The 126,398-nt window shown below is 42.7% G+C and overlaps 4 protein-coding genes and 1 long non-coding RNA gene across 6 annotated transcripts; 4 read left to right on the forward strand and 1 right to left on the reverse strand.

Annotated features, from left to right (window-relative positions):
* Window positions 1–13,559: 13,559 nt before the first annotated feature.
* Window positions 13,560–35,178, forward strand: psip1b (PC4 and SFRS1 interacting protein 1b). Its single transcript, XM_061709816.1, has 11 exons — window positions 13,560–13,689; window positions 15,560–15,664; window positions 15,829–15,893; window positions 15,978–16,113; window positions 21,132–22,421; window positions 24,099–24,689; window positions 25,196–25,290; window positions 27,096–29,265; window positions 30,145–30,246; window positions 32,461–32,980; window positions 34,687–35,178. Exons 2-11 carry the CDS (start codon window positions 15,581–15,583, stop codon window positions 34,710–34,712), a joined length of 5,079 nt encoding a protein of 1,692 aa, XP_061565800.1. The 5' UTR covers window positions 13,560–13,689; window positions 15,560–15,580; the 3' UTR covers window positions 34,713–35,178.
* A 3,540-nt stretch (window positions 35,179–38,718) lies between these two features.
* LOC133420222 (tetratricopeptide repeat protein 39B) lies at window positions 38,719–68,100 on the forward strand. Its single transcript, XM_061709837.1, has 19 exons — window positions 38,719–38,916; window positions 48,830–48,864; window positions 50,151–50,255; window positions 50,360–50,491; window positions 50,939–51,009; window positions 52,775–52,842; window positions 53,311–53,375; window positions 53,453–53,558; window positions 56,951–57,016; window positions 57,103–57,211; window positions 57,285–57,352; window positions 58,705–58,764; window positions 61,450–61,611; window positions 63,119–63,210; window positions 64,432–64,552; window positions 64,631–64,742; window positions 65,863–65,980; window positions 66,052–66,168; window positions 67,393–68,100. Exons 1-19 carry the CDS (start codon window positions 38,863–38,865, stop codon window positions 67,487–67,489), a joined length of 1,758 nt encoding a protein of 585 aa, XP_061565821.1. The 5' UTR covers window positions 38,719–38,862; the 3' UTR covers window positions 67,490–68,100.
* Window positions 51,017–51,357, forward strand: LOC133420238 (uncharacterized). Its single transcript, XR_009770592.1, has 3 exons — window positions 51,017–51,165; window positions 51,207–51,246; window positions 51,307–51,357. It is a non-coding gene; the product is annotated as an uncharacterized LOC133420238 (long non-coding RNA).
* A 12,153-nt stretch (window positions 68,101–80,253) lies between the features above and the next one.
* On the forward strand, window positions 80,254–96,892 carry cfi (complement factor I). Of its 2 annotated transcripts, XM_061709833.1 has the most exons (17): window positions 80,254–80,459; window positions 83,418–83,460; window positions 83,509–83,665; window positions 83,737–83,890; window positions 83,973–84,036; window positions 85,499–85,658; window positions 86,647–86,840; window positions 88,780–88,881; window positions 90,044–90,166; window positions 90,254–90,286; window positions 91,149–91,169; window positions 92,137–92,279; window positions 92,384–92,487; window positions 93,072–93,176; window positions 93,262–93,437; window positions 95,027–95,277; window positions 96,712–96,892. In XM_061709833.1, the coding sequence occupies exons 1-17, from the start codon at window positions 80,403–80,405 to the stop codon at window positions 96,778–96,780; spliced, it is 1,956 nt and encodes a 651-aa protein (XP_061565817.1). In that variant the 5' UTR covers window positions 80,254–80,402; the 3' UTR covers window positions 96,781–96,892. The 2 variants fall into 2 exon arrangements, with proteins under 2 accessions (XP_061565817.1, XP_061565816.1); XM_061709832.1 differs by having other exon boundaries at window positions 83,418–83,665.
* A 6,903-nt stretch (window positions 96,893–103,795) lies between these two features.
* On the reverse strand, window positions 103,796–114,332 carry LOC133420228 (calcium uniporter regulatory subunit MCUb, mitochondrial-like). The gene is made up of 9 exons (XM_061709848.1): window positions 113,966–114,332; window positions 111,526–111,586; window positions 110,281–110,448; window positions 108,478–108,582; window positions 108,229–108,386; window positions 106,759–106,865; window positions 106,109–106,205; window positions 104,259–104,375; window positions 103,796–104,177 (listed from the first exon to the last, which is right to left on the reverse strand). The coding sequence occupies exons 1-9, from the start codon at window positions 114,095–114,097 to the stop codon at window positions 104,094–104,096; spliced, it is 1,029 nt and encodes a 342-aa protein (XP_061565832.1). The 5' UTR covers window positions 114,098–114,332; the 3' UTR covers window positions 103,796–104,093.
* Window positions 114,333–126,398: the final 12,066 nt, after the last annotated feature.

The raw sequence follows: 126,398 nt of genomic DNA on the forward strand, positions 1-126,398 counted from the left end.
CTGCACCATGTTTTTTAGGGCTTCACTTTCTTGACTGAACGGAATGATGCCAATGATTAATTCTCCAGCGCATGACTATGATACACTTTGGACAGTATTAAAAAACTGCCATAACATGACCAACAACCTAGGCCAAAAGTACACAGTCATAACATTTGATGAGCAGCTTTATTGTAAAGCAAAGATGCTTCAGTCAGAGCCGACTGGGAGATTTGCGAGGCCCTGTGCGAAATGGCTAGGGGGGGCCCTCGTGCGTGCGCGTAGCGCGCGCGCGCTAAATTTTTGGGTTTTTCGGGTCGGATCGGGTGTCTATACGCGCAATTTTAACTCTCAAATTAGCAAAATACTGGATACCTTCCCCTGCCTCATCATCATCTGGGCTTGCCTCGACGCGGGGCCCCACGGCTGCTTGAGACCCGTTCGGATCGGTGATTTTTGTAACAAATTTATCAATAGAGCCTTTCAGAGAGGCATTAAACTCTTCCATTTTCTTTAGTTTTTCATCCCCTCATGGAAATTTCCTGAATCTGTCTCGTTCTCTCGACATTGTATGACAGTTTGTTCCAACTCCACCCGTCTGGATCAGAGCAGCTTGTGTCTGCGCTTGGTCTGATCAGTTGTATTGAACAACAGACACGCGCATCATTGCACATATATTTATTGATATGCACAGACTAGTACACATTTAGGTCTGTAATGGAACGTGACTATTGATATTTATAAGGGAAAAAACGAAAAAAAAACGAGAAAAACAAAAAAAATGGCCCATAGCGCAAGGCCCCTTGGGGCGCGAGGCCCAAGCTTCAGTGCGGCGGCCCTGGCTTCAGTGGCCCCATTAAAAGGAGTGTGAGAACATGGTGATCCTCTTGGGTGGCTTTCATGTGCAAATGAACTTTGCAAAGGTCATTGGCCATCATGTTGCCGATTTAGGGCAGATAGTATCATGATGGGAAAGGGATGGAACCGCATAGCCCGTGCACACAAACTTGTCTTTGAAGCCCTTTGGAAGATCTTGTGGCCAAGCTTTCTCCAATGGGTGGAAGACAATGAATACACAATCAACAAGGGGTGCTTGGAGCTGGCAGGTGCACAATCAGAGCACATAAGAAATGGAGATGTTGAAACAGCTGCAGCATGCTATGGGGAGCTTTTGCTGGAAGTCGGTAAGGTTCAGAATCCCATTGCAGAGTTTGACAAGGCCAATGAAGACAAGCCAACCTTCACCTTCTGGAGACAATACATGGAGCTCGTGTCTATTCTCCTGGCATTCACACGGGCACTTAGGTGTGGAGATTGGAAGCTATACATGTCAGCATTCAAGAGCATGATGGCCTGGTTCGCTGCTTATGATCACACTCATTACACAAGATGGGGTACTGTATTCATTGCAGACATGGAACATCTGGCACACACAGCACCAGAGGTCTACCAGGGATTTCTAGATGGTGATTTTGTTGCCAAAGAAACCAAGCATAGCTTCAATGGGGTGCCTTTTGACCTTCGCCTTGAACACATCAACAAAACAGGAAAAGTTGATGGAGGACTGGTGGGCATCACAAGAAATGAGAGTGCGAGAAATCGCTGGTCCATCACCTACAATGAACGTGCTTCCCTGGCAGAGGATACAAGATCACTCTTTGGACTGACACATGAGGATGAGAACCATTTTCCAGACAATAAAATAACATTTGAACCATTTTCTAGACAATAAAATAACATTTGAACCCTTTTTCAGACAATAAAATAACATTTGAACCATTTTCCAGACAATAAAATAACATTTGAACCATTTTCAGACAATAAAATAACATTTTAACAATTTTTCAGACAATGAAATAACATTTGAACAATTTTCCAGACAATAAAATAACACTTGAACCATTTTCCAGACAATACAATAACATTTTAACAATTTTTCAGACAATAAAATAACATTTGAACAATTTTTCAGACAATAAAATAACATTTGAACCATTTCCCAGACAATAAAATAACATTTGAACCATTTTTCAGACAATAAAATAACATTTGAACCATTTTTCAGACAATAAAATAACATTTGAACAATTTTCCATACAATAAAATAACATTTGAACCATTTTCCAGACAATAAAATAACATTTGAACCATTTTTCAGACAATGAAATAACATTTGAACCATTTTCCAGACAATAAAATAACATTTGAACCATTTTTCAGACAATAAAATAACATTTTAACCATTTTCCAGACAATAAAATTAAATTTGAACCATTTTTCAGACAATAAAATAACATTTGAACCATTTTTCAGACAATAAAATAACATTTGAACCATTTCCCAGACAATAAAATAACATTTGAACCATTTTTCAGACAATAAAATAACATTTGAACCATTTTCCAGACAATAAAATAACATTTGAACCATTTTTCAGACAATAAGATAACATTTGAAAAATTTTCCAGACAATAAAATAACATTTGAACCATTTTCCAGACAATAAAATAACATTTGAACCATTTTCCAGACAATAAAATAACATTTGAACCATTTTCCAGACAATAAACTACCATTTGAACTATTTTTCAGAAAATAAAATAACATTTGAACCATTTTCCAGACAATAAAATAACATTTGAACCATTTTCCAGACAATAAAATAACATTTGAACAATTTTCCATACAATAAAATAACATTTGAACAATTTTTCAGACAATAAAATAACATTTGAACCATTTCCCAGACAATAAAATAACATTTGAACCATTTTTCAGACAATAAAATAACATTTGAACCATTTTTCAGACAATAAAATAACATTTGAACAATTTTCCATACAATAAAATAACATTTGAACCATTTTCCAGACAATAAAATAACATTTGAACCATTTTTCAGACAATAAAATAACATTTTAACCATTTTCCAGACAATAAAATAAAATTTGAACCATTTTTCAGACAATAAAATAACATTTTAACCATTTTTCAGACAATAAAATAACATTTGAACCATTTTCCAGATAATAAAATAACATTTGAACCATTTTCCAGACAATAAAATAACATTTGAACCATTTTCCAGACAATAAAATAACATTTGACCATTTTCCAGACAATAAAATACCATTTGAACGATTTTCCAGACAATAAAATAACATTTGAACCCTTTTTCAGACAATAAAATAACATTTGAACCATTTTCCAGACAATAAAATAACATTTTAACCCTTTTTCAGACAATAAAATAACATTTGAACCATTTTTCAGACAATAAAATAACATTTTAACCATTTTCCAGACAATAAAATAACATTTGACCATTTTCCAGACAATAAAATACCATTTGAACGATTTTCCAGACAATAAAATAACATTTGAACCCTTTTTCAGACAATAAAATAACATTTGAACCATTTTCCAGACAATAAAATAACATTTTAACCCTTTTTCAGACAATAAAATAACATTTGAACCATTTTTCAGACAATAAAATAACATTTTAACCATTTTCCAGACAATAAAATAACACTTGAACCATTTTCCAGACAATAAAATAACATTTGAACCCTTTTTCAGACAATAAAATAACATTTGAAACATTTTTCAGACAATAAAATAACATTGGAACCATTTTCCAGACAATAAAATAACATTTGAAAAATTTTTCAGACAATAAAATAACATTTGAACCATTTTCCAGACAATAAAATAACATTTGAACCATTTTCCAGACAATAAAATAACATTTGAACCATTTTCCAGACAATAAAATAACATTTGAACAATTATCCAGACAATGAAATAACATTTGAACCATTTTTCAGACAATAAAATAACATTTGAACCATTTTCCAGACAATAAAATACCATTTGAACCATTTTTCAGACAATAAAATAACATTTGAACCATTTTTCAGACAATAAAATAACATTTGAACCATTTTCCAGACAATAAAATAACATTTGAACCATTTTTCAGACAATAAAATAACATTTGAATTTTGAACCATTTTTCAGACAATAAAATAACATTTGAACCATTTTTCAGACAATAAAATAACATTTGAATTTTGAACCATTTTCCAGACAATAAAATACCATTTGAACTATTTTTCAGAAAATAAAATAACATTTGAACCATTTTCCAGACAATAAAATAACATTTGAACCATTTTCCAGATAATAAAATAACATTTGAACCATTTTTCAGACAATAAAATAACATTTGAACCATTTTTCAGACAATAAAATAACATTTGAACCATTTTCCAGACAATAAAATAACACTTGAACCATTTTCCAGACAATAAAATAACATTTGAAACATTTTTCAGACAATAAAATAACATTTGAACCATTTTCCAGACAATAAAATAACATTTGAAACATTTTTCAGACAATAAAATAACATTTGAACCATTTTCCAGACAATAAAATAACATTTGAACCATTTTCCAGACAATAAAATAACATTTGAACCATTTTTCAGACAATAAAATAACATTTGAACCATTTTCCAGATAATAAAATAACATTTGAACCATTTTCCAGATAATAAAATAACATTTGAACCTTTTTTCAGACAATAAAATAACATTTGAACCATTTTTCAGACAATAAAATAACATTTGAACCATTTTCCAGACAATAAAATAACACTTGAACCATTTTCCAGACAATAAAATAACATTTGAAACATTTTTCAGACAATAAAATAACATTTGAACCATTTTCCAGACAATAAAATAACATTTGAAACATTTTTCAGGCAATAAAATAACATTTGAACCATTTTCCAGACAATAAAATAACATTTGAACCATTTTCCAGACAATAAAATAACATTTGAACCATTTTCCAGACAATAAAATAACATTTGAACCATTTTCCAGACAATAAAATAACATTTGAACCATTTTTCAGACAATAAAATAACATTTGAACCATTTTCCAGATAATAAAATAACATTTGAACCATTTTCCAGATAATAAAATAACATTTGAACCTTTTTTCAGACAATAAAATAACATTTGAACCATTTTTCAGACAATAAAATAAAATTTGAACCATTTTTCAGACAATAAAATAACATTTGAACCATTTTTCAGACAATAAAATAACATTTGAACCATTTTCCAGACAATAAAATAACATTTGAACCATTTTCCAGACAATAAAATAACATTTGAACCATTTTCCAGACAATAAAATAACATTTGAACCATTTTCCAGACAATAAAATAACATTTGAACCATTTTCCAGACAATGAAATAACATTTGAACAATTTTTCAGACAATAAAATAACATTTGAATTTTGAACCATTTTTCAGACAATAAAATAACATTTGAACCATTTTCCAGACAATAAAATACCATTTGAACCATTTTTCAGACAATAAAATAACATTTGAATTTTGAACCATTTTTCAGACAATAAAATAACATTTGAACCATTTTTCAGACAATAAAATAACATTTGAATTTTGAACCATTTTCCAGACAATAAAATACCATTTGAACTATTTTTCAGAAAATAAAATAACATTTGAACCATTTTCCAGACAATAAAATAACATTTGAACCATTTTTCAGACAATAAAATAACATTTGAAGAATTTTCCAGACAATAAAATACCATTTGAACGATTTTCCAGACAATAAAATAACATTTGAACCCTTTTTCAGACAATAAAATAACATTTGAACCATTTTCCAGACAATAAAATAACATTTTAACCCTTTTTCAGACAATAAAATAACATTTGAACCATTTTCCAGACAATAAAATAACATTTGAACCATTTTCCAGACAATAAAATAACATTTGAACCATTTTCCAGACAATAAAATAACATTTGAACCATTTTCCAGACAATGAAATAACATTTGAACAATTTTTCAGACAATAAAATAACATTTGAATTTTGAACCATTTTTCAGACAATAAAATAACATTTGAACCATTTTCCAGACAATAAAATACCATTTGAACCATTTTTCAGACAATGAAATAACATTTGAACCATTTTTCAGACAATAAAATAACATTTGAATTTTGAACCATTTTTCAGACAATAAAATAACATTTGAACCATTTTTCAGACAATAAAATAACATTTGAACCATTTTCCCGACAATAAAATAACATTTGAACCATTTTTCAGACAATAAAATAACATTTGAACCATTTTTCAGACAATAAAATAACATTTGAACCATTTTTCAGACAATAAAATAACATTTGAACCATTTTTCAGACAATAAAATAACATTTGAACCATTTTTCAGACAATAAAATAACATTTGAACCATTTTTCAGACAATAAAATAACATTTGAATTTTGAACCATTTTTCAGACAATAAAATAACATTTGAACCATTTTTCAGACAATAAAATAACATTTGAACCATTTTCCCGACAATAAAATAACATTTGAACCATTTTTCAGACAATAAAATAACATTTGAACCATTTTTCAGACAATAAAATAACATTTGAATTTTGAACCATTTTTCAGACAATAAAATAACATTTGAACCATTTTTCAGACAATAAAATAACATTTGAATTTTGAACCATTTTCCAGACAATAAAATACCATTTGAACTATTTTTCAGAAAATAAAATAACATTTGAACCATTTTTCAGACAATAAAATAACATTTGAAGAATTTTCCAGACAATAAAATACCATTTGAACGATTTTCCAGACAATAAAATAACATTTGAACCCTTTTTCAGACAATAAAATAACATTTGAACCATTTTCCAGACAATAAAATAACATTTTAACCCTTTTTCAGACAATAAAATAACATTTGAACCATTTTCCAGACAATAAAATAACATTTGAACCATTTTCCAGACAATAAAATAACATTTGAACCATTTTCCAGACAATAAAATAACATTTGAACCATTTTCCAGACAATGAAATAACATTTGAACAATTTTTCAGACAATAAAATAACATTTGAATTTTGAACCATTTTTCAGACAATAAAATAACATTTGAACCATTTTCCAGACAATAAAATACCATTTGAACCATTTTTCAGACAATGAAATAACATTTGAACCATTTTTCAGACAATAAAATAACATTTGAATTTTGAACCATTTTTCAGACAATAAAATAACATTTGAACCATTTTTCAGACAATAAAATAACATTTGAACCATTTTCCCGACAATAAAATAACATTTGAACCATTTTTCAGACAATAAAATAACATTTGAACCATTTTTCAGACAATAAAATAACATTTGAACCATTTTTCAGACAATAAAATAACATTTGAACCATTTTTCAGACAATAAAATAACATTTGAACCATTTTTCAGACAATAAAATAACATTTGAACCATTTTTCAGACAATAAAATAACATTTGAATTTTGAACCATTTTTCAGACAATAAAATAACATTTGAACCATTTTTCAGACAATAAAATAACATTTGAATTTTGAACCATTTTTCAGAAAATAAAATAACATTTGAACCATTTTCCAGACAATAAAATAACATTTGAACCATTTTCCAGACAATAAAATAACATTTTAACCCTTTTTCAGACAATAAAATAACATTTGAACCATTTTTCAGACAATAAAATAACATTTTAACCATTTTCCAGACAATAAAATAACACTTGAACCATTTTCCAGACAATAAAATAACATTTGAACCCTTTTTCAGACAATAAAATAACATTTGAAACATTTTTCAGACAATAAAATAACATTTGAACCATTTTCCAGACAATAAAATAACATTTGAAACATTATTCAGACAATAAAATAACATTTGAACCATTTTCCAGACAATAAAATAACATTTGAACCATTTTCCAGACAATAAAATAACATTTGAACCATTTTTCAGACAATAAAATAACATTTGAACCATTTTCCAGATAATAAAATAACATTTGAACCATTTTCCAGATAATAAAATAACATTTGAACCTTTTTCCAGACAATAAAATAACATTTGAACCATTTTTCAGACAATAAAATAACATTTGAACCATTTTTCAGACAATAAAATACCATTTGAACCATTTTTCCGACAATAAAATAACATTTGAACCATTTTTCAGACAATAAAATAACATTTGAACCATTTTCCAGACAATTAAATAACATTTGAACCATTTTACAGACAATAAAATAACATTTGAACCATTTTCCAGACAATAAAATAACATTTGAACCATTTTTCAGACAATAAAATAACATTTGAACCATTTTCCAGACAATAAAATAACATTTGAACCATTTTCCAGACAATAAAATACCATTTGAACTATTTTTCAGAAAATAAAATAACATTTGAACCATTTTCCAGACAATAAAATAACATTTGAACCATTTTTCAGACAATAAAATAACATTTGAACAATTTTCCATACAATAAAATAACATTTGAACCATTTTCCAGACAATAAAATAACATTTGAACCATTTTTCAGACAATGAAATAACATTTGAACCATTTTCCAGACAATAAAATAACATTTGAACCATTTTTCAGACAATAAAATAACATTTGAACCATTTTCCAGACAATAAAATAAAATTTGAACCATTTTTCAGACAATAAAATAACATTTGAACCATTTTTCAGACAATAAAATAACATTTGAACCATTTTTCAGATAATAAAATAACATTTGAACCATTTTCCAGACAATAAAATAACATTTGAACCATTTTCCAGACAATAAAATAACATTTGACCATTTTTCAGACAATAAAATAACATTTGAACCATTTTCCAGACAATAAAATAACATTTGAACCATTTTCCAGACAATAAAATAACATTTGAACCATTTTCCAGACAATGAAATAACATTTGAACCATTTTTCAGACAATAAAATAACATTTGAATTTTGAACCATTTTCCAGACAATGAAATAACATTTGAACCATTTTTCAGACAATAAAATAACATTTGAATTTTGAACCATTTTTCAGACAATAAAATAACATTTGAATTTTGAACCATTTTTCAGACAATAAAATAACATTTGAACCATTTTTCAGACAATAAAATAACATTTGAATTTTGAACCATTTTTCAGACAATAAAATAACATTTGAATTTTGAACCATTTTCCAGACAATAAAATACCATTTGAACTATTTTTCAGAAAATAAAATAACATTTGAACCATTTTCCAGACAATAAAATAACATTTGAACCATTTTTCAGACAATAAAATAACATTTGAACCATTTTCCAGACAATAAAATAACATTTGAACCATTTTCCAGACAATAAAATAACATTTGAACCATTTTCCAGACAATAAAATAACATTTGAAACATTTTTCAGACAATAAAATAACATTTGAACCATTTTCCAGACAATAAAATAACATTTGAACCATTTTCCAGACAATAAAATAACATTTGAACCATTTTTCAGACAATAAAATAACATTTGAACCATTTTCCAGATAATAAAATAACATTTGAACCATTTTCCAGATAATAAAATAACATTTGAACCTTTTTTCAGACAATAAAATAACATTTGAACCATTTTTCAGACAATAAAATAACATTTGAACCGTTTTCCAGACAATAAAATAACACTTGAACCATTTTCCAGACAATAAAATAACATTTGAAACATTTTTCAGACAATAAAATAACATTTGAACCATTTTCCAGACAATAAAATAACATTTGAAACATTTTTCAGACAATAAAATAACATTTGAACCATTTTCCAGACAATAAAATAACATTTGAACCATTTTCCAGACAATAAAATAACATTTGAACCATTTTTCAGACAATAAAATAACATTTGAACCATTTTCCAGATAATAAAATAACATTTGAACCATTTTCCAGATAATAAAATAACATTTGAACCTTTTTTCAGACAATAAAATAACATTTGAACCATTTTTCTGACAATAAAATAACATTTGAACCATTTTTCAGACAATAAAATACCATTTGAACCATTTTTACGACAATAAAATAACATTTGAACCATTTTTCAGACAATAAAATAACATTTGAACCATTTTCCAGACAATAAAATAACATTTGAACCATTTTCCAGACAATAAAATAACATTTGAACCATTTTCCAGACAATAAAATAACATTTGAACCATTTTCCAGACAATAAAATAACATTTGAACCATTTTCCAGACAATGAAATAACATTTGAACAATTTTTCAGACAATAAAATAACATTTGAATTTTGAACCATTTTTCAGACAATAAAATAACATTTGAACCATTTTTCAGACAATGAAATAACATTTGAACCATTTTTCAGACAATGAAATAACATTTGAACCATTTTTCAGACAATAAAATAACATTTGAATTTTGAACCATTTTTCAGACAATAAAATAACATTTGAACCATTTTCCAGACAATAAAATACCATTTGAACCTTTTTTCAGACAATAAAATAACATTTGAACCATTTTTCAGACAATAAAATAACATTTGAACCATTTTTCAGACAATAAAATAACATTTGAACCATTTTCCCGACAATAAAATAACATTTGAACCATTTTTCAGACAATAAAATAACATTTGAACCATTTTTCAGACAATAAAATAACATTTGAATTTTGAACCATTTTTCAGACAATAAAATAACATTTGAACCATTTTTCAGACAATAAAATAACATTTGAATTTTGAACCATTTTCCAGACAATAAAATACCATTTGAACTATTTTTCAGAAAATAAAATAACATTTGAACCATTTTCCAGACAATAAAATAACATTTGAACCATTTTTCAGACAATAAAATAACATTTGAAGAATTTTCCAGACAATAAAATACCATTTGAACGATTTTCCAGACAATAAAATAACATTTGAACCCTTTTTCAGACAATAAAATAACATTTGAACCATTTTCCAGACAATAAAATAACATTTTAACCCTTTTTCAGACAATAAAATAACATTTGAACCATTTTTCAGACAATAAAATAACATTTTAACCATTTTCCAGACAATAAAATAACACTTGAACCATTTTCCAGACAATAAAATAACATTTGAACCCTTTTTCAGACAATAAAATAACATTTGAAACATTTTTCAGACAATAAAATAACATTTGAACCATTTTCCAGACAATAAAATAACATTTGAAACATTTTTCAGACAATAAAATAACATTTGAACCATTTTCCAGACAATAAAATAACATTTGAACCATTTTCCAGACAATAAAATAACATTTGAACCATTTTTCAGACAATAAAATAACATTTGAACCATTTTCCAGATAATAAAATAACATTTGAACCATTTTCCAGATAATAAAATAACATTTGAACCTTTTTCCAGACAATAAAATAACATTTGAACCATTTGTCAGACAATAAAATAACATTTGAACCATTTTTCAGACAATAAAATACCATTTGAACCATTTTTCCGACAATAAAATAACATTTGAACCATTTTTCAGACAATAAAATAACATTTGAACCATTTTCCAGACAATTAAATAACATTTGAACCATTTTACAGACAATAAAATAACATTTGAACCATTTTCCAGACAATAAAATAACATTTGAACCATTTTTCAGACAATAAAATAACATTTGAACCATTTTCCAGACAATAAAATATCATTTGAACCATTTTCCAGATAATAAAATAACATTTGAACCATTTTCCAGATAATAAAATAACATTTGAACCTTTTTCCAGACAATAAAATAACATTTGAACCATTTTTCAGACAATAAAATAACATTTGAACCATTTTTCAGACAATAAAATACCATTTGAACCATTTTTCCGACAATAAAATAACATTTGAACCATTTTTCAGACAATAAAATAACATTTGAACCATTTTCCAGACAATTAAATAACATTTGAACCATTTTACAGACAATAAAATAACATTTGAACCATTTTCCAGACAATAAAATAACATTTGAACCATTTTTCAGACAATAAAATAACATTTGAACCATTTTCCAGACAATAAAATAACATTTGAACCATTTTCCAGATAATAAAATAACATTTGAACCATTTTCCAGATAATAAAATAACATTTGAACCTTTTTCCAGACAATAAAATAACATTTGAACCATTTTTCAGACAATAAAATAACATTTGAACCATTTTTCAGACAATAAAATAACATTTGAATTTTGAACCATTTTTCAGACAATAAAATAACATTTGAACCATTTTTCAGACAATGAAATAACATTTGAACCATTTTTCAGACAATGAAATAACATTTGAACCATTTTTCAGACAATAAAATAACATTTGAATTTTGAACCATTTTTCAGACAATAAAATAACATTTGAACCATTTTCCAGACAATAAAATACCATTTGAACCTTTTTTCAGACAATAAAATAACATTTGAACCATTTTTCAGACAATAAAATAACATTTGAACCATTTTTCAGACAATAAAATAACATTTGAACCATTTTCCCGACAATAAAATAACATTTGAACCATTTTTCAGACAATAAAATAACATTTGAACCATTTTTCAGACAATAAAATAACATTTGAATTTTGAACCATTTTTCAGACAATAAAATAACATTTGAACCATTTTTCAGACAATAAAATAACATTTGAATTTTGAACCATTTTCCAGACAATAAAATACCATTTGAACTATTTTTCAGAAAATAAAATAACATTTGAACCATTTTCCAGACAATAAAATAACATTTGAACCATTTTTCAGACAATAAAATAACATTTGAAGAATTTTCCAGACAATAAAATACCATTTGAACGATTTTCCAGACAATAAAATAACATTTGAACCCTTTTTCAGACAATAAAATAACATTTGAACCATTTTCCAGACAATAAAATAACATTTTAACCCTTTTTCAGACAATAAAATAACATTTGAACCATTTTTCAGACAATAAAATAACATTTTAACCATTTTCCAGACAATAAAATAACACTTGAACCATTTTCCAGACAATAAAATAACATTTGAACCCTTTTTCAGACAATAAAATAACATTTGAACCATTTTCCAGACAATAAAATAACATTTGAACCATTTTTCAGACAATAAAATAACATTTGAACCATTTTCCAGACAATAAAATAACATTTGAACCATTTTCCAGACAATAAAATAACATTTGAACCATTTTTCAGACAATAAAATAACATTTGAACCATTTTTCAGACAATAAAATACCATTTGAACCATTTTTCCGACAATAAAATAACATTTGAACCATTTTTCAGACAATAAAATAACATTTGAACCATTTTCCAGACAATTAAATAACATTTGAACCATTTTACAGACAATAAAATAACATTTGAACCATTTTCCAGACAATAAAATAACATTTGAACCATTTTTCAGACAATAAAATAACATTTGAACCATTTTCCAGACAATAAAATAACATTTGAACCTATGTTTATGACCCCCCCACCTAGTTGGTACACCCCCCCTAGTTGCCCCCCCCCCCCCCCCCCTCTCCCCCCCCCCCCCCTCCCCCCCCCCTCTCCTAGTTGGTTCGGTCCAGGCGGGAGCGGGAACCCGTCACGGTGACGTCAGCCCTCGCTGATCCAACATGGCGGCCGCCGTGCAGCGTAGCTGAGCGACGAGAAGAAACCAGTTCTAATTGAAGTTTCTCAGCTTTTCTCCTTCTGTTTCTGGTGAGTGTCGGAGCACCGAGGTGGACCTGGACCCGGACCCCCGGTCCAGACCCTCCTCACCCCGCTGGGGGGGCGGGTTAGCCCCGGTTAGCTGCAGTTTAGCTGCAGTTTAGCTGCAGAGATGCATGTATTTGTAAACAAAGGGGTCGCCAGACCGGAAACCGCAAAGAGCTGTGTAGAAAAGTATCTGTGTGAGATAGTGGATTCTAATGTGCAGATATTCACAGATGGTTCTAGGGATCCAGAGAGTGGAAGGGCTGGTTTTGGGGTGTATGTGATGCAGTTAGGAAAGGAAATGTGTCAGTAACTATGTATCAGTGTTCACTACTGAATTAATAGCGTTATACTGTGTGGAGGAGAGAAAGCCAGAAGAAGTGGTGATTTGCTCAGACTCTGCAGCAGCCCTGAAAGCCATAAGATATATTCAATTTTCAATTCACACTTTATTAAAGACACATCTCGAGAAGAGGTCCATAGTACCATAACAAATTATACATATAACATACACGATATAAAAGACAACAAAAATCAAAATACAAAATACTTAAAAACAACAGTGACACAAAAAGAAAACAGTGTCAGGCGCAAGTGTACAGACATGAAGGCCAGTGATTTCTAGATTAGGGGTGGGTATTGGGAAGGACCTCACGATACGATACGCATCACGATACTTGAGCCACGATACGATACACATTGCAATATCCCGATTATGCGATATCCCGATTATTATATTCTACATAGTTCACCGAAAAATTTTAAAATGCATTACACATCTTAAAATCCAAGTTGTATATATGTACATCAGATGATAGTGATGGATCTTAAAATCCAAGTTGCACGTTCATCAGATTATAGTGACAATTCATGGGACAAACTGAGTCAAAACAATGTTTTATTATAACTATACAAGCTAAAGTTACAACATATTTGTATATGTTTTTCATATTATTTACATCATATGAAATTAACATTAAATTTAGTATGAGGTTGCTTTAATTATGTGGCAAATGATAATAAACACAAGAAAGATGGGTACTAAAACCAAGGACAGGCACAGTGATCAGTCAGTATAGATATAAATCCATAAATAAATAAACCTCTGTCCATTATTTTTCATTTTTTAAGGACAGGCAATTGTGTTATATAAAAAATAAATTATAAAATGAAATAAAACCTGAGCTCAGTGCAGGGCCCTCCCAGCGTTGGTAGAGAGTGGCAATGCCCAGGACTGTCACTTAGGTAGGAGCACTGGGTGATATAATGGGAAAAAAATCGGGGATAAAAAAAAAAATATCGATATTCAAATTTTGAATATCGATATTGAATCGGCTCGAAAAGTATCGCGATATATTGCCATATCGATATTTTTGCCCACCCCTATTCTAGATGGTGATTTTGTTGCCAAACAAACCAAGCATAGCTTCAATGGGGTGCCTTTTGACCTTCGCCTTGAACACATCAACAAAACAGGAAAAGTTGCTGGAGGACTGATGCAAGAGAAAAAAAAACGTGCAAAAGAGCAGGTCAAATGTGTGTGAGGTAGACAGACGGATATTGCTCATATGGTATTGCACATCTTGTTATTATGAGGCCCCTGGTCTTGATACTCTGGTCTTGGTCTTGTCTCAGTCCTGTACGCCAGAGTACGCTTAAATAACAAATAAAATGAAATAAAACGATGAGAAAAGAGGTAAAATGATAAAAAGCAAAAGTTGTTAAAAAGACCAAGACCAGTTCAGCTCAATACCAGAAACAAACAGGGTGTCCCGGGGACCAGGGCTGTGAAACAGTGGGTCCCCCAGGACTAGGACTGGGAAACGGGGATGTCCCAGCGTTGTCGTGGCGACGGCTGATCTGAACATGTTTGCAGCTCGGACCCTGAAGCAGCAGGATGCCCGGGAAAAACGGGGACCACTTCAAACCGGGGGACCTGGTCTTCGCCAAGATGAAGGGCTTCCCTCACTGGCCGGCCAGGGTAGGAACACACACACACACACACACACACACACACACACACACACACACACACACACATACACACACACACACACACACACACACACACACACACACACACACACACACACACACACACACACACACACACACACACGGCTCTCATGCTCCCTGGTGTTGCAGATCTGCAGGCTGGAGGACGGCAGCAGGAAGCGGGTCCCGGTCTTCTTCTTCGGGACGCACCAGATGTAAGTACCACACCTCAGATCCACCACACCCGCCCCCCCTGCTCTGACCATGTCCCCCCTGGTTTAACCCGCCCCCCCCCACAGAGGCCTCCTGCCCCCCGAGAACATCGTTCCCTACTTGAGGAACAAGACGAAGTACGGCAGCGGCGTCCGCATCCGAGGCTTCAGCGAGGGGATGTGGGAGATCCAGAACACGCCGAGGGTCGGCAGCAAGATGCAGGTCAGTCCTGCTCAACGCTAACGGGCCTCTTTCAACAACATGGTTGTGTTTTAAAACCTGATCAAGACTCATAAGGTCAGTGTGAGACTTATACAAACAAGCTCGAGACAAGCAACATCACAATCCAGGTTGTTTTGACTAAAGCTTGAGTTATGGTTTTACATCAAAAACGACGCAGTGCACACGCCGTCGTGAACCTTCGGACTTCTCCGTCACTCCAGTTCTCCGCGGTGCAGTTCCCCCCGTGACCGCTTATTCGCGATCTTGTCCTGAATGGTTTATCCGACTTTTTACGGTCACAGTGAATCAAAGAGATAAGAAACAACTATCGTGCAAAAAACCAAAACAAAAAAAATCACACATACACGAAGAAAAAAGTGCTGAAAGTTCACAACTGCTTCAAACCGGAAATGCGTTGCTACCAAGCGAACCAATCACAGCCCTCTCCGTCTGCGTGTGGTCTGCGTCGCCTCGACGCGTAGTTACAATTTTCGGGAGGTGCAGGTCAGTGACGGCGTGTGGTCTGCGTCGACGCAGACCACACGCCGTAGGCACAGCGTCGTTTTGACGCAGAACCATAACTCATCCTTTATACAAACAACCTTGAGACAAGCAACATCCCAATCCAGGTTGTTTTGACTAAAGTGAAGCCAGTAAAGGTGTCTGGATACGTTACTTGGGGGGGCCAGGTAGTCTGGCCGGCCCAGGTCCGACTAGTGGCCCAGGTCTTTAACTCCAGGCCCAGGTTGTAGATCCACCTTCAGCAGCAGGAACTCTCACTAGAGGTTTCCTGTCTGACTCCATCACTGTAAATGACTATGTTTACATGCAGTCAAAATTCGTGTTAAGGTCAATATTCCAGTTACTGAAACATTGGGAATATTCCGTTTCCATGGGTGAGCAAACAGGGTTATCCCTGTATACATGGTAATTAATCATTTGGGATATCTGGATCAAACCAGCGACGCACGGAGAACGTCATGACACAATTACCGTAATTTCCGCTTCTTCTTCCTGTATCCAAATCCAAAACAACAACAATAACAGCAGCACGGCCGATAATCGGACCCGCTGGAACCGTTTTGTTTCTCGTCCCTGTAGTTCGCCTTTTTCAGCGTCTTCCAGCGGAGTTTGATCTTTTCTCTCACCTTCTTGTAAATCTTCTATCCCGGTACTTTCTACCGTCTACAAATGCAGAAATGTTCATATCTTTCATCACATTTATGAAGTGATTAGTCTCCTCCTGGTCTTGCATTTCTCCGTGTTTAGAAGAACTTCCTGGACTCAAAAGACCAAGATTCCTTGCGAAAAAAACATGCGCAGAAAACAAATTCATGTTCCTTTTGATGGGGATATTCCGTTAGGCGTAAACAGGACCAAATATTCGGTTAGAAAAGGAGTAACCCAGGGGTCATAATGGGGTTTTTAAAAACGGAATATGAGCAAATTCCGGTTATTCAAAGGGGTTATTGGTGTTTACATGGCCGTGCAAAACCGGGTTATTGCTAATATTCCGGTTTTAAAAGGGTTATTGACTGGATGTAAACGCAGTCACTGTCTCTGGATTCTGGTCCGTCCTTCTCTCCAACATTGTTTCAGTCTATTTTTCTCTGATGAAGGCGGACGTTATCACAGAAACATGTCAGGTATTTCAAAAACATAGATATTCTTGTCGGACGAAAATAATAATTAAATGAAATGGTTTCAGTGTAATCAGGTTCAGGTCTGGACCTTCACAAGGTTGTTTCAGAACCTTGATTCTGACGTTCTCTCCCACCGTGATCAGGGGTGTGTATTGGGAAGAACATAATGGTACGATATGTATCACCATACAGGGGCAACGATACGATATATTATGATATGTTGTGATTTCATTTTAAAGAACTGCAGGAAAAAACACAAACTCTCAAAGAGAATAACAATAACAATACAAATGAAAATGAATAACAATACAAACGTGCAAGAAACAGCATAAAGGGGGATTTGTTAAATAAAAAGAAGGGGAAAAAACAAAACAGAAAAGATATATTTTATCTTGCATTTAAATTTCACATACCTAGAGTGCTTTTTTTTCCCCAAATTCGGTTTTTATTTTTTGGAATTACATTTTATTCAATTTTTTACCTTTTACTCTTATTCTGCCACCAAATAAAATGTGTTTTTAATGTTAATGAATTAAAATAAAGACTACTTCAAGAGAAATTAACATATTTATTGAGGCAACATAATATTGCAGACTTTCCCTCAATAGTTGAACTGGAATGCTTCTGAGCATTTTCAGTAAAAACAAATAACTTTACATATAAAACAAATAAAGTGCTCAATTCGATTTTTTTTTCACGTAACAAAACAAACAAACAAACAACAACATCAACATTAAGACATATACACATACCCATATGTACACATATAAACATATACAAATACCAATACATATAACCATAGACATATACACATACCCATATTTACACACATTAACATGTAGACGTATGCAATTACAAAAACAATTAAAGCTGCAAGCAGCGATGAACGGGCCCTCGCACTCACGGCCACCGCCCCCCATAAGCATATCAGAAATGAAACCACCCACGACTTCCTATGTCAAACCATTCCGAAGTTATAGCAGAAAAAAGGGACAACCAATCAGAAGAAGGGGCGGGGCTAATTTTCACCAATTATGGTCAAGGACTCAATACCGAGTCTCATGACACCACCCACGACTCTTTATGTCAAACCTTTCAAAAGTTATGGCAGAGAAAAGTATTCTAGGGGGCGCTGTTGAGCCGTTAGGCCACGCCCATTAATGCAAACCATGAAATATCAAATTTATCACCAGGCCTGGCTTGCATGCAAAATTTAGTGACTTTTGGAGAACTATCAAATGGACCAATCAGATGAAGGGGAGGCGCGCTTTTTGGCGTCTAACGTCGCCACGGTAACACTTTTGAAAGAGAAAAGTAATGCGCGTAGTCGCAAGATGGAGACGCACATTTTGAGGTATAACACACCTGGGTGCACGTTACGGTTCGGGCTGTATTAATTGCCGAAGGAATGCCATAAATTGCGCCAAAATTACGCAATTAATTCAAAATGTTCAAAATGGCCGACTTCCTGTTGGGTTTCGGCCATGGCGCCATGAGACTTTTCTTTTAGTTGCGACATGATACAGGTGTGTACCGATTCTCGTTCATGTACGTCAAACCGTATGGTGGGGCTTGAGGCGCAAAGTTTTTTCTGTCTGAACCAATCAGATGAAGGGTGGGCGCGCTTTTTAGCGTCTAGCGTCGCCACTGTAACGCTTTTGAAAGAGAAAAGTAATGCGTGGTGTCGGAGGATGGAGACGCACATTTTGATGTACAACACACTTGGGGGCACGTTACGGTTCGGGCCGTATTAACTGCCAAATAAATGGCATAAATTGCGCCAAAATTACGAGACTAATTCAAAATGTTCAAAATGGCCGACTTCCGGTTGGGTTTCGGCCATGGCGCCAAGAGACTTTTCTTTAAGTTGCGACATGATACAGGTGTGTACTGATTTTCGTGCATGTACGTCAAACCGTATCGTGGGGCTTGAGGCACAAAGTTTTCAAGGGGGCGCTGTTGAGCCATTTTGCCACGCCCATTAATGCAAACCATGAAATATCAAATGTATCACCAGGCCTGGCTTGCATGCCAAATTTGGTGCCTTTTGGGGAACTATCAAATATCGACCAATCAGATGAAGGGGGGGTGCGCTTGTTGGCGTCTAGCGTCGCCACAGTAACACTTTTGAAAGAGAAAAGTAATGCGTGTAGTCGCAGGATGGAGACACACATTTTGATGTATAACACATCTGGGTTCACGATACGGTTCGGGCTGAATTAACTCTCGAAGGAATGGCATATATTGCTCCAAAATTACGCAATTAATTCAGAATGTTCAAAATGGCTGACTTCCTGTTCGGTTTCGGCCATGGCGCCAAGAGACTTTTCTTTAAGTTGCGACATGATACAGGAGTGTACCGATTTTCGTTCATGTACGTCAAACCGTATTATGGGGCTTGAGGCGCAAAGTTTTTTCTGTCTGAACCAACCAGATGAAGGGTGGGCGCGCTTTTTGGCGTCTAGCGTCGCCACGGTAACGCTTTTGAAAGAGAAAAGTAATGCGTGTGGTCGCAGGAGGGAGACGCACATTTTGATGTATAACACACCTGGGTGCACGTTACGGTTTGGGCTGAATTAACTGCTGAAGGAATGGCATAAATTGTGCCAAACAGACACGATTAATTCAAAATGGCCGACTTCCTGTTCGGTTTCGGGCATGCCAAGAGACTTTTCTTTAAGTTGTCCCATGATACAGGTGTGTACCGATTTTCGTGCATGTACGACAAACCGTATTGTGGGGCTTGAGGCACAAAGTTTTCAAGGGGGCGCCTATTAATGCAAACCATTAAATATCAAATTTTTCGCCAGGCCTGACTTGCGTGCAAAATTTGGTGACTTTTTGGGGACGTTTAGGGGGGCAAAAAGGCCCTCCTTTCGTCAGAAGAAATAAAGAAAGAAAGAAAGAATCCTACAGATACAATAGGGCCTTCGCACTGCAAGTGCTCGGGCCCTAAAAATGTCATACATTCTGGATTAATTACAAATCAACTGAAATATTGCAAGCCTTTTATTATTTTAGTATTGCTGATCATGGTTTACAGCTTTAGAAAACTCAAATATCCTATATCAAAAAATTAGAATATTCTGGGAATCTTAATCTTAAAATGTAAGCCATAATCAGCAATATTAAAATAATAAAAGGCTTGCAATATTTCACTTGATTTGTAATGAATCCAGAATGTATGACATTTTAGTTTTTTTAATTGCATTACAGAAAATAAAGGACTTTATCACAATATTCAAATTTTCTGAGACAGTCCTGTATACCCATATGTACACATATCAACATATAGACAAGTTCATCAGCGATTATGATGTTATCAATCGTCTTTGCCTGGTTCTGTCAGACATCTCTGTTCTCTCCTCTCCTCAGCTACCAGGAAAGACCAGCACAAACACCACAGCTGCCGGACCAGATCCTGCAGCTAAAAGTAAAGCTGCAACTGTGAAACCAACTCCTGCCGCTAAACGTGGACGTGGAAGACCACCTTCCTCCAATCAGGCTACACCTGAGAAACAAGCTGCTGAGACCAAACCCAGACGTGGAAGACCCGCCTCTTCCAATCAGGCTACACCTGAGGAACCAGCTGCTGAAACCAAACCCAGACGTGGAAGACTACCTTCTTCCAATGAAGCTACATCTGAGGAACCAGCTGCTGAGACCAGACCCAAACGTGGAAGACCGCCTTCTTCCAATGAAGGTACAGCTGAGGAACAAGCTGCTGAGACCAGACCCAGACGTGGAAGACCACCTTCTTCCAATGAAGCTACAGCTGAGGAACCAGCTGCTGAGACCAGATCCAGACGTGGAAGACCCCACTCTACCAATGAAGCTACAGCTGAGGAACCAGCTGCTGAAACCAGACCCAGACGTGGAAGACCCCCCTCTTCCAATGAAGCTACAGCTGAGGAACCAGCTGCTGAGACCAGACCCAGACGTGGAAGACCCCCCTCTTCCAATCAGGCTACACCTGAGAAACCAGCTGCTGCAACCAATGAATCTGCACCTGAGACCCCAACTGCTGATACCAAACGCAGACGTGGAAGACCCCCCTCTTCCAATCAGGCTACACCTGAGAAACCAGCTGCTGCCACCAATGAATCTGCACCCGAGACCCCAACTGCTGAGAACAAACGCAGACGTGGAAGACCACCTTCCGTCAATGAATCTGCACCTGAGAAACCAGCTTCTGATACCAAACTCAGACGTGGAAGGCCACCTTCCTCCAATGAATCTGCACCTGAGACCCCAACTGCTGAGAACAAACGCAGACGTGGAAGACCACCTTCCTCCAATCAGGCTACACCTGAGAAACAAGCTGCTGCAACCACCTCCAGACCTGAGAAACCACCTCCTCCCCCTCCCCCTGTTGATTGTGCATCAGGTGAACCAGCTTCTGAGGAACTTGAAGCTGCCAAGAGTAGACCCGAGCTTGACACCAAACCATCTGCTGGCACCAGTACTCCAAGCAGAGTCGCACCTGAACCAGAAGTTGGAGGTGCGACCAGAGCCTCGTCCAGATTAGCTCCAGATCAAACGGAAGGCTTAAAGCGGACCACAGAGACTTCAGAACCCGCCTCCACGGCCAGAAGTGGAGAAGAACCGAGCAGCGACCCCTCTGAAGGAAGTGGAAGGATGGTCTCTGCTGAGAACATAAGAACGGTAAGAACCAGGGACGCTGCTGAAAACACTGTGATGGGGTAATTTTAGTCGCCCCGGTCGTGGAACACTGGACCAGCTCTACACCCTCCGCAGGGTGCTCAAGGGTTCATGGGAATTTGCCCAACTTGTCTACATGTGCTTTGTGGATCTGGAGAAGGCATTTGACCGTGTCCCTCGTGCCATTCTGTGGGGGGCTCAGTGAGTCTGGGGCCCGGTCTCTATATGATCGGAGCAAGAGTCTACTTCGCATTGCCGGCAGTAAGTCAGACTTGTTCCCGGTGCATGTTGGACTCCGGCAGGGCTGCCCTTTGTCACCGGTCCTGTTCATAATTTTTATGGACAGGATTTCTAGGCGCAGCCAGGGGCCGGAGGGGATCCGGTTTGGGAACCTCAGGATTTCATCTCTGCTTTTTGCAGATGACGTTGTCCTGTTGGCTTCATCGGACCGGGACCTTCAGCATGTGCTGGGGCGGTTTGCGGCCAAGTGCGACGCGGGAGGGATGAGAATCAGCACCTCCAAAACCGAGGCCATGGTTCTCCATCGGGAAAGGGTGGCGTGCCTTCTCCGGGTGGGTGGAGAAGTCCTGCCTCAGGTGGAGGAGTTCAAGTATCTCGGGATCTTGTTCACGAGTGAGGGAACGATGGAGCGTGAGATTGACAGATGGATCGGTGCAGCGTCTGCAGTTATGCGGTCGATGTACCGGACCGTCGTGGTGAAGAAGGAGCTGAGTCGAAAGGTGAAGCTCTCGATTTACCGGTCAATCTACGCCCCTACCCTCACCTATGGTCGTGAACTTTGGGTACTGACCGAAAGGACGAGATCGCAGATACAAGCGGCCGAGATGAGTTTCCTCCGCAGGGTGGCTGGACGCTCCCTTAAAGATAGGGTGAGGAGTTCGGTCACCCGGGAGGAGCTCGGAGTCGAGCCGCTACTCCTCCACATTGAGAGGAGTCAGCTGAGGTGGCTTGGGCATCTGTACCGGATGCCTCCTGGACGCCTCCCTAGGTAGGTGATCCAGGCATGTCCCTCCTCCCTAGGGAGGTGTTCCAGGCATGTCCCACTGGGAGGAGACCCCGGGGAAGACCCAGGAAACGCTGGAGAGACTATGTCTCTCGGCTGGCCTGGGAACGCCTCGGACTCCCCTCGGACGAGCTGGAGGAAGTGTCTGGGGGGAAGGAAGTCTCTGTTGAGACTGCTGCCCCCGTGACCCGGGAACGGATAAGCAACGGAAAATGGTTGGATGGATGGGGTCATTTTTATGTTTTTACAGAAGATCCAAACGTAGGATTAAAAGAAGAAGCAGGAAACTTGTTTCATGATTGTTTTAGTCATCTCAGCTGGTTGGATCTCAGCTGGTATCAGACTACTACTACTGCTGCTACTATTACTGCTGCTACTACTACTGCTGCTACTGCTGCTACTACTGCTACTGCTACTATTAATACTATTGCTACTGCTATTGCTACTATAGCTACTGCTACAACTGTTACTGCTACTACTGCTGCTACTACTGCTATTAGTACTGCTACTGCAGCTACTGCTACCACTATTACTACTAGTGCTACTACTGGGAGTATTTCAGGGCCATTGTAGGTTCATCCTTCTTTGCTAGAAGGGAACGTTTGAACGTCCCGTTACAACAGGAGTCTCAACTGTTTGACTGTTCTGTGTTTCAGGTCCCAGATGACAAGGAGAAGAAGAAACCTGCTAGTGTCCTCTCAGAGACGACTCCTAGAGGGGGGAAGGAGAGACGAGAGGTCAGGGGGAACAGAGAAAAGGGGGATGACGGGAAGGAAGAGGACAAAAATACAGGTCAGGACAGCAGTGAAGGACAGGAAGAAGAGATTCCCAAGACGAGAGCATCAAAAAGAAGAAAGGAGGAGAACAAAAGTGAGGAGTCGACAGTGGGAGCAAAGACGAGGAAAACCGAGAGTCAGGACCATAAGACGGCGGAGGACAAGAAAGCAACAGATGGGGGAGAAGGACAGACAGAAGAAACGAGGAGGAGGGAAAGAGGTGTAGACCCGGAGGTAGAAGGAAGGAGGGTAGTTGGAGAAAAAGTAATGGAGATGAAGGGAAGAAAGAGGGGAAGAGAGGAGGAAGAGAAGATGACCACCCTGGATGAAAGTGTGGAGGGAAGGAAGAGGAAGGGCGTGGAGGAAGAGGAGAAGAGTGGAGAAACGTCAAAACTCAGAAAGAGAACAGAGAAAAAGGAAAATAATGGAGAGACGGCACAGAAGGCAGAGGAGGAGAAAAAAGACGAGGAGGTGAATGTTTCTCATGTTGTCTCTGATCAGTAGCTGCTGTTAATGTTATTAACATCTTTAAATGCTAAATAATATAATGTTAGCTTTAACAACCTAAATATGTTAGCTTTAAAATTTGCTAATGTTAGCTTTAACACGCTAAATTTGAAGCTTAAAGCTGCTAAATCTCATGACATATAAGCTTTATTGTGCTAAAGATCATATTTTAACATTAACTTAAAATGCTGGATATAACAGTAGCTTTACTATGCTAAAGTTTAAGGTATAGCATTAGCTTTATTGAGTTAAGAATTTTTCAGCATGGTAAACATGTCGATAAATGTACCATGATATAAAGTTAGTTTCTCCATGTTGTGGCTTAAGATGTGACATTAGCAAAACTCATAGCACGTTACCTTTTAGCATGCTACGTCCTAAAAATGTTTTTTTCACTAAAATAAAGTCAGATTTTCAGTTGATTCCTCTAAAACTCCGGGCACTGGAACTAATGCGAGTGTGCTCTGCAGCGACAGCGCCACCTGGCGGACCGGAGGGACGTCCTGCTGAAGTCCCTAAAGGGCCTGATGGAGGACGGGGGCGGAGCCAGGAGGAGGAGCTCCCGGTAGGCACGGCAACGGAGCAGAACACAAAAAACCCAAACAATACAAACACAAACAATACACACAATACAAACAACAATAGAAACAACACACAACACAAACAATACAAACATCACAAACACAAATGACACAAACGAAACAAACAACACAAATGCAAATGACACAAAAACGACATAAACACAAACGACACAAATTACATAAATACAAACACAAACATCACAAACAATACACACAATAAAAATAACACAAACAATACAAACAACAAACAAACAACACAAACAATACAAACACAAACTCAAACAATACAAAGACAAAATACAAACAACACAAAAGACAAACAGTAATTAAAGCTGCAAGCAGCGATGAACGGGCCCTCGCACTCACGGCCACCACCCCCATAAGCATATCAGACATGACACCACCCACGACTTCCTATGTCAAATCAGTCAAAAGTTATAGCAGAAAATAGGAACAACCAATCAGAAGAAGGCGCGGGGCTAAGTTTCACCAATTATGGTCAAGGACTCAATACCGAGTCCGATGACACCACCCACGACTCTTTATGTCAAACCATTCAAAAGTTATGGCAGAGAAAAGTATTCTAGCGGGCTGTCGGGTCCAAATCAACATTACATAAATTCATAACGAGCAAAGACACAGAGACTACCTTGGAATGGGTTTTTAGTGCACTCCTGCAGGAGGGGGGAAAGCAACAGGAGTGCAGGACAACGTGTGGCCCTCATTGAGAACTCCTGAGCTTCCCCCAGATTCTCCTCCCAGAAGATGCTTTTATTAAGAAACTTTGACAGGAAATGATCATATAAGGACAATGCATAGTAAACAGTAGACAGTAGACAATGGGTGGAAGCGATAACGTATGATTGAGTCCTGACATTACAGTGGTCACCTGTCACCAGGACAGTCCAAAACCTGAGTAGATCAGGAAGTGGCTGATGTGGCTTCTGTTAGCCAAGCATGTGACAGTTTCACAATGACAAAACAAGTTCAACGGTTGATTTACCTGATATGGGCGCTGTTGAGTCGTTAGGCCACGCCCATTAATGCAAACCATGAAATATCAAATTTATCGCCAGGCCTGGCTTGCATGCAAAATTTGGTGACTTCAGATGAAGGGGGGCGCGCGTTTTGGCGTCTAGCGTCGCCATAGTAACACTTTTGAAAGAGAAAAGTAATGCGCGTAGTCGCAGGATGGAGACGCACATTTTGATGTATAACACACCTGGGTGCACGTTACGGTTCGGGCCGTATTAACTGCCGAAGGAATGGCATAAATTGCGCCAAAATTACACAATTAATTCAAAATAGCAGACTTCCTGTTTGGTTTCGGCCATGGCGTCAAGAGACTTTTCTTTAAGTTGTGCAATGATACAGGTGTGTACCAATTTTCGTGCATGTACGTTATTGTGGGGCTTGAGGCACAAAGTTTTCAAGGGGGCGGTGTTGAGCCTTTTTGCCACGCCCATTAATGTAAACCATTAAATATCAAATTTTCCGCCAAGCCTGGCTTGCGTGCAAAATTTGGTGACTTTTTGGGCACGTTTAGGGGGAAAAAAAGGCCCTCCTTTCGTCAGAAGAAAGAAAAAGAAAGAAAAATTCCTAAAGATACAATTGGGCATTCGCACTGTAAGTGCTCGGGCCCTAACAATACAAACATAAACAATACAAACAACACAAACACAAAAAACACACATAATACAAACAACAACACAAACATGGGAGCTGCGTCTCCGCCGCGTCCACGGGCCTTCCAACGTGTTTAACCGGATTTGTGCGGGTTCGTCCTCAGGGCGACGGCGGACGGACAGAAGAAGAGCGAGGACGACAGGAGGACGTCCCTCAAGGCCACAGCAGAGATGAAAGAGAAGGATGAGAAACCCAGTCAAACTGGAAGAAAAGAGGAGAAGGTGTCCACCCGAACTGCAGCGGCAGAGAGGAGGAAGGATGGACAGAAGACAGACAAGAAGACAGAAAAGAGGGGAGCCGAGGAAAGAGTGTCGACAGAGAAGAAACAAGACGAACAAAAGACAGAGAAAGATAAGAAAACAAATAAAGATGATGAAGAGGAGGGGAGACTTAAACGAAAGACGAATGCAGAAAAGAAAGAAGTTGAGCAGACGAAAGACAATCAGAAGGACGAGAAAGAGGACAAAAAGATGTCCACCCGAAAGTCAGACGTGAGAAATGAAAAGAAGATTGAGAAAGATGAGAAGAGGGCGAGAGAAACGGTGGAGAAGAAAGATGAATGCAGGGCGGAAAAAGCGGGTAAAACGGAGAAGAAGAAAGAGACGGAGGACAAAGACGAGAAAAAGATGTCCACCCGAAAGTCAGCGGCAGAGCTGAGAAGAGATGAAAAGATGACGGAGAAGGATGAGAGGACAGCGGAGAGGAAGAAAGACGGCAGGAAGGAAACTGGGGAGGAGAGGAAAGATGAACAGAAGCAAGAAAAGAGTGAGAAAACGGAGAGGAAGAAAGAAACAAATAAAAACGAGGAAAAGAAGATGTCCACCAGAAAGTCCACCTCAGAAGTCAAAATAGACGGAAAGAGGACGGAGAAAGAGGAGAGGACAGCGGAGAGGAAGAAAGAAAGCAGGAAGGAAACGGTGGAGGAGAAGAAAGATGAACAGAAGCAAGGCAGGAGTGAGAAAACAAGTAAAACAGCAGAGAAGAAGAAAGAAACAGAGGTGAAAGAGGACAAGATGTCCACAAGAAAATCAACAAAAGAAGATGAAGAGAAGACGGAGGTGGAGAAGAAGAAAGAAGGGAGGAAGGAAGCAGAAAACAGGAAAGAGTCGGACCAGAAAACGACAAAGAAAAGAGAAGAAGAGACAGAAAAGGGCGAGAAAACAAGAAAAACAGCAGAGAAGGTGAAAGAGGACAAGATGTCTTCGGGGGATGAGAGAGGCGGACAAAAGAAAGAGGAGAGAACAACTGAGAAGAGAAAAGAAAACAGGAAGCCGACGGAGGTGAAGAACGATGAGAAGACGACAAGAAAACTAGAGAAGAAGAACGAAGCAGAGACGGAGGACAAAATCTCCACCCGCAAGTCAACGGCGGAGGAAAAGAGGGATGAAGAGCGGACGAATAAAGAAAAGAAAACGGAAGCGAAGGAGAAGACGGAGGAGGAGGAGAAGAAGAAGAGCGACGACACCAAGCAGCAGAAAGAAGAAGAGAAGAAGGAGGAGAGGAAGATCATCGGGAAGATCGTGAAGGCGGGTCAGGGGACGAGGGTGATGGTGAAGACCATGATGGGGGGAGCGGTGGCGGCGCTGGAGGATGACAGGAAGAACAGGAGAGCAGAGGAGGTGAAGAGAAGAGGAGGGGCCGACGCCGAGAAGACGAGAAAACCCTCCGATGACGAGAAGACAAGAAAACCCTCCGATGACGAGAAGACAAGAAAACCCTCCGATGACGAGAAGAAGTCCCAGAGAACGAGTTCAGTGGCGAACGACAGGAAGGAGAGAGGAGTAGCAGAGACGGAGAGACGGAGGGAGGGCCGGATGAAGGATGGAGAGAGGAGGGAGGAGGTGGAGAGACCAACCCGGGAGCTGAGGAAGAAAGACGACAAGAGGGAGAAATCCGATGGAGAGAAGGAACGAAGAACAACAGAAGACCCGAAGAAGAAGAAGACGGTGCCATCCGAAGATGAGCGGGAAAAGAAGAGAAGAGAGGCGGAGCCACAGAAGAAGAGCAGGGAGGCAGAGCCGCAGAAGAAGAGCAGCGAGGCGGAGCCGCAGAAGAAGAGCAGGGAGGCAGAGCCGCAGAAGAAGAGCAGCGAGGCGGAGCCACAGAAGAAGAGCAGGGAGGCGGAGCCACAGAAGAAGAGCAGGGAGGCGGAGCCACAGAAGAAGAGTTCGGAGGCGGAGCCGCAGAAGAAGAGTTCGGAGGTGTCGCTGACGGACTCCACGCTGCATAGGATCCACGGAGACATCCGGATCGCCCTGAAGAACGACAGTCCGGTAAGAGACACACCCCCTCTTCCAATCCATCAATACACCATCAATGACCCGCATAGCAGGTCTCAGGGTCCAGTACTGACCTCTAGGGTCCGGATCCAGACCCTGGGGGGGGGTCTAGAATAAAATAGCCTTTATTGTCGCTGATCTGGCGTCCTAGCACAGTGAAATTGGACCAGTACAACCCATCAAGACAACAGACAAAACAATAACAACATGAGACATGAGTCAACTGGCGAGATCAGAGAAAGGATGACATTGGGGATGGGGGAGGGGGAAAAAAAAGGCATCTTCACTGCGTACTGTGTACTGTCTACACACAGTGTGAAAGTGCAAAAAAAAACCCACATCATCATGTGTGTGGGGCGGGGGGGATCCCGGCACAGTACCCCAAGTGAGTCAGTTCTGAAATAGGTCCACAGATGTTCCTGGGAGAGGGGAGGGCTAGTGGGGGCAGAGCCACTTGTTTACATTCCACCAGGGAGATTGTGACTGGAGCGGTCGGCCAAACCGCTCTGTCAAGGTCAGATTCTAGAATCAACAATTGTATTGCAAAGAACAGACAGACTCGGTAATTTTCCGTCTGCCTTAAGGCCCAATCTCAATACTCCCCCTACTTTTCTTCACTCGGCCTTCTTTTCTTCCCTACCCCCTAAAAAAGAAGGGGGAATTTTAGGGCACTTGAAATCTAGGGCACTTGGCCCAGGTGCCTGTCCCAATACCCCCACTCCCCCTCGTTTTCATCCCTACCCTGATCAGGAAGCTGAGAGCCAAAAACTGTTTTAATTTCAGACGAGCGCTTTTAATATGCCACTTTATTAAGTTTTAATATTTTTTGGTGGATCTGCCCCCCGCTGTGGTTAACTGCTCCTCTGTCTGCAGGATGTGGGCAAGTGTCTGGCGGCGCTGGACCAGCTCGGTATGCTCTTCCTGACGTCTCGACACGTGCAGAGACACAGCGAGCTCATCGCCACGTTGAGAAAGGTGACCACGCCCCCACAGCTGGAAAACAACAACACAAACATTACAAACAACAACAAACATCAAAAACATCACAAACACAAACATCACAAGCAACACAAACAAACAAAGAAAGCCCTTAACCCTTACTGTTCCTCGGGCGCCGTGCCATTACATGGCAGACCACTGCTACTAGTTCCACTAGAAAATGGGTTAAATGCAGAGAAAAAAATTCTCTATAGTGAGATTATTAAGGGAAAATTTTATTTTATTTTATTATTTTATTTATTTCGGGTCTTACAACATTATACACCCTCGCCCAGGCGACTCAGCCGCGGTTGATCAATCCGCTGCTTGTGTTCAGGTGGCACTCACTTGTCCCCATGGTTCTCCTCTCCGGAGCCAGAGCCATCTCGAGGCTTTCTCCGCTGCCTCGGTGGTGTTCTTGATGGCTCTGCTTCTTGCTGTTCCCGTAATGTCCAACGCACTCAAGGCTTTGAGGAATGAGCGCCCCACAAATCCCCTGCTGCCAACTTAGATGGGCATTCATCGTGCCTTCCAGCCCTGTTGACGATATTCAATGACCAGATGTTTGTACTTCGTCCTCTTCCTTTCATGATGAATAAAGTTTATCTGAATCTGAATCAATCATGTTCATCGCCAAGGGAAACAAGGTCACAGAGATGGTGCAGCCTGTGATTATCCCCACCTCCAACCGATGCCACTCTGATGTTACTTCCCCTGCTGTGACTCTCATCCTGAATTGGTCACAATAATCCAGGATGAGTTCTTCAACGTGGTGTGGCACATGGTGTTTGGTCATGGTGGTCTGGACCAGTTTGTGTGGGATGGAGCCATATGCATTGGCTAGGTCTAACCACAGAACGGTGAGATCTCCCTTGTTCTCCCGGGCTGCCCGGATGAGCTGAGTCACCACTCCAGTATGTTCTAGACACCCAGGTACTCCGGCGATACCTCCCTTTTGCACCGGCGTGTCTATGTAGTTGTTCCTGGAGAGGAAGTCCGCCAGCCTCCTTGCTGCTATGCTGAAGAAGATCTTACCTTTTACGCTCAGCAGGGAGATGATCCTGAACTGGTCGATCTTCTTGGAATCTTTCTCTTTGGGGGTCCAGACTCCTTCAGCAAATCTCCACTGCTGAGCAACCTTTCCCCTCTTCCATATGACTCTGAGGATCTTCCAGAGTCTCTTCAGTAATGGACAGTTCTTGTAGACCTTGAAGGGCACGCCACTAGGTCCTGGGGCTGAGCTAGCCCATGACTTCTTCATAACCTCCTGAACCTCTTTCAAAAGTGGCTCCCTGGTGTCAAACGCCTTGGTAGGAGGTGGTGGGTCTACAAGGAACTCACCCCGGCCCAGCTCGTCCTGTCTGCAAGGGTCACTGTAGGTGTTGTGGAGATGAAAGTCGACTTCCTCCTTGGAACATTCCAGGTTCCCATCCCGTTTCTGTCCCAGCAGCTGTTTGGTGAAACCAAAGGGGTTGGCTATGAAGGAAGGACGCTTCCTGGATCTCTCTTTCCGACGCCTTCGGTGGTATTCAGCTCTGCGCAGGGTCATCAGCCTTTTCCTCAAGATAGCCTGAAGCTCTGCCAAGGGGGGGCGTTGCTCCTCACTGGCTGCCTTGCGCTGCTTCTTGAGGGACTTCAGTTCGTGCCGGATTTTGTGGATCTTCACTGCTCGTTGGTTCATGGTGTAGGATGTCCGCGCTTCTCTCTTCTCTTCTGCACCAAACCGCTCTTTGGCCAGACTAATGATGATGGTTGTCATTGCCTGCAGCCTCCGATCTACATCTCCCTTTGCAGATGCGTCGAGCACCTTGTCGACATCCTCATCAAACTGCTCCCAAATTGCCGTCCTATAGGCCTGTGGCCAATTGATTCAAACCTTTGCCGAGGGCGAAGTTGGGGGAACAGGTACTGCCACTTGGAGGCTCTTCTCGGGCTACACTGGGGGTCTTTTTCCATGAGACGATCTCATGGAAAACAAACACACACAATACAAACAGCACATACATCACAAACGCACACTAAATGAACACAAACAACACCAACATCTCAAACGACACAAACAACACCAACGCAAACGTGTGCTTCTTTTAACTTGACGGCACCTACACAAGTAGGCGGAGCTAAAGAGAGCGACACTTACGACATCATCACCATCAGAACGCCACGGTTCCCAGATGCACTGACGTCCCTGTTCTGGTTGTGGTTCTGCAGATGCGGTTCTACCGGGCCAGCCAGGCCATCATGGACAAAGCGTCCATGTTGTACAACCGCTTCAAGAACACCTTCCTGGTGGGGGAGGGGGAGGAGGTGGTGAGCGCCGCCTTCCTGCGATCGCTGCTGCAGGAGAAGGAGAGGGAAGAGGCGCAGCGGGCGGAGCAGCGGAAGGGGGCGGAGCCTCCGGAGGGGGCAGAGCCTCCGGAGGGGGCAGAGCTGCTGCAGGAGAAGGAGAGGGAGGAGGCCCAGCGGGCGGAGCCTCTGGAGGGGGTGGAGCTACTGCAGGAGATGGAGGAGCAGAGGGCGGAGCCTCCAGAGGGGGTGGAGCTACTGCAGGAGAAGGAGGCTCAGCGGGCGGAGCCTCTGGAGGGGGCGGAGCTACTGCAGGAGAAGGAGGAGGCTCAGCGGGCGGAGCCTCTGGAGGGGGCGGAGCTACTGCAGGAGAAGGAGGCCCAGCGGGCGGAGCAGCGAAGGGGGGAGGAGCTGATGGAGGGGGCTGCACCGAAGGAGGAGACAGGTAAACGGAGACGCCGCCGAGGGGATTTATTGCATCCATGTGTTTGCTAGGCACACAACCACCAGGGGGGCGGGGTGAGTCAGCTTCTAATATTATCTGTCTAGTGTTTCCTCGGTCCCGCCGCCTTCTGGGTAGGTGGGATAAGCCCCGCCCCCTATGGTGAGTGGGCTAAGCCCCGCCCCTTCGGTCTTTCAGGAGCGCAGGGGCGGGTAGTGAGGTGAATAAAGGCTGATTTATGATTCCGCGTAAAATCGACGGCGTAGTCTACGGCCTAGGGTCCATGGCGACGCGCACCGTGCATCGATGCGTGCGCCGCGTACCCTACGCCGTATGCTCTGCGTTGGTGTAACGCGGAACCATAAATCAGCCTTTTAAAAAGCTGCAAAGAGTTTCAGCTGTCAATCAAAATAACGTGGGGGCCCATAACGCGTTCAGTGTGGACAGAGAGCGTCCGATGCCACGCAGGGCGACGCGACAGTCGGACGCTCGCGTGCAGTTAGGAAAAGAAAAATAAAAAGAAAAGAAAAATATTCTTGCCAGAGTGCTTCATTTGTTATTCCTAAAGATTAGAGAGGCAGCCGTTCTGTTTAGAGGTCCTTTATTCCCCGGTTGGCAGTGACATCTCAAAAGCTCCAGATTCCTCAGAGACAAGGCTGCAAACTTAACAGGGAACAAATCTGGTTGCAAAAGAATTCACTAAAAAGCGCCACGGATTTCTCAGTTGCCTCAGCAACCACAATTCGGCAACAACCTTTATTCTAGCGGTGATTTCAGATCAGGCTAACACCGTGTCCTAACTGCATGCGGCGCGAGCGAGCGTCAGCGTCAAAAACAATTCCATTGCTTTATTTTCTATTGGACTGTCCTAACTGGCTGCGAGCGATGCAGCGTGACGCGGCACGCCGTTTTGAGCTGGACTTTTGTCGTTCGCCCTGTTTCTATTTTCTTCCTGTCGCTCACGTTGAAAGCCGGTTGAAAGCGCTGTAGGAAACAGTCATTTCACTACAAGAACCTCAATAAAGTGGCAGCTGGCTGGAGGGAGATCGCCAGGGAGCTGGAAGCTTCTGATAAGATAATATATAATAATAAGATAATAATAATAATAGGATAATATTTCTTTCTGCCACTTTATTGAGGTTTTTGTAGTGAAATGAGGAGGTATCATAGAGATAACTTCTCATTTCAACTAACTGGATCAGCCGTTCCTCATCCATGACCGTTTCCTAAAGCGCTTTCAATCGGCTTTCAACACGAGCGACAGGAAAAAAATAGAAGAACATTTAAATATCACAATATCAAGTTTGTTTTCTGTTTAGAAACTACAAAAATCGACGGCTTACCCTACGGCGTAGGGTCCACGGCGACGCGCACCGTTCGGTGCGTGCGCCGCCTAGCCTACGCCGTAGGGTCTGCGTTGGTGTAACGAGGAACCATAAATCAGCCTTTTAAAAAGCGAGTTTCAGCTGTCAATCAAAATAACGTGGGGGCCCATAACGCGTTCAGTGTGGACAGAGAGCGGCAGTCGGACGCTCGCGTGCAGTTAGGACAGGCTGTAAGAAATCAGTCTGGATTAGAATAATGAGTGTAGAACTTAGTTATAACAGTTCTTTTTAAAGACCCCAGAACGTATTTATCCACTGTTCATGAATGAACACGTCATTAATCTGTTGTCTCTTGTTACTGTCAATCACCTGCCCCCCCCACAGGTCCAGTGTGCTCCTCCTCCTCCTGATGGGTCCTGAAGCCCCGCCTCCTGCAGGGACGTGTCCTCAAACCCCCGCCATCCGTCCGTCCATCTGCATTTCTTCACGTCCCGCCATCACCAGGTGGTCCAGGTCCAGGTCACATGACCAGGTGGTCCTTCATATTTAAGCCCCGCCCCCAGGGGCAGCATTACCCCCCACAGTGGTGCTGTAACTTTATCTGAGTCCAGCAGCATTAACCCAGCAGCATTAACCCAGCAGCACCGCCGCTGCCTTGCTCAGGGGCAGCGGCGGTCTGTACAACTTGTACAGGAAGATTTTAATGTTTTAATTGTTTGGGATGTTTTTACCTGTTTTTTTTTTTTTTTTTGGTTCTTTTTGGTGAAAAACACTTTTTACAAACTTCTCTGTAAATATGTGATAAATATGTGACACTTTATTTCCCAGAAGCCCTTGTGGTGCTTCGTCTGGGGACTTGACTGAATAAAGCAACTGAACAGCAACTGAACACGATCAGATCCTTTCCTGACCCGCGGTACCGGTACCGGCCCACCGGGGAGGGGGTTGGGGGGGCAAACACGTCCTGGTTCAGAGAACGAGTTCTGTTTAGTGTTATTTCATTGAAATAGTTTAATTTCTTTTTGTGGGATAATAAAGTTTGAGGTTTTTAACCACCTTTTAATTCACCTTCATCACATGATGATGAGGGGGAACTAAAAGGTAATTTGTCCGACAAACCTTCATTTGTCCGTCAGACCTTGTCCGACAAAAATAATTATATAGTAAATCCGTGGACAAAATTAAGTTTATTAATCGTTATGTAAATACTATATGTAGTTCTACTTCTATCTCTAAATAACTTCTTCTTTTTGAACCAACTTCTTTTTTGATTAAATGATAAAGAAACAAGTGTTCTACCCATAATATGGCCCAAACACAAAACACTACTTCAATCAAAAAAGTTGCTTCAAACAAAAAACTTAACTTCTATCTTAGAAAACATTTCCAATCAAACAGTGTTCAAATGCATTTTTTTGAGTCTCAAATATTTGTTTGCATTCAAACACTTTTTTTCCTTGATTGAAATAATTTTTTTTGATTGAAGTGAATTTTTTTGAAATTGAAAAATATATTTTTTGATTGAAGCAATCTTTTTTTTGATTGAATAATTAAGAAACAAATTACCTCCATACTTGTTCAGACAGGCTCTGCAGTTCTCTGTTGTTTAAATTGTGTTTTGATATTTTGATTGTTGTACGGCGACCTTGAGTGCCATGAAAGGCGCCTAAAAAATAAAATGTATTGTTATTATTTATTATTAAGAATGGTAGGGTCCTCCATCGGTGCTACAACTCCATCTTCTACAATAATCCAAACCAGAACAAAAAAAATTTTTTTTTAAATCACAGAGAAAATTAGGACTCTTTTAATACGATTAGGAATCGTATTAAACACCTTATTTTTGGGGGTGACTATAATATGGTAATGGAGTGACGGAGAAGTCCGGAGGGTTCACGACAACTTATTTCATCAGGAATTAATATATTTCATCCAGCAAACTGACATTTTTGCTGATTTGACTGCCGTTTTTACCTGAACTGCTCATGTGAAACACGTAACTGACGGTTGATGGGCTGTTTTATTTTATTTGCTACATCGATCCAATGCAAAATAATTAAAAACCATCCTAGGTTGGCAGAGGAGAGCAATGCCCAGGACTGTTACTTAGGTATGAGCACTGGGTGATGAAATGGGTAAAAAATCGGGGATAAAAAAATATAAAAAAAAAACAAAAAAAAAAACCATCCTTATTAATCCCAAAACACAGTTTAAACATCATGACCTGGTGTGTCAGTGTTCAGCGCAGACAGACTGCAGCTTCACCGGGACCAATGATGATGGTTGACGTTGATCCAGGACCAAACTTGTTAAGGAGCATCAAACTCACTCTTATCTACACAGAAATAACTCTAAAACATAAAGGCGGCTTCCCAAAGTGTGATCCATGGTGAAATAGGAAACTGAAGATGTGCAGCTATATATAGATATATGTAAACTATATGCACTGTTTCCTCCAGTTCTGCAGCGCAGCTTTAGCCCCGCCCACTACAGGCCACGCCCACTGCAGGCCCCGCCCACTACAGACCACGCCCACTGCAGGCGTCGAGAGTGCAGCAGCTGTGAATCCAAGCAGCGCGAATATTAGGGCCAAACTAAGACAAAAGAAAGGGAAATTACGAGAATAAAGTCATAATATAATGAGAAAAAAGTCATAATGTTGCGAGAATAAATTCGTAATAGAATAAAGTCGTAATATTATGGGAATAAAGTCGTAATATTACGAGAATAAAGTCGTAATATTATTAGAATAAAGTTGTAATATTATGAGAATAAAGTCATAATATTACGAGAATAAAGTTGTAACATTACGAGAATAAAATCGTAACATTACGAGAATGAGAATAAAGTCATAATGTTGCCAGAATAAATTCGTAATAGAATAAAGTCGTAATATTATAGAATAGAATAGAATAGAAAGCCTTTATTATCATTATACTGGTACAATGAGATTAGGCAGCAGCTCCGTAAAAGTGCACACATGCAAAGACTATGTAAACAAGTACTGTAAACAACAAAATGAAAAACAGGAAGCATAATATATATATATATATATATATATATATATATATATATATATATACATACACTATAAAAAAAGACTGAATGGGAGGATAAAAATGTACATGAATGAGTGGAAGAATATTGCACATGAAAGGATGGAAGAGTATTGCACATAGATAAGTAAGGAATATTGGAACATTATGGATAGAAAATAGAAAATATTGCACAGAATGAGGTAGTTTACTGGTTAAGAAAGTTCACTACGACGGAGTATTAGGCCCAACTAAGACAAAAAAAAAAATTAAATTTTCAATTTATTTATTTTGGTAGGGACAGTGTACATCAATCAACATTTTCTTTTAATAAAAAAATAAAATGTAGATGCACCCAGATTGCAGCCATAGGCTGATTTACATCGGTAGTCCCCCTGCCAGATGTAATCAGCAAAAATCACAACAACAAAAATAATAATCACAAAAAAAGAAAAACAATATAGCATACATAACATGGCATATGCATTCACAATAAAAATGACGATAAAACCCGTGCTGGGGAAATGGATGGTTTGAGAACTAAAGTGCTGTAGTGCTATTTCTATCTGCTGTGGTACATGATAAATAGTAATACATAGTTAAATAGTTGAATATTAAAGTGCTGCCAGTACATGAGTATGGTACATGCAAAAATAAAATTACTTTATTACTATAAAATAATGCTATTCTCATTATGAGAATAGTCATAATATTACGAGAATAAAGTCGTAACATTACGAGAATAATGTCGTAATATTACGAGAATAAAGTTGTAATTTATGAGAATAAAGTCGTAATATTAAAAGAATAAAGTCGTAATATTAAGAGCATATAATTTATGAGAAATCTAACAGGAAGAGCATGTGTTAAAATGAGGAATATTGAGCATCTTGTGAAGTTATATTTATATATTTATAATATATTTAATATTACGACTTTATTCTCGTAATATTACGACTTTATTCTCATATTATTATGACTTTATTCTCGTAATTTCCTTTTTTTTGGGCTTAGTTTGGCCCTAATACTCCGTCGTAGAATCCAGGGTAACGCAGAACCTTTCTTTTCTAATTCTAATTTAATTAATTCTAATCTAATTTCTTTTCTAATTCTAATTCTATTTCTAATTCTTTTCTAACCTTTCTAATTCTTCTGTTTTGGACAGAACACCGTTAGTCGTTCAGAGCTGCTTCGGTCCAGGATGGAGCCCCGCCCCCCCGGCAGGAAGGGGGCGAGGCTAAGGGCGGAGTTAGGGGCGGGGCTAAAGCCTGATTTATGGTCCCGCGTTACATCGACGCAGAAACTACGCCGTAGGGTACGCGGCGACGCGCACCGCTCTGCGTCGGTGTAACGCGGAAGCATAAATCAGGCTTGAGGGAGCGGAGGTGTGTGAATTCGCGGAAGAGAGAGCAGAACTCGGGGACGAGCTGGACCTGGACCTGGACCTGGACCGGGACCGCAGCGGTTCCGACGGGCTGAGGGTACCGGACCCCGGTGAGGGAGGGAGGAGGACAGCGGTTCCGACATGGCCCACGCCGGGCCCGGCCCCGGAGCGGAGGCCGAGGAGCAGGAGGAGGAGGTGGGACCCGCCGCGGGGACGCGCATCCCGGACACGTCACCGCGGGGGCGCGGACCCGAACCAGAACCAGAACCAGAACCGCCGGTTCCGGGACGGGGACGCGCAAGAGACCAAACTAGATTGTGGGTTCCGTGCGTGGCCGATGCTGCACGCGTGCACGCGCACGGCAGCCAATCAATTGATGCTCCGCAGGCGAGGGGGCGGGGCTAACGTGAAGGGGCGGGGTTAACAGAACCATCAGAACCAGGGGGTGCGTCCAAAATGCCATACTAAACAGTATATACTAAAAAGTATACTTATGCCCCGTTTACACGTAGCAAAAACGGTGGTGTTTTCATGCGTTTTGGCCGTTCGTTTACACGAAAACGAAGCTCAAAGTCACCAAAAACGATCATTTCTGAAAATTTCGGCCAAAGTGGAGATTTTCAAAAACTCTGTTTTCACGTTTGCTTGTAAACGGAGGGAAACAGACATTTAGGCTTCAGAACGTCACATTATGAGACAGAAACGTCACCAGCATCATGAGTGCGACCTGTGTTTACAATTAGTTTGGCCACCGTCAATATTTTCTTGTATTTTACCTGTTTTATATTCTAACGTCACACTTAAAAGTAACTCCACTTCTCTGTCACTCCAAACGAAAGACTCTCGTTCCGTCTTGGAAGTAACTGCAGTCAAGGGTGATTTATGGTTCCGCGTTACACCAACACAGAGCCTACGGCGTAGGGTACGCGGCGACGCGCACCGTACGTAGGCTACGCCGTCGATTTAACGCGGAACCATATTATTCAGGCTTCACACGTGTCATTTGTTGATGTTTTTTTCCAGGATTCTGATTGGCTAGCATGACTTTATCTTCTCGTTACACTGCCCCCTGTAGGTTTGGATGCTCATAGCACCTTAACAGCGTATTTATGCGGGTTCGTGTAAACGAGGGTATTTTTAAAACGTAGAGGGGGAAATATCCGTTTTTGTAAATACCCGACTATGTGTAAACGTGGCCTTAAATTCGGCACACTTTTGAGTAAATATCATTAGTGTGCATTCATTCAGACGTACTATTAAGAGCGCACACGGCGCTTCCTGCCGTAGGGAGGGGGCGGGGTTGTTACCATGGTAACCTGTCACAGCAGCAATAGCAGCTCTGCTCTTTCCCGTTTATTCTGGCACAAACAAGATGACATTATATAATATTATTAAATACGAATATTATAATATTAATATTATTAGTGATCCACCGAAATGAAAATTTTTGGCCAAAACCAAAACCGAAAATAATAATAAACACTCGGCCGAATACCGAACAATACCGAACATGGTTCTTCGGAGTTTTTCATTTATTTTGCCAATTTTTTCACCATTGCATGAATCAAATACATTTGATTTAGGCATGCTTTTCAAAGAAAAAAATCTTTTACAAAATTACAAGGTAGAAAATATTTATTGAACATAAAAAACTGAAGATGTTTTAATTTCCCAGCATTATGTTGTTTTGGTTCCACCTGCTGGTGAATGTTAGGTAAAATTCTTATGTGGTTACTTTTTGGTTGGCCAACGATTTATGTTTGTGGTGCAACCGGTACGGGAGCGGCCAGTCTATTTCCTTATTTTACAACGCCGTTATTAATTGTTCGGTTTTTTTCCCACTTATTCCACCGAACACCGAAAGTGTTTTTTTGCCATTTTCGGCCGAACAATTTTGGTTACCGAACAATCGGGGCATCACTAAATATTATATAATAATATTATTATACTTAATATTATATTATGATATATGATATTATATATGAATGAATGAATGAATGAATATTATTATACTTAATATTATACTTATGACATATGCGTATCACTTAGCAACCAAACGCCACTGCATTGCATTGTGGGAAGTTTCTGCTTAGCTAGTGTCCATCAATCCACACTAATACATTTCTCCAGAATGAGTATGGATAGTACACACTATTGAGTACGTTGTAATGTTTTGGACGCACTAAACTAAACAATCTCACACACTCATTAGGGTGGAAGGATGTGATTTCGGACGCAGCCTAGGTCTGACCCGGGGACGGGGACGGGTGGGTCACCTGTTCTGGATCGGTTCTGGTCGGTCTGGAAGGTTCTGGTCCCCCCCCGGTGTCCTCACAGAGCAGCTAATCCGGTTCTCCGGGTCGACCGGGTCGTCACCCCGGTACCTGCAGCTCAGCTGATTATTGTTATAAGCTCTAATCAGCTTTGAGGAGGTGAAACTTCCTGTGTGTGTGTGTGTGTGTGTGTGTGTGTGTGTGTGTGTGTGTGTGTGTGTGTGTGTGTGTGTGTGTGTGTGTGTGTGTGTGTGTGTGTGTGTGTGAGTGTGTGTGGGCTCATGTAAACAGCAGGTCTGGTTTCGCCGGACCTGGACTGACCGGGTGTGATGTCATCGACAGGTTTCTGAAGAGGAGATGACGAGGACACGCCCCCTCCTGTCAATCACAGTTAGCTACTTTAGCTTAGCTGACTTAGCTTATGCTACAATATGCTAATCAATAACACTGATTAAATCTGTTCAAACATCCTCGTTCCAGTAGTGAAACACTGAGACTGGCGGTACCGGGCTGAAACCTCCGGTAGAACCTCCGCTGAAACCTCCGCTTGGACCTCCGGTTGGACCTCCGCTGAAACCTCCGGTGGGACCTCCAGTGGGACCTCCGGTGGGACCTCCGGTTGGACCTCCGGTTGGACCTCCGGTTGGACCTCCGGTTGGACCTCCGCTGAAACCTCCGGTTGGACCTCCGGTTGGACCTCCGGTTGGACCTCCGGTTTAACCTCCGGTGGGACCTCCGGTCTGACCTCCGCTTAGACCTCCGGTTGGACCTGCGGTTGGACCTCCGGTTTAACCTCCGGTTGGACCTCCGGTGGGACCTCCGGTTGGACCTCCGGTGGGACCTCCGGTTGGACCTCCGCTTAGACCTCCGGTTGGACCTCCGGTTGGACCTCCGCTTGGACCTCCGGTGGGACCTCCGGTGGGACCTCCGGTTTGACCTCCGGTGGGACCTCCGGTGAGACCTCCGGTTCCTCCGGTTGGACCTCCGGTCTGACCTCCGGTGGGACCTCCGGTTGGACCTCCGGTTGGACCTCCGCTGGGACCTCCGGTGGGACCTCCGGTGGGACCTCCGATTTAACCTCCGGTGGGACCTCCGGTTTGACCTCCGGTTTGACCTCCGGTTAGACCTCCGGTTAGACCTCCGGTTTAACCTCCGGTGGGACCTCCGATTTAACCTCCGGTTGGACCTCCGTTTGGACCTCCGGTTTAACCTCCGTTTGGACCTCCGTTTGGACCTCCGGTTTAACCTCCGGTTTAACCTCCGGTTTAACCTCCGCTTGGACCTCCGGTTTAACCTCCGGTTGGACCTCCGGTTGGACCTCCGGTTGGACCTCCGCTTGGACCTCCGGTTTAACCTCCGGTGGGACCTCCGGTCTGACCTCCGGTGGGACCTCCGGTTGGACCTCCGGTTTAACCTCCGCTTGGACCTCCGCTTGGACCTCCGGTTGGACCTCCGCTTGGACCTCCGGTGGGACCTCCGGTGGGACCTCCGGTGGGACCTCCGGTTTAACCTCCGGTGGGACCTCCGGTCTGACCTCCGGTGGGACCTCCGGTTGGACCTCCGGTTTAACCTCCGCTTGGACCTCCGCTTGGACCTCCGGTTGGACCTCCGCTTGGACCTCCGGTTTAACCTCCGCTTGGACCTCCGGTGGGACCTCCGGTGGGACCTCCGGTGGGACCTCCGGTTTAACCTCCGGTGGGACCTCCGGTGGGACCTCCGGTGGGACCTCCGGTGGGACCTCCGGTTTAACCTCCGGTGGGACCTCTGGTGGGACCTCCGGTGGGACCTCCGGTGGGACCTCCGGTTTAACCTCCGCTTGGACCTCCGGTTGGACCTCCGGTTGGACCTCCAGTCTGACCTCCGCTTGGACCTCCGGTTGGACCTCCGGTTGGACCTCCGGTTGGACCTCCGGTTTAACCTCCGCTTGGACCTCCGGTTGGACCTCTGGTTTAACCTGCGGTGGGACCTCCGGTGGGACCTCCGGTGGGACCTCCGGTGGCGAAAACGAAAAAAACGCACGAAAAAACGCACGCAAAAACGTACGAAAAAACGTACTTTCGTACGTTTTTCGTGCGTTTTTCGTACGAAAAAACGCATGCAAAAACGCACGCAAAAACGCACGAAAAAACGCACGAAAAAACGCACGAAAAAATAACGCACGCAAAAACGCACGAAAAAAGGCAAAAACACACGCAAAACGCACGCAAAAACGCACGACGCAGAAACGCACGCACGCAAAAGCGCACGCAAAAACGCACGAAAAAACGCACGCAAAACTAACGCACGCAAAAACGCACGAAAAAAGGCAAAAACACGCAAAACGCACGAAAAAACGCACGCAAAAACGCACGACGCAGAAGCGCACGCAAAAACGCACGAAAAAACGCACGAAAAAACGCACGCAAAAACGCACGACGCAGAAACGCACCGGTGGGACCTCCGGTCACCCTCCTCCGTCAGGCTCCTCCAATTCCAGAGGAATTCAGCTGACTGGGTGAAGAACGACGCGTTTACAGGACAAAAGAGGAGTGTTGTTGAACGTTGCAGCAGCAGGACTCAGACGTCTGACCGGAGACGTCTGTCTCTGCAGGCCGGAGGTCGAACGGAGGTCACCACCGATGACTCCAGTTAGAGACACAGCGTGGTGTTGTTCTGCTGAATGTCAGGGAGGTGATCTAGTTAGTGGAGGACGACCGACGTCACACGCCAGGAGCTCTAAAACCCAGACCTGTCCTCTTCTGATATAATCCAGCATTGGTAGAATTTCAAACGGTCTGGTCTGGTTTGTCTGGTGTGTCTGGTTTTGTTGGTCTGGTCTGGTTTTGTTGGTCTGGTCTGGACTCCGAGGTCCCTGAAGGACCAGCAGGTTCAGTGTTTGTCTGGAGGTTCACTGGTTTCTCCCAGCCAACCGGGTCGGCCCGGGTCTGGTAACTGGACCCATCAGGACCAGCCAGACGGTCCTGACTAATTGATGAGCTGTCACCAGAGACCGGTCCTGCCCCGGGTCGGTTAACGGGTCAAACTTCATCCTGCTGACGGCTGGAAACACAAACCTTTACTTATCACCAGAGAACCGTAGTGGTCAGTTTAGGAACTGCATTCAGGATTTGTTCCAAATAAAAGAATCCCGCTATGACCTGAGGGGGAAACTCATGTTTGAGACGACGACAGTAAGAACAAATATTAAAAAGAGATGTACATCAGTTAAGGCCAGAGAAATATGGAATAGTTGGGAAAACGACCTAAAAATGTGCAGTTCTATCTACAAGTTCAAGAAAATGTTTAATATAAAACAAGTGTATTATCAAAAACATTCAAGAATGTCCATCCATCCATTTCCTGCCGCTTATCCGGATCCGGGTCGCGGGGGCAGCAGTCTCAGCAGAGATGCCCAGACTTCCTTCACCCCAGACACTTCCTCCAGCTCTTCCTCCAGCTCTTCCTCCAGCTCTTCCTCCAGCTCTTCCTCCAGCTCTTCCTCAAGCTCTTCCTCAAGCTTTTCCTCAAGCTCTTCCTCCAGCTCTTCCTCCAGCTCTTCCTCCAGCTCTTCCTCCAGCTCTTCCTCCAGCTCTTCCTCCATCTCTTCCTCCAGCTCTTCCTCCAGCTCTTCCTCCGACTCTTCCTCCAGCTCTTCCTCCAGCTCTTCCTCCGACTCTTCCTCCAGCTCTTCCTCCAGCTCTTCATCCGACTCTTCCTCCAGCTCTTCCTCCAGCTCTTCCTCCAGCTCTTTCTCCGACTCTTCCTCCAGCTCTTCTTCTCTTCCTCCGGCTCTTCCTCCAGCTCTTCCTCCAGCTCTTTCTCCGACTCTTCCTCCAGCTCTTCTTCTCTTCCTCCGACTCTTCCTCCAGCTCTTCTTCTCTTCCTCCGGCTCTTCCTCCAGCTCTTCCTCCGGCTCTTCCTCCATCTCTTCCTCCGGCTCTTCCTCCGACTCTTCCTCCAACTCTTCCTCCAGCTCTTCCTCCGGCTCTTCCTCCAGCTCTTCTTCTCTTCCTCCGGCTCTTCCTCCAGCTCTTCCTCTAGCTCTTCCTCCAGCTCTTCCTCCAGCTCTTCCTCCAGCTCTTCCTCCAGCTCTTCCTCCAGCTCTTCCTCCGGCTCTTCCTCTTACTTTTCCTCCGGCTCTTCCTCCAGCTCTTCCTCCAGCTCTTCCTCCAGCTCTTCCTCTTACTTTTCCTCCAGCTCTTCCTCATCACTTCCTCCAGCTCTTCCAGGGGAGTCCGAGGCGTTCCCAGGCCAGCCGAGAGACATAGTCTCTCCAGCGTGTCCTGGGTTTTCCCCGGGGTCTCCTCCCGGTGGGACATGCCTGGAACACCTCCCTAGGGAGGTGGGACATGCCTGGAACACCTCCCTAGGGAGGCGTCCAGGAGGATCCGGTACAGATGCCCAAGCCACCTCAGCTGACTCCTCTCAACGTGAAGGAGTAGCGGCTCGACTCCGAGCTTCTCCCGGGTGACCGAACTCCTCACCCTATCTCTAAGGGAGCGTCCAGCCACCCTGCGGAGGAAACTCATCTCTAAGGGAGCGTCCAGCCGCCCTGCGGAGGAAACTCATCTCTAAGGGAGCGTCCAGCCACCCTGCGGAGGAAACTCATCTCTAAGGGAGCGTCCAGCCGCCCTGCGGAGGAAGCTCATCTCGGCCGCTTGTATCCGCGATCTTGTCCTTTCGGTCACTACCCAAAGTTCATGACCATAGGTGAGGGTAGGTGCGTAGATTGACCGGTAAATCGAGAGCTTGGCCTTTCGACTCAGCTCCCTCTTCACCACGACGGTCCAGTACATCGACCGCATAACTGCGGACGCTGCACCGATCCGTCTGTCAATCTCCCGCTCCATTGTTCCCTCACTCGTGAACAAGACCCAGAGATACTTGAACTCCTCCACCTGAGGCAGGACTTCTCCACCCACCCGGAGAAGGCACGCCACCCTTTCCCGGTGGAGAACCATGGCCTCGGTTTTGGAGGTGCTGATTCTCATCCCTGCCGCGTCGCACTCGGCCCCAAACCGCCCCAGCACATGCTGGAGGTCCCGGTCCGATGAAGCCAACAAGACAACATCATCTGCAAAAAGCAGAGATGAAATCCTGTGGTTCCCAAACCGGATCCCCTCCGGCCCCTGGCTGCGCCTAGAAATCCTGTCCATAAAAATTATGAACAGGACCGGTGACAAAGGGCAGCCCTGCCGGAGTCCAACATGCACCGGGAACAAGTCTGACCTACTGCCGGCAATGCGAACCAAACTCCTGCTCCGATCATACAGAGACCGGACAGCCCTTAATAGAGACTAGGAATGGGTGATATTTTACCGTTCACGATATACCGTCAAAAAAATTCCTCACGATAAGAATTTGTCATCTCACGGTAAAAACGATAAATTCCCGTTGATGATGTTTTTGTGTAAAGCTGATTTATGGTTCTGCGTTAAATCCACGCACAACGTACATGAAGGAAGGAAGGAAGGAAGGAAGGAAGGAAGGAAGGAAGGAAGGAAGGAAGGAAGGAAGGAAGGAAGGAAGGAAGGAAGGAAGGAAGGAAGGAAGGAAGGAAGGAAGGAAGGAAGGGAGAAAAGAGGAAGGGATGAAGGAAGGAGAGAGCAGGAGGAAAGAAGGAAGGAAGGAAGGAAGGAAGGAAGGAAGGAAGGAAGGAAGGAAGGAAGGAAGGAAGGAAGGAAGGAAGGGAAAAAAGAAGGAAGGAAGGAAAGAAGGAAGGAAGGAAGGAAGGAAGGAAGGAAGGAAGGAAGGAAGGAAGGAAGGAAGGAAGGAAGGAAGGAAGGAAGGAAGGGAAAAAAGAAGGAAGGAAGGAAGGAAGGAAGGAAGGAAGGAAGGAAGGAAGGAAGGAAGGAAGGAAGGAAGGAAGGAAGGAAGGAAGGAAGGAAGGAAGGGAAAAAAGAAGGAAGGAAGGAAATGAGCCAGAAAGAAAGAAAGAAAGAAAGAAAGAAAGAAAGAAAGAAAGAAAGAAAGAAAGAAAGAAAGAAAGAAAGAAAGAAAGAAAGGATAAATTCCCGTCGATGACGTTTTTGTGTAACAAACATGGCGGATCTGAGAGAGAGATAGATTTATAGTTACAAAAGGTGGAGTTGAATTGGTATTTTTTTTATCGTCATTTTTATCGTTATCGGGATAAATGCCAGAAATTATCGTGATACATTTTTTAGTCCATACCGCCCATCCCTAATAGAGACCTGCAGTTCTACCCGGCTGGGTCTCTGGTACCGGCTGAGTGAGAGCCAACTCAACCTCCACAGATCCGGGGATCAATGTTCTGTTTTTAGATCTGCCTCTCAGCCCACATGGATCTCAGCAGCTGGACGGCTGCAGCCGGACCGGGCTGGACCCGGTCTGGCTGCTCCGGCTCTTATGTAAGGGCCTGTCTGTGGATGCTATTATTAGCCCGGTTCCGAGGCCCCGAGGGAACCGGGTTCTGATCGAGTGGTGCGGACTAATGTGGTTACGGAGCCGCGCTGAGGCAGCGGGACCGGAGGCTGGACAGCAGAACCAGAACCTCTCCTCCTGGATGGAGGATACGGATCCTGGGTTCTTGAAGATCCACTAGGATCCAGATCCAGACCCGCAGGTCCTCTACTGACCACCAGGGTCCAGATCCAGACCCGCAGGTCCTCTACTGACCACCAGGTCCTGGACCCTCCGGTCCGTCCCAGAACCCCTGGTTTTGGGGCTGGTTGGTTGTTGTTGTGGTGTTTGTTTACATCTGTGAGGTTCAGTGTAGTGCTAGTTACTGAAAAATAGTAACTAGTTACCATTACTAGTTACTTCATTAAAAAAGTAACTCAGTTACTTAGACCAAAAAGTAATGTGTTACAATGAGAAGTAACTATTTAGTCACTTTAAATAAAAACATTATTTTAAATGCTCCCATTAATGCCCCTCTAGCTTCATTTCAGCAGGTACTGTGGATTTGTATTGTGCATCGTGTTCTGCATTCTGATTGGCTAAACAGTCTCCCCGCTTCTTCACTTCCTGTATCAATAACGTTGGTCTCTTAGCAACAATGCTGAGAACGGCCAATGAGCTTCAGCAGCAGCTCAAGAACGGGACCCTTTGATGAATCGTTCATTACAGTCTCAGATATAATCCATGGTGGCATGTCGGTTTATAAGAATCTTTTTGCCCAGAAGAAAAAAAGAGCGACAAAACGACCTATAACTATTTTCTTCTCTTGAAAAAACACACCTGCACCGCGGCTTTAGGAGAAAAGACGCTGCAGCGCGAGTCGGGATGCAGCGGCTCAGAAGAGCAGTGGAATACGTGCGAGGCGGTGCTGAACTCTGCAATTTGAAGCCTTTTTAATTGTAAAAAGAATTTCACTTACCACGGGTTCTTTTTGGAACGTAATCCCTGCGAAAAACCAGGGATTACTGTAATGACAATATCTCCACGTTGAGAAACTTGCTTTCTCTTGTCTCTCCATGACCGTCATGTTTTTGAAAGAACGCCCACTACGTTTCCTCTGGTCTCCGCGTGTGGGGAAAAAAGCTTCACTGTAGCCAGAAATAACGGAGTAACGCAGCCTTGGTAACGGTAACTGCGTTACTGAATTTAAAAAGTAATACGTTAGAGTATTAGTTACTGCAAAACTAACGGCGTTACTGTAACGCGTTACTAAATAACGCGTTAGTCCCAACACTGGTGAGGTTAATAATGAGTCCACCTCCATGACAGGTGCACAGGTGGTCACATGACCTCATCAGGTCACATGACCTCATCAGGTCACATGACCTCATCAGGTGAATGATCAAAGCAATAATCCGGTTCAGCCGGATCCAGAACCAGAACCAGGTTTCTGTCCCGACGGTCCAGCTCACCTCCTGGTGTTTGTGTTTCAGGAATGTTTCGAGGACGCAGTGGACCGGAGCCCTTCGTGAGTACACACACACACACACACACACACACACACACACACACACACACACACACACACACACACACACACACACACACACACACACACACACACACACACACACACACACACACACACATATTCAATTCAATTCAATTTTATTTATATAGCGTCTAATACAACAGATGTTGTCTCTAGACGCTTTTCAGAGACCCAGAACATAAACCCCCGAGCAGTTATTACATAAACAATGGCAGGTAAAAACTCCCATAGTGGGAGAAAAGCCTTAAGCCAAACAGTGGCAAGAAAAACTCCCCTTTAGGAGGGAAGAAACCTGGACCAGGATCAGGCTCATAAAGGGGGATCATCCTGCCGAAGGCCAGACTGGGGGAGTCAGGGACGTCAGCAGCACAGCAGGCAGGTGGAAGCAGCAACGGGATGACCGGGGATGGGGATGGGGGGGGACCGGGACCGCAGGCCAGCACGCAGCTCCTGAGGCTCCGGCCTGCAAACATGCACAGAAGAGAAAAAAGGGGGCCGGTACAAGAAACTACAGGAACGATGGACAAAAATGATAGCTATGAGATATACACATACACACACACACACACACACACATATTCAGATATATACACACACACATATACACGTACACATACGCATATACACACACGTGTACACACGTACACGAAAACACGTGCATAATCAAATCTGAACATGGAAGTGTCTGTCACATCTGGACACATACTTGTGTGTCCCAGTGATGTTTAAACTGTGTGTGTGTGCGTGCGTGCGTGCGTGCGTAACAATTAAATTAAAATACACTGTACAATTAATACAATGTAGGCAGTAACAGGCAGACTTTTCCACTGAGGTTGACAGTTGTGCAAATAACAAAACATTTGTGCAAATCTCAAATAAAACATTCAATTCAATTTGTCACAAAATAAGCTATATCAAAAAAATATATATATATATATATTTTTTTAAATCGATATAAACGATATTGTCTCGTACCATATCGCATTTGAAAATATATCGATATATTTTAAAATCTCGATATATCGCCCAGCCCTAGTGTGTGTGTGTGTGTGTGTGTGTGGTTGTGTATATATATATATCATGTGTGTGTGTGTGTGTGTGTGTGTGTGTGTGTGTGTGTGTGTGTGTGTGTGTGTGTGTGTGTGTGTGTGTGTGTGTGTGTATATAATGTGTGTGTGTGTGTGTGTGTGTGTGTGTGTGTGTGTGTGTGTGTGTGTGTGTGTGTGTGTGTGTATATAATGTGTGTGTGTGTGTGTGTGCAGGACCTGCCACATGGACCTGCACACCTCCATCCAGGAGACCCAGGCTGCTCTCAACCTGGTCCTCAACAACAAGTTCTCTCAGGCCCTGGACCTGCTGAAACCCTGGTTACCATGGCAACACACTCACATCCACATAAACACTTGTTATTGTTTATGGTGTACTCCTCGGCCGTCCTGCACCCGGGTGTTCACGGTCCCTCCGTCCGCAGGTGGAGGGACAGCATGTACCACGCTCTGGGCTACAGCAGCATCCTGGTGATGCAGGCCGCCATGACCTTTGAGCACCGGGACATCCAGGCTGCCATGGCAACCATCAAGGAGGCGCTGCAGACCTGCCAGAGGTTTGAACCCCCGCCGTTAGTCTCAGTGGGCCTGGTGGGTCTGGTGGTGTAGCGACTACATCTAATATTGCGGCGCTGCTGATTGTATTGTTTTGACATGTACTCCGCTAAATAAGATCAACAGGATTCCTTGATGGTATGATGACAACCGCTTTTTAATAACCACCTTTATCAACGTAACAATATGTGTAAATAAAGTAGAAAAACCACAACTTAACACAGAGCAAAATCGAAAACTGTTTGCTTCCCCTTTCATCAGCAACACCTGTGTCAAATTATAATCAACTTAAATACCCTGGCATGACTCCGCTGCTGGTCTCATAAATAAATAAATGAATAAATACAGCCCCCTAGCTGTTTGGAAGAAGAACATACCAAAATAAAATATATGGCTCCTACAGGTGGTGGTTCTGGTGGTTCTGATGGTTCTGGTTCTGGTCTCTGCAGGTTCAGGAAGAGGAACTCGGTGGTCGGGTCCCTGTCCGGTCTGATCAGCAAGCAGTCCAGCCTGCAAGAACGTAGGTGACCGCCGAGACCGGCCCTCTGGGTCGCCGTGGTTACAGGTGGTTACAGGTGGTTACAGATGTTTACAGAGTATTACAGGTGTTTACAGATGTTTTACAGATGTTTACAGGTGTTTACAGATGTTTACAGGTCTTTACAGATAATTACAGGTGTTTACAGGTGTTTTACAGATGTTTACAGATAATTACAGATGTTTACAGATAATTACAGGGGTTTACAGAATATTACAGGTGTTTACAGATAATTACAGATGTTTACGGATAATTACAGGGATTTACAGAATATTACAGGTGTTTACAGATGTTTACAGGTGTTTACAGATAATTACAGGTGTTTACAGATGTTCATAGATGTTTACAGATTTTAACAGATAATTACAGGTATTTATCAGAACAGAATCAGGTTTTATTGGCAGTTTAGAAAAACATGTTTTTGACTTCGGATACACCGGCGGCGACACGATGGTATTATGCGCCTATTTTTCCTAAGGGTAACACCTTAGGGGGGGAGGAGAAAAAACACATCTTCACACTGAGTATAATACGCAGTGTCAAGGTGCAAAAAACACCTCGGCAAACAAAGCAACAAACATCATCACAAGACTTGCATGTGGGTGTGTGGGGGTGGGGGGTTGGGGGCGATCCCGGCACGGTGCATCCAAGTGATCGCCGTGGCTTCGTGACGCTTGAAACCCGGAGACTGTGTTGGGGGGGGCTGATAAGAGGGGGGGCCGGGAAGGCGTTGAGATGAGGGAGGTGTGGTTATCAGCAAGTGTGTGTGTGAGTGGTAAGTCTGTGAACTTTGCCCCAGAGCTGCTCCTCAGCCAATGTCCTTGATGTTATCAGACGGCTCGGTACAGTTCTGAAACAGGTCCACAGATGTTCCTGGGAGAGGGGAGGGTTAGTGGGGGCAGAGACACTTGTTTACATTCCACCAGGGAGATTGTGACTGGAGCAACTGGCCAAGCTGCCCTGTCAAGGCCAGATTATAAAATCAACAATTGTATTGAAAAGAAAACAGGCAGACTCCAGTAATTTTCCGTCTGCCTTTAGTCTCTGGTTCATCAATGGCGACTCCAAACAGACGAATTTGTGATCAATTCCCGCCAAGCCGAGCTTCCAACTTCTCCAAGGTCTTCTCCATCTTGCCAATGAGCTCAAAGACCGCCGCCAGCCTGCGATTCTGTTCAAGAATCGCATCCAGCTTGCGGTTTAGCTCTCCCAGCGTTAAAGTCAGAGTGTTAGTCGCAGAGCTTTTCCCCTCAGCCACGTCCGGCAGCTCGGAAAGGGCCAAAGCAACTGTCGATGACTTACGCGTTTGTCGATAGACTAGGAATCCCCCAACTCCAATTAGAAGAAATCGTGCTATCATACATCCAGTTATGAAGGCATCTTCAATGTCCTCCACAGACAGGATCGCCAAACACAACGGTTTCCAATGTTTATAGGAATCCATTTTGTATCCAGCAAAAAATGTCCCGTCGGGGCAGGAGGGCTCCCTTACCCCCTGACTTCTCATCGCAAAAATTTGGTCAATTGTACTGAGAGACCAGTTAATCAATTCCATGATTGTAGAATTTCGGAGGAGTGAAAAAGAGAGACTCTGAAGATAAGACAGGACAAAAGCATGTTTATAGATGTTTACAGATTTTAACAGATAATTACAGGTGTTTACAGATGTTTGCAGGTATTTTACAGATGTTTACAGGTGCTTTACAGGTGTTTACAGATGTTTACAGGTGTGCTGGTGTGTTTGCAGAGGAGATGCACGCAGAGATCTGCTACGCCGAGTGTCTCCTGCAGAAAGCTACGCTCACGTTTGTGCAGGTCAGCAGGTCTAAAACCTCAACATGAGGACCAACATCTGGTTTTCAGATGGGTCTAGGGTCCAGATCCAGACCTGCAGGTCCTCTACAGACCACTAGGGTCCAGATCCAGACCTGCAGGTCCTCTACAGACCACTAGGGTCCAGATCCAGAGCTGCAGGTCCTCTACAGACCACTAGGGTCCAGATCCAGACCTGCAGGTCCTCTACAGACCACTAGGGTCCAGATCCAGACCTGCAGGTCCTCTACAGACCACTAGGGTCCAGATCCAGACCTGCAGGTCCTCTACAGACCACTAGGGTCCAGATCCAGGTCTTAGTGGTCACTGGATTACCTGCTGGTCTGGATCCAGTCCCTGGCAGTCAGTATTCTGTAACTTCCTCCACTTCCTGCACTGAGTCAGACCAGATGTCCCCCCTCGGGTCTGGAGGGACGTCTCTAATTCCTCCCGTGGTTCTTTTCTGTCCAGGATGAGAACATGATCAGTTTCATCAAAGGAGGCATCAAGATCCGAACCAGCTACCAGATCTACAAGTGGGTGGAAGCAGCAGATGTTTAGGAGAACAGGATCCTCAGATGCAGGTGTTGAGAGTCTCGTTGTCGTCCACCAGGGACTGTCAGAATGTGCTGAGCGCCTCCCAGGACCTCGCCGGCCGGTCCGACTCCTTCAGACAGTTCGAGGGCGGAGTCAAGCTGGGGGTCGGCTCCTTCAACCTGGTGGGTGTCTTACACCTCACATTGATTGCGTTTCCATGCATCAATAACCCTTTTCCAACCGGAATATTAGCAATAACCCGGTTTTGCACGGCCATGTAAACACCAATAACCCCTTTGAATAACCGGAATTTGCTCATATTCTGGTTTTTAAAAACCCGACTCTGACCCCTGGGTTACTCCTTTTCTAACCGAATATTTGGTCATGTAAACACCTAATGGGAACGCAAGACCAGGAGGAGGCTAATCACTAGGGATGGGCGGTATGGACAAAAAAATGTATCACGATCATTTCTGGCATTTATCCCGATAACGATAAAAATGACGTTAAAAAAAATACCAATTCAACTCCACCTTTTTCTTTTCTTTTTCTTTCTTTTCCTTCCTTCCTTCCTTCCTTCCTTCCTTCCTTCCTTCCTTCCTTCCTTCCTTCCTTCCTTCCTTCCTTCCTTCCTTCCTTTCTTTCTTTCTTTCTTTCTTTCTTTCTTTCTTTCTTTCTTTCTTTCTGTCTTCCTTCCTTCCTTCCTTCCTTCCTTCCTTCCTTCCTTCTTTTTTCCCTTCCTTCCTTCCTTCCTTCCTTCTTTTTTCCCTTCCTTCCTTCCTTCCTTCTTTTTTCCCTTCCTTCCTTCTTTTTTCCCTTCCTTCCTTCCTTCCTTCCTTCCTTCCTTCCTTCCTTCCTTCCTTCCTTCCTTCCTTCCTTCCTTCCTTCTTTTTTCCCTTCCTTCCTTCCTTCCTTCCTTCTTTTTTCCCTTCCTTCCTTCCTTCCTTCTTTTTTCCCTTCCTTCCTTCTTTTTTCCCTTCCTTCCTTCCTTCCTTCCTTCCTCCCTTCCTTCCTTCCTTCCTTCCTTCTTTTTTCCCTTCCTTCCTTCCTTCCTTCCTTCCTTCTTTTTTCCCTTCCTTCCTTCTTTTTTCCCTTCCTTCCTTCCTTCCTTCCTTCCTTCCTTCCTTCCTTCCTTCCTTCCTTCCTTCCTTCCTTCCTTCCTTCCTTCCTACTTCCTTCATTCCTCCATCTCTTTCCTCCCTTCCTCCCTTCCTTCCTTCCTTCCTTCCTTCCTTCCTTCCTTCCTTCCTTCCTTCCTTCCTTCCTTCCTTCCTTCCTTCCTTCCTTCCTTCCTTCCTTTTTTTTTCACGGTATATCGTGAACAGTAAAATATCACCCATTCCTACTAATCACTTCATAAATGTAATGAAGGATATGAACATTTCTGCATTTGTAGACGGTAGAAAGTACCGGGATAGCCAGATTTACAAGAAGGTGAGCGAAAAGTTGCACGAAGCAGAATTTGTACGAACGCCAGACCAGATCAAGCTCCGCTGGAAGCAGCTGAAAAAGACGAACTACAGGGCCAAGAAACAAAACGGTACCAGCGGGTCCGATTATCCGCCGTGCTGCTGTTATTGTTGTTGTTTTGGATTTGGATACAGGAAAAAGAAGCGGGGGCAGCAGCCTCAGCAGGGATGCCCAGACTTCCCTCACCCCAGACACTTCCTCCAGCTCTTCCGGGGGGAGTCCGAGGCGTTCCCAGGCCAGCCGAGAGACATAGTCTCTCCAGCGTGTCCTGGGTCTTCCCCGGGGTCTCCTCCCGGTGGGACATGCCTGGAACACCTCCCTAGGGAGGTGTCCAGGAGGCATCCGGTACAGATGCCCAAGCCACCTCAGCTGACTCCTCTCAATGTGAAGGAGCAGCGGCTCGACTCCGAGCTCCTCCCGGGTGACCGAACTCCTCACCCTATCTCTAAGGGAGCGTCCAGCCACCCTGCGGAGGAAACTCATCTCTAAGGGAGCGTCCAGCCGCCCTGCGGAGGAAACTCATCTCGGCCGCTTGTATCCGGGATCTTGTCCTTTCGGTCACTACCCAAAGTTCATGACCATAGGTGAGGGCAGGGACGTAGATTGACTGGTAAATCGAGAGTTTCGCCTTTCGACTCAGCTCCCTCTTCACCACGACGGTCCAGTACATCGACCGCATTACTGCGAACGCTGCACCGATCCGTCTGTCAATCTCACGCTCCATTGTTCCCTCACTCGTGAACAAGATCCCGAGATACTTGAACTCCTCCACCTGAGGCAGGACTTCTCCACCCACCCGGAGAAGGCATGCCACCCTTTTCCGGTCGAGAACCATGGCCTCGGTCTTGGAGGTGCTGATTCTCATCCCTGCCGCATCGCACTCGGCCGCAAACCGCCCCAGCACATGCTGGAGGTCCCGGTCTGATGAAGCCAACAGGACAACATCATCTGCAAAAAGCAGAGATGAAATCCTGAGGTCCCCAAACCGGATCTCCTCCGGCCCCTGGCTGCGCCTAGAAATCCTGTCCATAAAAATTATGAACAGGACCGGTGACAAAGGGCAGCCCTGTCGGAGTCCAACATGCACTGGGAACAAGTCTGACTTACTGCCGGCAATGCGAACCAGACTCCTGCTCCGATCATACAGAGACCGGACAGCCCTTAGTAGAGGGCCCCGGACTCCATACTCACTCAGCACCCCCCACAGAATGGCACGAGGGACACGGTCAAATGCCTTCTCCAGATCCACAAAACACATGTAGACTGGTTGGGCAAATTCCCATGAACCCTCGAGCACCCTGCGGAGGGTGTAGAGCTGGTCCAGTGTTCCACAACCGGGACGAAAACCGCATTGTTCCTCCTGAATCCGAGGTTCGACTATCGGCCGTAATCTCCTCTCCAGTACCCTGGCGTAGACTTTCCCCGGGAGGCTGAGAAGTGTGATCCCCCTGTAGTTGGAACACACTCTCCGGTCCCCCTTTTTAAAAAGAGGGACCACCACCCCGGTTTGCCACTCCAGCGGCACTGTCCCCTTCCTCCATGCAATGTCGCAGAGGCGTGTCAGCCAAGACAGCCCTATGACATCCAGAGACTTGAGGTACTCAGGGCGAATCTCATCCACCCCCGGTGCCACTGAGGAGCTTACGAACCACCTCAGTGACCTCGGCTTGGGTGATGGATGAGCACGTCCCAGAGTCCCCACTCTCTGCTTCCTCAGTGGAAGGCATGCATAAGCTATATCAAAATCATAAAAAAAAAAAAAATATTATTATTATTTTTTTTTTAAGTAGATATAAACGATATTGTCTCGTACCATATCGCGTTTGAAAAATATATCGATATATATTAAAATCTCGATATATCGGCCAGCCCTAGCTCACGCATGGAAACGGAATATTCTGAATGTTTCAGTAACCGGAATATTAGCAATAACCTGAATTTTGACTGCATGTAAGCGAGGTCAGTGTAGTCTAGGAGCTGAAGAGACCCGCCGGTTCCTTGTTGCTGCAGCTCGGCGGTGCATCATCTGCGTATTTGCTGACCTTAGACACACCAGCCTCACAGATCGGTGTGGCCCTATAAAGTGACTTCTTCCGTCTTTCAGATGCTGTCTCTGCTCCCTCAAAGGGTCTTGAGGTTGTTGGAGGTCATCGGGTTCTCAGGAAACAGGGTAAGTCCACCCCCCCCAGCCCATACCGGGACCGATGCTCCCTCCCGTTGTAACAGCCTCTCTTTGTCCTCTTCCTGCTCCGGCAGAGGTTCGGGTTGTCCCAGCTGAGGGACGGAGCGTCCAGCAGCAGCCTGCGGTCCATCCTCTGCGCCCTGACGCTGCTCTTCTACCACACCTACGTTTCCTTGATCCTGGGTAGGAACACGCACACTTTCTCCCAGCAAACAAACCTCGTTCCCTTATAAGATGACGTGTTTTCTTTGGTCAGGGTCCGGCGAGGGGAACCTGGTCGAGGCTGAAGCCCTGCTGGAGCCGTACCAGGACAAGCACCCCAAGGTAAGCGGAGCTGGAACTGCTAACCGTTAGAGCTAGAATTACTAACCAGAATTAAAGCTGCAGGCAGCGATGAACGGGCCCTCGCACCCTTGTGCACGTTCAGGCTGCAGTGCAAGCTTGTATGACTTGATGTAGATTCTTCAGGCCTGGACATTTAGCGGATGACACCACCCACGACTCTCTATATCAAACCATTCAAAAGTTATGGCAGAAAATAGGGACTGTCAAATATCGACCAATCAGAAAAAAGGGGCGGGGCTAATTTGCACCAATTATGTTCAAGGACTCAAAACCGAGTCCGAGGACACCACCCACGAGTCTTTATGTCAAACCATTCAAAAGTTATGGCAGAAAGTAGGAACTATCAAATATGGACCAATCAGATGAAGGGGGGGGGCGCGCTTTTTGGCGTCTATCGTCGCCACGGTAAAGTAATGCGCGTCGTCGCAGGATCGAAACGCACATTTTGATGTATAACACACCTGGATGCACGTTACGGTTCGGGCCGCATTAATTGCCGAAGGAATGGCATAAATTGTGCCAGAATTACACGATTAATTCAAAATGGCCGACTTCCTGTTCGGTTTCGGCCATGGCGCCAAGAGACTTTTCTTTAAGTTGCAACATGATACAGGTGTGTACCGATTTTCGTGCATGTACGTCAAACCGTATTCTGGGGCTTGAGGCGCAAAGTTTTTTCTGTCTGAACCAACCAGATGAAGGGTGGGCACGCTTTTTGGCGTCTAGCGTCGCCACGGTAACGCTTTTGAAAGAGAAAAGTAATGCGTGGTGTCGGAGGATGGAGACGCACATTTTGATGTATAACACACCTGGGTGCATGTTACGTTTCGGGCCGTATTAACTGCCGAAGAAATGGCATAAATTGCGCCAAAATTACACGATTAATTCAAAATGGCCGACTTCCTGTTCAGTTTGGGCCATGGCGCCAAGAGACTTTTCTTTAAGTTGCGACATGATACAGGTGTGTACCGATTTTCGTGCATGTACGTCAAACCGTATTGTGGGGCTTGAGGCACAAAGTTTTCTAGGGGGCGCTGTTGAGCCATTAGGCCACGCACATTAATCCAAACCATTAAATTTTTTTTTTCGCCAGGCCAGGCTTGCGAGCAAAATTTGGTGACTTTTGGGGCACGTTTAGGGGGAAAAAAGGCCCTCATTTCGTCGGAAAAATAAAAATAACGAGAACGAGAAAAAAACGAGAATTTCTACAGATACAATAGGGCCTTCGCACTGTCAGTGCTCGCCTCGGGCCCTAACTAGAACTGCTAACCAGAGCTTGAACTGTTACGTACGTCTGCAGGAAGATAACAGCAGTGTTTACGTTCTTTCAGGGCTCCATCATTCTCTTCTACTCGGCCCGCATCTCCACCCTGCGAGGACACTTTGAGAAGGTAGGTGCACCGTAACGGGGTTGTTGCGTGGCCGCGGCCGGGGAGAACCCGGCACTGAGCCTCTGTTAATAATAATAATAATAATTCATTTTATTTAACGGCGCCTTTCATGTCACCCAAGGTCACCTTACAGAATAAAAACAAAACAATACAATAAAGGAAATACAATAATAATAAAGTAGAAATTATAATACATACACACATACACAATACATACAATCAAGGAGCAACAGTACAGATAACAGAACAGTATGGTGGGAGGTAGTGTGTGGTGACCGGTCAAAGTGAATGGGCAAGTTTAAACAGGTGAGTCTTGAGTTGTGTTTTGAATGTGGTGATGGAGTCTATTTGTTTTATGTGTGGGGGGAGGGAGTTCCAGAGTCTGGGTGCCGTACAACTGAAAGCTCGGGCACCCATGCTGCTAAGGTGTGAGGTGGGAGTGAAAAGAAGTCCAGCAGAGGTTGAGCGGAGGGTACGGGAGGGGGTGTATTCTTTCAGTAGGTCACAGAGGTAGGTGGGGGCTAGGTTATGAAGGGCTTTGTGGGTGAGGAGGAGGTTTTTATAAATGATACGGTATTGGACTGGGAGCCAGTGGAGTTGGATAAGAACGGGGGTGATGTGGTCAGATGACTTGATGCGGGTGATGATCCGGGCGGCCGAGTTCTGAATGAGTTGTAGTTTGTTGGTGAGTTTGGTTGGGAGGCCAGTGAGGAGAGCGTTACAGTAATCGATACGGGATGTGACGAATGAGTGGACCAGAATTTCGGTGCTGGATTGGGACAGTGCTGGACGAAGTCTGGAGATGTTGCGGAGGTGGAAGAATGCAGTCCGGGTGATGTTGTGGATGTGAGGTGCAAATGAGAGTGTATTGTCCAGAATGACGCCGAGGCTCTTGACGTGGGGGGAAAAGGGTACCGGGAAGCCGTTGATGATGATGGGAGGGGCGGGAGAGGGTTGTGACTTGGTGAGGGTGGATTTGGAGCCGATGAGAAGAGCCTCAGTTTTATTGCCGTTGAGTTTTAGGAAGTTATTGCTCATCCAGGTATTGATGTCGTGTAGGCAGGTGGTGAGGGAAGCGGGAGGAATGGCAGCGGTGGGGTTGGAGGAGATATATATCTGAGTGTCATCGGCGTAAGTGTGAAAATGGACCCCATGGTGACGGAGAATTGAACCTAGGGGTAGGAGGTAGATGGTGAAGAGAAGTGGACCCAGTACTGACCCCTGGGGGACACCCATTGTGACACCCGTGCATCCGGATTTATGGTTCTGTAGTTGGACAAACTGTTGACGGTCAGTGAGGTAAGATGAAAGCCAGGAGAGTGCAACACCAGTGATCCCAATGCCAGCCAGGCGGTCCAGGAGTATTGGGTGAGAAATGGTGTCGAAAGCTGCGCTGAGGTCCAGGAGGATGAGGATGGTGAGTAGGCCGGAGTCAGCTGCACGGAGGAGGTCGTTAGTGATTTTAACCAGGGCTGTTTCAGTGCTGTGATTGGGGCGGAAACCGGATTGGAAGGGTTCGTGGAGTTTATTTGAATTTAGGTGGGACTGTAATTGTGCTGCTACCACCTTTTCCAGAGTTGCCCATGGGTGAAAGTAGATTAAAGTTCTTGCTGGTACTACGACCCCAACCTTCATGGCTTGTTCTCCTCCCACCACCAGCTTCTTCATCCCTGAACACGCATTCAATTTTTTAACGCCTGTATGGTGTAGAAATTAGAAACACAACACTGTGTAGGCCTATAGCAAATGATTTATTTAAATGGTGTAAATAAAGGCCAGTCCGGACCAAGGATTGTCACAGAATAATTTGTAAATGTTGACAAAACTTTCAAAATCATAACAATTAGTTTTGTTTCAAATTAGAATACATTTACAGTTAAATTCATCAGCAGCTGAACAGTTAACAAGTCTCTGTCTTTGAATTTTCAGAACATTGGGTACATAAATGAAAAAAGAGTAAAAGATGAGTAAAATGTCTCAAAATGTCTCTTACAATGTGTGCATTGAAATGGAAAATAACTTTTTCATCAAAGCGAAACACTTAAAACGTTAAAAAAAAAACTACTTCAACATTTTTGACGCTTTTTTCTTTTCTTCCTGAAACGAGGAATGAAAACCTATCACAAATATCATATTTGTGATTATTTGGCGTGTGATTATTTACTAGCATATGAAATATGTTGGTAATGTGTCAGCCAACCACAAAAATCTTCCCGTCGGTGCAAATTACATAAATAAAGTGCGTGGTTTGGTCGTGAAAGAATAAAAAGTAACGTTACATGAACAATAAATCAAACGCTCCCTTGCATGCAGTGTGTGTGTTTAGGAAGTAAAGACTGGAATACGCTATTCATAAAAGCACAAATAGTGGGGTTTTACTAATATTTATATCGTACCAATATTTTATATTTTATATTTATATTTATATTTAAAAAACAGGTCGGTACTTAGTTAGATCATATTGCTATGTTCGTCTCTCCTCACTCAGTCAGTCAAAAAAGGCGGAGCTGAGTCATGGCTGAGCGGTAGCGTCGCCTTCTTTAGTGTGAGAGATTGAGGGTTCGAGACCCGCTGTATGCAAAGATTATTGTCAGCAATTCATGTTTTTTTTTTCTTTTGGTGGTACGGAGTACCGGATCGTACCGGCTTACTTTCACCCCTGCTGTTGCCTCCCTCCCCCCCCAGGCCCGGGCCCGGTACGAGGAGTGCATCAGCAGCCAGCAGGAGTGGAAGCAGATCCACCACCTCTGCTTCTGGGAGCTGATGTGGAGCCACACGTACCAGCAGGAGTGGCAGCAGGCGTACCGCTACGCCCAGCTGCTGTGCCAGGAGAGCCGCTGGTCCAAGGTGAGCCCCCCGTAGCCCCCCACGGCCGCGCGAGTCTCCGGACCGGTGTTCTGCCAAAAAGCGATTGCCTGCCAGAATCTGATTTCTTCTGATTTCTGCGCGGGAGCGCGCACAGCAGCCCGTTGAGCGATAGCGCAAAAACGTCAGATTTTCAGATTATGAAGCTCAAGAATGAGATCAAGTCATATTTAGGTAGAAACAACCTTTCATTAACTGTATTTGGCCTTCAATCAATTTTTGGCAGGTGAAAATGCCTATTTTGTGTTGTAATAGTCCTTTAAAAGAGTTAAAAGCAATCCTGTGAGCTCTAGTGTTTATATTATGAAGCTCAAGAATGAGATCAAATCATATTTAGGTAGGAGCAACCTTTCATTAACTGTATTTGCCCTTCAATCCATTTTTGGCACGTAAAAAGACCCATTTTCAGGGGAGAAATCAGATTCTGGCAGGCAATCACTTTTTGGCACGACACTGGTCCCCCAGAACCGCTAACCCCAGCGTCGCCACCCGTCCCTTGAAATACGGAATTGTTTCGTAATTGGGAATTAAAAGTTGCGTTCCGTATTGGTTCAATACGTCTGTCACACACATGAACTAAGAACTAACAGTAATGAACATAATAAAGGACAGGATACATTAAAGACAGCAACATATGTTGGTTCGCTCTCTGTTATTTATTGATGTCATAATCTACAGGTGAAGGTCGGAAAATTAGAATATATTGCATAACTTCTTATTCGTAGTAAATTCAACTATTTTACTACTCTACTTTACTTTACTTCTTGTGTGACCTCTGTTACTTGTCCAATATATCCATTCTTTTTCAATGTTTGAATCTAAATGACTAGTTTAGTTTTGTATAAAACCTCCTGAGTTGAGGTTCATAAAAGGGTAGGCATAATAAGCCTTGGCTTCAGCCTATACCTTTTCGGTATTTAAATATATTAAAATTTAAATATATAAAATATTGGACTATTTTTATGTTGTATTATGTTGTATCCAAATGGACCGAAATAAAACTCAAAATCAATCAATCTAAAGAAGAAACAAATATATTATTTCCCACTACATGCAAAGTGAGATATTTCAAGCCTTTATTTGTTATAATTTTGATGATTATGGCTCACAGTTTATCAAAAACCCCAAATTAAAAAAAAAAAAAAATGTGAATATTTTATGAAATCAATAAACAATTCAATTCATCAAAATTATAACAAATAAAGGTTTAACACATCTTGCTTTGCATGTAATGAAACTATGTAATGTATTATTTTCACCTTTTAAATTGAATTATTGAAATAAATGAACTTTTACACCATATTCTAATGTTCCGACCTTCACCTGTAGGCTATATTCTACATCTTTTTTCATATAAAATAAATACATTTCTATGCAGTTTAGAAGTTTTGGGGGCGTCCCTTTATTTTGGCGCCTGCGCTGCTGAAATGGGGCGTCCCTTATTTGTATTTGTGAAAGGTGTCAGCTTCAGCTAACCCCCCCCTCACAGGCCATCTACGTGTACCAGAAGGCTGCCATCCTCAGCATGATGCCGCAGGAGGAGCTGGAGAGGACCGGAGAGAACGTCACCGAGCTCTTCAGGTGGGTCTCCACCAGCCCCCGGGTCTCGTACTCAGAAGGCACGCTGATTTTTTTCCAGTGTCCAGCCCCGGTACTGCAACAAAAAATCCCATGTGGCCCAGAAAGCTTTTTTCCCATAGACCGCAATAGTAAAAGAGAAGCCTCTAAAACTGTTCACAGGAACCTCCAGCTGTAATCACCGGCAATTACTAATCTTTGTATTCTATATTTTTAAGTCATGGACTTTATATCCGTCAAAAATTATAACGGCCAGAAAAGTCAAAGAAAAGTCTTTCTGGGCGTGACGTCACGGCTGACGTCACAGCCGTGTCCGTGCATTCCACGGATGTTTTATATTAATATATATTATATAATTATATTATATTAATACATTAACAATATATGTAATACTATACATGTAATAATATACATTAATTAATATATTATATTGATACATATTATATTAATACTCGCGTCATTGCCCCGGGGCATGATGGGAGGCCCCAGAGCATCATGGGAGGTGACTCAACTGCGCATGCTCTATGGGCCGTATAACGCGGAAGTAAACCCGGAAGTCACAGATTTTTTCGGCGGATGCGCTGAGTGAGCAGAATGCATTGAAATGAATGGGCTGCCATTTTTGACGTCCCATCCAGTTTTATAATACATCCATGGTCTCCACGCCGGTCGCCATAGCAACAGGAAGTAGGACCTTCTTTTCTCTGAAGCCATAAAAACATGTGGGGGAATACCACGATCAGATGATCAGCTGATCAATGAAGATGATCAGTTCATCAATGATAGATAGATAGATAGATAGATAGTATTTATAGGTAATGATCAGTATTGATAGGTAATGATCAGTAACGGTCAGGTAATGATCAGTAATGATAGGTAATGATCAGTATTGATCAGGTAATGATCAGTATTGATAGGTAATGGTCAGTAATGATCGGTAATGATCAGTAATGGTCAGTAACGATCAGTATTGATAGGTAATGATCAGGTAATGATCAGGTAATGATCAGTAATGATCAGTATTGATAGGTAATGATCAGGTAATGATCAGTAATGATCAGTATTTATAGGTAATGATCAGTATTGATAGGTAAGGATCAGTAATGATCAGGTAATGATCAGTAATGATCAGTATTGATCAGTATTGATAGGTAATGATCGGTAATGATCAGTAATGATCAGTAATGACCAGTAATGATCAGTAACGTCCAGGTGTGTGTGCAGGCAGGTGGAGGGGCTGAAGCAGCGTCTGGCCGGGAAGTCCATCCCCATGGAGAAGTTTGCCGTGAGGAAGTCTCGGCGCTACAAGGCGGCGCGGCCCGTCCCGCTGGTCGTCCCGGCGCTGGTAACCGAACCGCCCACGTAGATTCACCGGGGTTTGTGGGTCGGTGGTGAACAGAACCGCTGTGTTTTCTGCTCCTAGGAGATGATGTACGTGTGGAGCGGCTTCACCATCGTCGGGAAGAGACCCGACTTCACCGAGTCCCTGCTGGTTACCATAGAAACGGCTGAGGAGCAGCTCCGCGCCGACCCCGGTGAGTTCAGGACCATCCGGAGTTCCCCAGGGTTCTGGTCCGGGACAGAGAGGGATCACCTGCACACATACACACCTGGACACCTGCACACATACACACCTGGACACATACACACCTGCACACCTGCACACATACACACCTGCACACTTACACACCTGCACACATACACACCTGCACACATACACACCTGCACACATACACACCTGCACACATACACACCTGCACACATACACACCTGCACACATACACACCTGCACACCTACACACCTGCACACATACACACCTGCACACTTACACACCTACTAGGAATGGGCGATATTTTACCGTTCACGATATACTGTCAAAAAAATTTCCCACGGTAAGAATTTGTCATCTTGAGGTAAAAACGATAAATTCCCGTTGATGATGTTTTTGTGTAAAGCTGATTTATGGTTCTGTGTTAAATCGACGCACAACGTACGTGAAGGAAGGAAGGAAGGAAGGAAGGAAGGAAGGAAGGGAGGGAGGGAGGGAGGGAGGGAGGGAGGGAGGGAGGGAGGGAGGGAGGGGGGAGGGAGGGAGGGAGGGAGGGAGGGAGGGAGGGAGGGAGGGAGGGAGGGAGGGAGGGAAGGAAGGAAGGAAGGAAGGAAGGAAGGAAGGAAGGAAGGAAGGAAGGAAGGAAGGAAGGAAGGAAGGAAGGAAGGAAGGAAGGAAGGAAGGAAGAGAAATGAGCCTGAAAGAAAGGCAGATTTGAGAGCGAGGAGCTTGAGTCGTTACAGTTTTGCAGTACAGGTGTACTCATTTAATTGTTTTTTTTTTAATCAATTCAACTTAATTGGTGTAGTTTAGTAGCATTTAGTATTCTTTTAGAGCAGTGTTTTGGTGGAGTTGAATTGGTATTTTTTTTATCTTAATTTTTATCGTTATCGGGATAAATACCAGAAATGATCATGATACATTTTTTAGTCCATACCGCCACTCCCTAACACCTGCACACCTGCACACATACACACATGCACACATACACACCTGCACATCTACACACCTGGACACCTGCAAATCTACACACTTACACACCTGCACACCTGCACATCGTCAGCTGTTCTTTATGTCACTCGCCCCCCCCCTCTCCCTCTCTCAGATCCGTCGGAGTTCCACCCCGACGACAGCTGTCTGGTCCAGATGTTGAAGGGCCTCTGTCTGAAACACCTGGGCAGGTTGCTGCAGGCGGAGCTGTGCTTCACGCAGGTGTTGTCCAGGTAACGCAGGCTCCGCCCACAGGCAGGTGTGTTGTTCCCGTCCAGGTGTGACACGGGTGTGTTTCTTCCAGCGAGGCTCGTATCCGGTACGACCACTTCCTGGTTCCCTTCACGCTCTACGAGCTCGGCCTGCTGTACAAGCAGCAAGGCGACCTGGCCAAGGCCGCCGCCCACATCAACAACGCCAAGTGAGTGTCCCGCATCACACGTACATACCTGCGTCTGCACGGGTCGCCGTGGCAACCTGCTCCTCCGGGGGGGGGAGGGGCCGGTGGTAGGACCCGCCCACCTGGAGGCGGTTCGGCTGGACTGGTGGTAGAACCTACGACGGAGTATTAGGGCCAAACTAAGACCAAAAAATGGGAAATTACAAGAATAAAGTCATAATATTATGAGAATAAAGTTGTAAAATTACGAGAATAAAGTCATAATGTTGCGAGAATAAAGTCGTAACATTACGACAATAAAGTTGTAACATTACGAGAATAAAGTCGTAAAATTACGAGAATAAAGTCATAATGTTGCGAGAATAAAGTCGTAATAGAATAAAGTCGTAATGTTGCGAGAATAAAGTCGTAATATTACAAGAATAAATTTGTAACATTACGATAATAAATTCGTAAGATTATGAGAATAAAGTCATAATATTATGAGAATAAATTCGTAATATTACGAGAATAAGGTCATAATGTTGCGAGAATAAAGTCGTAATAGCATAAAGTCGTAATATTAAGAGAATAAATTCGTAAAATTACGGTAATAAAGTCGTAATATTACGAGAATAAAATAGAAAGCAGTTTTCTCCCTGTGTTAAAATGAGGAATATTGAGCATCTTGTGAAGTTATATTTTGGTATCGGTTTCACAAATAAAGAAATACTTAATCTTTTGGCAAATCAGCATTAAATTACTATCAGTGTAAGGATTTTAAAACGATTGTGCAAACGACTGCGTCTATTTCGAAGAAGGAACCACACAGACTTGGAAGAAATTGCGTCTTTTCTGGAAGAGGAAAATCTTTATTATCATCCTCATTGTTTCCTGAGAAACAACAAAACCTCTTTGAATGGCAGCAGATGGAACTATACTATACTATACTACACTATACTATACTATACTATACTATACTATACTATACTATACTATACTATACTATACTATACTATACTATACCAGACAGCTCCTCTTCCACAAAAGACGTATGTGCTCTTCCTGTTAGAGTTCTCATGAATTACGACCTTATTCTCATAATATTACGACTTTATTTTCGTAATATTACGACTTTATTCTCATATTATTATGACTTTATTCTCGGGCACCACTCTGAGTCATCACTTAAGCCCCACCCCCGCCACGTTGCCATGGCTACAGAAGTTCTCACTGAGAACTCACCGGGTTTCTGCTTCCCTGCAGGACAAACTACAAAGACTACTCCATGGAGTCCCGGCTGCACTTCCGGATCCACGCTGCCCTCGGCAGCCTCAAAGGATCCCCCGTGGGCACCCCATAATACTCAGCTGCAGCTGCACCTGCAGCAGTAGCTGCACCTGCAGCAGTAGCTGCAGGTGCAGCCGGAGCAGCTGCACCTGCAGCCGGAGCAGCTGCAGCCGGAGCAGCTGCGTAGGTGCACCACTACCGCCCGCTTGGTTCAGACCTATTTATTCTCTCAGCAGCTCGGGGGGCGGTGAGATTCAAACAACCTGCACTTGTCAAATCCACTCGGGCTTCAGACCTGGTCCGCCGGAGCAACCGGAGGAACCGGAGGAACCGGAGGAACCGGAGGAACCGGAGGAACCGGACCTTACCGGGAACTCCGGAGCGTCCAGGACCGGAGTTCCACCCTGAACACAGCAGCTTTTCTTTTCTGTTTCTTCTTTTCAAATTTACAAAGCAGACAGTAAACGCTAATCAGCCGTCAGACCAAAAGGTGGAACGTCGTCATGAATAAATCCCGTTAACCAAATCCTGCACCAGGACTCAGGTCCAGGTGCAGAGTCTACTGCAGGGAGTACTAGTTACTAGTTACTACTTGCTAGTTACTAGCAAGTAGTTACCAGTTACTAGTTACCAGTAAGTAGTAACCAGTACCACTAACTAGTAGTTACCAGTTACTAGTAACTAGTTATGACTAACTAGTAACTACTACTTAGTAGTTACTAGTTAGTAGTTACCAGTTACTAGTAACTAGTTATGGCTAACTAGTAACTACTACTTAGTAGTTACTAGCAAGTATTTGCCAGTAGTTACTAGCAAAAGTAGTTACTAGCAAGTAGTTACCAGTTACTACTAAACTAGTAACTACTAGTTACTAGCAAGTAGTTACCATTACTATTAACTATTAGCTACTTGCTAGTAGTTACTAGCAAGTAGTTGCCAGTTACTAGTTACTACTAACTAGTAACTAACGGTTACACGTATCTTGTAGTTACTATCAAGTAGTAGTTACTAGCAAGTAGTTACCAGTGACTAGTAACTAGTTACTACTAGTTACAAGCAAGTATGTACCAGTTACTAGTAACTAGTAGTTAGTAGCAAGTATTTACCAGTTACGGCGATGGCGTAAGCCGACGATGCTGACGTATATATATATGTATGTGTGTATGTATATATATATTTATATATATATATATATATATATATATATATATATATATATACATATATACATACATACATATATATTATACATTTAGAGGTTCCTACTGAAACATTGTGCACACGCACGTGCACGCAGCCTTCTCACCAACCGTGGCTTCAACCGTTTGAACTGCAACAGAAACCAACAGAATAGTGAACATTGAGTTTCGTCCTCATGGACATTCATGGACATTCAGTATATCCCACAATGCATCTTGAAACTTTGAGTACGTCTGAGCGTCGCTGCGTTAGCCGGAGTCTGGAGTTCCCACAGTTCCTGGAACTCTTCTGTCCCGCCGGACAGAAGAACCGTCCCGGTTTCTGGAGGAGTTTGTTGGGTCGGCTCTGGTGGAGTTTGGGCGTAAACCAGGATCCCGGCGGAGACTCCGCCCTCACTGCTGCTAGCTGGACACACGGCTGCCGGGGCTGATGGGAGTTCTTTCTTATTCAAGCTGGATAAATCTTCCACTTTCATACTTGAGTGAAGGAAATGCGGGTCGGCGTCGGCCTTCTCCGCGGATGAATGTATCGACCTGGAGACCAAACGGCTGCAGGTCCTGCTGTGTTTCTGCTCATCCTGTAAACGTTTGTGTGGTTCTGGTCTAAAGCTGCAGGAACCAGGTGCTTTAGCGCCACCTACAGGACCAGAGTCTGAGCTGCTGTTACCGGCTTCAGCCGCACTTCTTCAGAGAGATGTTCACCGGTTCCTCATGGAGAACCTGATATATATAAGTTATAAGTTAGTACAGATATGTTAGCATGCTGCTTCCAAAGATCGTCCAGCTGAGTTAAAGCAACTCTGTGCAGCAGTAACACTTCTGACCACAGGGGGCGTCACGTGACCGGAACGTTTATTATCTTCATTAATTCTGATCAAATCTGAACAAACATCCTTGTTTTAAACTAGACCAGAACGGGATCTAGAGTCAGAATCTGTGGATCCAAAGTCAGAATCTGGTGATTTAGAGGCAGAATCTGGTGATCTAGAGGCAGAATCTGGTGATCTAGAGGAAGAATCTGGTGATCTAGAGTCAGAATCTGGTGATCTAGAGGCAGAATCTGGTGATCTAGAGGAAGAATCTGGTGATCTAGAGGCAGAATCTGGGGATCTAGAGGCAGAATCTGGTGATCTAGAGGCGGAATCTGGTGATCTAAAGGCGGAATCTGGTGATCTAGAGTCAAAATCTGGTGATCTAGAGTCAGAATCTGGTGATCTAGAGTCAGAATCTGGTGATCTAGAGGTGGAATCTGGTGATCAAGAGGCAGAATCTGGTGATTTAGAGTCAGAATCTGGTGATCTAGAGTCAGAATCTGGTGATCTAGAGTCAGAATCTGGTGATCTAGAGTCAGAATCTGGTGATCTAGAGTCAGAATCTGGTGATCTAGAATCAGAATCTGGTGATCTAGAGGTGAAATCTGGTGATCTAGAGGTGGAATCTGGTGATCTAGAGGTAGAATCTGGCGATCTAGAGGTAGAATCTGGTGATCTAGAGTCAGAATCGGGTGATCTAGAGGTAGAATCTGGTGATCTAGAGGCAGAATCTGGTGATCTAGAGGTAGAATCTGGTGATCTAGAGTCAGAATCTGGTGATCTAGAGTCAGAATCTAGAGGCAGAATCTGGTGATCTAGAGGCAGAATCTGGTGATCTAGAGTCAGAATCTGGTGATCTAGAGTCAGAATCTGGTGATCTAGAGGCAGAATCTGGTGATCTAGAGTCTGAATTTGGTGATCTAGAGGCAGAATCTGGTGATCTAGAGGCAGAATCTGATGATTTAGAGGTAGAATCTGGTGATCTAGAGGCAGCATCTGTTGATCCTGAGGCAGAATCTGGTGATCTAGAGTCAGAATCTGGTGATCTAGAGGTGGAATCTGGTGATCTAGAGGCAGAATCTAGTGATCTAGAGGTGTAATCTGGTGATCTAGAGTCAGAATCTGGTGATCTAGAGGCAGAATCTGGTGATCTAGAGGTGTCATCTGGTGATCTAGAGGCAGAATCTAGTGATCTAGAGTCAGAATCTGGTGATCTAGAGGAAGAATCTGGTGATCTAGAGGCAGAATCTGGTGATCTAGAGGCAGAATCTGGTGATCTAGAGTCTGAATTTGGTGATCTAGAGGCAGAATCTGGTGATCTAGAGGCAGAATCTGGTGATTTAGAGGTAGAATCTGGTGATCTAGAGGCAGCATCTGTTGATCCTGAGGCAGAATCTGGTGATCTAGATGCAGAAGCTGGTGATCTAGAGGTGTAATCTGGTGATCTAGAGGCAGAATCTGGTGATCAAGAGTCAGAATCTGGTGATCTAGAGTCAGAATCTGGTGATCTGGAGTCAGAATCTGGTGATCTAGATGCAGAATCTGGTGATCTAGAGTCAGAATCAGGTGATCTAGAGTCAGAATCAGGTGATCTAGAGTCAGAATCTGGTGATCTAGAGTCAGAATCAGGTGATCTAGAGTCAGAATCTGGTGATCTAGAGTCAGAATCAGGTGATCTAGAGTCAGAATCAGGTGATCTAGAGTCAGAATCTGGTGATCTAAAGTCAGAATCTGGTGATCTAAAGTCAGAATCTGGTGATCTAGAGTCAGAATCTGGTGATCTAGAGTCAGAATCTGGTGATCTAAAGTCAGAATCTGGTGATCTAAAGTCAGAATCAGGTGATCTATAGTCAGAATCTGGTGATCTAAAGTCAGAAACTGGTGATCTAGAGGCAGAATCTGGTGATCTAGAGGCAGAATCTGGTGATCTAGAGTCAGAATCTGGTGATCAAGAGTCAGAATCTGGTGATCTAGAGGCAGAATCTAGTGATCTAGAGGTAGAATCTGGTGATCTAGAGTCAGGATCTGGTGATCTAGAGTCAGGATCTGGTGATCTAGAGTCAGGATCTGGTGATCTATAGTCAGAATCTGGTGATCTAGAGTCAGAATCTGGTGATCTAGAGTCAGAATCTGGTGATCTAGAGTCAGAATCTGGTGATCTAGAGTCAGAATCTGGTGATCTAGAGTCAGAATCTGGTGATCTAGAGTCAGAATCTGGTGATTTAGAGTCAGAATCTGGTGATCTAGAGTCAGAATCTGGTGATCTAGAGTCAGAATCTGGTGATCTAGAGTCAGAATCTGGTGATCTAGAGTCAGAATCTGGTGATTTAGAGTCAGAAGCTGGTGATCTAGAGGCAGAATCTGGTGATTTAGAGTCAGAATCTGGTGATCTAGAGTCAGAATCTGGTGATCTAAAGTCAGAATCTGGTGATCTAGAGTCAGAATCTGGTGATCTAGAGGCAGAATCTGGTGATCTAGAGGCAGAATCTGGTGATCTAGAGTCAGAATCTGGTGATCTAGAGTCAGAATCTGGTGATTTAGAGTCAGAATCTGGTGATCTAGAGTCAGAATCTGGTGATCTAGAGGCAGAATCTGGTGATCTAGAGGCAGAATCTGGTGATCTAGAGTCAGAATCTGGTGATCTAGAGTCAGAATCTGGTGATCTAGAGTCAGAATCTGGTGATCTAGAGTCAGAATCTGGTGATCTAGAGGCGGTCCAGCTGAGTCCTCTGGTTCGTCCTGGCTAGCAGGGATCCAGATAGATCTTTCAGGCGTCTGTTATCTAAAGAAATGAATATTCTCTGTTACGTCTTTACTGGCAGGTCAGAGGTCATCAGCGCCTCCCTATGGTTACAAGTCGTACTGCTACATAGGGTGCCTTTAAAAATATGTTTAGCTATTCGGCTGTATAATAAAAATGATTTCTTGATTTGAAAAATATCGTTAATTGCAAAGTTCCCTCCATACCAAAAATATACTAAAGTAGTATCAGCTGGTTCCTGGTGGAGGTTCCCTGGTTACCGTGGCAACGCCATGGTAACCAGGGAACCAGAACCAAGGACTTTACCATCTTCTACAATGACCACCTTTACTTGACTCATCTAGACTTTGGTTTTGTTGGTGCCTGCTTCGTGTTTCTAGAAGTACTTCATTTGTTTCTAGAAGTACTTCATTTGTTTCTAGAAGTACTTCATTTGTTTCTAGAAGTACTTCATTCGTTTCTAGAAGTACTTCATTGTACGTGTAGTATTTGTTTCTCACACATGACACAACTGTACGGTGTGAAGATGTTTGACACATATAAAAGCTTTATGGTGATCATGTGGTGCAATAAAATAAAGACAGAAATATTGTTCATTTAAGTGTTTTTGAGTTCTCATTTCACCTGTTCTGCGTACGTATCGACCCGTGCTGATGAACCACAACGGTGAAGGAAAACAGCTCCTGCATGAAGAAGGTACGTGATTGTAGTTCAACGTTTTCACTGTGACTTTTATGTAACAGGAACTACACCAAAAAAGAACCAGTGGGAACAACTAAGTACCTTCATAGTAGATGTTTCCTTCAGCAGGAACTCTCACCAGACCATCATCCCTCCACCTCCGTGCTTGACAGTGGGTCTGAGGTGGTTCTGCTGGTTTCCTCCTAACCTGGTTCTGGACATAAAGGCCAAACATGTCCACGTTGGGTCTTATAACCATTTTCAGACTGACGTGCAGCAACAAACACTCCTCTAATACCATTGCTGATGTCTTTCCCTCTTGGCATTGTGTTAATTTGAATGCTCCAGACCAGTCTAGTTTGGTTCTTTTAAATAAACTGGCAAAGTAGTGAATGTGTTGGTGTGTGAGGTCCAGAGCTGGGTAGAGGAGCCAAAAATTGTACTCAAGTAAAAGTACTGTTACTTCAGAATAATATGACTCAAGTAGAAGTAAAAAGTAGTCATCCAAATAATTACTTGAGTAAAAGTAAAAAAGTACTTGGTGAAAAAACTACTCAAGTACTGAGTAAGTGTTGAGTAACGTCTGATTTATTTTTTTAACACAACCATTCAAACAGACAAAAGTACAAAATAATCATCTTCAGGCAAATTAAATCAATAAAATAATAAAATTAATTAAAATTAATAAAAAATAAAAAAATCTTAAATTTAAATTAGTAAGTAAATTCAAGTACTTTACTAAATAATAAAATAAGAGAATAACAGAATAATAAAATAAATTAAGCACAAGTAGCACAAAATTTCAAGCCTTTGTACTTTTCTTTTTTAACCAGGCAGAACTAGAACAAACATGAACTTATAGAAACTCTGTGTGTGTTTGAGTCTGTGTAAATGTGACAAAACATGCAAAAACTAACATTTTTCCCAAAGAATCACCCAGTGATGTCATGAGATTGACGCGTACGCGGATAAAAGGGATAAAAGAAAAGTAACAGCTCAACGTAGCCTAATGTAGCGGAGTAAGAGGAACAGTTTCTTCTTCACAAATCTACTCAAGTAAAAGTAAAAAGTATAGTGATTCAAAACTACTCCTAAAAGTACAACATTTCCCAAAACTTACTCAAGTAAATGTAACGGAGTAAATGTAACTCGTTACTACTACCCATCTCTGGTGAGGTCGTACTAAAACCTTGTGTAATCTTTGAAAACAAATGTCTGGACGTTAAATATCAGGCTGAAGCATTATAGTCCTTCATGTTTCAGACGATTTCCACGTCCAACCTTTTGGAGCTGAGGCTCAAATCAGTGATTTATTCTGGCAAAGGGTCACAGCAGAGTTTCCAAACTGAGTGTTGACTCATCCGTGCTCGTGTGATGAAACTGTTTACTGGCACCGGGCTGGTCGGCCGCTTTCACATCTCACACAGTAACGTTTTGCCTGTTTTAACCCGACTTTTCCTCTCCGAGTTCCACCGCCGACAGCTAAAATGTCACCCTATTTAGCAAAAAAGGACAAAATACAAACATTAGCTATTTCTAATTGTATGTTTGATTTGAAATGCACCATGGGAGCTGTAGATTTATTATTTTTTTTAAACTGAAAGATCCTGCGTGTTGGTTTGTCTGGTGCACCATAAGAAAACCAGTGAAATAGAATCAAATTTAATACAAGCTTTTATTATATCATGCACAATGTTTTCCAGCCGGAGGTACACTTCTCTCAAACCACATAGATAGGAGAGAAATGCACACGGTAGTCATGGATCTAGTCGTATTTATACTAAAAAGGGAGGTGTTCTTTGCACGTGAACCCCATCTGCCAAACATATCAGACCTTCAGCCGTATGTCCCTGTTTATTGTTTCCTACTTAAAGGGGACCTATTATGGCATTTAATGCCTATTTCAAACAGGCCTTGAATGTCTTAAAAACAAGCTTTTGATTGTTTTTTCTATATAAATTAGAAATTCAGCGTCTGGGCCATGTCTTTATCTTTACCGTTTCTAACCTCATTATCTATGTGGGATTCTGAGTGGACGGGGCTATGATAATGAGGCTCTGTGCTGATTGGCTGCCTGAATGACGCGATACACCGCTACGGAAAAATGTCGGAAGGTCCGGCTAGGGGAGTTAAGCCTGAATTATGGTTCTGCGTTAAATCGACGCAGACCCTATGCCGTAGGCTCTGCGTTGGTGTAACGCGGAAACATAAATCAGCCTTTACACCGTGTCCTAACTGCATGCGAGGGAGCGTCAGCGACAAAATCAATTACATTGCTTTATTTTCTATTGGACTGTCCTAACTGGCCGCAGCGACGCGGCACAGAGCGACGCAGCACAGCGTTTTGAGCTGAACATTTGTTGGACGCCCTGTTTCTATTTTCTTCCTGTCGCTCGCGTTGAAAGCCGGTTGAAAGCGCTGTAGGAAACGATCACGGATGAGGAACGGCTGATCCAGTTAGTTGAAATGAGAAGTTATCTCTATGATTCCTCCTCATTTCACTCCAAAAACCCCAATAAAGTGGCAGCTGCTGGAGGGAGATGGACAGAGAGCGTCCGATGTCACGCAGTGCTACGATAGTCGGACGCTCATGCAGTTACACGGTTTTATAGTTGTGGGCATGCCCGCCGATAGGGGGGGGCAAACGGGTCTGTTGTCCTGGGCCCAGGGTAGGGGGGGGGGGCCCAGAACTGAAAAAAAAAATAAAAATAAAAAATATATATATATATTTATTCTCATTAAATTATGGAATCATTTTTCAAAATGTTTCAAAATATGCCTATTTGTGGAAAAAATATGTAGTATTTGAGTTACATAAAAGCTTGTTATTTGTTTTCTTCCTAATTGTCCTTGTGGTCAAGAACCCCCAACACAAAAATGGTTTGGCCGCTGATCAAAATTTGATGTTATCATTTAATTCAACCATTAGAATGTTCAAAATGTCCGGTCAGCACAAGTCCGGTGCTCAGAAAAGAGAAAAGAGAAGAAGAAAATAGAGGCCTCAGAGATTCTCTACACAAATATTTTAAAAAGGTGGTGACGGTGAAGCTGGAATTAATAAAGTCAGCGTAGAGCAAGGTAAGAAACAGCGCAGCCAACGTTTACCACCCTTGTAACTTAACCTAACTGGCTAGCTCTAATGTTAACGTCCGTTAGCTTGTATAAAAACCTGAAGAGCAGAGGGAGAGGAGAGGAAGAGGAGAAGGAGAGATCCGGGCGCAGGGGGGCCCATCTTAGATTATTTTGTCCGGGGCCCCGGCAAGACTGTCAGCTGGCCTGGTTGTGGGCGTGGTTTGCATTTTGGTTAAGTAACGACGGGAGCAGAATCTTATTGGCTCGTAGATCCACATCACACTGGACGGCTCATCCGGGCGGCTGTACAGACACTGCAGAATTTGGTTGCTTTCCTCCTTCTCTGAGTTGGCAGGCTGAGGGGAGACCACTTTATATATGTCAAAGCAAGAAAAAACCTGTTTTTCATAATAGGTCCCTTTTAAGATGTCAACCCAGATAACGGATGAGACCCATCAGTGTTTAAACGGCTGTTTTCTCTTCATTGTCTTCACTTAACAAAGAGTAAATATCTGAACTATTTTAACAGCCTAATCATAAAACAGGTGTTGACCCTGCAAATACAGAAAAACCACCAGTGTAGAATCTTATAGAAAAACCCTTCAAACTCAAACAATTTCATAAAATCCTAACAAAACGTTGGTCAACAAAATCAAGAGTTTGTCCAACGTCATGATCTCGCCAGGCAAAGATGATAAAAGTGAAGTTTGCACTCATTTGATCTGTTTTATTTATCAAAGTTGAAGTCTGAAGAGGAGGTTCTGGACCAGAACCAGAACCTTCGGCCATCAGATACAGTATATGGGTCAATGACGTGATGCCTCTACTTTCTGAAAAACTGATTTTTTTTCAATTCAAAAAAGGTTTAAATGGATAAAAAAATACCCGATATATGAACTACCTGTCCAACATATGGACTCACTTGAATAAAAAAAAAAATACTAGTTATTTGGGATTTTGTTGTCGTTTTAAGCATCAAAATGTCATGTGGTGCGACCGTCCAACCATGACTCTTTTTGAAATCACTCTAAATGTATTTAAATCAATCTTCTGCCCTATCTGGCATGATTTCTGAAGTGTGTTGTAGTGTGTAAGATTGCAACACATTTGTATTTATATTTCCATCATAATATACTAACAAAGTTTGACTGATGTCCATTTTATGAAATATCATGTGGCGCGATCATTAAAAAAAACAATTTTTATATAACACTGAAAACTTGTAAAAAAAAAAAGATGTCAAGATGTTAAGGAAATTAATTTATTTTAATATGAATCATGGTTGCGCCACATGACCTTTTTTAAGGCTAGTGCCAATTCATCTTGACAAAAATCACTTAATTTAAAATGTTTATATGAATTTTTGTGTACACAGCATTCTTAATGTTTGAACTACTGCAATAGATATTCTTGTTTTTATTATTTTAGAATTGACCTGTTGAAAATCCTTATTCGTCATTGAGCCATATATTTAATGATGCTTAGAGCAGAGGGGGTGCTCACTTCCACATGACCTCACATCAGCAGTTATCCTCCCAGTGTCCGTGGGAAGCTAAAACCTCCGTTTTTCCCCCTGTTGTGGACGCGCTGCTTTTCAAACCGCCGTATTGATTCAGTGTTGAACATTAACTCAACCTTCCTTGCGCTGATGGTCCTCCGGGTCACGCAGCGTCCGCCCCCCCGTGCTGACTCATTCACATTTATGTGTCACTCCAGTACAGAACAGCTGAACGGACAGCGCTGGTTTATTTATAACTGCTCGGAACAAGCAGTTTGTAATGAGTTCACATAAACACACGACAACTATACTGAAATACTAAACTACATATACTATAACTATGCTATATATACTATAACTATGCTATATAACTATAACTGTACTACGTATACTATAATTATGCTACATATACTATAACTATGCTATATAACTATAACTATACTATATATACTATAACTATGCTATATAACTATGCTATATATACTATAACTATGCTATATAACTATACTACATATACTATAACTATGCTATATATACTATAACTATGCTATATATACTATAACTGTACTATATATACTATAACTATGCTTTAATAATAATAATAATAATAATAATAATAATAATACTAATAATAATATACATACTATAACTATACAATAGTAACTATAGACTGTATATATATATATATATATATATATATATATATATATATATATATATATATATATATATATATATATATATATATATATATATGTATATATACTATAACTATACTATAATAACTAGACTGCATATTTATAAGATAATTATAGTATATTGGCGTTTGATGTTTTTGTCGGTGTTGTTTTTTTTGATTATGTTGTTGATGTTTTTGTTGTTCATGTTGTTTTTGTGGATGTTGTTAATGTTTTTGTTGGTGTTTTTTTTGTCGATGATGTGTCAGGGTTTGACTCTTCCCCCCCAGTCTTTGATTTTCTGTTTTGCCCCGCCTGCCTTCCATCTGCCCTGATTGTCTGCACCTGTGTCTCGTTATCCCCTGTGTATATCTGGTCTTGTCATTCCCTTGCTCCTTGTGGTTCCGTACTGTGCTTCTCTCCATGTGCTCCATTTGCTCTAGTTTTTCTTATCCCTGTTCCTGTGAGTTTTGATCCTGCTGAGCAGCGCTTTGTTTTTGGTTCTTGCCTTTTTGTTAATAAATCCTTGTTTTTTGAGAACTCCTGCCTCCGGCCTCCCACTCTCTCTCCTGCATCTGGGTCCTCGCCATACCAGCCTGACAGCAGGCGTGACATGATGTTTTTGATCTTGTTAATGTTTTTGGTTGATGTTGATGTTTCTGTTTTAATATTTTTATCCCGTTTTTTCCCCCATTTTTATCACCCAGTGCTCCTACCTAAGGTACAGTCCTGGGCATTGCCATCCTCTACCAACCCCGGGAGGGCCCTGCACTGAGCTCAGGTCTCCTCCTAAACCTGAGGAGTGAGCAGGCCGCATCTTTTCACCAGACAGGGTGGGGTTTCTCCGGCCAGACGTAGCGCGTGGAAGGATCACGTTATTCCGGCCGGATCCTCCCCACCCCATCTGGCGCCCCGGTTGGCCAGAGGGGGCAGTATAGCCCAGGACTGTTGCATGTTTTTGTGAGGGTAGCTCACATTAGCTACCCAGGGGAACAGGGGGAGAACATGCAAACTCCACACAGAAAGATCCTTTCGCCAACCCCACCCAGGGTGTGGGCACTGAAGTCATGGGGGAACTAACACGCACTTCAGCGCCCACAGCGTCCCCGGCGGGAATCGAACCCAGGACCTTCTTGCTGTGAGACGGCTGCACTACCAGCTGCGCCACCGTGCCCCAACTTGGTGTTGTTGTTGTTGTTGTTGTTGTTGTTGTTGTTGTTTTTGTCAATGATGTTTTTGTTGATGTAAATGTTTTCGTTGGTATTGGGGTTTTTTTTATGTTTTTTTTTGTCAGGGATGTTTTTGTTGATGTTAATGTTTTTCTTGGTACAGGTGTTGTTTTTGTTGGTGTTGTTGTTGATGTTTTTGTCAAGGATGTTTTTGTTGATGTTGTTTTTGTTGGTGTTAATGTTTTTGTTGGTGGTAATGTTTTTGTTGATGTTGTTGTTGGTGGTAATGTTTTTCTTGGTACAGGTGTTGTTTTTGTCGAGGATGTTTTTGTTGATGTTGTTGTTTTTGTTGGTGTTAATGTTTTTGTTGATGTTGTTGTTGGTGGTAATGTTTTTGTCGAGGATGTTTTTGTTGATGTTGTTGTTTTTGTTGGTGTTAATGTTTTTGTTGATGTTGTTGTTGGTGGTAATGTTTTTGTTGATGTTGTTTTTGTCGAGGATGTTTTTGTTGATGTTTTTGTCAGTGATGTTTTTGTTGATGTCGTTTTTTTTTGTTGATGATGTTTTTGTTGATCTTGTTATTGTTTTTGGTTGATGTTGATGTTTCTGTTGGTGTTGTTGATGTTGTTTTTGTCAGTAATGTTTTTGTTGACATTTGATTTCCTGACCCTTGAACATGTTGGGGAGAGAAGTCCTTGCAGGATCCTGAATGAGTCATCGCACTAGCCCCGCCCTGCTCCATTATGATTGGTTGGTACGTTCTGTACCGGCGTCTGTGCAGGGAGGAAGTCACGTTAAACCCTCACATCCCTTGGTTGCATCATTCTGGGGTTTCCTGGACATGCACAGGCCCTGCACAACTGTTCTGACACATTCCAATAACCAATCAGTGGGCCGATCAATCAGCGGTCAGACCGCACACTCGTGAGCCCACAGTGACGACACAAGCTAATGATTGATTGATGGCTTCAGGGGGAGAAGAGATATGAGAGCCAGTCGTCCTCTGGAGAGAACAACTTCCTCTGAATCTGCTGCTGTTCCATTTGATCGATCTTCTTCCATCCGGATCGATATTTCTGAGAGCTGAAGCGCGGAGCAGCCGGGTGTCCTGCTCAGAATGGAGTCATGTTCTCTCTTCTTTCTGCTCCTTCTCCTCGTCGCTCGCTCTGAAACGGTGAGGCCTCCTCTCTTCTCTGTTCAGTAAACTGTGACGGGACCCTCGGGTCTGGGCTTGGGGCGTTTGGGGGGGCTGTGTTACCTACCTAACAGAACCATGGCGGCCCGCTGCTCCAGGGGTCCGTTTCACAAGTGAAAACTCTGAGTCTGTTAACCCTGAAAAGGAGTTCCACAGGATTGCAGGTGAATGATGTAGAGATCTGTTAAATTCATTTACCCGGTGTTACTCTTTTTTCGAAAAACATGTTCAAATTCGCTGTATGCGCGCATTAAAATCTCTAATTCCATTCGGGTGAAAAAGGACACGTTGTGAAGTATGTGGATCTTCAGATGCAATGTTTCCTCAAAGGATTTTGTAAATTGAAATGTTAAATAAAGTTAAAAAAAAAAAAAAAAAAAAGTATGTGGATCTTTTGTTGTCGCCGGTTGCCATGGTGAATCCTTGTATCAGGGCTCTATAGATACTGGCTTTTGATAGTTGTGGCGCACGCGCTCAACTCCAGGTGAAACTACTTAGAGTTGAGTAAATTAACTCAAATCCGCTGTTCTGGAACCGAAAACTCAGAGTTTCCGATCTCAGAGTAGATCAACTAAGAGTTCAGGATTAGACTCAGAGTTTGTTGAACCTGCTTTGTGAAACGGACCCCTGGTGACTAGTGATGGGTTAAAAGCTAAGGATTTCAGCGTGTTTCCTGAGATAAATACTGATGAATAAAGATTATTATTATTATTACTGGACAATATTAAAGGAGCTTTTCAAATGTTCTTAGAAAGCATGTGGACTGAAGTTACTCCATATCTGCCTGATAAAGCGTAAAAACACATAATAAAGTGATTATAACTAGCATTAAGCTATCCAACTGTCAATCAACAGACCACGCCCCGAAGCATTCACACATTTGTTGCTTTAAATAACTTTACCAGAGGAGATGCAATATCAGTCCAAACTCTTGACGTTCCCATTTATTTGAAGGAGAAAGTTCGTCCAAACCTTTGTCTGAACCCTTCCAGCCGTCATAGACGTGAGCTGTAACCACGGAGACCAAAACTGTCTTTTTAACCAGATGGTAAATGTTATTTTCTGGTATAACGTAGGACTTTTAACGTGGTGGTCCATAGAGGTCCTGCAGGTCTGGATCAGGACCCTTGTGGTCCGTAGAAGACCTGGGGTCCGTTTCACAAAGCAGGTTCAACAAACTCTGAGTCTAATCCTGAACTCTTAGTTGATCTACTCTGAGATCGGAAACTCTGAGTTTTCGGTTCCAGAACAGCGGATTTGAGGTGATTTACTCAACTCTAAGTAGTTTCACCTGGAGTTAAGCACGTGCGCCACAACTATCAAAAGCCAGTATCTATAGAGCCCTGATAAAACGATTCACCATGGCAACCGGCGACAACAACGGCAAAAGATCCACATACTTTTTTTTTTAAACTTTATTTATCATTTCAATTTACAAAATCCCTTTGAGGAAACATTAGTTTGCATCTGAAGATCCACATACTTCACGCCGTGTCCTTTTTCACCCGAATGGAATTAGAGATTTTAATGCGCGCATACGGCAAATTTGAACATGTTTTTCGAAAACAGAGTAACACCGCAGCACAGAATATAATATCAAATTAATTTAACAGATCTCTACATCATTCACCTGCAATCCTGTGGAACCCCTTGATGGCTTGGACAGGTTTATGATAATAGGCTTGCCACCCGTCCCTTGAATACGGAATTGTTCCGTAATTGGGAATTAAAAGTTGCGTTCCGTATTGAACCAATATAGACACATATTATGCCAGGGGTCTCCAACCCTGGTCCTGGAGAGCACCTATCCAGCATGTTTTAGATCTTTCCCTGCTTCAGAACACCATGATACAAGGAGCTGTGTCAGCAACAGAACTGTCCGGACCTTGATGACAAGTTAATGACGACCATTGATTAGAATCAGGTGTGTTCATGCAGGGGGACACCTAAAACATGCTGGATAGGTGGATCCAGGACCGGAGTTGGAGACCCCTGGATAATGCTCTTATTTATTCATGTAATAATATACAGGTGGAGGTCGTAAAATTTGAATATATTGCAAAACTTCATTCGTAGTAAATTCAACTTAAGGTGAAACAAATATTATTTCCCACTACATGCAAAGTGAGATATTTCAAGCCTTTATTTGTTATAATTTTGGTGATTATGGCTCACAGTTTATGAAAACCCCAAATAAAAAATCTAAAAAAATTTGAATATATTATGAAATCATTAAACAATTCAATCGTCAAAATTATAACAAATAAAGGATTAACATATATTGCTTTGCCTGTGATGAGACTATGTAACATGTATTACGTGGTCTGATAACCATCTCCAGACGAATATTTAATTATCTGTGCATTAATTCTGCACCTTCATCAATTGTGTCTTCATCAAAAGGACATGCCGTGTTCGTGACAATGGACTTCTAATATAAATACTGACTCTGTTTTTAATGACAGACGGCAGAACTTCGTCAAAACTCGCCTGCTGACTGAATGAATGAGGAAATCAAATGTGCGTGCGGCTCTGAAAGAGGCGGAGACGCAGAGAAACTCCAGGTTCATTGAGATAAACCTGGTCCCGACCAGGTTAGTTTCAGAGAGTCTGTTACTACGGTAACTGACTGAGAGCTTAAGTTACCTCTCTTTGTGAAACAGGCTAGAGTTACCTCTCTTTCTCTGGTTTGAGTTACCTCCCTTTGTGAAACGGAAAACTCAGAGTTTCCCTCATTTCAGGGTTAACAGACTCAGAGTTTTCACTAAACCTGCTTTGTGAAACGGACCCCAGCTTATATGAACTTTTGAAGGGTTATGTTCCTCATTTATCTGCAGGGTATCATCATGGTATCATCTGCATATAGCTTTAGGAGTCAGAGTCAGGCTTCCCATCGATCTGTTTTGATCTGTTCATCAATGACCGGTTTGAGTTTAGGTGCAGCTCCAGTCGAGTTCCCGGGAGCCTGAGAAGCCGTCATCCCCAGAGGAGCAGACCCTGACGACCCCAGAGGAGCAGACCCTGACGACCCCAGAGGAGCAGACCCTGACGACCCCAGAGGAGCAGACCCTGACGACCCCAGAGTTACCAGGGCTTCCAGAACCAACCCTCACCACTGCTGCCCCGACCCCGAAAGCTCCCGAGACCGATGACTTCCTGGGTCCACAAGAGTGCCTGGACCAGAAGTACGTGTCCTTTATCTACTTTTCTGCAGTCGTGTGCAGAAGTAAGTTGGACCCCTTTGTCTGTCCTCCAGGCTGACCCGTGCGTCGTGTGACCGGGTGTTCTGCGCCCCGTGGGAGCGCTGCATTGAAGGACAGTGTTCCTGCAAACCGCCGTACCTGTGTCCCCTGGAGGGGGTGGAGCCGGTTTGTGGGCGAGACGGCAGGAACTACAGATCCTACTGCCAGGTACCCGACCCCCGCCGCCCCTCTGCAGACCTGAAACCCCTCCCCCCTGTTGACGCCATCGCTGATCCTCACGTGTTCCCAGGTGATGGCGGTCTCGTGTCGGAGCAGGAAACCCGTCATGTCCCACTTCGGGCAGCTCTGCAAAGGTTTGCTATAAATACTATGACCATGCTATAATAACTAGACTGTATATTTATAAAACTATAACAACATAATTATAGTATTAAATATATTATATTATGATATATATTATTATATATATAATATATATATATCATTCATATATATTAATATATATTAATATATTATTATATATTATTATATATTATTATTATTATTATTATTATAATTATAGTGTTTGATGTTTTTGTTGATGTTGTTTTTGTTATTTTTGTTGATTATGTTGTTGATGATGTTATTGTTGATGTTTTTGTTGATGTTGCTGTTTTTTTCGGTCTTGTTGTTGTTGTTTTTGTTGATGGTAATGTTTTTGTTTGTATTGGTGTTGTTTTTGTTGGTGTTGGTATCAGGGTCATAATAGTTTTGAATTTTTCATTTTAGTTTAGTTTTATTTCGTTTTGACTTTTTCTCCTTCAATTCAGTTAGTTTTAATTCGTTTTTAGTGTGGGTTTGCTAGTTTTTATTAGTTTTTATATTTTCAAAAATGCTTAGTTTTAGTTTAGTTTTTATTAGTTTTAGTTTTGACGTCACAGACCGTGAGGCGTTAAGGTGCCGTAGTTGCCAGTTGGAGATAAACGGCCAGAGCAGAATAAATTGATCATACCAAGAGCCTTATATTGACAGGAAAACGGAGGAAATTATATTTATAATTTCAGTTAGTTTTAGTTAGTTTTCTAAACATGCAAAATAGTTTCAGTTAGTTATCGTTTTTGTCTTTTAATTTTCGTTTTTATTTAGTTCAGTTAACGAAATTGTTTTTTCAATTTTAGTTTTCGTTATTTCGTTCGTTTTCGTGAACGATAATAACTCTGGTTGGTATTGGTGTTGTTTTTGTTGATAATGTTTTTGTTGGTACTGGTGTTGTTTTTTTGTTGATGTTTTTGTGGATTGATGTTGTTGTTGATGTTGCTTTTTTTGTTGGTGCGGTTGTTTTTGTTGTTAATGTTTTTGTTGGTGTTTTTTTGATGTTGTTGTTGATGGTAATGTTTTTGTTGAGGATGTTTTTGTTGGTGTTGTTGTTTTTGTTTATGTTGATGTTTTTGTGGATGTAATTGATGTTTTTGTTGGTGCGGTTGTTGTTTTTGTTGATGTTAATGTTTTTGTTGGTATTGGTGTTTTTTATGTTGATGTTGTTTTTGTTGATGTTTATGTTTTTGTTGGTATTGGTGTTGTTTTTGTTGATGTTAATGTTTTTGTTGGTATTGGTGTTTTTTATGTTGATGTTGTTTTTGTTGATGTTTATGTTTTTGTTGCTGTTTTTGTTGGTACTGGTGTTGTTTTTGTTGGTGTTGTTGATGTTTATGACACAGAAATGTTTGAAGCGGTTAAAGTATCTCTGCTCCTGCTGATCGTTCCTCTTCTTCCTCTTCTTCTTCTTCTTCTTCTTCTTCTTCTTCTTCTTCTTCTTCTTCTTCCCTCCGGCCGCAGGGAACGTCCTGAAGTTCGAGAGCTCCAGAGACTGGGCCAGCGGAGTGGTCCGGATCTCCCTCCCCGACGGCGCCGGCGGCAGGGAGGACCTGCTGGTGTGTAGCGAGCTCTGGGACATGGCTGCTGCCAACGTGGCCTGCAGGGAGGACCGGCACCCGTTGTGAGGATTCAGGTTCCTGGGGGGGGGGGACTAAAACCTGGGATATACCGTATTTTCTGGACTATAAGGCGCTACTTTTTTCATAGGTTTTGAACCATGCGGCTTATACAAAGGTGCAGCTATTCTGTGGATTTTTCTTCCCCCGCTCGGGGCGCTTTAACTGAAATTAGAATCAAAACTAAGACAAAATAAATGCAAAGAAGAATACGCTACTTCTTCTTTAGCAGATAGAAGTAGAAGCAGATTTCAAACAGATAAATAGATAAATAAATACTGGTTATTTTCTCTTGGTTCTGTCCCGTTTTAATCAGCAAAGTTGCTGCCGTGTTGAAAGACACTGTTAGGAAAGGATCTATTTAGGTACAAACATGTACATCATTTACAGTTCTAAATCGTTCTGTACATGTAGTAAATATCTAATCTAACATAAATATCTGCGGCTAAATATCTTTTTTTTTTTTTTTTTAAATAGAGCGGATGTGGCTTATATGCAGGTGCGGTTTATAGTCCAGAAAATACGGTACTTGCTGTTGGTGCTTGTGTTCACGTCCGTTCTCCTGCACCACCAACCGCAACGTCGCTCGCGTAGTACGTGTGGAGAGCATGTCGTACCGGCGGTGACCGATAGGGGGCAGTAAGCAGAGCAACAGTTGGAAAAGTGATTAAATATTTAGTAGCAGCGGTAGTAGCAGTAGCAGATTAGAACAACAAACAAGTTTACATGACAATATTGGATGATGTAGGAGATTATAACATTGCTTTGGTTGCGATCTCGGCAAAGGAAATGGCACCAGCGACCTCCGGGTCGTCACTAGCTGGTATCAGACCAGGACCAGCGACACTATCGGCCAGAGCCAGAACTGTAGGTCTTTTTAGAGAACGTGCACGTCGACGCGTCAAATGAACGCAGGATACGCGTGGCGGCCATGATGCGTACGCGGTCTGAACTGCAAGTATATCCCAGCCTTAAAACCTTCACGTCCCTCAGGGGGGCGGCGTCTGCTGATGCCGTGGACTACAGCGCCGTGGCGGCCGGCGGGGACCAGACGCTCCCGGGCCGCTGCGTCAGCGTCCGATGCCGAGGCTACGAGACGTCGCTGGCCGAGTGCGAAATCCACGACAAGCAGGACGTCGGGGACAAGAGGGTCGCTGCTGCAACCTGCTACCAGGACAAGCCCCGAGGTCAGTGTAGGTCCTCTACAGACCACTAGGGTCCAGATCCAGACCTGCAGGTCCTCTACTGACCACTAGGGTCCAGGTCCAGACCTGCAGGTCCTCTACAGACCACTAGGGTCCAGATCCAGACCTGCAGGTCCTCTACAGACCACTAGGGTCCAGATCCAGACCTGCAGGTCCTCTACAGACCACTAGGGTCCAGATCCAGACCTGCAGGTCCTCTACAGACCACTAGGGTCCAGATCCAGACCTGCAGGTCCTCTACAGGCCACTAGGGTCCAGATCCAGACCTGCAGGAGATTTTTTTCCTTTTTTCCTCTTTTTTCAATTTTTTTTCCTCTTTTTTTTCCTTTTTTTCCTTCTTTTTTCCTATTTTTTCCTTCTTTTTTTTCCTCTTTTTTCCTCTTTTTCCTCTATTTTTCCTCTTTTTTTTAAATCTTTTTTTCCTATTTTTTCCTATTTTGTCCTCCTTTTTTTCTTCATTTTTTCCTTCTTTTTTTCCTTTTTCTTCTTCTTTTTTTTCCTCTTTTTTCCCCTTTTTTCCTATTTTTTCTTATTTTTTTCCTCTTTTTTCCTTCCTTTTTTCCTCTTTTTCCTCTTTTTTCCCCCTCCTGCAGGTCCTCTACAGACCACTAGGGTCCAGATCCAGACCTGCAGGAGATTTTTTTCCTTTTTTCCTCTTTTTTCAATTTTTTCCTATTTTTTCCTCTTTTTTTTTCTCCTTTTTTTCCTTCTTTTTTCCTTTTTTTCCTTCTTTTTTTTCTCTTTTTTCCTCTTTTTCCTCTATTTTTCCTCTTTTTTTTAAATCTTTTTTTCCTATTTTGTCCTTGTTTTTTCCTTTTTTTTCTTCATTTTTTCCTTCTTTTTTTCCTTTTTTTTCTTCTTTCTTTCCTCTTTTTTTCCTTTTTTTTCCTTCCTTTTTTCCTCTTTTTTCCCCCTCCTGCAGGTCCTCTACAGACCACTAGGGTCCAGATCCAGACCTGCAGGAGATTTTTTTCCTTTTTTCCTCTTTTTTCAATTTTTTCCTATTTTTTCCTTTTTTTCCTTCTTTTTTCCTATTTTTTCCTTCTTTTTTTCTCTTTTTTCCTCTTTTTCCTCTATTTTTCCTCTTTTTTAAAATCTTTTTTTCCTATTTTGTCCTCCTTTTTTCCTTTTTTTTCTTCATTTTTTCCTTCTTTTTTTCCTTTTTTTTCTTCTTTTTTTCCCTCTTTTTTCCCCTTTTTTCCTATTTTTTCTTCTTTTTTTCCTTTTTTTTCTTCTTTTTTTCCTCTTTTTTTCCTTCCTTTTTTCCTTTTTTTTCCTCCTTTTTCCCCTTTTTTCCTATTTTTTCTTCTTTTTTTCCTTCTTTTTTTCCTCTTTTTTTCCTTTGTTTCCTTCTTTTTTCCCCTTTTTTCCCTTTTTTCTTCTTCTTTTTTTCCTCTTTTTTTCCCCTTTTTTCCTATTTTTTCTTCTTTTTTTTTCCCCTTTTTTCCTATTTTTTCTTCTTTTTTTCATTTTTTCCTTTTTTTCTTCTTTTTTTCCTTCTTTTTTTCCTATTTTTTCCTCTTTTTTTCCCCTCCTGCAGGTCCTCTACAGACCACTAGGGTCCAGATCCAGACTGGTATGTTCCAGACTGGTCTGGAAGGGTTCTGGAGCGAGCAGCTATCGGATCCCTGGTCCTAGTCAGGACCGGGTTCACCTTTGGCCTCGATTCACTTCAGAACCCTTCCAACTGAACTAACCGGACCGTGAGCCTTTGCCCTCCAAAACAAGTTCTGCCAGAGCTGAACCGTTTCGTCCCGGAGGTCCACCGGGACCAGGCTCGACTCGGTCCACTGGGAGCCTGGTCCCGGTCCACCGGGAGCCTGGTCCCGGTCCACCGGGAGCCTGGTCCCGGTCCACCGGCGGCCCGGTTCGTCAGGTCGTCCTGGTTCAGGTGTTTCCCCAGAGTTTGCTTGTGTCCTAGAATGTGGCTTCCTCTGCGCCAACGGCAAGTGCGTGAACCGGACCCAGACGTGTGACGGGGTGGACGACTGCGGCGACCGCAGCGACGAGATGTGCTGCAAGCGTGAGTCCGACCCTCAGACCCCCTAGAGCAGCGGTCGGCAACCCAACATGTTGAAAGAGCTGTATTGGACCAAAAACGCAAAAAACAAATATGTCTGGAGCCGCAAAAAATGAAAAGTCTTGTATCAGAATTAGAATGAAGGCAACACATGCTGCATGTTTCTATATTAGTTATAACTGGGGGAAGATTTTTTTTTCATTCTGCACTTCGAGAAAAAAAGTCGAAATGTCGAGAAAAAAGTCGAAGTTTTGAGAAAAAGTCGAAATGTCAAGATTAATGTTGAAGTACAATCTTGAGAAAAAAGTTGAAATTTGGTGATAAAAGTCGAAATGGCGAGAAAAAAGTTGAAATGTTGAGAAAAAGGTCGAAATTTGGTGAAAAAAGACGAAATGTTGAGAAAAAAAGTCGAAATGTCGAGAAAAAAGTCGAAATTTGGTGAAAAAAGTCGAAATGTTGAGAAAAAAGTTGAAATTTGGTGAACAAAGTCGAAATGGCGAGAAAAAAGTTGAAATTTGGTGAAAAAAGACGAAATGTTGAGAAAAAAGTCGAAATGTCGAGAAAAAAGTTGAAATTTGGTGAAAAAAGTCGAAATGTTGAGAAAAAAGTCGAAATTTGGTGAAAAAAGTCGAAATGATGAGAAAAAGGTCGAAATTTGGTGAAAAAAGACGAAATGTTGAGAAAAAAGTCGAAATTTGGTGAAAAAAGTCGAAATGTTGAGAAAAAAGTTGAAATTTGGTGAAAAAAGTCGAAATGGCGAGAAAAAAGTTGAAATTTGGTGAAAAAAGTCGAAATTTGGTGAAAAAAGTCGAAATGATGAGAAAAAGGTCGAAATTTGGTGAAAAAAGACGAAATGTTGAGAAAAAAGTCGAAATGTCGAGAAAAAAGTCAAAATTTCTAGAAAAAGTCGAAATGTCGAGATTAAAAAGGAAAGGAAAAAGGAAGAAAAAAAAGAAAAAAAGGAAAAAAAAAGAGGAAAAAAAAGGTCAAACATTTTTAAAGAAGCTCCAGGAGCCACTAGAGCGACGCTAAAGAGCTGCATGCGGCTCTAGAGCCACATGCATGCCGACCCCTGCCGACCCCTGCCCCAGACCCCCAGACCCCCAGACCCCCAGACCCGCCCCGGCGGGTGCAGGCGGGGGCTGACGCCGGCTCCTATCTGCAGGCTGCCGGAACGGCGCGCTGCGGTGCAAGACGGGCGTCTGCCTACACCCGGACGCCGTCAGGGACCAGCAGGTCGACTGCCTGGACGGCGAGGACGAGGTGCTAGGACACGTGGAAGCGGGCGGTAAGACCTCCTCCCCCTCCTGACCTCCGACCTCCGACCTCTGACCTCTGACCTCCGTCTGGAGAGTGACCTGTTCTGTCTCCACAGCACCGGACGGGGGGGTCCAGACGACCCGGCCAGGTGAGTGACGCCCCCAACCGTCCTGGGGCCGGATTCACCAATATGTTCTTTAGAACGATCTTAAGAAATGTCTTAAGATCTAAAATTAAGAAGTTCATAAGAAAGTTCTTAAGTGCAATTCCTCAATATTTTCTTAAGAACCGTCTTAAGAACTGTCATTTCTTACGAATTTCTTATTTTTCCTACTTAAGAACTTCTTAAAATCAAAAAGTCATTGCATTGCACGCGCCAACAAACAACATTTATAGGTAGTTTGGTCTTAACCGTCAGTCACTCACTAAACATGGAGAAGGAGAAAAAGAGATGCAGGAACTTTTCAAGGTTATGGTGGATGATATTAATGTGGGAAAAAAAATACTATTGGGGAAAATTAATAATAATTAACTACCACGCTAACTAACATGCTAACAAACAATTAACAGGCTCTTTGTGTGATTAATTACAAAGTATATCCTCAAACTATGACCTACTAGTCTAAACTTGTCTAAAATGTGTTGAAAAAGGTGACATTAGAGGCTTATTATTATTATTATTATTATTATTATTATTATTATTATTATTATTATTATTATTATTATTAGTATTAGTAGTAGTAAAAAGTCAAGAACAAATTTGAGAACTTTTATTTCAAGAATACCATTTATTCTTAAGTTTTTTCTTAAGAAGAAACTTATGAAGAAAGTTGAGAACATACTTTTTTGGAGAATATGACTTCTTCTCTTTTTTCTTCTTAAGACTGAACTTAAGAAAAAAATTACACTTAAGAAGATTTTTTTTCTTAAGAATGTTTTGTGAATCCGGCCCCTGATGTTTCCATGGTGACTGCTGGAGACAATGACGCGTCCTCCTCTTTCTGTTTCAGAGTACGTCTCCCGCAGAAACGGTAGGTGGGCCGGACCCCGCCCCCTCCACTAGGCCCCGCCCCCTCCACTAGGCACCGCCCCCTCCACTAGGCACCGCCCCCTCCACTAGGCACCGCCCCCTCCATTAGGGACACGCCCCCTCCACCAGGCACCGCTCACATCCCGCCGCTCCGGCGTGAACCTGCAGCTCCAGAACGGCTGCAGTTCCTCGACTGACCACCAGGAGCCCCGTTACCCCCCCTGACCCTCCGGTTTAAATGTTTCGGTGTATTTTATCACGTTAACTGATACAAAAGCCTCGTTTCTAGGGATTAGGATTAGTCCCGATTAGGTCTTTTTGGCCCCGACCCGATTCCGAGTCATTTGATTTTGAGTAATCACCGACACAGGGTCCCGATAGGACACTGAGTCCCGATCCGATACTTTCGTAACACATGAAAAGATGATCAAATGCAAAACAAACAGATCCAGTGTATCCCCTATTTTTACTTTACTCTTACTTTAGCATTTAACACTCAACAGAGCTGTTTTCTTGGAAGTAGCTTGATAAATCTAGTAACAATAGTGCAAATATTAACTAGTAAAATAGCGCCGATTTAAACATAAATTTGAATGAAATAAAAACAGCAGCTCAACTTAAAACACCCAGCAGGAATGTAAACAAATAAGCAAATAAAAGAGCTACAGTGTCATTAAGTCAGGCGCTGCCAGTCTCACTCATGTATCACTCTCTTCTCATCACCACGCTGACTGCGGCTCCACATCTCCCCCTAGAGTCGCTAATCAGTAACTACAACAACAATGAATTGGTAGCTGAGAATTTTTTAAAGTACGAGTATATGAGAGCAGTTTCGGCCCAGTATCGGTATCGGGGGATCCCTCGTATCGATCCCTGATCGGGATGCAACATTCCGACTCCCTCGTCGGTATCTGTGACGTTTGGGCCGTCCAGCCGTGTGCAGTTACTGACGTCCCGCCTGTGTCCAGAGACGCGGTCGGCCCGGCGGCAGCTGGAGTCCCTGCTGCACTGCGGCGTTCCCAACCACGACCTGGTGGACGACGTGGACGTGGTGCAGCGCGGGAGACGCAGCCGCGTCCGCAGGGTCGTGGGAGGAGTTCCCGCCAAGCCGGTGAGTCGGAGCTGGTCCGGGTCCTCCGGGACCCCCGACCGGGACCCACGGGACCCACGGGGGGACCGGTTCTGCTCATGTGACTCACCCTGCTGTCCCCCCAGACCCAGATCCAGTGGCAGATCGCTCTGCAGGAGCACCGGAGGATCGACTGCGGAGGCGCCTACATCGGAGGCTGCTGGGTCATCACCGCCGCCCACTGCGTCAGGTGGGAACCACAGCTGGGGAACATCTGCATCTGGGGAACATCTGCTGGGGAACATCTGCTGGTGAACATCTGCAGCTGGTGAACATCTGCTGGGGAACATCTACAGCTGCTGGTGAACATCTGGAGCTGGTGAACACCTGCAGCTGCTGGTGAACATGTTATGGTGAACATCTGCAGCTGGTGAACATCTGCTGGTGAACATCTGCAGCTGGTGAACATCTGCAGCTGGTGAACATCTGCAGCTGCTGGTGAACATCTGCAGAAGCTGAAAATCTGCAGCTGGTGAACATCTGCAGCTGGTGAACATCTGCAGCTGGTGAACATCTGCAGCTGTTGGTGCAGATGTTGTCTTGCTGATTAAATCAGAAATGAACCTTTAGAAACTTTTTGTATACTGATCCTGGAAGTTAGAATATCAGCACCAGGTTTAGCCAGATGTGCATATTTGAGTTATCATCACTTCTATTTGGGAGGGTTCTCAGACTGGGACCTCCGGTTGAGGGACCGGTCGTAGTTCCCAGTCACAGTTCCCAGTCACAGTTCCCATGACTCTCCAGATGTTAACAGCAGCGTCTCTCCACCAGGCCGAATCCGTCCGCCTTCAAAGTCAAGTTCTCTCTCTGGAGGAAACACGGCCCTCAGAGCACCACCGACATCGTTCCCGTGGAGGACATCCGCATCCATCCCAAGTAAGACCGCAGCTGAGCGCCGAGCCGGTTTCAGGTGAGCTAACCGCTAACCAGGACTGGCTCAAGTGTGTTGCTCGTGCTGCAGCTACGTCCCCAGCACCTACGAGAACGACATCGCGCTGGTGAAGCTGGAGAAGCTCCCGTTCTCAGACAAGTGTCTGGAGGACAACCCGGCCGTCAGACCGGTCTGCGTCCCCTGGTCCACGCAGCTGTTCCAGCCCAACCACACCTGCAGCATCTCCGGGTGGGGGCGGACCGCAGGTACGACTCTGCAGGTGCAGCTGCAGGTGCAGCCGGAGTACCGAGCTCTGAGAGGAGCTTCAGTTACCCTCCGTTCCCAGATAGTAGCACCGTTCCTAGATAGTAGCACCGTTCCCAGATAGTAGCACCGTTCCTAGATAGTAGCTCCGTTCCCAGATAGTAGCACCGTTCCCAGATAGTAGTTTCGTTCCCAGATAGTAGCACCGTTCCTAGGTAGTAGTTCCGTTCCCAGATAGTAGCACCGTTCCTAGATAGTAGCACCGTTCCCAGATAGTAGCACTGTTCCCAGATAGTAGCACTGTTCCCAGATAGTAGCACCGTTCCCAGATAGTAGCACCGATCCCAGATAATAGCACCGTTCCTAGATAGTAGCACCATTCCCAGATAGTAGCACCGTTCCCAGATAGTAGCTCCGTTCCCAAATAGTAGCACCGTTCCTAGATAGTAGCACCGTTCCTAGATAGTAGCTCCGTTCCCAGATAGTAGCACCGTTCCCAGATAGTAGCACCGTTCCCAGATAGTAGCACTGTTCCCAAATAGTAGCACCGTTCCTAGATAGTAGCACCGTTCCTAGATAGTAGCACCGTTCCCAGATAGTAGCACCCTTCCCAGATAGTAGCACCGTTCCTAGATAGTAGCTCCATTCCGAGATAGTAGCACTGTTCCCAGATAGTAGCACTGTTCCCAGATAGTAGCACTGTTCCCAGATAGTAGCACCGTTCCCAGATAGTAGCACCGTTCCCAGATAGTAGCACCGTTCCCAGATAGTAGCTCCGTTCCCAGATAGTAGCACTGTTCCCATATAGTAGCACCGTTCCCAGATAGTAGCACCGTTCCTAGATAGTAGCACCGTTCCCAGATAGTAGCACCGTTCCCAGATAGTAGCACCGTTCCCAGATAGTAGCACTGTTTCCAGATAGTAGCGACATTCCTAGATAGTAGCACTGCTCCTCTTCCACAAAAGACGTATTTGCTCTTCCTGTTACAGTTCTCATAAATTACGACTTTATTCCCGTAATATTACGACTTTATTCTCATAATATTACAACTTTATTCTCATAATATTACAACTTTATTCTCATAATATTATGACTTTATTCTCGCAACATTATGACTTTATTCTTGTAATTTTACGATTTAATTTTCATAATATTATGACTTTATTCTTGTAATATTACGACTTTATTCTTGCAACATTATTACTTTATTCTCGTAATTTTATGACTTTATTCTCATAATATTATGACTTTATCTTCATAATATTACAACTTTATTCTCATAACATTACGACTTCATTCTCATAATATTACGACTTTATTCTCGTAATATTACGACTTTATTCTCATAATATTACGACTTTATTCCCATAATATTATGACTTTATTCTTGTAATTTTATGACTTTATTTTCATATTATTATGACTTGTTTTGTCTTAGTTTGGCCCTAATACATACGTTGTATGATTGTATGTTGTATTTCTGTATGTTTTATTCTGTAAAGCACTTTGGCTCACCTAGAGGTGGCTGTAAAGGGCTATATAAATAAAGTACATTTACATTCAGAGGTTTTAACAAGGACTTCTCCGCAGAGGGAAGATCTGCTCAGGTGCTGCTGTGGGCCAACGTGTCCCTGATCGCGGGCTGCCAGGCGTCCTACGGAGGCCGCTTCAGGCCGGGGATGATGTGTGCAGGTGACCTGGAGGGCAGCGTGGACTCGTGCCAGGGCGACAGCGGCGGCCCGCTGGTGTGCCAGGACGAGCTGGGCGTGTCCTACCTGTGGGGCATCGTCAGCTGGGGGGAGCGGTGCGGCCAGCCCGGGTTCCCCGGCGTTTACACCCAGGTAACCGCTCACCCCCCCAGGAACCCTGCTGGGAATCCCTCCGTCACGTCTGGCCAGAGGTGTCAAGTAACGAAGTACAGATACCTCGTTACCTTACTTAAGTAGAAATTTTGGTTATCTATACTTCACTGGAGTAATTATTTTTCAGACGACTTTTTACTTTTACTCCTTACATTTTCACGCAATTATCTGTACTTTTTACTCCTTACATTTTAAAAACAGCGTTGTTAAAAAAAAACTATCCAGTTAAATTGCTCCATCCGGACTTGGATGTACATTCCAATAAAGGTTAGGATAAATGATAACATGCCTCTGAAGTTTGACTTTTTGCACCATTACAATACTTATAGGCAGAGGTGGTAGTAACGAGTTACATTTACTCCGTTACATTTACTTGAGTAAGTTTGGGGAAATGTTGTACTTTTATGAGTAGTTTTGAATCACTATACTTTTTACTTTTACTTGAGTAGATTTGTGAAGAAGAAACTGTTCCTCTTACTCCGCTACATTAGGCTACGTTGAGCTGTTACTTTTCTTTTATCCCTTTTATCCGCGTACGCGTCAATCTCATGACATCACTGGGTGATTCTTTGGGAAAAATGTTTGTTTTTGCATGTTTTGTCACATATACACAGACTCAAACACACACAGAGTTTATATGAGTTCATGCTTGTTCTAGTTCTGCCTGGTTAAAAAAGAAAAGTAAAAAGGCTTGAAATTTTGTGCAATTTGTGCTTAATTTATTTCTTTATTCTGTTATTTTATTATTTATTAAAGTACTTGAATTTACTTTAAGCTTATTTTAATTTAAGCTATTTTTTATTCATTTTAATTTATTTTATTATTTTATTGATTTAATTTGTCTGAAAATGATTATTTTGTACTTTTGTCTGTTTGAATGGTTGTGTTAAAATAAATAAATCAGACGTTATTCAACAGTTACTCAGTACTTGAGTAGTTTTTTCACCAAGTACTTTTTTACTTTTACTCAAGTAATTATTTGGATGACTACTTTTTACTTCTACTTGAGTCCTATTATTCTGAAGTAACAGTACTTTTACTTGAGTACAATTTTTGGCTACTCTACCAGCTCTGCTTATAGGCAACTAGTCATCATATCTCCTGCTCTCTGAAACACATGTTAATGCTCAATAGTACACATATATGCTTCTTTAATATATTTACATTATACTAAGATACATTCATTTTCAATGGCTTTTGTCCTAAATGGCTTTTTTCCCCCTTACATTACTTTTACTTTTATACTTTAAGTAGTTTTGAAACCAGTACTTTTATACTTTTACTTGAGTAAAAAACTTGAGTTGATACTTCAACTTCTACAGGAGTATTTTTAAACTCTAGTATCTATACTTCTACCTGAGTAATGAATGTGAATACTTTTGACAGCTCTGCGTCTGGCCTCTCCGTCCTCAGGTGGCTCACTACTTCGAGTGGATCCGGCTCCACACCGGGTGGCCCGCCGTCACCAGGTTCAACTCCTGACCCGAGCAGCTGGTGGAGGCTTGTCCACGTGTCCCGGACCAGGACTTAGCGTGGTCTTCTACAGGCCCACCTCGTCTTCGTTGAAGCACTAATAAAGTTTTTCCTGTTTGTATGTTGGAACCATTCTGATTTGATCTGAAAAACGGGATTCTTCCACTTTTATAAGTTTCAAAGGTGAAAATATTGTTGAGGTACCTTGTTAGGTCTTCATAGTAGTTCCTGGATCCCCACCAGGGTCTGGATCCAGACCTGCAGGTCCTCTACAGACCACCAGGGTCCAGATCCAGACCTGCAGGTCCTCTACAGACCACTAGGGTCCAGATCCAGACCTGCAGGACAATTTTTTCTCTTTTTTCCTCTTTTTTTCAAATTTTTTCCTCTTTTTTTTCCTATTTTGTCCTCTTTTGTCCTCTTTTTTTCCTTCTTTTTTCTTCTTTTTTCGTTCTTTTTTTCCCTCTTTTTTTCCCTCTATTTTTTCTATTTTTTCTTCTTTTTTTCCTTTTTTTTCTTCTTTTTTTCCTTTTTTTCCTTCTTTTTTTCCTTCTTTTTTTCCTTTTTTTTCCTTTTTTTCCTTCTTTTTTTCCTTTTTTTTCCTTTTTTTTTCCTCTTTTTTTCCTTTTTTTCCTTCTTTTTTTCCTTTTTTTTCTTCTTTTTTCTTTTTTTCCTTTTTTTCTTCTTTTTTTCCTCTTTTTTCCCCTTTTTTCCTTTTTTTTCCTTCTTTTTTCCTTTTTCCCCTTCTTTTTTCCTCTTTTTTCCCCTTTTTTCCTATTTTTTTCTTATTTTTTCCTTTTTTTTTCTTCCTTTTTTCCTTTTTTTCCTTCTTTTTTTCCTATTTTTTCCTCTTTTTTTCCCCCCCTGCAGGTCCTCTACAGACCACTAGGGTCCAGATCCAGACCTGCAGGTCCTCTACAGACCACTAGGGTCCAGATCCAGACCTGCAGGGTCTGGAACTTTCCAGCAGAAATAAACATTTACAATCTGGTTCAGAACCAGTTTTGGTCTCCGTGGTTACGGTTCACATCCATGACGACTCCTCTGGGGATTTCTATGTCACTAATCTGGTAAAATTATATTAAGCAACAAATGAATCTACAGTTTAATCCAATCTTTTGATTGATAGCTGGGTTTGTTTACGGCCGCTTTAGCTTTAACCTTCATCACCGTCTCAACCAAGCGCACATTTTCATTCTCATTTCCAAGTTTCCAACTTTGCTTGGACCTCCGCTGGGATCCTCCAGGACCAGAGCACTGCAGTCACCTAGCTGAATGTCCAGTCGTGGTTCATCCCTGAAAGAACCTGTTTCAAATGTTTTGGTTGTGAGAAACAGAAGTGAAGATTGAAAGATACATTTGATCAGAAGCAAATGTCATGGAAATGGAGATGGGGGGTTAGGACCACACCAGAAAAGACCTTGTTTGGACACAATTCCCTTCTTATGGCGTTTAAATGTTTAATTTATATCAAGCAAATCCCAAGACATTTAAACTCCGTAACCAATGTGATCTTCTCACCAGAAGTAAGAATGACATACTTCTTTGACTTCTAGTAAAGTACACACCAACTGTTCTGGAAACGTTTAGTTTGAGGCAGGCGTGCTCCAGCCAGCTGGATACTCAGACCACGGCATACGTGCGTTTAGATGCTGCTTGATTCTTATTCTTATCATCTACGTAGATGACAGAATCATCTGCAGACATCTGGATCCTTATCATTCTCCCTTTGGGGATAAATTAAGTATTTTTGAATATGAATTTGATTGTCCACACTGTCAGAGACTGATGGGAGTTCATCAATATATATGCTGAATAACAGTGGTCCCAGTGTGGAGCCTTGCGGGACCCCAGTAACAGTGGAGTTGCTTACTTACGTCTAAAAACACAGCTCCAAAAACACCACCTTTCTCTAAAAGGGCTTCGTAATCCTTAATCAAGTAGAATTTAGCTTTGTTTGTCAAACGCTGAGGTCCAAAGCTGAATTTAAGGATGTGTATGATTATTGATGACTTCCATGCGCTGGGAAAATCCTTGCTGGACATTGAGGGGTCGATCAACCTGCAGATTAACGGTACCAACGGCTCTTTCAGAGCTCCATGTAGGAGCCTTTAGCATAGACACCGTTGGCTTTTAGTACTTTAGAGTCTGAGATCTGTGTTAGGCAAAAGGGGGTGAGTTTTGATCGGTACAGGTTCGTGGTGAACAGAAGAGAAACTCAAAACAATCTGTGTGAATTAAAAGCCTCCAATATTTATCCAGAGTCCTGTGACAGTTTTCGCCCCAGTTCCAGGCTGAATGGTTCTAGAGCAGGGGTCGGCAACCCAACATGTTTTAGAGCCGTATTGGACCAAAAACACAAAAAACAAATATGTCTGGAGCCACAAAAAATGAAAAGTCTTGTATAAGCCTTAGAATGAAGGCAAATGGCGAAAGGAGAAATGTCGAGAAAAAAGTTGAAATGTTGAGAAAAAAGTCAAAATTTCGAGAAAAAAGTTGAAATGTTGAGAAAAAAGTCAAATTTCGAGAAAAAATCTAAATGTCGAGGAAAAAGTAGAAATGTCGAGATTAATGTTGAAGTACAATCTCGAGAAAAAAGTCAAAATTTCGAGAAAAAAGTCAAAATGCTGAGAAAAAAATCAAAATCTCGAGAAAAAAGTCGAAATGTTGAGAAAAAAGTCGAAATTTCGAGAAAAAAGTAGAAATGTCGAGATTAATGTTGAAGTACAATCTCGAGAAAAAAGTCGAAATGTTGAGAAAAAAGTCGAAATGTCAAGAAAAAAGTCGAAATTTCGAGAAAAAAGTAGAAATGTCGACATTAATGTTGAAGTACAATCTCGAGAAAAAAGTCGAAATGTTGAGAAAAAAGTTGAAATGTTGAGAAAAAAGTCGAAATGTTGAGAAAAAAGTCGAAATGTTGAGAAAAAAGTCACAATTTCGAGAAAAAAGTCGAAATGTCGAGAGAAAAGGAAAAAGGAAAAAGGAAGAAAAAAAAGGGAAAAAAAAGAAAAAAGAAGAAAAAAAGAGAGAAAAGGAAAAAAAGAGAAAAAAAGAATAAAAAAAGGAAAAAAAAGGTCATACATTTTTGAAAAAGCTCCAGGAGCCACTAGGGCGGCGCTAAAGAGCCGCATGCGGCTCTAGAGTCGCGGGTTGCCGACCCCTGTTCTAGAGTTTAAGGGTCGATGCAGTTAGTTTCTTGGCTTGTGCTCGTAGGTTTCTTCTCACTGAACTTTACTCAACACAAAAGTGGATTAGCAATCAAATCAAGTCTGTTGCTAGGCAGCACGCACGGCTGTAATACTATAAATCCCAGGTTGCACTGATTCGCCTCATGTCAATCAAAGCCTGTTAGCACCAGCTCTCCCCGTCCTTCTGGTCTTATCCTTTACAGTCAGGTCTTTGATGCTGTTTCTACATTAACCTTTGGCCTAAAATGTTTAGTTGTGAAGTCGGTTAATATCCAGTTTTGTAAACCACATAGGGTTTCCACCTTTCAGAAATAGAAATAAGGGACGCCCTGATTTCAGCAGCGCAGGAGCCAAAAAAAGCCCCTAAACTTCTAAACTGAATAAAAATGTGTTTATTTTATATGAAAAAACAAAATGCTTTGATTTAAAGTTTAAAGTGCTTTAATAGCATTGAACTTGATTGACTGTACAGACAGCCAGCCATACTAGCAACTGAAATAGCCTCCTATGCTACGTATGTCCACATCAGCCCAGATGTAATATAGCCTACAGGTGAAGAATATGGTGTAAAAGTTAATTTATTTCAATAATTCTACTAGAATATGGTGTAAAAGTTAATTTATTTCAATAATTCTACTAGAATATGGTGTAAAAGTTAATTTATTTCAATAATTCAACTAGAATATGGTGTAAAGGTTAATTTATTTCAATAATTCAACTAGAATATGGTGTAAAAGTTACTTATTTCAATAATTCAACTAGAATTTGGTGTAAAGGTTAATTTATTTCAATAATTCAACTAGAATATGGTGTAAAAGTTAATTTATTTCAATAATTCTACTAGAATATGGTGTAAAAGTTAATTTATTTCAATAATTCAACTAGAATATGGTGTAAAAGTTAATTTATTTCAATAATTCAACTAGAATATGGTGTAAAGGTTAATTTATTTCAATAATTCAACTAGAATATGGTGTAAAAGTTACTTATTTCAATAATTCAACTAGAATTTGGTGTAAAGGTTAATTTATTTCAATAATTCAACTAGAATATGGTGTAAAAGTTAATGAAAATACGGTACAAATCGCGTCCCGTATTAGTTAAATACGGGACGCAACATTTTTTTCTCAAATAAAGGACAATTCCGTATTTTACGGGACGGGTGGCAACCCTAAAACCACAACCTTTTCTAAATGTAGCAGAAGGAGCACCTTTGAACACCCAGAAGAGCTGAGCGAGCTACAAAGTGGTCCCCTGGGTGGGGAAGACGCTGTTTCTGCCTACGAGCTGCTCAGATCATCTCTGTGGTTCCCACTGAACTCCAGCTGAATATCACATCACGTCAGTAAAAAACAAATTTAGAGAGGAAGGCTTAGTTTACGGAGAATGTGTTTTGGTGGTCTGTGCTATTAAGTAGCTTTTGTGTCATAATGCTGCCACCTGCTGGCTGTTTGTTATAATTACATGCTCATAGGTGGCGCTGGAATTATAACCAAACCAGATTCAAAGAAAAATCTCTCAAACCATATTAGTAGCCAATGTGCAAAACGTATGTTTTAAAACACTGATGTGCTCAGTTTCTGGACTGGAGCTCATATGTCTTCATACGTCCCAAGGCAGTGTTGTTGTTGTCAGCCTGTTTGAGTTTTAGTTTCAGTCTGGTCTTTGGGTCCAGCTATCATTTTAGTTTTTATTAGTTTTAGTCACGTTCATTCTCCTTTTAGTCGTGTCAAGTTTCAGTCGACTAAAAGTCTGAACATTTTAGTCTTATTTTAGTCATTCAAACAAAGTTATCTTATTATTATATTATTGTTACCTTATAAACCAGGGGTGTCAAACTCATTTTGCTTGGCGGGCCGGATTTGACCAACTTTTTTCCTGCACGCTCAAAATAACAAAAACGGTGCAGAAATGTTTTTCTCTAATTCTTTTCTTTTTACTATTGTTATCTAATCCAATATCAGTTTAGTTAATTTTAAAGGAAATATGCACTTTGTTTACACTCTAATTATGTAAAATATATTTCTTCAGGATCTTTTCTTGAAATTTCTCGTTTTTTTCAAATTATGTAAGATACTTTTAAAATCATTTTACAAAGATAAACAGAAACAAGTATGTTTTTTTTACATTTCGCTTTTTTATAGGAAATTAAATTAAAATCAAAATCTTTCTTATTACATCCGAGAGTGTTTCTTTGTGATTTAGAGATTTTTCCAGTACAATTAAGTGTATTTATTTTTAAAAATTGGCGCGGATATTTACGCCAGTGTGCCGAAAAAGTCAGCACTTCTCTTTTAACTGTTTTACTTTGTCACTATCCTCGTATTCAAAACTGAAATTCTACGAATAAATATCTTCTATCATCTTTTTTAGCAGTGATATTTTTTCTGCGAAAATATATAATAGTAGTCAGTTAATAAAAATAAACCACAGTCTACAAAGAAATAAAATCAGCAAATGCATTCTAGAAAACTAAAAAAATGTCGAAAACTGCTCTCTTTGTGGAATAACGATGGATTTGTAGAAGAAATATATTATGGGATATGCTGCGATTCATGGCAATTATTTATGCCTTCCTTTTTAGTAAATTAACATTTCGTTTTTTGCGTTGGAAACTTGTCGCGGGCCGAATGAAAACCTCTCTCGGGCCGCATGGGGCCCGTGGGCCGCACATTTGACACCCCTGTTATAGACTCAAGAATACATTCATTCCAGATACAAAAGACTCTAATTTGAGTTTACAACAGATTTATTTTTCTGCATTTTTCCCCGTCTTTTTCGACGACACATTGGATTTTCTTTTCCACGTCTATGTAGGAAAGTGGATCCAAAGATGGATCTTCTTCTTCTTCTTCTCCAGCCCCAGAGCAGATCCCCACGTTTCTCTATGTAACTTTGTTTTTAATTGTCGTGAACCTAGAGCTCTGCGTTAACGGCATCAGCCTCTAACTCTGCAGCTGCATCTTCTGGATCTGATTCCCCGCTGCAGCGACTGGGATTGAGGACTAACGTCACCCAGAACTAAACCAGAGAAACTACTGAAAACATGGACATTAAACCAGAGAAACTACTGAAAACATGGACATTAAACCAGAGAAACTACTGAAAACATGGACATTAAACCAGAGAAACTACTGAAAACATGGACATTAAACCAGAGAAACTACTGAAAACATGGACATTAAACCAGAGAAACTACTGAAAACATGGACATTAAACCAGAGAAACTACTGAAAACATGGACATTAAACCAGAGAAACTACTGAAAACATGGACATTAAACCAGAGAAACTACTGAAAACATGGACATTAAACCAGAAACTACTGAAAACATGGACATTAAACCAGAGAAACTACTGAAAACATGGACATTAAACCAGAGAAACTACTGAAAACATGGACATTAAACCAGAAACTACTGAAAACATGGACATTAAACCAGAGAAACTACTGAAAACATGGACATTAAACCAGAGAAACTACTGAAAACATGGACATTAAACCAGAGAAACTACTGAAAACATGGACATTAAACCAGAGAAACTACTGAAAACATGGACATTAAACCAGTTTTTATTTTGTAATCTACATTTTAGTCTAGTTTTTATTCCTCTACAATATTACATTATATATTTAATTCTCGTTATCATCACATGACCAGCATTTTCATTGCGTCTCGTCTCGTTTTCCTCAGGTGATAAAGGTTCGTTGACGACGATATTTAGTCATAATTTTCATTGACGAAAGCAACTTTATCCCAGGGTACGTCCCAGCGTCTACTGTCTCACCGGAAACTTGTGCAACCTTAAAAAAAAGACTCCAAACTCCACAAAAGGTGAATCCACCCCCCTGGTTTATTCGCCCCCTGAACAAGTTACATCATACCATTTTTTAGGTTGAGATCCAAACATATTTCAAGTCCATTTACCAGTTTATCGATTTAGTTGAAGTTACTCATGTACTAGTGTACATGTAGTAGTGCAGAGTACCGGTGTACTACTGGAATGCTGGGATACTAGGGCACCGTACACCAGTTAAACTGCCTGGTCCCAGTACAGCTATGAGATAGTAATTTAAAACGCTTGTGTTTGTCTGTAATCTTAGTAAAGCCAGGTTTGGTTGTCAGGAGGAACGTCAGGCGGCTTTGTGAGGCTGAACCTGGTCCACCGGCAGCTGCAGCCGGATGGCGTTCCTCAACCTCCGGAGATCCTCGTCCACCTGGAACCACACAGACGAGCAGCTGGCTTACATTTCCTGTAAATATAGATTCACCTATGGGGTTGAAACAAACCGGATCACCTTCGACAGCTCGTCCTTTAGCTGGTTGTATTTCTGGACGTCAAATTTCTTGACTGATGCTGTCTTGTAGAAGAATTGGAGGAAGTGACGATCCCTCACCTGCGGGTAGACGAAATCCTGCGACACACAGAGACAATGGGTCATTATTATCCAGAGCTGGACCCGAACCTCTAAAACTTGTGCTCATCCTAACCAGGAACCAACCTCACCGTAACCAGGAACCAACCTCTCCATAACCAGGAACCAACCTCTCCATAACCAGGAAACAACCTCACCGTAACCATGAACCAACCTCTCCATAACCTAGAACATAGAACCTATAAACCAACCTCACCATAAACAGGAACCAACCTCACCGTAACCAGGAAACAACCTCACCGTAACCAGGAAACAACCTCTCCATAACCAGGAACCAACATCTCCATAACCAGGAACCAACCTCACCGTAACCATGAACCAACATCTCCATAACCAGGAACCAACATCTCCATAACCAGGAACCAACCTCACCGTAACCATGAACCAACATCTCCAAAACCAGAAACCAACCTCACCGTAACCAGGAACCAACCTCACCGTAACCAGGAAACAACCTCACCGTAACCAGGAACCAACCTCTCCATAACCAGGAACCAACCTCACCAAAACCAGAAACCAACCTCACCGTAACCAGGAACCAACCTCTCCATAACCAGGTACCTAGAACCAACCTCACCATAACCAGGAACCAACCTCTCCATAACCAGGAACCAACCTCTCCATAACCAGGAACCAACCTCTCCATAACCAGGAACCAACCTCTCCATAACCAGGAACCAACCTCTCCATAACCAGGAACCAACCACTCCATAACCAGGAACCAACCTCTCCATAACCAGGAACCAACCTCTCCATAACTAGGAACCAACCTCTCCATAACCAGGAACCAACCTCTCCATAACCAGGAACCAACCTCTCCATAACCAGGAACCAACCTCTCCATAACCAGGAAACAACCTCTCCATAACCAGGTACCTAGTACCACCCTCACCATAACCTAGAACCAACCTATCCATAACCTAGAATCTAGAATCAACCTCTCCATAACCAGCATATGGCAGCACATCACCCCCACCCTCATCCACCTTCACTGGCTACCTGTTAAGTTCCGCATTCGGTACAAACTCCTCCTACTCACCTACAAATCCCTTCACACTCTGGCCCCCCAGTACCTGTCTGACCTCCTTCATCACCACACTCCCTCCCTGAACCTGCGGTCTTCGGACGCTGGTCTGCTCTCCATCCCCCGGACCAGACTGAAGACCTTTGGGGACAGAGCCTTCAGTGTTGCTGCCCCCACCCTTTGGAACTCTCTCCCTGCTGTAATCCGTGACTCCCCTTCTCTGGACAGTTTCAAAACACAACTCAAAACCCACCTTTTCACCCTGGCTTTTCTAAATTAGTGCCCCCCCCCCCCCCCTGTTGTTTTGTCCTGATTTTGTTTTTCTTTTGTTTGTTCTTCCTTGGTTTTCCTTTTTCAAGGCATGCCTTAAAAAAGGTCTATGATCTGTAAAGCGACCTTGGGTTCCTTGAAAGGCGCTATATAAATGCAAGTTATTATTATTATAACCAGGAACCAACCTCTCCATAACCAGGAACCAACCTAACCTAGAACCAACCTCACCATAACCTAGAAGCTAGAACAACCTTACCTTAACCAGGAACCAACCTCTCCATAACCAGGAACCTAGCACCAACCCCACCATATTAACAGAACGTCACACCTGAAGAACCTGGGTGCCCCGCTAAGTCTTTGGAGCAGGTGTGAAACTCAGAGCTGGTCCTCCGGAGGACACCAATACGGAGCTCACCTGTCGGGTGAGGAGGTAGTAGCCGAAGAAGACCATGCTGGTGGTTAAGGAGATGAAGAAGGTGACCGGCTCCATGATGTCCCACGCAAACACGTACCTGAAACACATCCACCTCTGAGAACCTGCGTTGATGGTCAGTAGAGGACCTGCTGGTCCGGATCCAGACCCTAGTGGTCTGTAGAGGAACTGCAGGTCCGGATCTGGACCCTAGTGGTCTGTAGAGGACCTGCTGGTCCGGATCCAGACCCTAGTGGTCGGTATAGGAACTGCATGTCTGGATCCGGACCTAACGGTCGGTGGAGAAACCGCAGGTCCAGATCCAGACCCTAGTGGTCGGTATAGGAACCGTAGGTCCAGATCCAGATCCAGATCCAGACCCCTAGTGGTCTGTAGAGGACCTGCAGGTCCGGATCCGGACCCTAGTGGTCTGTAGAGGAATTGCAGGTCCGGATCCGGACCCTAGTGGTCTCATGAGGAACCGCAGGTCTGGATCCGGGACCACGGACCTTGCTGGGACCAGCAGCCCATGTGGGGATGATCTCCTGGTCCCAACAAGGTCGTGGTTGCAGCAGCAAAGGTCCTCTCTAGGTGACAACAACAGGAACACAGATGAACTAGCCGTGTGAAGAATAGGTGCAGGTATACGTTACCAGGTAAGGTAGCCCAGGAATCCACCCTGCAGGGACAGGTAGGCAAGCCCCACCCACCCCATTAGAGAGGCCCTGGTCTCCGCCTCCTTCGCCAGCTCAACCCTCACCTGTGTTTGAAAAGGGAAGTTAGCCAGCTGCTCACGTTCAGGGTGTGTGTGGGGTCTGACCGTGGATTCACACCAAAAGCGTCATAGGCGTCCGGCTGCCATTCATTGTCACAAACCGGGATTCCCGAAGCAAGAAGCCTCAATGCAGATTTTACTTTTGTGTAGAAACCTACGCTCATTCACATGCACACATGAGCAGAGCTGTACATACAAACTTATTTTATCAGGATATATTTCATCCAGCAAACTGACATTTTTTATTAGTCGACTGCTGTTTTTACCTGAAATAAATGTTTTTACATGAACTAAATGTTTCTACCTGAACTAAATGTTTCTACCTGAACTAAATGTTTCTACCTGAACTAAATGTTTCCACTTGAACTACTGTAAATGTTTCTATATCTATTAGTCTATATGTTTTCTATATCTTATCTTATCTTATCTTATCTTATCTTATCTTATCTTATCTTATTCTTATCTGAATTCTGCTCATGTGGAACAGTAACTGATGGTTGAGGAGCTGGATGGTCTGAACTATTTTATTTGCTACATCGATCCAACGCAAAATAATAATAAAAAAAAAACGGTGCTCATTCATGACAAAACACAGCCTAAATAATATAAACGAATCCGCTCCGGTGTGTCGGTGCTGCTCACTGCAGACAGACTGCAGCCGTTCACCGGGACCAACGTTTCCCCGATAGTTCCTGCTGATCCGGGACCAAACTTGTTCAGGAGCATCAAACTCACTCTTATCGATGCGGAAATAACGCTGAAATTTAAAGAAGGCTTCCCAAAGTGTGATCCATGGTGAAAGAGGAAACCCAAGATGTGCACGCTATATATAGATATGTCTCAGAGAATTAGAATATTGTGATGAAGTTCTTTATTTTCTGTAATGTAATTAAAAAAACAAAAATGCCATACATTCTGGATTCATTACAAATCAACTGAAATATAGCAAGCCTTTTATTATTTTAATATTGCTGATTATGGCTTACAGTTTAAGATTCCCAGAATATTCTAATTTTTCGAGATAGGATATTTGAGTTTTCTTAAGCTGTAAGCCATGATCAGCAATATTAAAATAATAAAAGGCTTGCAATATTTCAGTTGATTTGTAATGAATCCAGAATGTATGACATTTTTGTTTTTGTAATTGCATTACAGAAAATCACAATATTCTAATTTTCTGAGACAGTCCTGTATATATATGTATATACACTTGTTTCCCTCCAGTTCTGCAGCGTGATGCAGGTGTTACAGACGATTTCTGATGCTTTCGGTGTGAATCCACAGTGATGCTGTTCGGGGTGTTAGTGGGGCTGTTAGTGGGAGTGTTGTGGGAGTCTGCTGGCCTCACCTCCTCCAGCGGCTGCAGCTGCTGCCGGAGCCGGTCCTGCTGCGCCAGCAGCCCTGAGTGCTGCAGGTGCAGCTGCTGAGGGACGTTCAGAGCCGAGTGCAGCAGGTGGACCAGGTACTTCATGTCCTGCAGGCCCAGCACGTGTTCGTGGGACGAGCCTGGAACAAGGGGGAGAAGGGGGTCAAGACCTCCACCAGCCGGGACCCAGGTGCAGCCGCCGTACCGGCCCTACCTGCAACCCCGTCCTACCTGGTTCAAACGAGCGGACGTTGTAGGTGACGTCGTTGATGAGCAGCTGGAAGTCTTTGCTGAGAACCGTCTCCATCAACGTGCAGCTGGAGATTCTCTGTCCGTCTGCAAGCACAGCCGCTCCGTTAACCCTTTAAGACCGGCTGGAGCGCCGGCGCTCCCGTTTGCATATTGATTTTTAAATGTTTGTACAATTACAACCAAATAAAACAGAGCAATAATTCTTTCTGCATGTTAAACAGGAAGAGTTTCACTTACATATCCAGAGTTTTAATCCATTAAATTGTTTGGAAAAATCCCATAATAATCCAGTAAAATTGCCACACGGAATCTTCATGATTGACGTTTAGGGTTATTTCTAGATCCGGTTCGTGTTCACAGCGCTTGACATATGTTGACATATTGACATACGTTGACACGTACATCATCACGTTGTCAGCGTGTCGTCAGGTTGTATTTTTTCACGCCACTTCAGGGAGGTCACGTCATTCCCCCGGGAAACTAGTCATACACACACTACATACTCACGATACAAGCCACAAACACCACACACACACACTACACACACACACACACACTACACACTCACGATACAAGCCACAAACACCATACACACACTACACACTCACTATACAAGCCACACACACCATACACACACTACACACTCACTATACACCCCACAAACACCACACACACACACACACACTCACTATACAACCAACACACACCATACAAACACTACATACTCACTCAACCCGATATATAAAATTATATATCTCAAAAACTAAAGTATGAATTCATTCCAAATAAATTTCCTGGGGTTTGAAAGGCTTCTGTGTTACTTTTTTCCATTGACAATTTTGAGGGATCTAGTTATGGGATTTCTGTATTTAGAAAAATATACGTAAAATTTAAAAAAAAGATTTACAGTTTTTTGGTAGTTATTTGCACTTTTTAGCAATTTATTTAGTTAATCTGGACTTGTAACATACATATTATTAAGATTGGCTTATATGGGTTGTTTTGATGCATAGCAAATAAAAATAGTCCATAAAATGGCAGTATAGCATGCAAACATGTAAAAATATGCTCAGGCGGACTTGTTCTATGGTGGGTCAGGAAGGGTTAGCGTCTGGACAGACGTGAGTCCAGGTCCTGCGCTGCGTCCGAAATCCCACACTTCCACCCGAATGAGTAGCAAAAACAGTATGTGAGGTTTTTCAGTGCGTCCGAAACATTAGTACGTACACAATAGTATGCGCTATCCATACTCATTCAGGAGAAATGTATTAGTATGGATTGATGGACACTAGCTGAGCAGAAACTTCCCACAATGCAATGCAGCAGTGTTTGGTTGCTAAGTGCTGCGCAGATACGTATATGTCATAAGTATAATATTAACATTAAGTATATATAACATTAAGTATAATAATATTATTATATAATATTAACATTATAATATTCGTATATAATAATATTATATAATGTCATCTTGTTTCGGCCAGGATAAATGGGAAAGAGCAGAGCGGTGCTGCTACTGCTGCTGTTACCATGGTAACAGCTGCTACTGCTGCTGTGACAGGAGTTGTTACCATGGTAACAACTCCCCCTCCCAACGGCAGGAAGTGACGTGTGGCTCTGAGTAGTACGTCGTTAATGCATACTACTGATATTTACTCAAAACTGTGCTGAACTGAAGTATACTTTTTGAGTATATACTGTTTAGTATGGCATTTCGGACGCACCGCCGGTCTCTGGACCTCTGGACGGTTCCAGGTAAAAGGGGGGCGGGGCCAGCGTTACCGTGGTTACAGAGGGCGGCGGCGGACACGGCCGGGTCGCTGGCCCCGATGTCCCGCAGCAGATCCCCGACGCTGGTCAACATCGGCGTCAGAGAGAAACGACCTTCACGACCCGACGGGAGCCGCAGGGAGAGAACCGGGCGACCGAGGCTGTAGCGGACCGAGGCCTCTGGGGGAGTGGAGAAAGAGAGAGAGAGAAAGAGATGAGAACGGGTCGTTCCTCACAGGAATCTGAAGAACCGCTGGCAGAACCGGATCGGGACGGTCTTGTTCTGGAGTTCCAGCAGGAACCAGGTCCAGGTCTACAAACCTGGACCTGGACCAGCGTGGACATGTCTGGTCTTCATGTCCAGAACCAGGTCTGGAGGAACCAGCAGAACCACCTCAGACCCCCTGGTGGGGGAGGATGCTGGTCTGGACCTGGACCTGGACCTGGACCTGGACCCGGACCCAGACCTGGATAGGGTTGCCACCCATCCCTTGAAATACAGAATTGTTACGTAATTGGGAATTAAAAGTTGAGGTCCGTATTGAACCAATACGGACACATATTATGCTCTTATTTATTGATGTCATAATATACAGGTGAAGGTCGGAAAATTTGAATATATTGCAAAACTTCATTCGTAGTAAATTCAACTAAAGGTGAAACAAACATATTATTTCCCACTGCATTCAAAGTAAGATATTTCAAGCCTTTATTTGTTATAATTTTGGTGATTATGGCTCACAGTTTATGAAAACCCCAAATAAAAAATCTAGAAAAATGTGAATATTTTATGAAAATTATAACAAATAAAGGCTTAGCATAACTTGCTTTGCATGTAATAAGACTAGGTAATATATTAGTTTCACCTTTTAAGTTGAATTATTGAAATAAATTAACTTTTACACCATATTCTTTACCTGTAGCTATATTATACTGTACATCTTGGCTGATATGGACATAGATAGCAGGGGAGGCTATTTCAGTTGCTAGTATGGTTGTCTGTCTGTACAGTCATGCAAGTCCAATGCTATTAAAGCACTTTAAACTTTAAATCAAAGCATTTGTTTTTTTCATATAAAATAAACACATTTCTATGCAGTTTATACGTTTTAGGGATGTCCCTTTTTTTTGCGCCTGCATGCTGAAATCGGGGCGTCCCTTATTTCTATTTCTGAAAGGTGGCAACCCTAGACCTGGACCTGGACCACCAGGTGATTTCATGTTTCCACACTCGTGAACGTGGGATCAGGGGCTTACCTTTGGGGGGGGGCTGAGTGCTGAAGCTGGAGACCATTTGGGGGGACCACGCCAGACCGGCCTGGGGGGGGAGAAGAGACCGTCACACCCTGTAGCGGAGCCAGAGGGGGCCGAGGGGGCGGGCGCCCCGGGGCCCACTAGCTCATAGGGCCCAATGATAGGGCCCCGTTTTGTGTGATACGTTCATATATAATCGTAAATTGTAGGCTATAATTACGATAAAAAGGGCATTGTGCAGCCAGTGTAGGCTAATTTTTACTTTACAACTGTCCTGAACGCATCAGGGCTGTGAGCCAACGCGGATTGGCTGTAAAGCCTGAATTATAGTTCCGCGTTAAATCGACGTTGGTGTAACGCGGAACCATAAATCAGCCTTAACAGTTACAGCCAATTTGCCAACGGCAAATTTGCTGCCATGAAGGAGATGAGCTCTAAACTTTAAAAGAGGAGTAAGCATGTAAAAAGTTTTATGGAAGAGTCCATTGGTGAGTCAGTGTAACCTTCATAAATAATTTCTTTATCATAATGTTGTGGTAGCCTTGACTACCTGCCTATTTGAATGAGCTTTGTGTTGTTGTCAACTAGACTAGCCTATTCTCTGTTATAAAGCTCAGAAATCATGTTATAGACCGCTGTGTCTATATCTATCTAAATAGATTGTGTAATTTTAGACCAGTTATGTTGTTTTTTTTTATTTAAGCTGTATCAAAGATGGAACTGAGTAGGGATGGGCGGTATGGACTAAAAAATGTATCACGATAATTTCTGGCATTTATCCCGATAAAGATAAAAATGACGATAAAAAAAATACCAATTCAACTCCATCTTTTTAACTATAAATCTATCTCGCTCTCAGATCTGCCATGTTTGTTACACAAAAACGTCGTCAACTGGAATTTATCCTTCTTTCTTTCTTTCTTTCTTTCTTTCTTTCTTTCTTTCTTTCTTTCTTTCTTTCTTTCTTTCTTTCTTTCTTTCTTTCTTTCTTTCTTTCAGGCTCATTTCCTTCCTTCCTTCCTTCCTTCCTTCCTTCCTCCCTCCCTTCTCCCCTTTCCTTCCTTCCTTCCTTCCTTCCTTCCTTCCTTCCTTCCTTCCTTCCTTCCTTCCTTCCTTCCTTCCTTCCTTCCTTCTTTTTTCCCTTCCTTCTCCCCTTTCCTTCCTTCCTTCCTTCCTTCCTTCCTTCCTTCCTTCCTTCCTTCCTTCCTTCCTTCCTTCCTTCCTTCCTTCCTTCCTTCTTTTTTCCCTTCTTTCTCCCCTTTCCTTCCTTCCTTCCTTCCTTCCTTCCTTCCTTCCTTCCTTCCTTCCTTCCTTCCTTCCTTCCTTCCTTCCTTCCTTCCTTCCTCCCTCCCTCCCTTCTCCCCTTTCCTTCCTTTGTTCCTTCCTTCCTTCCTTCCTTCCTTCCTTCCTTCCTTCCTTCCTTCCTTCCTTCCTTCCTTCCTTCCTTCCTTCCTTCCTTCCTTCTTTTTTCCCTTCCTTCTCCCCTTTCCTTCCTTCCTTCCTTCCTTCCTTCCTTCCTTCCTTCCTTCCTTCCTTCCTTCCTTCCTTCCTTCCTTCCTTCCTTCCTCCCTCCCTCCCTTCTCCCCTTTCCTTCCTTCCTTCCTTCCTTCTCCCCTTTCCTTCCTTCCTTCCTTCCTTCCTTCCTTCCTTCCTTCCTTCCTTCCTTCCTTCCTTCCTTCCTTCCTTCCTTCACGTACGTTGTGCGTGGATTTAACACAGAACCATAAATCAGCTTTACACAAAAAAGTCAACGGGAATTTATCGTTTTTACCGTGAGATACAAATTCTTACCGTGGGGAATTTTTTTGACGGTAAATCGTGAACGGTAAAATATCGCCCATTCCTAGAACTGAGTCAGTCCGTGACTATCTGAGTTTTCATCGCCATGTGATTGACAGCTGTCAGGCCTATGTGTGTGTGTGTGTGTGTGTGTGTGTGTGTGTGTGTGTGTGTGTGTGTGTGTGTGTGTGTGTGTGTGTGTGTGTGTGTGTGTGTGTTCTTCTGAACAAGTTTGTGACTTTACTCTGCTTTCTGCAGAATACGCCTATAGGCTTGCTTGGCTCAATAAAAGTGAGAATAGATATTGTTTGATGGGTAGGATGATGTTGTTGAACGTTAAAATGACTATCATAAATGCCCATCGAAAATGCTCCGCCCCCTCTGTACTGAGACCCACGCTCCGCCACAAACCTGACAGCTGTACGGGCGGGGGGGGGGGGATGTGAGGCCGGATCAGCTGGGGTTGGGGGGGGGGGGCTGGTCCAGACCAGAACCGGTCCCCCCCTCGTCTGGATCTTACAAACAGAAAGTCCTCGTGTGGCGGTTTGTGGTCGGAGCGGAGGTCCTCAGTTAGTCAGGGAAACACACACACATACACACACACACACACATTCACAGACCTGGTAAAAAGTTAGTTTCAGTAAAAGTACCGAGTTGGACTCACCCGGACCAGGGGGGCGCTGGTTCTGGAGGCCAGCCGGACGGACCTGCGGACCTGGGACAGAAACATGACTCCGGGTCGGAGCAGAACAGCAGCCAGGAATGTTGGTGAGGAATGTGAGGCAGATCGTAACATGCCTGCAGGGTTTCCCGGCAGCAGGGCGGGGCGGTTAACCCTCAACTGTCTGCCGGGGAGGAACCAGAAGTTCAGCTCTTACTCATTTCCTCTCAGTTATTGGACTGTTGGACCCTTTTTGAACACGTCTGTTGAGTTTTTGGAGGTTCTGGGGAACGGCCGGGCCGCATGCTGCTGTCTGCTGGTCCCGGACTTCACCAGGCGGGGTCTCGACCCGCCGGGACCAGCTGCCCCGGCGTCAACTCGCTCTTACAACACTGCTTTCTTCTCCTTATAGGTTTTATTTATTTATTTTATGTGTCAAAGCCCTGAAACGTCAGGATGGAAGAGCAGAACTACATCATTGTTTTGTTTCCTCTCAAGGGCATCCTTATGTTTACATCCCTCCTCTTTACTACATGAACCTCCGCTCAAGCCAGGTATTTATTTATTTATTTATTTATGACGTTATACTTTTGTTATTACTTTTGTAATACTGTATTTGACCCGGTCTTTGTATGTTTTGACCGTATAGAAAAGTAATTCTCCTCAGTTGTGTGAAATAAGACCTGGAAACAGGCATTGTGGCATAGATTTGTCAAATTGGTTTAATTCACCATACGAATTGTTACAGATTACTTTTTATAATACTGTATTTGACCCGGTCTTTGACCGTATAGAAACGTAATTCTTGCCATTGTAAGAATGAGACGTTTACCTGCTGTACTCTAGGGCTGCAACTAACGACTATTTTAATAGTCGACTAGTCACCGACTATTGAAACGATTAGTCGACTAATCGGATAATTAGTAATTTTTTCTTAAATTTAGTATGTCGCTTTAATTATGTGGCAAATGATAATAAACACGAGAAAGATGGGTACTTCATTGAAAAATACAGGACTGTCTCAGAAAATTAGAATATTGTGATAAAGTTCTTTATTTTCTGTAATGCAAAAATGTCATACATTCTGGATTCATTACAAATCAACTGAAATATTGCAAGCCTTTTATTATTTTAATATTGCTGATCATGGCTTACACCTTAAGAAAACTCAAATATCCTATCTGAAAAAATTTGAAAATTCTGGGAATCTTGAACTGTAAGCCATAATCAGCAATATTAAAATAATAAAAGGCTTGCAATATTTCAGTTGATTTGTAATGAATCCAGAATGTATGACATTTTTGTTGTTTTAATTGCATTACAGAAAATAAAGAACTTTATCACAATATTCTAATTTTCTGAGACAGTCCTGTAGATATTTTATTCAACTTTGCCCCTGTTCATACCAAAAATTAATAAAATGTCCTATTTAAAACCAAGGAAAGGCAGTGATCAGTCAGACATAAATCCATGAATAAATAAACCTCTGTCCATTATTTTTCATTTTTTAAGAACAGGCAAATGTGTTATATAAAAAATAAAATAAAACGTCTCATATTTTTTCTCTATCAAGTGGGTGAAATCGGTTCTGGATGGCAGGACGTTCTCTGGGTTGAACTGGTGTATCATTTGTTGAAACTCGTCACCCAGACCCGACGTGCTTTCTCTTCAAATGCTTGTGCATTACCAACGTGCTCCCGTGATAAGCAAGGTCGGCTTTGCAAAACCTTGCAAGTCTTCTTTTTATTTACCGTATCGAGGCTAAAAGGCTCCAAAACTTTAGAAGTTTTGTTACGCGCAGCTGCTACAGGACGGGACGCCGTCTTTTCTGTTTACCCGCTACTGCTCGACAGAGACGCTATCGCGCATGCGCGACTCTCGGCAAAGATTGTATTGAAGTGAGACGCCTCACTCCGTTGGAAAAACACGTCTGGCGACAATTGTCGACAATGGAATTCATTGTCGACAATTTTGATTATCGATTTTTGTCGACAACGTCGACGAATCGTTGCAGCCCTACTGTACTCTACTGCCCTTACTTTTTAACAATTTGTGCTTTTTATTATTTTACCTCTTTTCTTATCATTTTATTTCATTTTATTTGTTATTTACTGTTTAATTGTGTCTTGCTGCTTTTAATGTTGATGTAAAGCACTTTGAATTACCTTGTGTTTAATTGGGCTATACCAGGGGTCGGCAACCCGCGGCTCTAGAAAACTCCGGCCAAAGTGGAGATTTACAAAAACTCTGTTTTCACGCTTGCTTGTAAACGGAGGGAAACTGAGATTTAGGCTTCAGAACGTCACATTATGCGACAGAAACGTCACAAACGTCTTGTTTGCGACCTGTGTTTACAATTTGTTTGGCCACTGTAGTTACTCGTGTCATGTGTTGATGTTTTTTTTCCAGGATTCTGTTTGGCTAGCATGACTTTATCTTCTCGTTACACTGCCCCCTGTAGGTTTGGCTGCTCATAGTACCCTTAACAACGTATTTATGCGGGTTTGTGTAAATGATGGTATTTTTCAAAACGTAGAGGGGGAAGATCTGTTTTTGTAAATACCCGCCTATGTGTAAACGTGGCCTAAGAGACTGCCCCCCCCAGCCTCTCCTTTACCCCCGGTCCAATGCTACCTGCAGGGCTGCTACCGACCAGCAGCCCATCAGGAGGGTGATGAAGAGACGGAGGAATGCCTGATGCTCCAGCCGAGAAGAACCAGGGAAGTCGGTCCGGTGTTCTGCCAATTTCTGCTGCTTTACCAAAAAATGCTACCTAATGGTTTTCTACCTTTGAATAGCTACAATTTTACTGTGTTTTACTCCCTAAACCACTTCCTTTTCCCCCAAATGGTCCTTGTCTCTTGCCATGCCGTCATTGTAAATAAGAATGTGTTCTTAATGACCTGCCTGGTTAAATAAAGGCCAATGAATGAATGAATATCAAATAAAGTGATAGAATTGTTGTTTTTCTCTCTTTATTGTATAATGTTAACAAAGTGTAATGCAATTCATGTCATGGGTAGTGTATTTGGAAGGATCAAATACTCAACATCCAATATTATCAATTTTACATCGTGCAAGAAATGATGAGCGTGGTAATCAAACTTTGAAAATCGACTGTGCATGTGCGCAGAACCTCAAAGTAGCATTTCTCGGCAGGTAGGATTGGCAGAACACCGGCACGAATGGAGGGAGAAGTGACCCGGCTGAGGTGTGACGTCATCGCTGGATCAAAACAAACGTCCTCAAACACTGAGAGACTCGGCTCCACATGAGTTTATTTCACCTGAGAGCTGGTACCCTTCAGTGTCTTTATGTTCACGGTTAAAGAGCGCCGGCTTGGCCACATTTATTCATTGATTTATTTATTTATTTTAGAAATCGAGTGAGTTAATTGACTAATTTTATTTCATATAACCGCCTACTTTTCAATTAAAAAATATTATAAATCCACATGCTTTGATATTATTCTCATCGAGCCTCAGCCTGCAAATCATTTATCGTTTTAAGTAATTTGACCGGAATTTCAAACATTTGTCCGGTAAATTGAAAACCTGCTGGAAACGCTGGACTATACCGTTCATCGTAGTAACTGTAGTAACCACGGTCCACCGTAGTAACCGTAGTAACCACGGTCCACCGTAGTAACCGTAGTAACCACGGTCCACCGTAGTAACCGTAGTAACCACGGTCCACCGTAGTAACCACGGTCCACCGTAGTAACCACGGTCCACCGTAGTAACCGTAGTAACCACGGTCCACCGTAGTAACCAAGGTCCACCATAGTAACCATAGTAACCACGGTCCACAGTAGTAACCACGGTTCATCGTAGTAACCGTAGTAACCACGGTCCACCGTAGTAACCGTAGTAACCACGGTCCACCGTAGTAACCACGGTCCACCGTAGTAACCACGGTCCACCGTAGTAACCGTAGTAACCACGGTCCACCGTAGTAACCAAGGTCCACCATAGTAACCATAGTAACCACGGTCCACAGTAGTAACCACGGTTCATCGTAGTAACCGTAGTAACCACGGTCCACCGTAGTAACCACGGCCCACCGTAGTAACCGTAGTAACCACGGTCCACCGTAGTAACCAAGGTCCACCATAGTAACCATAGTAACCACGGTCCACAGTAGTAACCACGGTTCATCGTAGTAACCGTAGTAACCACGGTCCACCGTAGTAACCACGGCCCACCGTAGTAACCGTAGTAACCACGGTTCATCGTAGTAACCGCAGTAACCACGGTTCACCGTAGTAACCGTAGTAAGCACGGCCCACCGTAGTAACCACGGTCCACCGTAGTAACCGTAGTAACCACGGTCCACCGTAGTAACCATAATAACCACGGTTCACCGTAGTAACTACGGTTCACCGTAGTAACCACGGTTCACCGTAATAACTACGGTTCACCGTAGTAACTGTAGTAACCACGGTCCACCGTAGTAACCGTAGTAACCACGGTCCACCATAGTAACCACGGTCCACCGCAGTAACCACGGTCCACCGCAGTAACCACGGTCCACCGTAGTAACCGTAGTAACCACGGCCCACCGCAGTAACTACGGTTCACCGTAGTAACCGCAGTAACCACGGTTCACCGTAGTAACCACGGTCCACCATAGTAACCGTAGTAACCGTAGTAACCACGGTCCACCGTAGTAACCACGGTTCACCGTAGTAACCGTAGTAACTGTAGTAACCACGGCCCACCGTACCTTTCACGGTCTAAAACGACAAACGCCGGACTCGTCAGAACAATAATAATAATAATTTTTTTTTATTTATATAGCACCTTTCCTGTCATAGAATGCAACTCAAAGTGCTTTACATGTCAAGAGAAGATAAGCAAAGCAAGCAAATAAAAACAAAGCAGCTTTAAGACAGTGAAAAAAAAAATACAATATAGCAAACAGAATAAAACCAACAATAAAAGCAATAGCAAAGAGCAAAAAGAGTAAAACAGGCACGGCAGTAAGCATAAATAGGGTCACACACAGGTAAGAACAAACCTTTAAAATTCAACTAAAAGCAAGAGTAAAAAGGTGGGTCTTGAGCTGTGCTTTAAATATGTCAACTGAGGATGCCTGTCTAAGGTGCACTGGAAGTTTATTCCAGGCTGTCGGGCCGTAGAAGCAGAAAGCTGCCTCGCCATGTCTTTTAGTTACCATCCTCTTAGGCACTTGGAGCAAGCCGGCGGTTGTGGACCTGAGATGGCGGCCTGGGACATATCTGGGTAGCCAGTCGAGGAGGTAGGAAGGTGCTAGTCCATTTAAGGCTTTATAAACCAGTAAGAGAATTTTAAAATCAATCCTAAAAACTACTGGAAGCCAATGTAGTGAGGCTAAAACAGGGGTAATGTGTTCTCTCATTTTGGTTCTGGTTAAAATTCTTGCTGCTGCATTCTGGACTATTTGAAGCCGGTCTGAGGTTTTTTTTGGTAAGCCACAAAATAGTGCATTGCAGTAATCGATGCGGGAGAAAACAAATGCATGGACCAGTGTTTTTGCATCAACCAGAGACAGATATGATCTAATGCGTGCAATATTTCTAAGGTGAAAGAATGCGGTTTTGGTAACGAAATTCATATGCGCATTGAAATTTAGGTCAGAGTCAATGATAACCCCCAGGTTCCTTACTGTAGAGTTATTTGCTACAGTTAGGTTACCAAGTCTGTTTTTAATATAGATAAATAAATAGAAGAGATGTTACACAACGATAAACATCACCGTCCCAGCTGTTTACATCAAATTCAAAATGAGACATTTATGTGAAATGGTCAAATCTCTGTTTCAACATGGGACATGTTGTTTAGATTAAGTTGGAGACTAAATAAAGTGTTTTATTAGGTTTATGAATGATTGTAATCTGTGTTATTTACCACCATCGAACCAGAAGTGTTGTAATAAAACATGCAGGAGGATATCCACCACGTCGGCTTCTCTGTGTTCATTTTTCATTCTACTTACATATAAATATGTGTGTAGTAAGTTAGGTTTCTATCCTCAGATCAAACACATCCTTAGGCTATTGTCTGTTCTCCTGTACTTTTATAGAACAAACTATTAAACCGTTACACGAGTGATCCAGATGATTTTACTGCTAACAAACCGACAACAAGAATAAACGTGGGGGGCGTGCAGGAATCTCCGGGTCCACATTGTGGTGCCGGAGTCCTCCTCACAACCCTCAGATGCATCTGCACACAGGTAACCTCTGTGTGGGCGGGGCTTGGCGAGCAGGCTCCACCCCCCATAGCAGGGCTGCCCCAGGATTGGTTGGATCCTGAGGGCGGGAGTGTGTCGGGTTTCAGCGGTGAAGCTGCAGTCTGCTGGGCCCGAAGGTGCTGCCTGGGTGGAGACGCTTGAGGTTTCCTGTTCCCCGTGCTTACTGTGTTTGTGTTTACTGTGTTTGTGTTTACTGTGTTTGTGTTTACTGTATTTGTGTTTACTGTGTTTGTGTTTACTGTGTTTGTGTTTACTGTGTTTGTTTTTACTGTGTTTGTGTTTACTGTGTTGGTGTTTACTGTGTTGGTGTTTACTGTGTTTGTTTACTGTTTGTGTTTACTGCAACTGTGTTTACTTTTGTTGTGCCAAAGGGGGCGTGCTGTTCGGTTATCAAGAGAGTTATTAATGACTATCGGATGAGAGTCATTAATAATTAATAAAATAGATTATTCATCAAATTGAATATCAAAATGACTTAATCAAAACGGGGCACCACCTGATGTAATCAGGAAAATGATAACTAACAGCAAAATCAGTCTCAAAGTTAATTATTCTTCAGAATAATAGTGAAGGGAGGAGTTCGAACATAGGCCCTGGCAAACCAGCATTTGTAAGCAAAATAAACACAGACAACTTCTCTCATTCAAATTAATCAGAGTTTATTTACATAAGTGTCAAGATGGCAAGACGACACTTCGGATAAATTCTGATGCCTAAACTAAACTAAAAAAATTATTAACTACATAAAAAGGGACACTAAATCATGTAATGCAAATCTTCCAATCATCAATCACCAATATATATTTAAAGGAGCTTGAGGCAGGATTTATGAAAAAAATTTGTATATGTTTTCTAGTAATAATGTCAGATGAAGCGTTCCAAACCAAAAAGAATGAGCCCTCTAGTGTATCTCTCCGTTGCCTTGAACAGGCTGTGTTAGGGCTGAACGATTAATTGCATTTGCGATAATATCGCGATGTGATAAAACGAGATTTTCTAACCGCAAAGGCTGCGATTTGACCAGTCACGTGATCTGGTCACGTGATCTGGTCACGTTGCCGGCAGGGAAAAAAAGTCAACAGTGCGGCGTGTCCGCTTGTAACCTACTGTATCTACCATGGCCTCAGTGTTAGGGCTCGGCCAGGCAGGGCTTTATAAATATATGGGCTTTATAAATGTATTAAATATATGAGCGCGGAGTCGGCGTGGCGAGGAGCTGTGCGCAGCGCCGAGCACGAGCCGGGCGGGCAGTCGCGCTGTGAAGCCGGATTTATGGTTCCGCGTTAAATCGACGCAGAGCTTACGCCGTAAGTTACGCGGCGACGCGCACCGTACGTTGGTTCTGCGTTGGTGTAACGCTGAACCATAAATCAGCCTAAAACCACCTGCAGCCCGTCAGCTCTCCGGAGAAGTTACAGAGCGGCTGCGAGTTGCTGGTTCGTTTTGTTAACTCTGTGAGCTTTATTGGTTTGTTTGTTAGTTTGCTGGTGGTTTTTTTTCTCTCTGTGATTTTTGAGTTATTTATGAAGACGTTCTGAGTTCCCTGTGAGCAGTAGGCTACTCGAGTTGAGGGGGGATGAAATAAAAAACGGTCAAAATCATCCCCCCCTGAAATAAAAACGGTCCAAATCATCCCCCCTGTAAAACTGCCATCCCCCCTTTCCATCCCTTATGTCATTTCATCAATGAATGTGGTTTTACTGCTATTTCAACATTTAGAGTCATCACCAGAAAAATAACACCAGAAAAATAACTTATTTGACAATTTTCACCTGTTTCAAGTAAATTTTCACTTGAAATAAGTAGAAAAATCTGCCAGTGGGACAAGATTTATCTTATTATTAGCAAAAAAATCTTGTTCCACTGGCAGATTTTTCTACTTATTTCAAGTGAAAAGCTACTTGAAACAGGTGACATTTTTTGTTTTTTCCAGTGATGAGTCTTGCTTTAAGTGTAATGAGATGTTTTTTTTTTACTAAAATGAGACATTTTAACTAGAAATAGGACAAATATTCTTATTTTGAGTTTTTGCAGTGATCCATTTTACTTATCCTGTGAAGGACAGAGTCATATTGATAAGTTCAGAAAACAGTTTTTTATTGTTGTGTTTTGATGTATTTGATGTAAGCCCAGTGGATATTTAAAGCTTACAGAAGGCTGCATTTAACTGCTGTTATGTCATTCCTGCAGTATTTCTGCAGGTGTTTTGGTCAGTGCTATTATTTGTTATATATTTTATTATTTGTAATCAGCACAAATTATCTGTCCCCATATGATAAAATCCACCACCCCCCCTGATATTTTTTTTTACAACTCGAGTACTGCCTGTGAGGAAGGTTTTTTGTTCCCTGTGGGAGTTTTTCTGTGTTTTTCTATCAAACTACGCCTCGTTTTGCCTAAAGTTTAACCCGGTTTGGTGTCGTGCGATTGGGTTCAGAGAGAACGACCCATGTGTAGACGTGTTAAAGAGGTAAAGGCACAGATTTGTTTTCTTTATTATTGTAATCTGTGCTTTAAATAAATCTGGCAATGTTTATTATAAAACAGACTGATTTATTGCTTGTGTAGTTGAAAAATACATGAGAACAGGACCTTGAAAAAAATAATCGCATATTAAATCGCAATCGCAATATTGAGGAAAAAAATCGCAATTAGATTATTTTCAAAAATCGTTCAGCCCTAGGCTGTGTGCTGCAAAATGTGCTGCAATTGTGGGGCCGAATTTCCTGTCCTGCGGATGTGACGTCACATGACGCTGCATGCGCGTTCTCCCCGTTCTCCCGTGCTGGCTTCGTTGTTGGCTGCAGTACCCCCGACGGCCGTCGTGGCGAAGGGTGGCGCTAATGAGTGTCATTTCCTTTAATATATATACATATACATACGCATACATACGCATACACATACATATATATACACATACAAACCCAGTGTTTTCTTTTTTTTTTTTTTTTGTGGGGGGGGGATGACATCCGCTGCTAATCCAGGAAGCAAGAGCACACGGAGGCACACGTCGAGCACTGGAGATCTGCAACAAAAACCACAAACGAAACACGAAACCGACACGGAGCCGACCAAAACACGAGCAGCAATCGACCCAAATCTTGAGATCCGATCACAGTCTGAGCTAAGCTAACGCGACTAACTAACCCCAAAAACTACAGAGCAAGCATGCAGGTGAACAAGCCAATGTGTATGTCTATGTGTGTTTGTGCGTGTATGTATATGTCTGTGTGGCTATGTGTGTGTCTGTATGTGTATATGTCAGTGTGTGTATATATATGTCTGTGTGGTTATGCGGTTATGTGGATGCCAATATAATCACAATCTATAAAGGCAAAGGGGACAAGTCCCTCTGTGGCAACAGCCGTGGCATTTCACTTCTGGCCGTTGCCGGCAAGGTTCTGGCCAAAGTCATGCTGCACCGACTGGTGAAGAACATCACAGAGGACCTGCTGCCTGAGTCACAATGTGGCTTCAGGAAAAACAGAAGCACTGTGGACATGGTGTTCACAGCACGTCAGCTCCAGGAAAAGTGCAGAGAACAGCACCAGGACCTCTTTGTTGCTTTTATTGACCTGTCGAAGGCCTTTGACACGGTCAACAGGGAGCTCCTCTGGGATATCCTCCTGAAGTTCGGCTGTCCGCGGAAGTTTGCCAACCTCCTTAGGCAGTTTCATGAAGGGATGACGTCACGTGTGACTATCGGTGGCCAGGAATCGGAACCATTCAAGGTACGCACTGGTGTGCGCCAAGGATGTGTCCTCGCTCCAGTCCTTTTTAATGTGTTTCTCCTGTGTGTGACACTCCTGCTCCATGAGAAGATCCAGAGGGACAGTGGAGTAACTGTGGACTTCCGACTCGATGGTAACCTGTTTAACATCAGAAGGCTTCAAGCAGTCACAAAACTTACATCTGAGCAAGTCATTGAACTGCAATACGCAGATGACTGTGCAGTTGTGGCCCACACACCGGAGGCACTGCAGGCTACCCTTGCAGCCGCAGCAAGTGCCTATGCGAGGCTGGGCCTCTCTGTCAACGTGGCGAAGACCGAGGTTATATGCCAGTGGGCATCCACTCCTCCATCCCATCCCCCAACCTTTACCATCTCCAATATGCCACTTGCAACAGTGGAATCATTCAAATACTTGGGCAGCTTTCTCTCTGACGACTGCAGCATCGACAGAGAGATCCAAAACCGGATCAAACAGGCCTCATCTTCCTTTGGCAGACTCAGGAGAAGGGTGTTCCTGAACAAGGACCTTAAACTCCATACTAAGGTAGCAGTTTATCTGGCTGTTGTCTTGACAACCCTGCTCTACACCTGTGAAGCGTGGACCCTGTATAGCCGCCACCTCAGGATGCTTGAGGCTTTCCACATCAGGTGCTTACAATGCATCCTGGGGATATCCTGGAAGGACAGAGTCCCCCACACCGAGATACTCTGCAAGACCAACTGCATCAGTGTGGAGGCTACAGTCACGCAGCACCAACTCCGCTGGCTAGGCCACGTCATACGAATGCCAGAAGAGCGCCTTCCACGTAAGGTGCTCTATGGCCAGCTCCATCATGGACATCGTTTGGCAGGAGGCCCAAAAAAGCGATACAAAGACCAGTTAAAGACTGCCATAAAGAAGTGCGGCCTGAACCCGACCCAGCTGGAGGACACTGCCGCTCAACGCTCCATCTGGCGGCAGCTCCTCCATCAAGGAGTGCATAAGCTTGAGGAGGACAGAGGTGATCGACGGACCAAGAAGCGCCAGAGAAGACATGAAGCCAGACCCACAACCACACCCCCAGTCAGTGCTCACGTCTGCCCAGTCTGTGGCAGAACGTGTAAAGCACAGATTGGACTACGCAGTCACATGAGGACTCACAAATAATAGAGAAGGACCGTCATCATCGGATACGATGGACAACCTCAAGCAAGCAAGTGTGTGTGTGTGTGTGTGTGTGTGTGTGTGTGTGTGTATGTGTATGTCTGTGTGGCTGTGTGTGTGTGTATGTGTATGTGTGGCTATGTGTTTGTATGTTCCGTGTGTATATGTATATGAGTGGCTGTATGTGTGTGTGTGAGCGTGTATATGTATGTGTGGCTATGTGTTTGTGTGTGTGTGTGTGTGTATATATATCTGTGTGGCTATGTGTATGTATATGTGTCGCTATGTGTGTGTATGTATGCATGTATGAATGTATGTATATGTGTGTGTGTACGTGAGTGTGTGTGTACATATCTATGTGGCTATGTGTATGTATGTGTGTGGATATGTGTGTTTGTGTGTGTGTGTATCTATGTGGCTATGTGTATGTATGTGTGTGGATATATGTGTGTTTGTGTGTGTGTGTATCTATGTGGCTATGTGTATGTATGTGTGTGGATACGTGTATGCATGTGTGTGTGTGTGTGTGTGTGTGTGTGTGTGTGTGCGTAAAAATCCTATCAAAGTTCCACCTGAAGTGTATCTATAGTGGGTGAGGGGGTGGAGGCAACCCCGCCACCCGCGAGACCAGAGGCCGACAAGGAAGAACCCGGAACCCAGGCCACCAGCAACCCCACAGAGGGTAGAAGAGGGCGGGAGGCAACCCACCGCCCGCGAGGTCCGCCCCCCTCCAGTTGCAGCCGACACGACACGGGAAGAGGCAGCCAGCGATCCCGCGGCGGCGGACCTCTACCCATGCGAACCCCGGCCACCCGGTCCAGGCCGGACAAGTGGCCAGGAGGCCCTCACCCCCCAGGCCAACGACCCCCATCCGGTGAGGGGCCAGCCCGCCCGGAGAGAGACAGAGCCGCCCCGGCCGCCGACGCGGGCACGCGCACCAGCCCCCACTGAATGTGCAGTGTCTACATTGTTATTAAAACCGTGAGGCGGGGAGTACCGGGCCACGTGGGACAATGTCCCCTACGCCCCGGACGCCCCCGCCCCTTCGCCTGTGTGCGTATGAATCGTGTAGGGGGTGCAGGAGGGGGAGCGGAGGCCGAAGCCAGGAGGCAGGGCCAGTAGAGCCGGCCCTGGAAAGACGCCCACTCTCCCCCGCCGGCCATCCAAGTCGACGGGGGCCGGCCCTCCAAGCCGGGCCAGGGCCGCACCGTACCTCCATGGCCGCCCCCGGAGCCCTCAGGTGGAGGGGGAAATGGCCCAACATCCCTCCATTCATACTGACGACATAAGACATAGACACCTGAGAATGACTCCACCCCGCTGCC

This window comes from Cololabis saira, chromosome 20 (assembly GCF_033807715.1).
Source record: "Cololabis saira isolate AMF1-May2022 chromosome 20, fColSai1.1, whole genome shotgun sequence".
NCBI lineage: Eukaryota > Metazoa > Chordata > Actinopteri > Beloniformes > Belonidae > Cololabis > Cololabis saira.

Coding starts and splice junctions, on each gene's coding strand:
- psip1b (XM_061709816.1), top strand. CDS start 15,581: ATGCCCGGGAAAAACGGGGACCACTTCAAACCGGGGGACCTGGTCTTC. Junction 22,422..24,098: donor CTGCTGAGAACATAAGAACG/GTAAGAACCAGG, acceptor TCTGTGTTTCAG/GTCCCAGATGACAAGGAGAA. Junction 29,266..30,144: donor CCCTGAAGAACGACAGTCCG/GTAAGAGACACA, acceptor CTCTGTCTGCAG/GATGTGGGCAAGTGTCTGGC.
- LOC133420222 (XM_061709837.1), top strand. CDS start 38,863: ATGGCCCACGCCGGGCCCGGCCCCGGAGCGGAGGCCGAGGAGCAGGAG. Junction 57,353..58,704: donor ACCAGGACAAGCACCCCAAG/GTAAGCGGAGCT, acceptor ACGTTCTTTCAG/GGCTCCATCATTCTCTTCTA. Junction 65,981..66,051: donor TTCACGCAGGTGTTGTCCAG/GTAACGCAGGCT, acceptor TGTTTCTTCCAG/CGAGGCTCGTATCCGGTACG.
- cfi (XM_061709832.1), top strand. CDS start 80,403: ATGGAGTCATGTTCTCTCTTCTTTCTGCTCCTTCTCCTCGTCGCTCGC. Junction 86,841..88,779: donor CTACCAGGACAAGCCCCGAG/GTCAGTGTAGGT, acceptor CTTGTGTCCTAG/AATGTGGCTTCCTCTGCGCC. Junction 90,287..91,148: donor GGTCCAGACGACCCGGCCAG/GTGAGTGACGCC, acceptor TTTCTGTTTCAG/AGTACGTCTCCCGCAGAAAC.
- LOC133420228 (XM_061709848.1), bottom strand. CDS start 114,097: ATGTTACGATCTGCCTCACATTCCTCACCAACATTCCTGGCTGCTGTT. Junction 108,387..108,477: donor CGTCCGCTCGTTTGAACCAG/GTAGGACGGGGT, acceptor CCCTTGTTCCAG/GCTCGTCCCACGAACACGTG. Junction 106,206..106,758: donor TTCCTGGGCTACCTTACCTG/GTAACGTATACC, acceptor GATGTGTTTCAG/GTACGTGTTTGCGTGGGACA.